Here is a 144,179-nt window from a genome sequence, read left to right as displayed (position 1 = left end):
CGTGACACAGCAGTGGAGCCAGCAGCTCACATATCAAATTGAGATGAAAAATCACTGTGATGAATCAGATGGTGGGTAAAGGCTCAGCATGGAGATAGAGCAGGACCTGGGCAGTGGCACTGCCTGACATTCAGAGAGGAGAAGCCACAGGAGTTCAGATGAAGCAAAAAGCTAGAGACAGGTAGCAGCAGATTTGCTTTGTCTGCCATTATTCATCTCTCTGAAAAATAAAGAATGAGAGTTTCACCTTAAGAAATCCTATCTACCAGAATAGTCTGTTAGGGCACCACTGTGCCTTAATACTGTAACTTATGTTTTGGGTCAACTTCATTTGAAGCCAAACCTGGAATGAGAATGGAGGATGATGCAGGAATTGTAGCAAGTATCATAAGCTACAACACAGGCTGGGGTCTCTCAGGACTACTTGTTTTTACCTGTCTGTATTTCCCTGCGCACATTTCTGCATTTTGTTCTCAGACAGGATTCTAATCTGGAAACTTGTATGTTCAGGTTCCTGCAGCTGGTCATTTTCTCTCAATAGTATATCTAAGCAGTATGGAATATTTATTTCAAAAAGCATGACACGATCAACCCCTTTGGTCAAGAGCTCATCCAATCTCATGCTAAGTGTCCATAATTGCATAACTGTGTCAATTATCCCACAAGGAGCACTTTGAGCCCTGCTGCAGAAAGGCCAACGCTGCTCTTGTCTCACCATGACCTCGCCTGTGCCATCATTAGCAGGGGCAAAAAGGGGACAAGAAGAAGAGCAAAAAGGGGACAAGAGGAAGGGCAAAAAGGGGACAAGAGGAAGGGCAAAAAGGGGACAAGAGGAAGGGCAAAAAGGGGACAAGAGGAAGGGCAAAAAGGGGACAAGAGGAAGGGCTGGTTCCCCTGGGAGTAACCAGCAAGGCAAGGGCTCGCAGGCTCTTCCCAACAAGCCCTTTAAGCCCAGCCTCCACCAACACACCTCAGCCCTTCCTTATAAAGACTGCCTCGACATGTGATTTTCTAGAAGCTGAAACCCTTTTTAAAATATACTTAATTTTCTTTGAGGCTCAGCATACACAGACTAAGCTATTCTTGTTGCATTTATCCTTGTGCAAAGGGAAAGAGATGCAGCACTTGTTTGAGAGTGGCGATAGGCAAAGTGCAACAGAATTCCAGGTTATAATTCTAGGCATAACAGTATAGGACACTGTCAACCTGAAATCTGATTTAAGAAAAAAATCCAATTTAAAGCATTTCTAGGTGTTGTGCCTGACTGACTTCAAATGAACTCTTAAAAATCATTTTACAGTCATATTTTCCTCTTCTAAAGATGTTTTCCTGCTCTACTGAGTTAGTACACACACAGGAAAAAGAAAAACCTGCTTAGTTAAAAGTATGCTGCTGACACTGCACAAAGCACATATATTTTAAGAAGCAGAATCTAAATACCTTCTAATCTTTTTCAATTACATTTGTATCAGAAATCAACTACAATGTATTTCAGATGGAAGCCAATTTAACATTGTTTACCCAACCTATTACAGATATTAATGTGCATATTAACATCTATGTAAGGTATGTACATACATATAAATACACACACACTGAACTTGCATGGAAAAACAACACTGAGGTGTGTGCTGTATGCTCTTGGTGATGTAACCTAAACTTCTGCTCAGTAATAGCAAAGCTCACAGCATTTTGTTCTCATTTAAAAAAAAAAAAAATCAGGTAATCTTTCATATCCTTAAGTGGTCTTACTTGAGGCTTAATTTTCAAAACTAAGTGAAATAAATAATGTGCTATAGGAATCAGTTCCTACATTTGCTCTCAATTTTGCTTGCCTGTGATAGTCTTCTATTAAAAAGTCTCAGTAGAAGCATTCTAATAAAGCAAAGTTATATGAATTTGGATTGAGATCTTTATGAAGTATAAAAATGATCTCTATGAGAATTTTATCTTTCTAAAGATAGTAGAAGTAAAATTATGGAAATAACTGAAATGCAGTAGATTAGTTATTTCCCATCCCCCTCTACGTTACTAACAAGCATAGGTAGTCAAGACCTTCTCTTTGCAAAAGGTTTTGCCATAAATGTTTCAATTTGATATTTCAAATCTCTCATGCAAAGATGACTCCCATGAAATTAACTCCTTTCTGCTCACTGCTGCCGTGACAACTCCAGTAATTGCTTTCATGGGGTAAGCAACACTCAGAGAGCATGACTATTCCTTTGTGAAATTTCACAATTACACGTACCCAACTGAACACCTCGTGGCACGCGATCACCAGCGCCGCGGCACAGGACGGGCTGTGCCAGCACCGTGCCATGGCACCCTGCACACGGAGGGGCTGGCAGGCAGCCTCTCACCAAGGAAAACATCTTCCCCTGTGCCATGGCACCCTGCACACAGAGGGGCTGGCAGGCAGCCTCTCACCAAGGAAAACATCTTTCCCTGTGCCATGGCACCCTGCACACAGAGGGGCTGGCAGGCAGCCTCTCACCAAGGAAAACATCTTTCCCTGTGCCACAGCACCCTGCACACAGAGGGGCTGGCAGGCAGCCTCTCACCAAGGAAAACATCTTCCCCTGTGCCTGAGCCTAGCAAGGAGGCCGGGCACAGAGCTGGTGCAGGGATCCTGGGGCGCTCCAGCTCAGTGTCCAGTGGCTGTGGAGGTCCTTCTGCTGGTGTGGCTGTCCCCAGTCCCATCCACCCTGCAAACCAAACATCACATATCACACCAAGCAAATGCCCTGACAGCAATGCGAGAGGAGACGATGGACTTGGCAGCACATGCAACAGGTCACCTGCTATAGCCTCCAGATATAAAAAGAACAGATTTACAACAATATATTAAAAACACCTTTTGAAAATTAGAACTGTTTTAATACCTCCAAAAAGGAAAAAAAAAAAAAAAAAAAAGAAAAGGTAATGCCACCTCCAATGTCTCTCCAAATACAGCAATGCTTGGATCATCTCAAAATTAAATATACCTCGATATTTGAACTGCTCGGGCTTCAGAGCCTCAGCCTCTGGCATTTCATAATACTTAGATAATAAACGAACAATCTTCTTTTATAAAAAAAAAAGAAAAAGGGATGGGGGTGGGAAGGTGAATGCAGAGGAAATAGTAGCTGAAATGGAATCCACAGTTTCAGACACCAGGTCTCATTAATCTTGCTGATGAATAGGACCTTTATAAAAGGAGACCCCGCAGCCGAGAAAATTGAAAGGAAATAGTATGGAAAGTGAAGCAGCAGTTTCTTGTACAAGTTCTTATATATTTTAAATTAAGTGGCTTTTGCAGAGGCTTGAGTCAGAAAAACAAATCCGAGTAATTCCTTCTTTACAAGAGAAATGCATGTGGATGACACTGATGCTCCTTTTGCTGCAAGCCTTTTCTGGCAAAGAGATTAGATCAAGAATACAGCCAAAAAAGGAATGGAAATGCACTGTTCGGCAATTAGTTTATGACATTCTACCCTATATATAGTGCCTATTTGGCAAACCCTCCTGCAGTTCTGTGTTTTTCATTGCAAGTGGCTTATATCAGTACTGACATCTTGCAGATGTTAGTAGCTTTGATTTTTTTTCCCCCATGTTGCAAATGAGTTGGCATGGAAACAACTCTTTTCTGGCAACATGACATATGATTCAAGGCAAAATGCATTTAACACAAATGAATAGTTCAGGAATATGCCTATAACAAAAAGTCATCTTGAAAGCTGCTTTGCATTTGTTGGTGTTTATGACAACTGTTTCAAGACATTCTCAAAAAAAAAGTCAACTGTTTAAGACTAGGTACCAATGATTAATTTCTCATTGCTTAATGCTATATACTCTACTTCATCCTTGATATATTTGTTTTAATAACAAGAAGAGAACATTAAGAAAAGAAAAACAGTTTGAGAGGTTATTTTCCAATTCTTTTGAATGACCTTTGCTGTGTTGATTTTTACATTTAGAGACAGTTGTGTAAGCCCCAATTTAACTGTGGGCCTGCCACCGGCATTCAGAGAGTGCTGCTGCTCCCAGGGACTCGTCAGACCATTTCTTGGAGGAGAAGTACTAGTGGGAGCAGAGCAGTGACTCAGCTTCACTGGCCCTGGGCATCTCCCCTGCCCCTGAGCACCAGGACCCCACACCCATGGTGACACTGGCAGTCGGGCACACCCAGCCAGGGGCAGGAGTGGGGAGAGGGCAGCTTCTGGACTCTGCTGTGGGGACATGAGCTTGGCCCTACCGGGTTCCTCCCCAGCCACTGTCCCCACTGCAACTGAAGCAGGATAGAAAGAAGCAGCAGTTCCCTCCAAGCCTGTCCTTAACAGCTCCAAATGATCTTGAGACTTGATAAAGGTCTGATTATCCTTTTGGTGTTCTAAAAATATCTTTGCAGAAAAGGTGGGGGAAGCTCTCCTTTCAAGAGCAGAACCTGTGCTTCATGTGGGCAGAGCACAGGAAGGAAAGGCCAGGGGAGAAAGCATGCCACCAACCTGCTCCCTCCAGCAGACACTGGAGGCATCACTTTGAGCAGAAAGCCACACTGCCACAGGTCTCCAGCACAGTCACAAGCCTGCACAGGTACTGCACAAGTGAGCTAAATGCCGTGTGACATCCACAGGGTAACCACGGGGTGCCATCAACTGTGCACTGTTCTCAGGCAAATGGTTATAGTCAGCAAAGTATAAAAATGGCTGTGAAGGGCAGCACAGTTCTCAATCAACAGAAATTTGGGTGCTTCTTTGTACTACATATACATCAGACAGATTGGTTGGAGTGGGAGGGGTGCAGAAAAGGGCAATCTTTAAATTGTATGCAAGAGAGTTTCAAAGCCAGAGACAAAAAAGCAGAGCCCAGAGCAGTGAAAAAGAGATCTTGCACAGAGAAAAGGCACCAGAAACCTCAAGGTTTGCAGTCAACATTAGACACACAAACAGACCTTCTAGTGTTTGTCCAAACCTAATCTGAGGTCCAAACCTTTTGAAATATAATTATTACTGCAGGAGTCTGACAAGAACTCACCTCTGTGATTTAGAGGAGCTTGAATTCAATAAAATTAGCATTTAAATGAACCTGATTAAGAAATGCTTTAAATTGAGTATGCAAGAAGGGAGTATGGGCACCTTGTCTATTAGAAAGCTCTGAAGGGCTTCTCTAGCTTGAAAGGAGAAACTCTTTTGGGTCACTACAACCAGGGCAGAAAACACCAGGTTCTGTGGGTGGAATGCACTACCTGATAGAACAGATAGGTGCTTTTTACTTCATTTTCACAAAAACCAACAAATAAAAAAGTCTTGCCTTGTTGCAGCTTACGCCACTGTGTATATTGTAGTTGAGATGGCCACAATACACAGACCATCATCAAACAATATCAGAAAGCTCCAGCCTACACAGAGTAACACCTTACCTCATCAGAAGGCTTTAGGTGTCTGCTCATAGAGAGCAACATCACTTCAGAAGGCTGTAAACTTTGCCCTTCCTGTTCTTTGTCCCAGCCTTTTCTACCCTCATGTTGATGCAGTGCCCCTGTGTGCCCTCTGTGCCCCTTGGTGGCTGCTCAGTGCCCCTGGGCACTCCCTGGCTCATTGCTGTCAGTGCTGCTCACCTGCTGCTCACAGCTGAGCCCACTGGGGATAAGGCTTGGCCCAGCCCCACTCCCAGCTACCACAAACTGCATACTTACATTGCTTTATTTTAAAAAATTAATTGGCAAAGGTGATAAATAAAAAGATGGTGACTGCTGCCTGCACAAAGTTTATCTGACTTGTCATTTCTGAGCATTCAGGTTAGTTTGCAAAAGGTACACAATAAACATAAATGTCTGCCATATAACAAAGGTTTGTTGAAGCATTGTTTATGTACTTGGCCTTCATAGTGTGGAATAGCTCAATCATGAGAATAAGAAATTTGAATAGACTCCATTTATTTTACTGGTATTGGAATGCAACTTTTCGTTTAATAAATGCATCTGTTTTGGATGATAAATTGTCCATTAGAGGAAATTCAGGTGGGTTTATTTTGTGTTCCGTGTTTTGAATTAACTGCCATTAATGTGGCATTACATTTACTATTCTATCATTGTTTCTGCCTTCAGCTGAGCAGCACAGAAATAAAATGACAGAGTGAGCTTATAATCACAAGTATTTTAATTTATTAAATAAATGACCTAATTGCTTGCCTGAGATCTATTTTTCTTCTTTCTCTTGACCCTATTGAGAGTTAATCAGTTTCTTGGTGCTAATTAGATGTCAGCATTAGTAGCCTGCTAATACATAAGAGATAATGACACCATCGTGCAAGACACGGTGTCCAACACATGACCCTGTTTCCTTAAATTATGCCCTAAGGATTCATCTGGAAGTCTAAATGCTATGTAGTTTTACAGCAGCAGTTCCTTCTTTTGCTGGTGGATAGGGGTACAAGTTTGACAGGCAAGTGGAGAATTAGACAGGAGATAAATTTTACCAAGCAGGGTGAGGTTTTAACAGGAATGCTACTGACTGTTCTTGTCCCACCTTGTAATTTTAGTATGGAGTTATTTGCTCAGTATGAAAACAATAATACAAAGAAGGCTTAAATAACAATTCTGTATTTCACTTTTATAGACTAACAAACTGCTGGCAGGTAATTAAGACATACATCTTCCCTTTACAACTCCATAATCCAACCTGTGCACTCCAGAACGCTGAGGGAGTAGCAGAGAGCATTTTGTGCAAACATACCTTCATCTGCAGCTCCAGGAGATGCCAGCACAGCAAAGTGAGCTTTCACAGGGCCTTTTGCATCGGCCTGTCTGTGCCAGGTTGGTGCAAAAGATGCACATCTGGGGAAGGAAGGCTCTTCACATGCAGGTGAAAGCTTAAGCTTATGACTCAGTTTATCACAGCACTGCTGCACTGGAAGGGAATTCCTCATTTACAGCCTTATACAATCATCCAGCTCTTGGGGCAGGGGCTGGTGTGTCTTCAGTTTCACAGGCTGCTCCCCTCAGCTTTCCTGATGACCCACACCCTCTCCCAGGTGGGCAGAATTACCTTGGAGCTGCAGCAAGCCCACGTACATGACTGCATTCAGCCTCAGCATGGAAATGTTTCCCAAGTGTAACAGAAATGTCTCCCAGGATGGAAACTTTCCAGAGCCCAGCAAGGAAACAGTGCCTGAAAGGGCTGAGTGAGGGATCAAGGGGGCCACCCCAGCCGTGCCCAGCACAGCTGCCCAGGGCATGGCAGGAGATCCATGGATGAGCTCTCCCCACACATGGGCAGTGTCAGCAGGGAGGGGCTCAGCCATGGGAACAGAGGTCAGCTCGCACGCTAGCTCCAGCTCATGTCACTTTCTGCCAGAAAAGAAAAAAAAAAAAAATATAAAAAAAGAAAGAAAGAAAAGTGCTCAACAGCTCTGTTTTATGGAGAACATAATCCAGGTTGCAGTCAGTGCCAAAGGCCCAGAACAAGGCCTGCAGCATAACCAGGTTTTCTGTAAAAATTCCTGTCAGAAGAAGTAACCTCACAGAATTTTGGGGAGCTGTTTTTTTCAGGTCTTTATCTCCACAAAGCCATGTTTGGAGCTTGAATCCTAGTCCAAGGCAGTAAACCCCTGCCAGAAAAAGCCTGCTGCCCTCTGAAACATTCTCCATCGTTCAGCAACCACATAGGTTATTTAAACAGGCTCCTCTGTCTCTGAAAGTAGACTGAGAGGGAGCAGTAACTTTTGTAGTAAAACATCTGCAAATTGTACTCTTTACTAGGACAGGGTTCCACTGCCCATCCACCCAGGGCATTCAGCATCATGGAGGAAAGCAACTGATCTTAATCCTGTCTCTTGGTGTCAGAGGAAAAAATTACCTCACCAGCAGGATATCTTTTCAGAGAGACTAGGATCTCAGACCTTTCTGATATCAATTCAGTGAATAAGCCAGCAATAATACCTGCCTGGATAGAACTGTTAATCATTACTGAAATTTGGAAATAAAGTTTCTGGCTCAACATGAGTTCTTGAAGTGTTAAGCACTTACACAAAAGTTACCTGTCATCTGGCAGATTCATGATGGCAAAAACCTTCCCGTGAAGAATTGACCTTAAATGTAAATACATGTAGGGCAGGAAGCAGAGTAGGGGAGAGGCAATGAAATTGCAATCTTTTCATGATGGTTTGCTCTCAAAATACCATGACCAGCTCTGCACCTGAAAGTCACTAAATGCATTTTCTGTTTGATATTTTTAAGTGCTGTTGTGCCTGGGAGGTGTTAATGGCTCGTCCATTAGTTGCGACCCAGACTTTACAATTTCACCCTGGCTTCATTAGAGCAATTGTGGGGGTTAATGCACTCTACTTTTATCTGGCAGTTAAACCTCCGAGGTTCATTTGTATCAAAGCTGCTGTACAAAGGAAAGGTCTTCTTTGAAGGCCCATGGACCTACAGAGGAGTCTTTGAACTGGGGACAATTCCCGAGGGGAAGGCTGGAGTAGGAAGGGAAGCCTTGTTTGGTGTGCAGCCAGCTACAGAAACTCCGGAAAGTCACAGCACCTAGCAGCCATCACAGCTGGGAGGAGAGAAACGGTGCCTTACCAGGCTTCTGCAAGAGGCCTTCTGAAAAGTTTTATTTGTCTGTTTCACTAACAAATAAGTAAAATGTTGTCCCCCTGCCTCCTGCCTGGGAGGGGAAGGTACAGTGGCAGGAAGGTCTGTGGAATTCATGGACTGAAATAACTGCAGCCCCAGGCACTGTGCAGCAGGCAGCTCTCAACACTCAGTTCATGGCATGGGAACACGGGACCGGCCAGCACATCAGACTGGAAACTTTGGGAGAGACTCCCTACACCAGTTCCTATTGCCCAGGTGAAAGTGCTTTACAAACCACAGCATGGGCCTTGGGGAGCAGAATCCTGAGCTCTACCTAGTGAGGCCAAACACCCCAAAATGGGAGGGAAAGAAAAAGAATTGTGTCCTGGCTCTTGTGGACATCCAGGGAGTCTGTGCCTATAAAAAAAAACCTACTGCAACAAACCCTCTGCACTACTGGGAGACAAAAATAGTGTTGTTGATTACAGGCAGTAAGTATGAGTAATGCAGCAGTAACCACTTAAAACGTACCCAGATCCTGTCACCCAGCTCCACAGCTGTTTTCATGGGGCACTGCAGTAACAGAATAGAGTGGGAAGCAGTAATCCAGCCCTTGAGAATGCATCTGGATCTCTGCACCTGCTGAGTGTAGACAGATATGGGCACAAATCCCAGACCCAAAGGAAGCAAAATGGGAAAAGAGAAAAATAAGGAAGATTATGGGTTTTTTTAAAACTCTGATCATATGAAAACATGTACCCTCAAACTGGATTTGCTGTAGCTCCTGGGGAAACACATGTGAAATTCATCATGTGAGGGAAAGCACTTTTATGAATAAAAATTGCATTGTTGAACACATTGTCCCCAAATAGGCAACACTGAGATCTCTTGCATTGAAAGAAAACAGAATTATGATAGCCCAGAGTCCAACAGCAAGTTCAGCAATTAAAGAAGTTGAAACACAAAGGAACAAAAAGACAAGGATGAGAAATGAAGGGCAGAAGTGGGGGTGACTGTGTTCTGCCTTGTGGCATTTCCCTGCTGGCAGCAGAGGCAAGGCTGGCTCCTGAGCAGCACCCAGGGCAGCCTGGCCACCAGCCGAGCCCCACTGAGGGCGGTGGGCTCTGTCCTTGTGAGGCAGACAGGAGGGGCACCCGTGGGGGTGGGTCACTGCAGGAGCAAACAGAGCAAACATCCCCCATCACAGGACCAGGGCCACAGCTCCCACCAGGGACAAGCACATGGACACAGGACTGTGGTGGGGTCACACTTCAGCCCTGGATCTCCTCTCACTTCATTCTTACCATGTGCACAACTGTCAAGAGACCTGGATATAACCACATGAAGCTTTACTATTAATGTATACAAGGGACTGATTTACACATTGCAGCAGTGTAAATATTTGTCAACTTACAGAACAATTTAAAGACTTTAATTCCACTTGTAAGAATAAAGCTGGGAGGACAAGAGTTAGATCATGGCTTGAAGATGAACATCCCTCCAGAAAGACAATAAAAAAAGTCCACCCACTCTGCCATCTGGCAGATAACATTATAGTTCATTAAGTGAACACTAACAACATTTTGCTGGGTTTAGTGAAAGGGACCTCCAAAAGGACTCCCAAAAAAGACCTTCATTCATAGTAACTCAAGGTTCCTTGCTTAGGGGAGATTTCCTTGGGACTGGGAGTCCTGGTCTGACTCCAGTCTGCTTCCTGGGTGCTTTCATCAGGAACACGCTGCTCCCTACACCTGGCAAGGGACTGTAGCAAAATGAGAGAGGGGGTATAACCTAAACCTGTTCCTCCTTCTTAGGGACAAAGTTTGTAACTGCACATGGAAACTTGCTGTTTGATATTGCTAGCAAGGTGCCCAAAATGCAGCATTACCCCTGAGTGCATCACAGTATTCAGGACCATGTGCAGCACTGCTATGAATTATTCTCTGTAAATATCTACTATATTTAACCAAAAGGAGAACCTGAAATAAAAAGAGAATATTTGCCAAAAGCCATAGGAAAAATGGAACCAAAATTATTTTTAAAAATTTAAAAATAACCTAGAGTCAAATAATAATAGATCACTAATTAGCAAGCTCTTGTGCTTATTTACTGAATAGGTGATAAGTTAACCAATATATGCCTGACCTTTTAAAGTCATCTTTCTAGCCATGGAAGTCATGGCTATTAACTGCTACCAGGGTGCCATGGGATTCATTTTCAGAGGCTTCTTTTTCACTTTGTTGTTGTAGCCTCTCATCTTTTACTGACATTACACACCACTCATCACGATCAGTGTCAGAAGCTATAACAGCATCTGTTGCAGTGGCAGCTTCTGCTGGATGAAGAGTCTCCCCCTTTACCTTAAAGAATGTCAATCATTTCTCATTCTCAGCATTCAGACTTGCTCATCAGTTAGTAACAACACTTTCAGCTACACCAAACATGATTTTTGAGTAAACACTGGACTGAGATCATTGGAAATGATTGACAGCTTATAAATCACACTTTTCAGAAACCAGCAAGGAAGGGAAAAAGCCCTATCCTTTCCTATTCCTAATGTTTCACTGTCACTTGAAACACCTTCTACCTGAAGGGGCATGGGACAAAAAGCTTGATTTGTGACATGTGAAGGCCTTACAGGAGGCTTTCTGTAGGATACTTTACAGAGGCCCATCTCCTTTCTGCTATTAGCCCCACTGGAGAGGAAGGGAAGGTAACAGAAGTTAATTAAGGACAATTAAGCTTGTTTAACTATCAGACTGGGTACCTAAGTACCCAGTTAAGTTTTCCCTCTGGAGTAGTTGATATTCATTATTCTTAGCATAACTACCCCCTTACAATCTTTTTAAAAGTGGAGTGTTCCCTACAGCCTCAGTCCAAGAGGTGCCTGAGCAACCACAGGACCCTGCCCTGGCCTGCCCTTCCTTGGCTGCTGAGGAGTGACAAGCAGGGACCCGAGGGTTACAAGCTGCATGCATAAAAAGTTATTTCTAAAACCAAACCAAGTGGAACAGATCAATATGAACACAAGAGAGCAAGAAGCTATAGAAGAGAAAAATGGTGGCAAACTCATTTTCAGGGAGGTAAAACTTGCTTCTGTGGGAAGGTGCCTATTACTCCATGCAAGAAGATGTTGTGCTCCATCTTGCAGGTTTGCCTGCTGCTCCCATGCCATCATGTTTCCCTGGAATATGAGCACCATTTGGGACTGCTGTCCCCCCAGCCCTTGGGAATGTAAGCACAGCTCAGCTGCACCAGCTCCTGCCCAGACCCAAGGCCCAGCTGTGGTGCTGGGGCTTTCTCTTAGGAGAGGCTATGAACATAAAAATCACAGCTCAAAAAAAGAAAAATTTCAAGTAATTGAGCAAGGAGAAAACAAAGTATCTGCATTTCTCTGCCTCTTGTGTCTGAATTTTTCACTCAAAAGCTTAGCATTGTTTTTCCAGGTTTTCCTTCGGCTTTATTGGAAGTCAAGAGCTGTTGACTCACAAGCAAGCCTGAAGAAAGACACACTTTCCTAAAGTTGTGTTAAATTTAGAGGCTTCATACACCCTCTTTTGCTCCAATGTGGATGAACCAGGCACTTCCTCAGCAGCTGCCTTTTCCCTCCATTAACGAGCAGCTGGTGGTGCCATCCTGAAGCTCACACTGAGCCCACCTCGCACCCTGGCAAGGAGGGGCTTGCTCCCGGCTCAGTGAGGGGAGGAGCAGCTCCAGGAGCCTGCAGGGGCCCGGCCTTTCAGACAGGGCTCCCTGCTTGGTGTCACTCCCTCCCTTTGACCATCAGGACCCAAGTACCCAGCTCGGGCCAAGAAGCACCCAGCCCAGCATCCACGGTCCCAGTGGCAGCAGGCTTCAATGTCACCTCAAGAACAGGAGCTGCACTTTAGAAGTTGCCTCTGCCAGACCTTAGCAGTAAGGTAGCAAAATGGCTAAGAGAACATTTTTGCATGTTCTTAAGAGAAATGAACTTTACAATAATGTTTCCTATAATAGCCAGTTTTTCAAAGCTTCCTGTGCTATGTTCAATGCTCCTTTTCCCTTCTTTAGTATTGAGCTTGTCAAAAACTCTTAGGATCTATCTTTCTTAAATAATAAAAAACTGCTTTTTATTCCTTTGTAACAAAGTATAGGACTCCTTCAAAATAGAGAGGACTAGAAATCTCCAGAAAAAAAATTCTTACATCATCTCCCTCAAGCAAGGCTTCTCTAATTCCTTTGCGAACCAGAGGACCATGGTTTACCAGGGCAGAACTGGTAAGACCCACTGGAGGTCAGACCCTCTCCAGCTTCTTCTCCATTCTTTATACTTCAAAATAGAGCAGAGATTTACCCCAGATTTTTAGACTGGCATAGATGGCAATCTTTTGGGATGTTTTTAATGGGAAAGAAGTGGATGCTTCCCACAGAGATACTTCTCCATTTCAGCAGAAGCTCTTAAGAATAAAAACCAATGACCTTTTTTTTTTTTTTTTTCCTACAAGAAGAAGACTGTTTTACCTTTCATTTGCTAAGTACACATATCTAACTACAGTACTTGCACAGCTAAAAAGTATCAATATCAGCCCTAAACACAAGTACTTCCTTACTCCCTAAGGCAGGTGCAGCTGCTCCTTCCCAACTCTCTCAGCTCAGAAGTAGCTGGCTGAATTACAAAATCATATCTATCTTAAAAAAATGACCAAACACTTTCCTTGACCTTTTTCACCATTAGAGAGTTTATCACCTCCCCAGATAACAGCATGGAGGGAAGAGGAGGAAGAGGAGGTAGAAGGGGTGGGTCAGGAATTCATTATCTCACATGCTCCAGCTATGCATAATCTTTTGCTCTCCCTACACAGATGGTTTCTGGAAACTTTCTCCTCCCCCTTCCACCTTCCTTTTAACAGAAGTCCTAAAATATCTTATTAATAGTCTGATCACATCTCTTTTACCCTTCTCCAGCTAGGGTAAAATTTATTTCTCTTCCCCTGCTTCCGAAAGCCCTTGGGAGGTCTAAGGTCTGGAGAGAGCTGAAGAGGGGGATAGGAAAAAAGCCTTATTTAAAGTTGTCCTCTTCTGCTTTACAAAAGTCAGAGTTGACACAATAGGAAGAACTTTAATCCATAAAATGGATCAAAAAAGCTCCATGTCAAAGCCAACAGACACTACTAGCAACCTACTGCTACTTCATGTCATTCCAGAGAAAAACCAAGTGCAGAAAAGGCCCAAGCATCCCCAGACTAAAGTGAAGACAAAGCAAGGCTGGATTTTACTGAGAGGTGGATTTAGTGGGTGTTTTCTGTTTTCAAAGCAAAAGGCCTGCATTTTAAAATGCTTCTGCTTTTTAGTGACAACTAGATATTCTGTAAAGGGCTCTGAATGTCAAATGTGGATTGAGCTGAAATCTGAAACTCATTAAAGTGGATGGAAATTCCAAATCACTCCTTTTAATTGTGGGTTCAAAGGAGAATTTGGACACTAGGACTTGTCTTCAGGGCTATGACCCAAACTCAGAGAGCTTGAACCTTTGCCTTAGTTACCTATTGATCTTTACTGAGCTCTCAAAACCACAAATGCAAAGGCTCAGTTTATCTTATAGAAGTTGCCAAGGAGCAAACTAACCCTCAGCAGCCTTTCCACAAAATTCACCCGGTCCCACAGCTGTAGCTTGTCATGGTTTGTTTGCCTGTGTAATGCTCAGTGTTTCAAGCTGAGCCTACAACCAAATGTGCAAAAGTGATGAACATCCCTGTTTCTTGAAGTTTAGCACTGTAATTTTGAAAATCACTGCATATAGAAGTGCTGCTTATAGAGTCTTAATGGCAAGATTGGGGCTGATACAGACAAGGCTGGCAGAGAGCAACTGTTGTTATCAGTACCTGTGATTTGTTGAATCTCCTAACTAAGCAATTTTGAGAGATGTGCAAAGTGGTATTGCTTGAAACAAGTGGTATAGAAAATGATGAAAATACTCAAATGTGAGATAATCTTAAAATAAAAATGGAAAGCAAACTCAAAACCAGTGTAGAATGACAATGTATTTTATGGACAAAGAAAAGCATGAGTTAGTCAATTCTGGATTGGTTTTTTCCTTTTTTTTTTTTTTTTTGTTTTGTTTTGTTTTGTTTTGTTTTTAACTTTCTGCATACCAATACATCACTTCGCACTTCCAAATTCAGAGTTCTGGGATAACATCTCCACAAATGGAATTGAAGTTTTACTTCATGAAGGATTTCCTTTGTCTATTTTCTATTTATGTTTTACCAATATTGTAAAGTACAAAGTCTTTTAGGATAGATTAAACTGCCACCAGAAAAACATATTCAAAGCAAAACATAAAATTGGCAAAATTAGTCATTTTCAGTGAAACAGCTTCCCCAGGTCAAAGATTACTTGCTGAAGAAACACTAGCCGAAGATGCAGCATTATAAATGGTGTTCTCTCAGCCACTTGTACCAGAGGTCGAATAATTCATTCCTTAGTAAGAAATATGATGGTCTATTAACAGAAAGAAAGATTAGGTGCACATTAATCAAACATTTCAGAGATGTATAAACATGCATATAGCATCTAGGAATATCCCATTACCCTATTTCGGAAGATATATGTAATCAATATTTCAAATATACCTAGTTAGTTTCATACCATTGACTTTTAAGTAATCTCCCCTTCCCCCCCTTTGTAAAATAGGCAGAGCTTTCAAAGGCAGCATCAGTAATTTTCTGAAGTGCTGCTTGACCAAAATAAGTATTTAAGCTGGGTTATCTGTGCTGTTCAAGCAAACCAGGCTGAAGACAAACCTAATGTGATCTCCCACAAACAAGCAGAAACAAAAATATTAACTAACTACTGTTATCAGAGTTCTTTGGGAAGAATATTGACTTGAAATAGCATTAATTCCTCACCTTTATCTGGCTGAAGGGAGCTTCTAAAACATTGGCTTTTCCCCCTGCCCATATTCTAACGATTAAAAAAAACATTAAAATACATTTGTGGAAACCAGTCAATTAGAGGCAAAAATTTGTTGTTTGTACTGGGCATTTGCAAACATCAGTCTTTTCACTACTTGTTGCATGAAGTAAATATGTTTTGATTTGATAGCTGCTTGTTTCCAAAAAGAGCTCTACGGAAAGGGAGAGTCCTTTGGCCCATGGAAACATTTGCCTGGTACTCTGCTGACAGTCCCTCTTATCATTGCATGCCTCTTGCAGAAGGAGGACCAATTTAAAATAGAAGACTTCTTCATCTCTGGACATCAATTAATACAACCTCAGTAGTCTCTGAGCTCCAGGGTATATTACATTATTTTTATAAAAACCATAGCCTGAAACTCAATTCCCCCCCTCCCCCCCAACCCCGAATACTCACAAGAAATGGTGCATCTTTTAAGAAGGGCAGTGGAAGGAGTATGTAGGGAAAAATACTTGCCTTCAAAACCAATACCCTCAAACCATATCTGATAGTCAGCAGTTGCAATTTTAAAGTAAATCTCCCAGTACGGAATTGTCTCACCAGAGTAAGAGGCTGTTAGCTATTTATTAGTAAATCATCAGAGTTTTCACAGACATGAAAAAAGTCTGAAGAAATCCAGATGCTCTTTCATGTGGTACTCTAAAAAGTCTGGAGTATGCAGCATTCCTTTCATTAGCTCTGTACATTCCCTCAGGCTTACACAGCTTGCACTTCAACACCTTTAATATGGTGGCTCTGTGTTGAGGAGCACATTTCTGAGTTCAGTCTGGGAAATGTTTCTAGGCATTTGTATTGGGCTTATTCATAGAGGGATGGCTGGGAATTGGCTTCATCCAGCCGTGGGAGATTTGACTTTGCTCCATGCAGCTGAAGAAAGGACACAGCCATGAGTCACCTAATTGCCTTGAAGCAAATGTAGATTCCTCCTGACAGCACTTAGATATTTAAGCTCGGAGTTTAGCAATGGGCAGCTTGTGTTTACACAAAAATAGAAAAAGAGAGAAGCAGCTACTTTAGAGGTGGTGAAAATGTTGTAGGTTTCATAGAGAAAGTAAAAGGAGCTCTGGGACCTTCCTGTACTTTCTGGGAACGACAGGACCCTTTGCTGGCGTGGGCCCCCCAAAACAGGCAGGAGAATCTGCTCCAGGGCTGGCAGGTTTTGAAAGTTGCCAGAGCAAAAGGGGGAGTGCTTTTTTCCTGTGTATTTTCAGGTTTTAAAGCACTATACAATGTGTGAGGACAGCTGCACAGGGAGCCCAAAGCTGCAGATTATCAGAGAAAAGGGGACTTTCTGGAAAGTCTCCCTGAAGAAACAGACAGGGCTTCTATTCTAGGACTGATGTATGTGTAGATGCTCACATGACAGCCTTTGGATCTAGATGAAAGACACCTTGGAGAATCAGGTAATCTTAGATTCTTTGCTTAGATGTCCTCAGTAACAAAATTACCTGAATGAGGGACAGGGCGTCACTCTTGAGTAAAAGCCACGCAGAAAGCCATGAAAAGTAGTCTAGAGCTGCCATGATCCATTACAGCAGAGCTGGAGAGATTTTCATTCTTGGACTCTGAGTCAAGGAACACGCTCATCAGGCATCAAGGGTTTGGCCAAGAATGCTGTTTTAATAAGCACTATAAAAGCTAAATTAAAAGAATGAAACACAAACATAATGTTTGTACTTGAACAGAGACATCCCCATCTATTGAACCGGCTCCTTTTGCAGTGTTTACTCAATACCCAGCGAGCCCATCTGCACTTCCCTCATTAGGAAGGAGCTCCAGGGGAGCACGGGGCTGTCGGCACAGCTCCTCACAGCACGGCAGCCAGGGCAGCACGGCCACCACGGCCGGCAGGGTGTCACCCAGCTCCGGCTGCCACCTTGCTACACAGGGTGTGTCACCCAGCTGCACAGGGTGTGTCACCCTGCTCCAGCTGCCACCTTGCACACCGTGTGGGACTGGTGAGGCTGCTGCCAGTGGCCAATACACCCAGACAGGCACCCACCTGCCCTGCCTAGAGGAACACCCTGGACATCTCCTCCTCTGTAGATCCATGAGTTTTCTGAGAAGAAACAAAGGTGAATTGCACAATCAAGGGTTCCATCTGCACACGGCTTTCCACAAGCCAGATTCCCTCCCCCTTGCACATTGAGCAGCCGTGTGTGTGTTGTACATGGACACTTGTGCCACCCTGTAAAATTTAGCTGGGTGACATGTACAGTCAGTATATTTAGTATGGCTGTTGGGCTGGTGTTGCAAAGAATGTCTGACTTGTGTGAAACAGGTAACCTTTTGGGATTAAAGGAGTTTTTTGGCCCTTGCAGGTGCAGTCAGTTAACGGTTGCTGTATTTTGCCCATGCATGATCATTGCTGTTCACATTAACTCTGAAAGGGCCAATAAATGAGGAAGAATAATCTGAGACTTTCCAGTTGCTAAGGCAATGAATTAATCAGCATGTATGTGTTCAGCAGATTCACATTATCCTGCCAAGGCCTACAGCTTTAGGGTCTCCTGCTATATTTTTGCCAGCATCAGAGAAGGGAGCAGAGGAATTGGCAAGGAATAAAGTGTCAATGGTTACGGATGTAATAAAAAATTTGGATGGAGAAAGCAGCACCTACTGCAACACATTCATGTATTATGTGATGTAATAGCATGCCAACAAAATGAGGCTTTTTGCCACCATTCTGTGCAACAGCTTCATTTAGCCTAATTATTTGGTATAAAATCCCCTTGTCCAGTAAGAGCTGATTTCTCCTCCCAGAGTTGTGAATCCAAGCTGAATGATATTCAGTGCATTGATCATATTTACAGACCCTGAACCAACTCTTCAGCTGACATGACATTGCTTCACTTAAATCATTAAATTTCTGTCTATCTCAGGAGCTGAGTTCTTTAAAGGCCTCTTGGAGTAAGATGCAAACCAGCCAAGCAGCACCAACACCATTTCCAAACCCAAGAGCATCACTGCATGCTCTGGAGGACTGAGGACAGCAGAGGATAGTTGATATGCTTAGGTCAACCTACAGTTTGTAAATGGTTTTGATGTTGATTAGGCAGTCCAACATAGTGGCTATAAATTAAGTACTGTGATCCCTTCTGATACATGCAATTCACCAGGAAAACAAAACAAAACAAAACAAAAAAACACCAAAAAAAAAAAAAAAAAAGGGGGGGGGGAAACCAAACCAAGTTGGCTTTTTTGAGTTAGGAAAATCGAATAAAGTGGTTTTGGTTTTGGGTTCAGGATGAATTCCCACTTACCCGCTTAAATATCAGATATGAGGTCTTTCTTACAGTTCTTTACCACAAGTCAGGAGTTAGCCAATAAATCCTATCCCTTGTCACTTTCCTCTAGGCCACAGTCATGGGAATATTTAGTGGACAACACTTGTACTGTTCCCTCCCTGAGCTGCTGTGCTGCTTCATTTCTCTTTTACAGAAGCATCACTGTGCATATGCACCTAGAAGATAATTTCTGAATAATTGTACACATGCCTGTCTCACAGCTGGTGATCCATACCTCCTCATCAGTTTAGAGCCCCTTTGGTTTCCTAAGGAAGCTTACCTGCTTTGTAATCTGAAATGAAGGGTAGCCTTTAGCTAAGGCCAATACAGCCCCCACATTGAATGAGGTTTAGCCAAACCTGGAACAAAAAGGTGCCTTTAATAAGGGAGTCCAAGCCTGACCTTCAGGGTCACTCTGGGGTGAGACAGATCCACTCGAGCTACCACCGTAAGCAGGCAGCTGGTTATCACACATCTGAGTTCTGGGCCCAGTCCTTACCCCAGAGCTTCCAGTCTGGCGTTCTGTGGATGTAAATCTTCTTATCAGTGAAGTGAAGATAATGCCACTTCAGCACACTGCACACTGCGAGAGAATTAAATGGATAAAGTTTATTAAATGTTTTATATGTCAGACAAAGTATATATAAGACCTAAACATTCTTACTGAAAGCTCCAATAGCTGAATATCAGAAAACTAATAGGGAGAAAGGCATTAGAGACCTGGCAGAGAGGCTAGGCCTGATCTTTGGCACTACTGCTTGTGGAAAATCAATTCAGTCTCAGAGGAAAGCAGCCTTGGGAGGAAGGTGTAGGTAGAGAAGGCGTCACCCCAACACCCCTCACTACACTCTTGAGACTGACCCTGTTCATCCCTGAATCACCCACGGGAAAATACCACATGTTGGGGAATCTAATCAAAACCCATTTGCAGTTAATGATGCAGTCATGGATGAGATGCAGGCTTAGGCTGGGCTCCCAGGCACCGTTGGAGCACAGAATGGCATTGAAGACCCCGGAGCTGTGCAGCCAGCCCCATGTGCCTCTGTCCACAGGGCTGAGGAGATGCTGCTGCTGCTGCCCTCACTCTCACACGGCTCCAGGAACACGGGGGTGGCCACGAGGAAGGTGGTTCCATAAAGCATTTGGTGCTAATGGGTTCAGTGCCAGTGTGAGCAGCAGCAGAGCAGCAGCAGGGCTGCACTGGCACAGCCGAGGCTGCAGCCTGGGTGTGCAGGGCACCAGGGCTGGGTGTGACTGGCACCAGGGCTGGGTGTGACGGGCACCAGGGCTGGGTATGCAGGGCACCAGGGCTGGGTGTGACTGGCACCAGGGCTGGGTGTGACGGGCACCAGGGCTGGGTGTGCAGGGCACCAGGGCTGGGTGTGCAGGGCACCAGGGCTGGGTGTGACGGGCACCAGGGCTGGGTGTGATGGGCACCAGGGCTGGGTGTGACGGGCACCAGGGCTGGGTGTGCACAGGCACCAGGGCTGGGTGTGACGGGCACCAGGGCTGGGTGTGACGGGCACCAGGGCTGGGTGTGCACAGGCACCAGGGCTGGGTGTGACGGGCACCAGGGCTGGGTGTGATGGGCACCAGGGCTGGGTGTGCGGGGTCACCATGCCTGGGGCACATGGCCACCCCAGGGGGTGAGCACAGACGGGGTGGCCTTGTCCCTGCCGTGGCCAGGGTGGCCACAGCCCCTGTGGCCGGGCACGAGGCCCCAGGGAGCCTGGCCATGGCCAAGGGCACAGCCTGAGCCCTGGGAGCAGAAGGGTTCCAGCCTGTCTGGACCTCCCAAGCACGGCCACCATGCAGAGCTCCAGGAGCCTGGTGCCACCACCCCAGGGCACGGAGCTGCTCAGGAGCCCTGCCTGTCCTGCGGGCAACCTGCAGGGCTTCCACAGCCTCCAGCACTGGAGATGTGACTGCTCCAAATAGTCCTTTGATCTGAAGGTTATTTTGCTTTTCCTAATAATTTCTTGATAACAATATAATTGGATGAGTCCTTAAGGCCATTTCAAATACTAGATTTAGTGGGAATATTACCTGCATATTTAGAGTTAAGAGGGACAAATATTTTATTTCCTTTTTTTTATTGTCCCATTATTTATAGAGTTCTCTTTGAATCTTGTAAATACATTTTTTCATTTCCCTTCAGAGTTTGTCTTTCTCTTTGGCAAACATTGATTTTTTTTTCATGTTTTTTCCAGTGAACCTTGAAATTAAAATGTCTTTTTTTGTTTAATTTCTTTTTTTGTACACTGGACTCATTGTCAGCACAGCAAGAGCAAGGTGCTTTGTTAGATTACTGCTGCTTCAAAGCTGCTGAAAGGAAGAGTTGACCACATTTTATTATTTGTGTGCAGTTCCTTCATAGGTTACAATTATCCTCTTTCACACACAAAGCCAATCCCAAGTTCTCAGCATTTGAAGGAAGCATTTAAATTGTTTTAGTATTTGATAATCAACTTTTACTGAATATACCAGTTTCGATAATTGTAGAATTCGCACAAATCAAAAATCACACAAATCACATGCACAGAAACAGCTATATACAAAAACAGTAAGGCTCACAGGCAGAGAGAGTATATTTTATTAGACCAGCTGATATAGTTGGGGGGGAAAAAAAAGGAAAAGTCTCAGTCACACAAGCCCTCTGAAAGCATTTCTGGGTTTTTTTCATCTATATCAACTGTTCTAATAAAAAATACTACTTCTCTCTACAAACCTTTCCTCTCTCCTACCCTTTTACCATTGCAGCTACAGCAACACTATTTCTAGCAAAAAAAAAAAAAATAATTGTGTTTATATAGCAAAGTAACATATCACCATCTTTTCAAGTGTTTTTCATCAAAACTACTGTCTGTTCCCTTTCCTACAGTAGAGATTTTATTTTTAAAGTAGAGTATTTTTAGAAAATAATAATTTTTATGATAATTACTTGGTCATTGTCATTTTATCTGCTGTAGCAGAAGAATTCTCTATTACAGTTTTCACTGAGAATGCTTTTTTCTTTTGCTAAGTAGCCAGGGCACCATAGGTTGTGAAATTAAAAGCTTAAATTATAGTAGGGTAAAGTGGCTGGACCTAGGAACACAGATACATTTGTATCCTTGGTCAGCCTGAATGCCATCAGAAAGTTAGAAAATTCTTCAAAATATTCAGCTACAATGAAATCCTCCATAAATTAAACAGGTTTTCTTTAGTTTTGTGACCTAGGGTTATACATTATGCTAAGTAAGTATAACAGTCTATGTTCAAAGGCTAAAGAGCAGGTAGTAAGTATTTAAAGCAGCAAGAGTCATGTTAAAAAAAAAAGTATTTAAAAGTGGATTGTTCTAGGCTATAATAAACCATGAATTGTAAAAGGTTAATTGACAAAATGATACTCATCTAATGGCATCTCTGTAATAGCAATCACTGCTGAATTCAAAATTCAGGGATCTTGCTATATTGACAGTCCCATTTCCTCGAAAAGACTGCAGTTATTTCCTCGGTGTTAACCTGTGGTAGTTGGTTACGGGTTTACAGCAGCACAGGCAGACACAGGTGCCTGTGACACTGTGCTGCTGGCAGGAAAGACAAACTCCAGCGCGCAGCCCGGGCCAGGTCTCCGCATGAAGATCCCTGCCAGGAGCTGACCTTCGCCTCGCTCGCCATCCCAACCAGCGCCGGCGTGGGCGCTGCTAATTACCCTCACTGCACATCTGGCATTCAAGGAAGGGCAGCCCTGCCTCAAGGTTGCTATGCTTAGGTTCAAATCCCATTTTTGCAGAGCCTCTGACCTGCAAATCTGATCTGCTTTCCTCCAAACCGTATTTCTTATTCAATGAGATACAATATGTTAGCAGTGAACAAAACAGCTTGATTTTAAGAATAGCAACAAACATTCAGTCAAAGTCTTTCCATGGGCACATTATCAGTGGCAGAGATACCCTCCTCATGACAGAAAAGATTCCTTTTTAACCTTTTTCCCCCCTAAGATATTATACCAAAAGAGAACTATTTTGTTCATTTACTTTCTCAATTTTGTAAAACGCAGCAGCTCCTAAACAGAAGGACAAATGGAGTCACTGCAATTGTTATTTTGCAAAAAGGACTTCCCAGGCACTGGCTGCATCAGCAGCTTTTGTGAGCAGAGTGCAGTGCCACAATCACTTCTATCCACACCTTCTACAAGCTGTAACCAAAAAAAAAAGGCACAGGCTTGCTAAAAAGGGGCTATTAGAATGTCTCCTTAATTATGATTCATTACTTCTTTTTTTAACAGTACAAACTTGTCAGCTATAACAAAAGATGTTTAAGAAACAAACCTTGTCAAAATAAATGAATTAAGAGCATTCATCCTTTTCCAGAGTGTGAAGTTTGTAAGGTGATAATGAATTCCGTAATGCATTAGCCAGACTTTTTAAACGTGTGTACCACTTGCTCCATAACTTGCAAAAGTTTTGTTATTCTCACTGAATCTCCACTTATGGGCACAAATTATCAAGATTTGATTGTAATTTGACTGAGAAATTCAGATATTATTCTGCCAAGTGCAAGGTGCTTTCTCTGTGCAGAAGCCTGTTAAAGTCACATGAAATCCACATGAAATCCAAAGGCATGCTACCATTGCCTTTGCTGTTACTTGGCAGAGCCTTGTGCTGCAGAAGGTGTAGAGCATCTTCTGCCTGCCAGGGTCCTGCCAGGGCATGGGCTGTCCCCCTGCACTGGCAGGTGAATCCTGTCTCAGGAGCTGGGGTTAAACCTTATCCCAGGTCATGGCAGGAGTTCATCAAAAGCAGGCCAGGCCATGACTTGGACTAAGCTTCCAATGACAATTTAGGGTCTGCTTTCCCAAGCCATTGCTTTCCTTACATGAATGGGTGCCCTTCCATAGTGCCAATAAATTCTGTCCAGGCATGATTGACTGTGGGCCCAGCAGTCTCACCAAGTCCACCCCCACACACACTGATCTGTGCATGCAGCTCCCTCCTGGCTTTAGTCCCTTCATGAACTGGGCACCAGCACAATCTTCCCATCCCTCTACGAGACTAACCTTCCAGCTCATCAACTGTTTTCAGAACCATCTCAACATCTGCCCAAGACCCATTTCATATCCCTGATTTTGCCCCCTCACTGTCACATCTGTGACTGTTCACAAGTGTATGGTTCTCTCTATCACTGCACCAATCTTGGTGCTCCTTTCAAATAGCAGAGCTACTGGAGAGTCACTGATCTGAGAAATTTTTGTGTGCAGTAAATGAGCACCCAGAACTTCCTCCATGTAAAGAAATTTTTCCAGTAGTGACACGGCATAGCTCATTTCATCAGATGAGCATTTAATCAGATGAGCACTCACCGCAAAAAATAGATTATGCTTATGACTTCTATTTATCTAAACCAAATGCTCTGAAAAACTGCTCAGATTCCTGAAGCCTCCTAAGATTGTGGCTTTTGTTTTCCAAAAACCAAAGGCAGCTTCTGCAGACCCACCATTTTTACACCTTGGAGCGGTGCTGGTACTGTCCCATTTGCCTGCCTGGGGTGGCAGGGCTCACCCACTCTCAGCATCCTGTCGGTGCTGGGAAGAGAGGCTGGCTCCCACCTCATCACCACACCACCCCCTGCTGCACCTTGCACAGAGGCACTAATCCCACACTGCATCCAGGCTTCTCCAGCTCTGCTCATGGTCCCAGCCTAAGAGCTCAGGTTGAGGCCTGCCTTGGTGGCTGAGCACACACTTATTTAAGAGATGCTCTGGAAAACAAGACAAGTTTGCTAGATTCTCCATGATAAACCCAACTGAGTTTTTAAGGAGCTGAGCTGTTTTCAATCCAGCTCACACACAGCTACGGACATCTTCAACCCATGTACTTTCTGATTCTGATAGAAATTCTCCCCCCTGCTATTTAGAAACAGACACAGGCACAAGGAGGTCAATACTACTGAGGGTCTGGCTTTAGATTTTTGGCATCAGAAACATGAATGAACAGGAAAACAAAGGCTAGATGAATGTATGTTGGAGGTGTATCACAGGTACAGAAGAAAAGGGGTTGGACAGATATTCAGGGGAGCAGTCTGGAACACTGGCCCTTGCCCTGGTCTCTCAGTGATCCCTGGCAAGATGAAGGAGTACAGCACACCCAAGAAGAGTTTTTCCTAGAGAAATACAACTCAATTATCACTGGAATGTCTCTGCATCCCAGGGAAATGTACAGCAATTCAGGCTACCCAAAAAGAAGGGAAATCTATGTGTCTGATGGCTCTTTCACAGACCCACTGGGCTATTCCTGATACCCTACTGCAATGTGCCATGCAGATGTATCTCCCTCACCTACAGTGGGACCAAAACTTGCAGCAGCAAAGGAGAAGCCTGCAGTCCTCAGTTATGGGGGATGATAGGAAGCACAGAGCTGTGGAATACTGAAATAGCAAAACATGTTTGGAAGCTGCTAACTTATACAGCAACCATTCCTATCCCCACAGCAGCCAAATGCAAGCAAGTGTAAAAGCAGAATCTCAGCAGTCTTATTCATACACAGGTAGCAGAAACAAAATCTAAGCTTCAAACTCATGATTAAAATAGGGTTCTAGAGTGGCAAGCAGACATGAACACTTGTGCCCAGAAAACAGTAGGCTGTTTGAATACCAGTCTCTGTGCGAGATCCAATATGCTACAGAAAGAACTATTCATGAATGTCAAAAAAAATGCCAGCACTGAAACAGTCCAATCTGCAATAATATTTTCTATTAGATATTTCACTGCAACAGCCAGATGAAACTAAACTAAACTAAACTAAACTAAAAATGGCAATTCTTAGTTAACAATGGAAAAGGCATTTCCTAAAGCTGGGATACCTGTTCACTGGCAAACAGCTCACAGGAGGCAGTTTACCCTATGGGCAGAGGAAATTGCATCTCCCCAGAATGGGAGCTCCCCCTTCTGCAGCCTGGCAGGTGCCACCAGCAAGGACAGGTGGGAAATCAGCCAGGGACGTGCCCTCCACAGTGCTCAGACCAAGCGCCAGTGCAGACAGTGACTGCAAACCCCCCCGTGGGCTCCATCTCTGGGGGCTGCTTGTGCCCCAAGACCAGGACTGGCCTCCTGTGTGTGCAGGAGCACAGATTTTTCCTTCCTGGGCACAGGGAGCATCTCACAAACTCACTCACTTTCCCAGCAAAGTATGGTGATCTTCACTAGCAACAGGTGTTTCCAGCTTACCACAACATTTGATGATAATTGTAGGAATAAATGTTTGGAGGTTAAGGTGCATTTTGTAAATGTCCAATATTTATAGCTATAGAAAAATTCATGAACTCACAGGTATAATTGGAGAAGAGCTTCCACATGAAAAATTAGGCCATACTGACCCATATAAACAAATTCAGTAAGCCACAACAAGCTGCTTGAATCTATTTAAAATACTGCTTTGGAAGCACAGCAAAAAAATATTGACTGTTTAGTTAACTTAGGGTCCATTTCCTTCCTATCTATCTATCTGTAAAAAAATGTTCTGGTGAAATAAGTACATGTGTTTATTTGCTGATGTAGAGATGGCATGTGTTGCTACTGTGGTCCATCCGTAAAAAAATCCATTGCTTTTAGTATGAATTAAGTGAATACTGAAGTGTCTCTGCTATTCTCAGAGGAAAATTCTCTTCTACCTACCTTATAAATAAATGTTAGGTCTGGTATTTGACTTAGCAGAAAAATACAGCACAGAAAAAAAAAAAAAAAAAGCAGCTCTCAAACATGTTATTTATACACTTTATATACTGACTACAGGAAGAACTGAAATTACTTTCACTAGCAACATATGTGTAATTTAATATCACCAGTGAAAACTAGGAGCTGAACTGGCCAGGATAAACTTCAAGCACTTGTAATTTTTCCAGTTTTGAACACAAAAATAGGAGCTAAACAGAACTCTCCATCTCTGCAATGATTACAGCAGTATTTGCTAGAGGAAAGGATAGAAAACCAAAACTGTGCGTGGGGAAAAAAATGAACAGAGAGAAAACAAACACTCCCCCACTACCCTACCATCAAACTTCTCCTGAGCAATCTCAGGCCAGTTGTGAAGCAAACAGCCACGTGCATAAAACATCTGTCAAGGCTTACAGGATACAGTTCATATTTCTTCACCTACTCTTACTCTGCATAATGCTGGTCCTGGGATCTCACTCTCCATCAGCTCCTTCTCTGCTCTGAACAAGGTCACAACACACTGACCTTGTATCCTGCAAAACCAAAAACATCCCCAGCTTGCTGCTGTATTTTCTTTTCTTGAAATCTCCAGACTAGGTGAAAATACTGAGAGTGTGTGACTCCTGATGACCTTTAGAGAAACTTCCTCCACACTGCTGCCTCTTGCACTGAAACCAGTTGTTCCTCCCACCTGATTGATGTTTCCCACTGCAAGCACAGATGCATCCCAGACTGCTGAAGAAAGGACAAGCCTGAAGAGCACAGTAAACTTTCAAGACATGGCATACATGGGCTCTTCTCTCTGAGCCTGGCAGGCAGGGTACAGCATGCTGGTATCCTCGTGTGCTTTTGGAAAGCAGTGAAAACAGTCATCCAGCTTTGCTTTCCCTGCATCTCCTAGTCTGAATTTACACCTCAGTGAGAAAGAAACTAAAGGATTTGTGAAGGGGTCCTCTGTTACCATTTCTCCTATAGGTCATGCAGCAGCATGGTTTAGATTGAGAGTCATCAGTGCTGCATGGAATCAAACACAGATGCAGGATGCCAGAGGAGAGAGAGGAGAGATCTGCAGCATAAGCCAAGAGATGCTTGAGAGCAGCAAGAAAGGAATGAGGTGATGGTAATTTAGGTCATAAATCAGTGACTAACTCAGAACACAGTTCACCTGCTTCCTGTGCCAGCACAACCGCTCCCTCTTGCCAGGAACAGGGACAGGCAATGCTGTCTGCTTCAGCTGTTCCTCATGAGGCCCTTAAAGGCTGAGTTAATTCTCACTAGTTCATCATACAGCCCTCTGCTTTCCTAAAGAGTCATGGGATCCAGTCTGCCAGCAATACATCTGCATAAAACAAAGTTCAGCCCTGCTTGTGGTAATAACTACTCTTGCAATCGCAGCATAGCACCAAATGCTGGGTAAGTGAAAGGATCGTTCCATAAAAGCCTGCAAGGTAAATTCATATTATCTCATTAGCATTTATCCATTAGTTTCAGATCTTAACAACTCAAGAAGCCAGTGCAGATGGACTAGAGTGGAATTAGTGCAGTGACCCTGTGCTGGGCAGGGTCTCATTGCTTGCGGGTCCCAGTCCATTATGGAGACAGCTCATCTGGAAAGGTGAGCTGTGCACCCCTGATCCTGGAACAGGCCACTTCTTAGACACCACCTTTGCCATGTTAACTGAGAAATGTGGCTACTCAACCTGATGCTCTGTGTGACATAAGCACACTGGGTCAAGTGATAAGCCAGATATTTCAGTCCCAGCCCATCTCCATTAAAAAAAAAAAATCCTGTTCATGACTTTACATTCATAAATACTCTCACAATGTCAAGGGATGGGGGGTTTTCATCAATTCATTAGATATGCTCCCATGAATTATTTATATTCAGTGCTAAAAATGGTTCCGAAACATTACAAGAATTCAATATCAGTTTTCACAGTGGGATTTCATCATTTTAGCACTGTAGCATAATAGCCTAATGCAATACTAATACTAATACGATATGGTGCTAATAGGGTACAATGAGAGTTCTCTCTAATATGCAAACATTTCCATGTTGCATTATTATTTCTTTTAAGTTAATATGATATGGTGATAATATGATGAAATGAATTAGTTTCATATCATTGTTTGCATGAGTTGCGCATATTAAAAGAATATTTCCCCCCCTCCCTTTGAATTCACTTGGAATGAGCTTGAAAATTTACCCTGTAGTTATTCTTATGCTAATGAGGCTGTTTAGTAGGAAACACTCCCGCTGTTGCTTAGCCAGCTGAAGAAAGAATCGGCGCATATCACCTCTTGCTGGAAAAAGAATTTTCCTGGCCTGTTTTGAAAGCCTCTGTCCTAAATATGTTTGGTTTAACATTTCCCACTAGCTCATAGATTCATTGCATATTTATGCTAAATTCTCTGGTCAATATTTATCGGGAGCACTTGTATGTAAGCGGACATGGCAAGGCCAGCACCTGGGGAGGTGACCACAGAGCCAGAGCCAGCATGACTTGTGTGGCCCAGGATGGGTGCATGCTGGGCAGAGAGACAGCAAGGCCACACCCAGGCTCCAGGGTCCCCCACAGTACCCTCCTCCAGGTCCTGTGACATTTTGCCAAAGCCTGTACTGTGTATTCATTGATGCAAAAAACCAAGCTGGTGTAAGGGTTTTTCTTTCTGCCCCACAAAGCAGAGTATCTATCAGCCTTGGAGAGAAATCCTGCCTGCCCTTCCCAGAAATGAGCTCTGTTGCCCGGCACATCACACTGATGTAAGGAACCCTTCGTTTCCCAGCTCTGGTAGGACCCACGGAGAGCATCCTACAGATGCTTTGGCATTTTGGACACAACCTGCAGGGCTTGGAGCAGCCAAGAAGCCCTGTCCTGACTGTTTGTCTTTTGTGCTACAGCACTTAAATGTGCCAACTGGAATGGCTGTAATGGGACTTTACTTGACCCTTTTCAGAGGGACTCACTGGAGTAACTGTGCTCATTAATAAATGAGCACTGAAATTTTGAGGACTTCTATGTGGGAATGTTGTGGGGCTCCAATACAGGTTGATATGGGAGGACATTCTTAAGTAATTCAGCTAACATTAGCCTCTGGTTATTTTCTTCCTGACAGCCCACAAAGTGACTGAGAACAACATCCTGATCTGCACACACCCCATCTTTAACTTCATGTATATCCAGTAATTGCCTTCAAATCCCAGCACATCCAGCTTAACTGAATCTGAATTCAGACTCTATGACCATTAATTCACACGAAGTTATGCAAGAAAATTTTACACGTGAGGTTAACAGCACACGTACAGCACAGAAAACATCCCCAAATGTTACAGAGGTTTAAAATGTCATAAATAAAATAGTCAAAAGTTTTTTTAATTATCAGATTTCCAAAGCTATTTTACATAATTCCCTGCATAATCCAATCTTAAACTCAGAAGACACTCATGCAGATGACATTTCCTCTCTGTTTTGAATAGGGATTATTTTTTAAGAGGATACAGAACCTGGAAGTATTTCAATAGGTCTGATATTTAAAGCATATTTAATGGCATTTATGTTTTAATCTTCTTACCTACTAAACTTTAAAGAGAGCTGCAAGGAATTCAACAGTGAAAAAAATAATTAAACATTAGTTAGTAACATAAAATGCATAGGCAATGGGTCAGTGGATTCACGAGCAGGATGTAAACAGGAATGGCTGTCAGGGCAGCACAGCGCACCCAGGAGTCACACTGCTCACATCCTCTCAACATCCTGAAAGTGTTCAACTCTTCATGGACTTCGGCTACACTGGTGGCAACAGGGTGATCAGAGATCAATGACCCAAATTCACCAGGCTCCTTATAAATGAGCAGTTCAGAGGAATCTTTGCCAGGAAGAGAAGACAGGGGCAGATTAATAAGTGTCATAACTCATTCTGTGTTTTCTAGCCTGAACACAGCACCATCTTAGACCTCTTGTGGGAAGACTACTCATGTTAAACAAATCTCACAGAAAATTATACAAAGAAAATCCTCATTGGTCTTCTGAACTTCAGAGTTGTAGAAATAAAATCTTATTTTGATCATACACATTCAGCCCTGCTACCTTAGGGTCGTTGCAAGTTTGGTGGCAATGAGTTACACCTTGTGTTGGTGCTTGTCTCCCTAAACTTTACATGTACTCATTTGCTGTTTCAGTCCTGAAAGAGGCTGCAGACAACTGCCTGCTTTTCTTTCCTCTCACACTCTGCCTAACCTCAGGAGCAAGGAGCTACTTCGTTAGGAGTAAACGTATTAATTAGCAGTGAACCTGTTTAACCCACATGCTCTTTCATGCAGCTTCATAATGAACTCCAAACAACCCTGAGTTGTAACACTACTATTTTCCCATACTATTTCTCATTCTCTTGAAATCAGAGGCAGTGGTCTAGCAAATACCTCTTTCCAAGGGGCCCAAAGATTGGAGCCTGCTGAAGCTTCCCCACAGCGCTATTCTCCCATGAGAGTGACTGTGACGTCCCTTACATTGGTGAGCTCTTGTTAAATCCAGCAGTTTGTAGAGCCACAGGTGCTGCCCGCTGTCCCCCGCAGGGCGCGGTGCCAGCCGGCCGCGCGGTGCTGGTGGCGGCGCGTGGCGGGGCACCAGTGTGGCACAGCTCCTGGGCAGCCTCGTCCCTGCACCCCAGCCACAGCCTCACTCCGTGGCCCTGCTGCTTAGGAGGCCCAGGAAGATCTTCATTGAATTGCAGCTTTTCAATCTCTGTAGTATCAGCGACAGCTGATTTCAGTTATTTATTTCACCGAGCAGGACCCAGCATGATCATAGTGGGCACCAGCTTTAATCTCTCTCTCTCTCTGGTTAAGGACCAAGATTCTGAGGAGTCATCTCAAGCTGGCCATCATAAAACACACTTTAGAAAAGACACCTTTCAAATATTTGGATGCATACTTATTTCTACATTGAAAGAACTGATTTTGCAAAACCTCCCTGTGTGGCCCAGGCAAATTGATGTGATTACTTTTAGCTATCAGTGGGAACAAAAAAGTCTTATGCAACTTAAGCACAATAAACCAAGTCATTATTCTACTCTGAAAAATCAACGATTTCTTGGTGTTACCATTACTATTGCTCTGTTACTTGTGAAAAACAATTCCAACTATCAGGAAATAATTATGAACAAAGTCCAGTTAATTATACAAGACATCTAAGCTGCCCTAATTAAGGATTGGGTCAATACTGTTCACTTGGTAATTTTTTTTTTTTAATTGTGAATAGATTTAGTAGAAGCTTGGCTGATAAACAAATAATGAGATTGGTGGTCCAGAAGGAATTTGATTAATAAAATTATTCACCAATTATTTATTTCCTCTGGTTTATATCATTCTTTCTTCTACCTTAGAACAGGAATAGAAGGAGAGGGATTGCACTCATTGGTCTCAATGGCTATCTGTCAGGAACACCCTACAATCCTGAGCCTGAGGATTAAAGCTTTATTCATGCCACCATGATAAACTGGGGTAACAATTCAAAGCCACACTAAGTCCCTGATGCAGTCAAATAGCATCCATAGAAACCTTATGGATTTTGCTGCAAGTATTCACCTTATATAAATAAATGTTTATGGTATTTGTGCTCAACCATGAAAAAATGGTCAGGGCTGGTAAAAACCAAAAAAGACAAGCTATAGATCTGGTTCCACAGCTGACATCTCCCCACCGTTTCCTCGGGAGAATTCACATAACTCCTGTTGACCTCCAGGAGTTGTGTCCCAAGTTCAGAAACAGGCCACAAACAGGTGAAATTGAGGCCAGCTGCTGTGGCTGCAGAGATCAGACCCTGAAGGTGCCCAGGGCAAGGAGTGGGCTCATGGGCCAGTCAGGAAGGGCTGGAGGGGGCATGGGCAGGGCACTGGGGAAAGGAGAAAGAGCCTCTGGGCAGAATGTCTGTGGCTGAGTCCCAGCAAATCCTTGTGTGTTACCACCACAGCAACGATGGATGACTGCAGTTTAAACAGGAAAACAACTTTACATATGTTTTAAAGCACAGTCTGCTAGCCTCATATTTTAATATGAAACTGAAGCAATTTACTCCCTTTTTAATGGATTATAGAAGCTCAAGCATAATGCTTCTACCCTTGTATGATCAATACCTTTAACACGTTCATAAATTATTAATATTCTGCTCACAAAATTAACCCTCTCTAAGATGCATAATTGTTTATTACTCAAAAGGAAAAACGTTTAAGGAAGTAAAATGTTTCCTTGTATTTTTAGATATTTCTAGTAGCTTACTATATAGCAGGAAAGCTACACTGTTTATTATTCAGTGTCATATATTAATTATAATTATTTTCTTCCTTCTGTGGCACCATAAAGAGACCTGACATATGACTGTTTAATCAGTCAAAAGCCCATACCATGAGGACTGTCTCATTACATTCTTCCTAGAAATGAATCTGTTTTTCAGATAGGAAGGCTTTGGGTAAGAGGAAGGGTCTGAGCTGATTTAGGAGTTGGAATAAGTCAATATTACTCAGAATTGGTCCATACAACATTACATAATATCCCAATGCTATCACCACAATGCTCCTGCTGACATCTCTTCACCAATGCTATCCTAAAGAGGACATGCATCTTCCTGTTAATTAGTATCATGTGCTGTGTTCACTTAGCTGCATTTCATTAGCTGAATTATAAAATTAGAAAATAATCTTCCAAAATTTATCTCATTTTTAAAATTCACGTCTCATTTTCTGCATGAAGAGGAAATACAGAGATCTCAAATCTCTGCCTAGGGATCACAAAACTTCAGTGCAACTCTGAATCCAATTTTCTTTTTCCAAGTGCTACTCTTTGTGTTCTAATAGTCTGAATTAGAATATCGTAGCTAAAATGGACAGTTAGTATCAAACTCTAAAGCCTAAAAATGCCTTTAGAAGTTTCAACTAAGGGAGAGCAAATGTGCCTCGACAGAGGGATCAGTGGCTCAGAGCATTTTTTGTGTCTTGGAGGCTCAAGGAATACAGCAGGCAGTGGAAGGATTACAGAGATCTCCACCTTGTAGCTCTCTGGGAGCTATACTCATACTCCATTATCCTTGATGTAATGGAAGTGAATTAGTTTGATAAGTGTATTTTAATCTAAAGAGATGTGAATTATTTGATCAAATATATTTAAGGCAAACTTGTATACCTATGCTTAACAAACATGAGATAGCATGGCTCATTGTTGGTGAAAAGAAATCAAATAAAACTTCACTTGGTGTTTTACACAGCTGCTCCAGGACTGAGCTGGTTCCAGTGTGTGGGATGTGTGTGCAAGCTGTTTGCACTGCATGAGCAGCAACCTCATTGCCACCTTCATCAAGATGTTTGCTGCAGCTACCTTCATAGTAAAGTTTAATGGAAATGTCTTAGGGATGAAGTACAAACCTTCAGCTCTGGAAATAATCCTTCCATCAAGTCCATGCCTATGGCCATGGGAGAGGTGCTGTTGCTGTCAAGAGAGTTTCCAGTCCATAGGTGTTCCAGTCCAATACACTGATTTGGGGGGCAGGGGGTTGGTGGGTTTTGTTTGGGTCTTGCTTGTTTTGTTTTGGTAGTGACTTTTTTTTCAATCAGAAGTACCAAAAAGCTTAGAAACTATGAGACCACAAAAGCACTTATGAGACCACAAAGGCATTTCCAGATTTTTCCATTACCAACTATAAGCCAGCCTTAAGGAGATTCTTTGTTTACATTTCATGGATCCTTTGAGCTTACCCTTATTTGCTTAGTTTGTGCCAATGCTGGGAAATCTTTGAGCAACATCATTTCAAAGGTTCTCTGGCTCTTTATGAGCATTCCCTTAAAAAGCATGAATGTATATCTGAAAACAAATGCTGGATTTCAGCAACCTCTTGTGTAGCCTAGTAAAATAGCAGGATGAATAACATATAATTAACCAGACTGACTTCTCCAACTCAAATATTATACAACCTTCATCATTACAAATTTCAATAGATATTGTGATGTTACAGTGTTTAAATGTATGCATTTCTTTTTTCAAAGTCTAGAGGCAGAATAAATAGCTGCTAACACAGCCAGAAAGTCCCGGCAGACTTACAAGCAAGAAACTCTTATCACTAGTGTGAATGCTAAGGAAGTAGCTGTCTTTATACAATTAAAGTTCAAGGTTGCATCTATAATAGGCTTTTCAGCTGTATTTGAAAGTAATTTAAACTGTTACTCACCCATAACCTTGTTAGAGATTCATGGTGTTGAGTATGTAAAGCAGAACAGACTGAAAGGGTTATAATACATTTACTAAAGGAAGAGAGGCTTGTAGCTAGAGAGAATATTGTGCAGGGAGACTACAGGGGTTTGGAAAAGCTGCTTTTTGTGAGAGTACATTTCTCTTACAGCAGCTGAATTATTCTTAGGAGATAATTTTTTGGAGAGGTAGTCATTGTCATTTGCCAGTTTTGTAAAGATATTTCTCTGCCATCCAGCCAAGAAATTAAGTAATTTAGATGTGGTTAGTGATGAAATGGGTCCTTCTGTTTCGATCCAACTCTGGTAAGGATATGGGAAAATATTCTCCTTCAGTAATTCCTATAGGTTAAGAGAAAAAAAAAAGAAAAAAGAAAATAAAAAAATAAAAGTAAAAAGAAAAAAAAAAAAAAAAAAAAAGCAGCTGTGATTACCAACTGGTGTTCTCCATAATAGCCTCTGGGGCCAGAAATGCAGCAAATTCTTCCAGGCATCTTCAGGAGCTCCTGTGGAACAGTGATATGATTGGAGTTGTTTTCACTTTGATTACTGGATGTTTCTCACACTGTTCATCCAATGCAAAGCCATGTGGGAGCTCCAAGCATCAAGATCCCACTCACTTTCAGAAATTACAGAAAAGGAGATAGAAAACAGAAAAAGCAGAAAGAAAAAGGGAAAATCCAGCAGGGCAGACTAGTCATTTAGAGTGGCACAAAGAAAACAAGAAAAGAGAAGGAGGGCATTGACTGGGTAATATTAAGAAATGGCATTTTGTCCAAATATTTGCCGTGTTGGCTTCCATGCACATGGCCAAGACATGTTTCCCATTACAGAATAATGGCAGGGCACAACCCCATGATTCAGCTGCAGTTCATTCTGGCTCTTTTCACCACTGAAATACTTCTGTGGCAGTTCTGCAAATTCCACTGTCCAAGTTTTCACACTTCAAGGAGAGGCTGAAATGGCATCTCTTGAAATTTACAAAATGTCATTTAAAAAGTACTCCTCACCCTATGCTGCTCTTTTCATTTAGAGAATCTGAAAAGGGATGGAGGTGTTTAAATTCCTAAAGGGTTATTCTCACAACATTTTCAAGAAAGTCAAGAATTTCAAAAACTCTTCTACACCTGTGTACACTTTTCACTATACCCATCACATAGCTTTTAAGCACTTCCAAAGCTCTTGAGTACTTTGTGACTGACCACAAGGCTCAGTAAGCCCCCTGTATACTTATATTTGAAAATAAAAGGCCAAACCTTTTGAGGGTTGATTCTTGCTAAAGAAGCTTCTGTTGCACAAACCATAGACCTGACATAGCCTGTCAGATGCAGGTTCACCCAACAGCCCTTGTGGCTGTGTGCACACTAGTAATACACAATGTTATTACCATGACTTGGTATTTGACTGCAGCCCTTATTGACCTGTGAATTTCACCACAAAGAACAGATTTTTGGGTTGTTGTTTTGTTTTCTTTTTAATAGATATGTATGAGGCTACAGGTTCCTGAATTCATAAATTGTAAACTATATTAAATACACTGAAAATTGACTGATGATGACTGCTGCTCTTCGAGGCTAATTTTTCTTCTAAACCATGATATGAAAATTCTGGCTAATGGGCTCGTGACAAGACTAAACAGGGGTAATAGCAGACTTAATCAAGAAAACAAATGAGATTCATTAAAAGCTGGCACTCAGCAGATAATCTTTGGAGAGTTCTAACCTCAATCTACGTGTCCCCATCAAAAATGAAGAAAAAAGAAAAAAGAGAAATCTTCAGCTGACTTTATCTTGGGCTGTTGAGACAATTCAGTGGAAATTAATAATGGAAAAATATTAGACTTGGTTATCTTTCCAACTCTTTTTATACTCTATCACAGAAGTCACAGTAAAACATGAACTAGAATTTTCTTCATGCAGTTGAGAAGACAAATTAGATATAGTTTTCACAACTACCTCTAACAGGTAATTTAAGATAATGTTGCAGTGCTAGAACCATTTCTTAGCAAATATTGCTAAGAATATATACATATACACACACACACACACATATATATCTCATACACATACATGTCTTCCATATGTACGTATGATATACAAAGCCTATAAAGCCTTTATATTTATAGATAAATTAGATACATATAGATAAATTTATGTAACCTACCCAAGCTCTCTAGGGGCCAAATGAAGACCTCACTCATGCCTCACAGACTTCTGATGGTTGGAGAACATTTGGGATCAGGAACTGGTAAATATATTCAATCTGTTTTGTAATTCCCTGCTTTGCAAAGACACGTTTGCTTTTTGCTAGCAGCTCAAGTACCATGGTTAAAATCCAGGATTAGCTACCTTCTCTTTCCTGCACTGGCACACAGTTTATTTGCTCTTATTTGGTTTGATAACACTATGTTCTGCAAAAGCTTATTTACTCTCACTACCGCCTCCTAATTACTTTAGGGAAGTCATATTGTTTTGTCATTATGTTCTTCGAGCTCTGTTCTGAGCAGGACATATTTTCTGTTAAAGTGTCCAAATTCTTTTCAGGTAGCTGAAGCCCTTGAAGCATGTGGCCTTACACAGTGTCTAAATTTGCTAAGGCAATTTGAGCATTATCAGTCTGCTAATTAATGTCCTATAATAATTCTGACCTTTAAAAATTGTCTTCTAGCACTGCTGTTTCACAGGCCTGCTGTGCATATGCTTTTCCTTTTTTTTTTTTTTTTTTTTTTTTTTTTTTTTTTTTTTGGTTAAATTTTTCCACCTACATCTTCTGCTCTCAGAGAAGTCCCAGCTCACTTAAGTGTTGCTAACAGAGCTTGGAAATAGCCCTGGCTAAAATCTTGGGGTTTGGTTTGAGGGTTGTTTATTCCCCTCCATTTGCTTTGAAGGCTGGATTATCTCAGCTATTCTTGCAGAAAACACTCAGAAAGTGGATCTTTTGCATTGTGAGAGCGTGCTGAAAGCTGGCTCCTTGGCAAGCCACATCCACACACAAGCCCTTCCCCTCCAAGTCAGTCGGTACAAATACGTGCAGATCAAGAGCAAAAAAGGGAATGAGCACCTGAAAGATGTGGGTGAGCAACAGAGAATCTGTGCTTGAGATCATTTGGTGCACAAGAAATCTACTAATACCCCCAGCTTTGAGGGATGGCCGTGATGCACACATTCAGAAGACATTTATGGGATACATTTATGGAGCAGAGAGTGCTCCAGCTCTAAGAGACAGCCCTTGTGCTTCTGTGACCATATATGCAACCCTTCTGTGGATTCTGCTGTTGACTATCCCTTCCCTGATGAATATTAACAATATGGGGGTGGCTGCAAAAGATTTATTACTTAAGAACATAATGAGAAACTTTCTTTGTAGTAGAGTTATTTGGGGGGATACAGATGTGCATGCCACAGCTCACACTCCTGTAATTACAGAGACATCTGATAACACAACCAGTCTTATTAGAAACCTTTTTATACTTTTGGGATTACTCCAGGAAAGGGAAACAATGTGCCAAGTCAGAAACCACAGTAACAGTGCTCGCTGTGCTCCCAGCACAGGAAAGGCTGTACTTAACCTGACTTTCCCTTCTCAACGCTCACGCTGAAAAAGAGGGTCCAGATAAGGATCTGCCTTCCTTGGTAGGTTCCCAGGCAGCCCAGGGAAACACATGCACTAGAAGAGTGAAGGGACTTAGTGAGGCTGGGAAGAGCTGAGGGGTGGCAGCAGGCACTGGTGCCCTGTGCCAGAGCTGTGCCCTGCAGCACAGCCAGAGAGGAGCCTGGCACGTGGCCTGTCCCAGCAGGGTGGCAGCAGTGCTGCCCACTGACCAGGACTCTGCTAGCAGCCATCAGGTCCTTTGGTGCCCATTAAACAACATTTCTCTCTACAATCACCAGCTGTGTTGAGGTCTTTCCAAACAACAGAACAGCTGGAGCCAATGCTTTCACATATTGCATAAAAAAGAAGCAGAGGAGACTGGCATAAGGGGTAAGGATGCAGGGGAAAATGACTGTTCAAGGAAAAAAAATACAAAAAATGTATCAACCCAGTGATGAAGTTTTGTATGCATTTATGTTGGCAAGGTCATGAACTTGAAAAGAGATGCAAACTTTGTTACATAAATAATAGCAGAGATTTTTTAAAAAACCTCCAAGACCACAGTGAGAATTTTCCCATAGTCCTGCAAAGCCATCCTTTATGAACCCAACATCAGGGGTTTCCTGCTATGCAGTTACAAAAGCAGTGGGGATTTTCAAGGGTTTTTGCTTGTCACACCACCAGGATTCAGTGAATTTTCTGAGGCATGTTTTGCAGCTGTCAGATATCTATATCTCTATGACACAGCACAAAACAGAGAGGAGCTGTCCATAAGAGAGAGCTACAACTGTATTCACCTAAGAACACAGAGGGCATGTGAACAAAAATAAAAATATTCCAAAACATGTCACTGGAAAAGACAGCAAAGGATATTGACCTTTCTGTAGTTTCACTAAGGATGTCAACATGTTATCAAGGCTTAAGGAACAGAAACAGTCCTTCATACTCCCAAGGTATTTCTATGCTTTTGTTACCCATCATGAACACACTTATCTAAAACCACAATGAATGGGAACATGCATGCATGTGTCACACATCAAACTTTACCTGGACAGGTTTTCTGGGGGGTTGTAAAGACTTGCTTTCTTCAAAATTCTTTGATATAGGTACAAAATGACTCTATCAGGTAGAGGCAATAAACCCCATTATCAAGATACTGTGTAGGCGAAAAAAAATATCTTGTCACAGAAACATCAAGATAGGAAAGATGGTACTGACAGAGACACTGCGTTGGCAAAACTGCCTTGGGCTGATTCCAAGAGATACACAAGAGGTATTTTACCCAGTTCCATCAATACACAGCACAGTATACTCAAGAGGAAGAACAGAGAGCACTGACTGTAACACTGAATGTGATCAGACCTCTGATAATCAGACATTTGTTCTGTTCATTGGCTACAGGAGACAAAGTAAACAAATATGAGAAACCCAAATAACAGAAAAGGTAAAACCAGGAACAAAGAAGACAAAAATGCTGAAGTTCTGACCTTGAACAATGTGTCTCCCACCACGGGTTGCATTTACCAATGAAAAATCTCTGCAGTCACAAATCCCAGACCTTCATCAGACTCTCAGATCCCCTGTTTTCCAGGACACTGCTGTTTTAATCAGTTTGCACTGCAAAGCTGCATGGCCAGTTGTGATTCCTCACTAGCACTCATAACGAAGTGCCAGCATGATCAACTATGTGAAGGAACTCTACAGTTGCACAAAACCACTGAGTAGGATTGACAAAGAGCACTCATCTTTCAGGAGTTCCTGATCTAAGGTGCAAGAGAGACACAGTTCAAAAACAGCACTGCAAAATACAGAATACATCAAACTTTAGACTGCTGGCTTCATGGAAGTAAGATGAAGATTTTCTATACCCCAGGCAAAACCAGCACACAAAGCAAAAGACTGCAGCCAGGCTTGCTCATAATGGCTGCTGCTGGTTCCCCAGCCTAGAAACAGGCCACAGATGGTTAGTACCAGAGATGATTAACAGCAAACACCTAGACTATTCTGGAGAATGAATGTTGACCTCAGAAGCAAAAATACTTCCTTTCTTGGTGCTTGGAGAAATGTGGGGTTTAACATAAAACTGATCCTGCAAAGACTTTTCTGCGAGCAGCTTTGATCTCCTGCATAGTTCTACCACCTACATTAACAAGTGCATTCACAAATACCAGCAGTTATCAAACACAAAAAGTCCCCCAAAATCTAAATGTGTCAGGAAAAAAAAATTCACTATTTGAATCTGAATCTTTCAGTAGGTGTGCAGTATCTTGGTTTTGGGGGGCAGGATTGGAAACCCTGCCACTGAGACAGAAGTCAGTGCAATAAATACAGTGGGGTTTGTGGGGATCACAAAGTGAAGTATTTAGCAACATTTTTCCAGACCAGGTGAATAACAGAGTGCTGAAACTATAAGAAAAAGGGAATGAAGCCAACAAGTTGTTATTCTGAAGCCAGGGGTAATTACCTGTGTTCCTGTGCCCCTGTGGCAGCAGAGTCCCTGGATGCTGCTCCCCTCCACACAGTCAGGAGGTGCCTCTTGGCCTCATTGTTCAGTTGTCCTTCAGGTGACAGTGGCTGGTGGTCACTTGGTGGTGTGGTCTGCTGTCCTCGAGCAAAACTTTAGTAAATTATTAATTTCCTCTGCCTTCAGTTTTCTAACTTTGGACACCCTGACAGCTTAAGTAAGTACATCTCAAGGCTCTCTTGAGGGAGAAGAGAGGCTGGAAGGAAGCAGGTTCCTGCCTGCAAACATTCCCCTGGGTTTCCTGCCTGTTGAAAGGGTGGGGGATAAAGAGGGAGAAAGAGATGAAGTTGTCCTTTGACATTTTACATCCATGCCTTACTGAGATAACCTTTACGGATAATTTTTCCCAGCAGGTGTTAGATATTTCTTGTGAGCATTTAACAATGAAACATCATTAAGTAATGACTGGCAATAGAAATTTGTTACAAAATTTGTTGGAGGGATGGAACTAAGACAAATTAACCTTAGGATTTTAAATACAAAGACAAGTTCTCTTTGTAGTAATCCTATTACTGTGGATATCCTTTATAGCATACTTGAAAGCAGATTGACTTGGGCTGAACTTACTGTAATGCATTCAAGATGCCCTTTCTCCATCTTTTAGAGAGAAGCAACTGTAAGCAATTACTATTAAAAATACTTTAAGGGTACTGAAACCATTCCTTCCTGTTTCAAAAGACATTTTTTCAACAAAATAATTTTTTTTCATTTTTTAAAAAAATTCAATTCAAATAATAGAGCTAATCCTATAATTTCGTAAATTCTAGCATCATGGAGAACAAGAAGAACTTGTGTATTTTAAAGGTTTACTTGTTGATCTTAGAACACTGCCAACTCAAAAAGCATGTGTATTTGTGCGAGGGTATTGTTTAGAATTTTTTTTAAAAAAGTTGTCACCAAAGAGGCAAATTTGTGCACACGTGGAGCTGCTGAATCCCTCCCAGAGCAGAGTGGTGGCCCATGTCCGCACTCAGCGTGGCACCCTGTGGGCAGGGGAGGGCAGGGCAGGGCAGGGGAGGGGAGGGCAGGGCAGGGCAGGGGAGGGCAGGACAGGGCAGGACAGGGGAGGGGAGGGCAGGGCAGGGCAGGGCAGAGCAGGGCAGGGCAGGGCAGGGCAGGGCAGGGCAGGGCAGAGCAGAGCAGAGCAGGGCAGGACAGGGCAGGGCAGAGCAGGGCAGGGCAGGGCAGGGCAGAGCAGGGCAGGGAAGGGCAGGGCAGGGCAGAGCAGGCAGGGCAGCTCTCACAGCCATTGCCAGTGGTTCAGAGGGGAAAGCCATGCTCTAATAGCTGCAGAGTTTCTCATTTTCTGCTCCCCCCCTGCCCTTCAGGCTCTTTCGGTCGCCCTGGTGCTCTCTCTCAGCGCCCTTTCCCGTCCCTCCTGTGCCAGCCTGGCCAGGCCATGTTTGTGCTGCCTGGCACATCCCCTCTCCTGCTGCCCCTTGGAGAAGGGGCTGAGCTGCCATGGCAGTGGCAGCCTGACAATCACCAGCTCCCACCGCTGCATTCCTGCTCGGGTGCCAGGGAAGTCTGTCAGCACCCTGTAATGCTGCTGTGCAGTGTTTTGTTTTATAATGGCTCCATTTCACACTCCAATGCAGCTGACTTACCCTACTGTATTTCACTCTTCTTAATTAGATTTTGCTCGTTATTCCCGAGCCCCTCCAAAGCCAAAGCAGCACAGAGCTATGGCTGCTCTCTGTGCTAAAGCAGCCCCAGGGGCTGAATCCTGTGCTGCACCCACACAAGCTGGAGGAAAGAAAAGTGTGTTTTATGCCAATCAGAAGGTGTGCAGCCGAGGAGCCTGGTAAAGCAACAGCCAGCGGCACTGGGAGAGACAAGCACTTGCTCAGCTGCTGCACCCGTGGGTCCCTTTGCTCCCCATGCTTGCCCCACACACCTGGTACCCCACTCCTGCCCCTCCACACCCCCTCCCATCTTCTCTTCCCCCCTCCTGCTCTCCACTCACTCTGAATATAGGGCAGTATTTTTTAGAGGAGTGAATTATCTGATAGTTATCTCTGACTCCAAGGGCTCTCAGTGCAATATACAGCTCCTGAAGCCCCTGGACTTGTAGGAATTTATAGCAGTAGATTGACAGGAAGTTTTTTCTGCAGGTTGTTTATATTATTGTAAGCTGCTTAGGAGAAAAGCTTTAACAGAACACTAGATAAAAAGAAAATGGGTTTTAAAACCTCCAGTCACTCTTCTTTCTTAACTTGTTCTTGAACAAATAAATGTGAGCCCTGGGAAAATACCTGAAGGCACTTTCACAAGAAACTAGCACAGAACACAGCAGAATGCAATGGGCAAAATATCCTCTGCTCAGCATTTGGCAACAAAAAACCCCACTGAAAACCTGGGGGAAGAGCAGGACCTGGGCAGTGAGGTCAGATTATGAAGTGCAGGCACTTGGGTATGTGAATAAATAAATGGTCCTTGCTTTTTCTACCAGTAGGATCCCAGATCCTGCAGTATCACGTATCTTAATAGCTATTGATTTTTTTCTATATTCTGCCCACAGCTAGAGCAAAATTTCATTCAAATGAAAAACTCATGAACATGCTGAAAGTTATCTTGGGTGAAAGAAAGACAAAGGGCTGGGAAACAGAACATTAAACAGATTATTCCTTTTAGCATTACACAAAGGTCCCATTCAGCAAAGAAGGACCTTCAGCAATCCAAATGAAAATTATTTCAGACTATGGACAGAAATAGAACAATTGTCTCTCGTATACAGTAATACTGAACTGACACCTTTTAGGAGACAACTGCATGTCTTTCAGTCACTTAATGCATCCTTATCTGCCCCAAGGGCTTGCCTGTTGAGAAAAGGCAGTACAAAAAGTAACATAAAATCTCCCAGGTGGTGCCATCTGGCAGCTGTGCTGATGCCTTCCCCCATCATCTCAAGCAGAGGAGTTCAGAGCCCAGGGGAGTAGCTTCTCTGACCACCAGTCCAGGAAGTCCAATGAAGCATGGGGGTTGCTGTCAGGACAAACCAGGATCATTGCTTGGGATTCACAGCAGTGCAAAGGTGCTGAAACCTTCACGTGAAGAGAAATCAGTCAAGTAGTGACTCAGCCTGTCCCATTGGATGATACCAAAGAACCAAGCAGTCTGAATAAACAGTCTCAATCCTGTGGCTCTCAAGTGCTGAACACTAGGGAAAAGCGATTTTCTCTCTCAGTACTGCTGGTTAATAGGGGCAGACCAAACAGGCTTACTTTTAAGTGCCTTCAGGCTCGAGGACAAAGGTTTTCTCCAGGCAGGCAGAAGATATCAGTTGGTCTAAGTGAAGTCTCAGCAGGAAGTTTCCCTGCAAAATACAGAATTTAAATCATTTATTTGCATTTCTTGTATTTAAACAGGATACTAAGAGTGAGAAAGAAAGGGAAACCTGGGAACAGCAGGCAGCTTCCTTGGAACAAGAACTACAAACACAGCAGTGAAAGGGCAACTGAGTTCCTGTGCAAAGCATACTATAAAGCCTGGCAATTCTCAGTGGTAAAAATAACTCAGAGCAAATTCACAACTCACAGCAAACTGAGCAGCAGCAATTCAGAGTTTACTCAATGAAAGAGTACATTTCTTTAGTATATTCTTTAATAATTTAGCATATTAATTACTGTGTTATAGGAGAACAAAATGCACAATGGAGATGGGGATGCAGGGAGCCAAAGAGGGACTTGAGCTGGAAGGGAAAGCTAATGCAAATCCAAGAGAAGACAGAGCTTTTTGTCCTGCTACGCTGCCTTGATCAGGAGGAGAACTGGAGGTTCAGTATCTATGGTGTTAAAGCATAGGTGTTAAAACAGGTGTTTTTTAGGTAGGCTAAGGAGCTCTAGTCTATAGGTGTAGCCCACAAATACAGAATTGGAGGTTGGGATTATAGTTCCATGATGATGTAGTCAGCAGGGATAGGTGAACAGATGGATAAACTGCAGAAGTTTTTAACTCTGCAGAAGAGGTAAATAACCCCCAAAGAGCCATGGATCCCTATCATACTGCCACCCATCCAGTTCAGCTCCATCTGTGAGTCCTGCTGTCAGTGCATGGGAAACAGATCCCTTCCTTCAAAGCAACAGCACAAGTGAGTCACTGTTCTGGGCAGGTGGGAGGTGAATTGTAGTGGCCTGGGATGAGTATTTTCTCAGGCACCTGCAGCCTGCAGGATCAAACAGGAGGTATCAGGGGAGCCCGTGGCTGTTTTCCTGGGCTTTGCCTTTTCTGCTGTGTGCGAGAACAAACTCCTGATACCTGTATGGGTGCAGATGGCTCCATGCTTTCTTCAGCAGTAGCCCTGAAGAAGTACCTGAAAATAGACTGACCTTTTGATTATACACAGCCATCTTGCCTGCTCTTTTAGCTACTGCTGTTGAGTTTTCCCAAGCAATCTCTAAACATAAAATAGGAGTGATTTTAAAAGAAAATGGGTTCATCAGGTCAGTGGTAGTGTAATTCCAGAAAGGGTATGAAAGTGAGGAAGTAATGATAATGCACGAATTGAAGGGCTGATATAATTTGCCACAGCTGCACTGAGGTAAGAAATTGTAAATAAAACTTCCTGTCTGGCTGGAACATAATGAGTTCCCTACCTTTTAACAGAGCCTGCAAAATAAATTAAAAGAAAACACATACTGCCTTCCTTCACTTGCAGATAGTATCTATTTATTAAGGTAAAAGGAGCACTGACAGAGAATACTGGTACTGCACAACAATACTTGCATTAACTCCAAAGTCCTGGCTACTGCCCAGAGATGAAAAAGGTAGGGGGAATGATACTGGCATGGGAATAAAGTGATCTGAAATTTCCACTGACAGTAAAATAGGGAGAGTAATGGGCAGTGGAGGCTTGTCCCTAACCTTCATGTAGCCTTTCTTGTGCTGGAAGGAACACGGTTCTTCCCTGAGATTTTAGGGAGGGAGAGGACATTTGAAGGCAATGATTATTTCTGTGACAGAGGTATTATTAGTGGTGGTTAACTGCAGCCACTGCTTTTGTAACTTCTCAGTGCTTCAGTACAGACACTGTCCTTGCTGCTCTGAAATTTCAAACTGAGCCTGCAAGTGCAGGAAGCCCAAGAACAGAAGGGGAACAGAGGTACAAAAAGAGTGATGTGAGTAGGACTCCCAATAAAATGTCCATAGTCAAAAGGGGTGGAGCTGAAAAAACTCACTAAAGGGCACACAACAGCTGAGTTTCTGAAATGCACAATCATTAGACAATGCTTCTTGTAAACTGTGTGAAGATACCCTTTTACCTAGCTGGTGATTCAGATGTCCCACCAAGTTTCTGTGAACAGAGATATGGCTAAAAGCAAGCAAACAAGGAAAGAAAAGGGGGAAGGAAGAAAGAAAAGACTGATTTTTTTATGACTCTGCATAGTTACTTCTCATTCCCTTAAACCTCACCACAGGCAGGGACCCTATGTCAACCAACTGATCAAGGCCTCTGTGAACTACACATTTCCATTTCTTATCTGGAGAACAAAATGGAAACTATGGTAACAGAGACAGCCCTGATAAAGTCCATCAAAGCCTGAGAAGGAAACTCAGTCTACCTCTGCCTGGAGCCCGTGACCTCTCTGCTAAGGTTCCCAGGCAGAGGGGCACTCCTTGTGACAGTAAGATGGGGATATAAATAACTCTTACCTAGACAGAACCCACTGCACAATTGCTACTGATTTTCACCTGTGCTGTGCTTGGTCTCCTGGTTGGAAGGCATATGCATCCCTCATTTCAGGATATACCTCTTTAAAGGATACATCACTTAAACTCTTATCCAGAAACTGAATAATCAAAAGCATTGGAATTTGGATTGGTAATTTTAGCTCAACCTGCTACATTTATCTTAATCCATATTTATATAAAACACATCTGGAAATTGTGGCACTGTTGTAATTTATAACTTAATGTAAAATGCGAAGAGCATTTCTGAATATACTGCTTTTATAGACAAACAATTTCAAATTTTACAGATTTTCTATCTTCTGAAGAAACAGATAGAAATTTAAAATATAGAACAGAAAATTTTTCTCCTAGAAAGTATAACAGATTTTTATAGTGCACTCAAAGGCAATTTACTGTGACATGACTTAAAAAGTGAAGCTCATTTTTACAGTGTATGGGGGGTTTTTGCAGCATGGTAGAATTCCTGTATGCCTGACAGCACAAAGAATAGTGTCTAAAATACCATGTGGATTTAAAGTGACCAAAAGCAGAGGCCAGTTTATAATTATCATTGCTATAGAACACAATTCTTTTTGGGGAGGCCTGGAGCAGGGTGTCTTGAGCCTCAGAAGAGAAAAAAGGTCATGTATGTCAATGAGGAAAGGATGTATCTTGGTTCGCTTTGTTTTCCCATAGCTAGTAACAAACTGCATCCTGAGCTGAAAAGCAGAAAACCTGGTGAGGTCAGCTGTATTTCTGCCATTTATCTTTCCAGGCTGATTATAACTCAGCCTTCAAGTGTTATGAGGAGATTCTTATTAAAAAAAAAAAAAAAAAAAGCAAGAACACTGGAGACAGTAGAGTCTGCTCTTCTTCCTAGAGGCAAGGACTGGGCTTGCCTCTAGGATTCATCTGGATCCTGGCTCCTGGGGAAATCAGGAGGGAGCAAACCTGGGACAAAGGCTGTGTCCCCAAGGTTGCAAAAGGCTGCTCAATGCACAGTTTGCCCAGTAACAGGGGCTGTAGGACAGAGCCAAGCTGTAAGCACTCAAGTTTAGTCTTTTCAGGTTTCTTTTAAACAAAAGGAGGGTTGGTCATATTGGACAGAATGAACAGCAGGGATGGCACATCCTGTTGTTACTAATCCATTAAATGGATGTAAAAGCACTAAAAAAAAATTGAAACCCAGGTAAAGTAAGACACAGAAACTTGTCTATATTGTACCATTGCCACTAGATTTGGGAAGTGATCTTACAGTCCTGTTTGGACTATCAAGGTACCTGAACTTGCAGTCACTCAGACTGTGTTCAGCACTTTGTTTAAGATGCATCCCATAATATCTTCTTCATCATGATGATTTAGGAGCATTTGATCTGGAAAAACAGGAAAGAAAGTAGTGCTTGAATTGTCTACGTAAAATGCTTGAAAACATACTCCCTTTTGGTATCAGTTTGGCATATGTGATGAATATAATAAAGACTGTGAGATACAACTTTCAGCACAAAACTCGCATCATCTCTTGGAAGATATACATAAGTGACAGGCTCTGAAATGGATGAAAAAAAGGAACATCAGAATTATTTAAGAGTAGCAAACAAAATCATAAACAGTGGTTTTGTCATTTATTTGCCATACAGCCACAGCTCTGGAATTTTCAGTGCTAGTGGTGGAACAAGGAAGCAATTGGCCAGGTGCAACCTGAATTCTAGTTTCAAATTATACCAGAACCTGTCCTCTAGTATATCAGACAACTAATGCACTAATAGATGTCTTTGTCACAGTAGCAGCACAATCAGCCTTTGGCCAGATTTTTTCTTAGAAACTGTCATAGAACTAGCATTTTCTAGAGTTACCAGTATCCTAATTCTGGACGTCAGAGGATTTCTAAAACCACCATGCAAAATGAACATATAGATTAATTGCAGAAAGAATAGATACTATCACTTACCTCTGAAAAATAATCAATATTGCAGAAAAGGCTTGTAAGCAGAATTAAAAGGAGAGGTAATTTTCTTTAATCGGTTTTGAGCTATTACGCATTACCAATTTTTATTAGTACTTTTTGTCTGCCTGGAACATGCATATAAGGGGAGAAAGGCATGTATGTAAAACTACCTCAGAAAGTTCTATCACTTTTATTATGCTGTTCTTTGCCTGCCATTTAAAATTTTTGTGTGTGTACTTTTCAGCTTTCACACATTTTAAAATGATACAGTAGTATATCAATTATAATTGAGTGGCAATAAAAAATATTATTTCTCTCTTTGCTAGATGTATGGTATGCGTGAGTCAAAGTAAAGATTTGTAGGCTGTGGAGAGATAATTTAAAAGCATAGTGGCTGCTAGTGCTTTCTTCTGTTACTAACTTTGTTTTCTTTTCCCTTTTTTATATTTGTCATATAATTTTTACTGTGTGTTTTTCTCCTCTGAAAGCATTTCAAAAGACATTATAATCTACCACCTTGTCTTTTAGAAAGTCATTAGTCACACAAATTGTCATTTAAGCTGAACTTTACGTCTGATGAATTTTCTGTTTCAGCCTCTATGAAATGAGGCTGAAAGTGGAAACAATCTTTATCCAAGACCAAGCCCAATTATGGGGGGCACTTCAATGCCTGCCCAGCTGAAAGGATGTTCAAACACATAGGGCCTGAGAGAAGTGTGCATCACAGCCAGGCCATTCCTGCACCCTCCACGTTTAATCTTTGAAAGGCTCCAGTGCCTCATCAAAGCTTGTTTAAAAAAAGTAACAGACACATGAACATTTTGAAAAATGAAGATTAAGATCTAGAGTGTAAAAGGACAATCTGAGCCTGCAAGAGTAGTGCAGGGACCTTCCACCGTGCACTGTTGCCTTGATATGCCACTCAACATAGTTAATGATGCTTGGATTTTAGAAAACTGAAAGGTACATCTGCAGTTTTCAGCTATTATGATATCTTGCAAGAAAAACCTTTCCTACTTTTCGGAAGTGACAGCTACAGGCACAGACCTGAAATGCAGAGAAGTCAGGCTGCACTATTTCCAGATGTATTATTAATACCTCAAGCACAAGTTCTCCCAACCTTACCAACAGAAGTTTCAACTGATGGATTTAGGGGTTGAACAGCCCTTTCCCTTTTCCCTTTCTCCTCATTTGACATCACATTGGCCAGCCTGTACAGAGCAGCAGAGAGGGAAGGAGCAGCATGAGGCAGATGCTGCTGATGGCTGCCTCTTGCTGCCCACACCCCCTGAGCACTCCTCATCATCACAGCCACATTCTGCATGCAGGTTTGGTGCTGCAACATTATTCTCCATCTACAGAGAGATCTTCATTCATACTTTGGTACTGCAGTTTTCCACATTTGAAGGCTCGCTGTAGGACAGAGACATTTTTTGTGGCTGGAATCCTCTGTTTCACTCAGATTTGTTTCACATCAAGTCTCTTGTGTACAAGTCATTATAAAAAATGTTTGGTGGAAAGGTAATTTAGAAACCATAAATAGAACTATTTAGTCCTTCTTTTTATCAGTGCAGACCAACACAGCTCTTAATTGCAAAACTGACCTGGTCCCAAAGCAAAGGCCAGCTGTGTCTAATCATCCAGGGGATGGACCAGAACACACCGAATAAAGAAAATGGTAACGCCAAAATGTTTTAAGATGTAAAATGACACAACGTTCAATGAACACTTGCCAACATCATCTCTAATTACTGCAGTGATTAAGTAGTAAAGAATTTGGTCCCAAGGGGATTGCAGTTCTGAAGGAAATACGGTGCCATGTGTTACAGAATTTTTTCTTGCAAATCATTATGGAAATCCTGCTTCCTCTGGTTCTCCTAACAAACTCTTTCTTTGCAAAAACCATGCTTCATTTGTGAAGTGCAGAGGGAGTGTAGCTTGCCTGCTTCTGAAGATTTATGTCTTTATTGCCATGTATTCAACTTGCCTTTTTTAAAAAATCCTTTTATGTCTCTAAAGAAAGAAGCATAGAAAGCATTATGTATTTGCATACTGTAAGGGTTCCTCTCATCCTTGCTGAAGAACAAACAGGGAATAGGGGAGGGCTAGATAAAAGCATTGAGACCTTAACGCAGCATGGCAATGGCCTAACAAACAGCCAGAGAAACTGCAATTAATGCAAGACCAGTTTCAAATCATAGTCCCAGGGGACACCTTAGAAGACCTTGTTTAGAAGTACTTTCTTCTTTTTCATAATTCTATTAACCATGAGATCAAATTTTTTCCAGCTTAAAAAAACCCACAAAATACAACAAAAAAAAAGCCTCAGGTTGAATAACAAAAGCATTTGAATTGATTTTAATTTACGGGTTTAAACTTTCTGTAACTCTGGATCAAAATGTCTATTGTACAAGAAAAATATGTCTCTCACCATAGCATGCTCATGTTTATTGTGTTTTATTCTCTCAGCAGGTGTCCCTAGATGTATGCTGTGTTGGAAAAAATCCTACTGCAGATCTAGAATAGGAGACAAAGGAGAGCAAGAGAATAACCATGGACCTCCTTCTCTGTTTTGTCCTGATTTTTTCATCATCAGATCCATGTCTCTGCTGTCTTCCTACCCTTTGCTACACAGAGGTTCCAAACATACCATGGCATGTTCCACAAAGAAATATTTAGCTCTCACAAGGCACTTTCATCAGCACATCAAAGCAACACAATTATCCCCATTTCACTGGCGTGAAAACCAAGCCTCAGACACGGTCTGGATGGAACAGGTAGGGCAGGGAAATGGTGCTGTGTGCTCCCAGGCTCTGAGTGCCATGCACACCCTTCAGAAAGGGGCGCTTCTGTCTGCCATGCACTGAGAGCTCAAGGGGGAGGAGAAGGAGAGGGAGGCACTAAGAATATAACACCCTGGGGTTTAAGCTTTCTGTTGTCCTAAGGAGCATATAGAATCAGTTGCAGAATATAAACAAAATCAACTGATTTCAGACATATCTTTTAGAGAAAAATCCAGCACATGGTTAAATGGGAGCGAGAAACGGCAACATGGGCAGCCCTGGCTGTCAGTGGTGCCCAATAGCCTGGCTGTGCGTGCGGCTGGGACGTGGTCAGACGTATGAGCAGAATGAAAAACAAAACCAGCTACAGGAGTAAATTAAAATGCTTCCTCTTGCTTCTTAGTAGAGATGAGGTTTGGCTGGAAAGGCAACAGATGCTCTGAATTTCAGTGTTTAAAATGAGACATTGAGACTCTTCCTTTTTAGCCAAGTTGTTACGAGTATGGGAGAAGATGCTCTTTTTTTTCCTCAGCATTGAATAAGATGTTAAACTTAGTTTTCTAAGCTCATTTCATGAATCATTCATGATCAAGTACAAATCCTCACAAACTCACAAGCTTCCTGGTCGAGAGCACTGAACCAGCAAGAAGACTGTTTAGGGAGATTTAATGGGGAATGCCAAAACAGTTAAAAATACAACTGGAAGGATCATAAGCAGTAGGTGAATTCATTGGACCAGAACACTTATCTGTCACTTCAGCCTCATTTGTACTATCAGCAATGCTGATAATAAAAGTGTTGCAGATTTTGCAAAGAACTTCAGATTCTCAAATCCTAATTTTTTTTTACACATCTGTAGTTGTTATTTCTGTGAAGGGCATCATGCCATCCTGCAGTACTTGTGACTCACTGAAATTCTTTTTTGAGACTTAGCAGTATGAAGTTCTAAGCAAGTCATGCAGAAAAAAACACTCATTTTGGATAAAAAAGATCCAATTTTGTTTACAGAGACCAAAAAACTTCCAATAAATATCACCCCCACAAAATCTGACAAAACAACCAAATTTAGAGGGAAGTGGATTAGCTGACTGGCAAATAAATGTATTGAAGTGAGACCACATGTTTGGAAAGCACCGAAAGCAGAAGTCTCCATGCAGCTTTTCTGCCCCCTTTTACACACTCAGCCACTCACTCAGAAGGTGCACATTTCTCCAGCATCTGCTCCCATGACTCATAACCTTGCTGAGGGAGGGCACAAACAGAAGGAGGATAGGTCTGGGACAGGCATGCTAAGGGCATGGGAAGGTTAAAAGCCCATAATGGTTATAAAGGAACAAAGAAAGCATGCCCTGCTTGTGAAATGGCCAGGTGAGGGTTAGGTTACAACAATGCTGCATCAAAAGCACAGCCAGCATGGAGAGGATGGTCAGCCATGGCAAGGAGAGCTGCCTCTCCAGGAAGGAATGCTCTTGCTCTCCTTGCACCACCAAGTTTTCCAGCACTGCCTCCCTAACTTCCAAACAATAGGTCTGGTTCCTTTTCCTTTTAATCACTACTGCCAGTGGTGAAGGTGTGGACAGACATCACCCATCAGCAAACATAGTGGTGACCCTCAGCTGATGATTTGGGAAACAAACACACACGTTCACAGGCTCCTAATTCCTCAGGGCTGGAAACCTCTAGTACCCAAATTCTTCTACATCTATTAAACTTTTGGTTAAACTATCTCCAAACCAGACCAGTACTTTCTGGCAGCACCAGAGCAAGCTCCCAGAGACACCAGTCTGCAATTACCTGTCAGAAATATGACAAGAGACCAGGCTGCCACCTCTATCACTCACCAAAAAAGGAGACTGGAGAGAGCCATTCAGTCACAGTTCTTCAAGTCCTGTAAAACCTGCATGATGTTATTGAAACACAGGAACTATTGTAATCAGAGACCTCACCTACAGCATTTTCATACAAACTGAGTACATCCAAAATGAATGAGAAACTAATTAGACTCTTCTATAGCTTGCTAGTTCACATTTTTTTTGAAGCTTAGATGTAGTGGAAAGACCTGCTAAAAATGCTGGTAGGCTAAGCTAGAAATTTTTTAAACAAAACAATTGTGCCCTTAAAAAGGCATAAAATAATTCATTTATCTTAAATATCAACTGTTTCTGTCTTCTATTAAAACAACTCTGGCTTTCTTTTTTACTGCATTAAAATAAAACCAAGAGGTTTTAATGTTTTAGGCTTGTGCTGTTGTAAAAACAAAGAATGACATGGTTCCTAAATTGTTCTAAATTGCATTTGAAAAGAAATGTACGTAAACTTTCACCCTTTTGAAAGAGTAAAATCTATGTATTGCCTTGAAAAGGGCACTAAATGGTTCCTGCATTTAGAACTGGATGGCAAACTTCTTTTACTGCAGTGTCTGAGATGCCACTGCTGGCCTTTGCTATGGTGTCAAGCATCAGCCTCAGTGACATTGTAATTTCCCTTCTGGAAACGTTGGTATTTGTGGACCATATTACACTGAATGAAATTTGCAGTCTCTGATGCCTGCTAGTGGGACATTTGTTACATGCTCTGTTTTGAATGTAGTAATACATATTTCAGTGTGGCACTGCTTCTTCTAAAGATTAAAAACCTCTTAGTCCTTTGAGACTTGTGTCAGCATCCGATTTCATGTGCATGGTAATCTTTAAATATTAATATGGGCCAAGGTCATACTCTCTTTAACCCCCAAAACGGAGTTAGTAAATCATAATCTGGCCGTAAAAATATACAGGGCACACCAGTATTTGTTTAGGGCAAAATCTAAATTTAAATTAAACTAAATTGGCTAGTGGTATTTTTATAATCAGATATACTTAACATCCTATTTGTGGCCAGGGAGGGAAGTTTGGATATTCTGTGAAGCAGTAGTTGAAATACATTTATTAAGATATTAATAAAATCTCTGCCATTGACAACAGAGAAAGAATGTCTGAAACACCAGTTAGATAAACCTAAAGTGAGAATTCTGAAGCTCTTGAGGCAAATCTGCTGCTGTCAGATCCTCTGTTGAGTGCAGCAGAATGAGTCAGTTTAGACCAGATGAGCAGAAGCCTTTTGGGCTCTCCTTTAAGCTGAACCACTGATTTATGGCATGACAGTGGTAGTCTCTTTGACCTCTTTATATGCCATCCGTCCTGCTAAGGAGCAGGGGAGGGGGGAGTGCTGGACCTTCCTGGAAACCAGGTGACAGACCCAAATAGACTTTCCCTAGGCAAAATAAAACATTTCAGACTTAAATTTCTTGAAAGAGGCTGATGGGTTAGCCTTGTAATTCTCAATACATTACCATTACGTGTTTTCCGGAGCTCAGCTCCCAGTGCAGCTGAGGTTCATGCCACACATAACTAACCACATTTGTTTTGCTGCCAGGGGACCTCCCTTGCTACAGAGATGGGGAATGGCTTTAGCCTACCAAAGAGAACCAGTTGAACTTTGCAAGGAGTCAGTATTGTGAGCCTATGACCTTTCACATGAAGTACTTAGAGGGCAATAGAGAGGTAGCAGAGTCTGGGGACAGAGTCTTTGCCTAAGCATTGGGAAATAAAGGGAGACCACTTAAATTTAAAAATACAGCAAATGCACTTGTAAAATAGACAGCGAATGTGTGATTCTCATTTAGAGCAGACAACAGAGTAGTTCAGGCTCAGCATTAGTTATTTGAACTACCAAACAGGCAAGATTTTCCTTACAGAAACATCTGAGACAAAAGGTGATCATAAATAATCAGCTAAAGTAGCTCCATTTTGCTCTTTGCTTTGCTTCCTAAAGTTGCCAATTATTTTAAATTATGTATATAAATTCTGTGATGTGGACTGTTATGTCCATTGGGAGATGTGCTCAGGCTTTTAAACTCATTTCCTCTGGCCCTTTCCCTTTGGTCTGAGCCCAAAAGTATTTTATGGGCCTCACTGGTAGAGGTAATGGGAGTCCATGGATCAGGTCATGCAGGCTGCATTACACCAGACACAAGGCACACATGTACAAGTGTGCAGAACAGACTTGGAGTCTCCAAGATGCAGCAGAAGCACCGGAGCCTCTAAGAGAGTGACTTAAGCACTGTTTAAATCAGCCTGTGTCACCATTTGGGGCAGGTTTCTCAGCTCAGCAAGGATGAGCTTCAGCAGGGAAGATCTTCCCAGAACATTAATCTGATTTTATGCTGTGGCTTCCACTCTGGGGTCCATGAATGCTCAGGAATCTGTGGATCCATTCTGAAGGCTCTGCAGAGGTAGTGAGGTATTTTCAGTAAGCTTATGTTTGCTATGCAGATTTCCACACCTCTACCAAAATCCGTGGATTATAAAGTTTGATTTAAGACTTTGCTCCCATATATAACAATTTGATACTAATACTTTGCAGACCCTTTTTCACAGATAAATTTTATCAACAGGTTCAAAACACTTTTCCAATGCTCACTAACCAGCTCTCTCCTGCTAAAAGCTCAGTGGAGCTTTTGTAGTATTTAAAACTGTGTGAAAATTCAATCCTGCCTGATTATCCTGAGGCATTATTCATGTAAATCAGACTCTAAACAGAAGAAGATCTTACTCTGAGGAGGATGCCAGAGCAAAACCACAAGACAATGGGAATGAGAACACCTAAAAAGAAGCAGATTATTTGACAAAATAAAAGACTGGGGAAGGAGCAGGAGAAGGAGGAAAGACAGGACAGAAAAGAAGCAAATCTATAAATTAGCCTTTAAGAGTAGAAAGTCACATTAATTCTCTCGACACCATCTCTTTTAGCTTGGAAGACAGCAAGGACAAGGGCTCCAAACGGTGCCCAGGTGTGGTGGCAGCAGCTGTGAGGTGGCATCCAGCAGCCAACACCCCTTGGTCCCCAGCCAGCCCTGTGGGAGCTCTGCACAACAGGGACCAGACCCACTGCAAAATGTCAGTCATGTTGCTTGTAAAAAATAACCAAACCCAACAAGTAAGCACAAACAAAAAATGTGACTGACTGAAAAGCAGGTAAGTGCCCTGCTCGGAAAAGGCTCAGCTACCAAACATAAATCCCAAACATAAATCCCAAACATCCTTCAGCACAAACTGTGCAGTCCCTAGAAGGCATAGAGCTGTCAGAGAGGGAGGAAACCAGGAAAAGCCTGATTTTCCAAATAAGACAGCAGAGTAGCTATTTCAGGGTGCTTATTTTAGCCAAACAAGGGAGCTGCTTTTGCTCTGGCAGATAATTTGATTGTACAGCCCCTTCTAGAGAGTGAACAGAATGTCAGCAGCACAAGGAGTCACCATCCCAAGGGCATCTGTCTGATGGCTGCTTCAGTACCCTGGTGTTTTTAGACACACGTGCACACACACAAAAAATTATCCCCAAGGCATCAGAGAGGGCAATGGCCAGAACTGAAGAGCAAATGCAGACAGCCAGTCTGGGGCTGGGATTATCTGAAGAAGTGCTCAGAAGAAAAACCTGTTTCAGGAGAAGGATTCTGGCTTGTCAAGAGCAGAATTAATGACAAAGAAACAGCAATTAGCATGATTTTAAATATTCCTCTAAAATATGCTATAAATCGTTTTGCCCTTGGGAGAGCCAGAACAAAAGATGAGCATAAAACTGCAGGCAAAATGCAAAAGTGTCCATCTCACTGTGCAGGCAGATGGAGTTATTTAGGAAATCCTCCACAGTCTTCTCTCGGCTATAAGGAAAAGAGGGGGGAAAAAAAGCTGCCCAAAGTTTCAGTCAATATTTACCTCTTGGGTTAATAAATTGTGATCCTGACCTCAACAAAAGTCAATATCTTCTGATTATTATACTCAGGCACCTTTTTATTTGTACTCACTCATTGTATAATGAGTCACCCGTTTCCACTGGCAACTTCACTTTCATTTTGAATGTCTGAATTGAACAATCATTTATACTCCAAAGGCATAAGACAAAATTACTATAAACTAGAGCAGTATAATGTGGACATAGGCTGCTATTTCCAGTGAATGAGCAAGCCTGGGCAGGAGGCGGGCAGAAGGGATCAAGGATTAAGTACAAAAAATAGCTGGTTTAAATCCTCTTTTAAATACCTCTGAGTGACAAGGAGCAGAGAGAGGAAAGCCCTGAACTGTGATATTAAATACAATTAGGCTGCAAACATGGCAGAAAAGGCAACAATCTGGCCTGAATAGTAAACTTATTTTAAGGGAACATTAGTAGGCTTTCTCCCTGAAATAAGCAAAAGCAACACCAGAAAATAAATGCCAAGGGCACCATGTATAAATTCACACACTTTGCAAGCTAAGAAGCTAAGGCACAAAGACAGATCTGAACCAAAGTCACCACACACTTGCTGCTTCATTAGAGGTGGACTAGGACAGAGCTGGAGGGAGAAAATTCAGGGTGTTACTCTCATAATTATGTAATGTTTTATATAATACCACAGGTGTGCACTGTGCTTTCCTGAAAGAAATCAAAGCACAACCTCCCCCAGCAAGATCAAGAATCAGCTAGAATCACATTTTGCTCTTCAACTTCTCATTGTTTGAACATCCCCCACCGACTATAATAAAAACGTTCTTTGGGCTTACAAGGCTTGTGATGCTGGAAGATTTTCACCCACATAACCCACTAATTCCATCTCTTTTTTAAAAAGTAAGTAACTTTGCCACTTAAGTTTGTCTGGCTCGACATTATTCTACTATTAATCCCACTCTGGCAAACAGTGGTGAGAGCAGCACACATCTCTAGCTTAAACACAGTAATTTTTGAATAGTGGAAAATCAGAAGGAGCAAATTATGATCAAATCGATCATGATCTGGCTCTCTTTGTGAACACTAATAAACCCCATATAAATCATCCAAGTGTATTGTTTCTAAAAACCACATTATAGATAGGCATGGCACTGTTCTGACACCATATAACCTTGTATGATAAACAAAAAATAGTTCAGTATGACCAAAGAAGGCAAAAGTGTACTTATGGGAAAATGAGTGCAGAAGATCTATTTTCAAACTGGAAAAGAAGCTGTCATTTTCAGATGGGACATTCAGCCCAATGTTTATTGGTTGAGTACGTATTTTTGTATTATCTGGCAATATTGTGCTTAAATTGTATATATTCGAAAAGGTGTATCTCATTCAGAAGCAGCAGAGTTGGCCAGCACAAGCTTTAGGAAAAGGATGTCATCCTAAGTAGATTTTCCCTTCAACTTCACAAATTCAGCTTCCAATTCACTTGCTATAAGCACCTTTTAAATGGAGAACAGCAAAGTAGACAGCTCATACACCAAAAAGTAGGTGATTTTCTAAAATAAAATTATATAAAACCTGAATTAAAAAATATCTCCCCACAAGAAGAAGCCACAAGACACAGCCTGACCATGCTGAAGCTCAGTACATTACACATTCATTTTCACAGATCTGTTCCTACTAAATTCAGATGTTTTTCGCCATTAACTTACTTGAGATCCTTTATTTCCATCTAATGAGCTTTATCAGCTACTGCCACCATTACCACACTGGTGCCAACAAGCAGACATGCTAATTCATGTGCCATTAAACAGCATGCATATCCATAGGGGAAGGCTGGAAACTGTCTTGGGAATGGAAATGAATGAAGTTTCAGTAGGTTTGAATAAATCTGTGGGCACTTTGTAGCTATAGAAGATTTTTATCTATAGCCTTTATAATATCTTGAAATGGCAACTAATTTAAATGCATCAGCACCTACAGATAGAAACTGCAATAAGGTGGGCAAAGTATAGCCAGATGCTATGGTTTCTCAAAGCATGCTTCCAGGGACATGTGTGCCTTTGAAAAGAAACTTCATACACTATAGAGACAGTGTGGCAATACATTATCTTGTAGTGAATGAAAAGCCTCAGACAAAGCATAAAAATCCATAGATTTGGTTGCTGGTAACTGGAGCCTAAGGTACTCTAAGCCAAACTTCTTCACAGCAACTTTCTCTAGCTAAACTCAAACAGAGTAATTTATTTAATTGTGATGAAATAAGCAAAAATGTCCCAGTCTGCTTGAGTGTAAGAGTGCAAACTGAGCTTCTCGTTGATGTTTGGGAGGAAGGCCAGTGCACTGTGTGCCACCACCACCATCCCCAGCCAGATGCACCATGAGCACAATGGTCACTCCAGAGAGAAAAATGTAGCTATGACATATTTAGGGATTAAAAAATGTTTTTTCTGGGTTTTCACTCTTTGCTACTTAAAGGACAAAAGTCAAAAGACCCAAAGCAATGGGCAGCCTTGTGGAAAGCTAAGCCTCAGGTCACATAGTATAGAGAAAGACTGTTTATCTGCATGCATATTTTAAATGGGGCAAAACTGAGGATGACACAATTACCCTTCCCTCCTACACATTTCCAGAACAGAAACTGCATAAGCAGAGAGAGGAAATAGCATTCAATTCAAAATAAGTCTGTTTTTTCCTGCAGGTCATTTGGAAATATTGCTCTTGTGGGAGGTACACTTCTCAAAGTCTCTTCCACCATAGTGAGATCTGACAGAAGAGCAGATAATTTCCATGATGATATTTCCATGAGGTGATACAGAGATAGCAGGACAACTTCTCCAAGGAGGGGAAAGGTCCTGGCCAGCAGCCACAGTACAGTAATTCCCAGCTCAGAATGCTTTGCAAGTGATGCCACCAGGGTGGGAGCACAGAAGGGAACTGAATCAAGTGTCAGCAGCACGGAGAACCTCACCAGGCAGCAGAGGCAGAGCTGGGGCCCAGGGTTTGGATGGGGTGGTTATTCCTCCCTGCCCTCTGCAGAAGGAAGCTCCCTCCCTGCCCCAAAGAGCGTGGTGCAGCTGTGCTGGGCACAACATGGGCACTGGGCACAGCCAGGGCACTAGGCACAGCCCAGCACTGGGCACAGCCCAGCACTGGGCACAGCTCAGCACTGGGCACAGCCCAGCACTGGGCACAGCCAGGGCACTGGGCACAGCTCAGCACTGGGCACAGCTCAGCACTGGGAACAGAACAGCACTGGGCACAGCCAGGGCACTGGGCACAGCCAGGGCACTGGGCACAGCCCAGCACTGGGCACAGCTCAGCACTGGGCACAGCCCAGCACTGGGCACAGCTCAGCACTGGGCACAGCCAGGGCACTGGGCACAGCCAGGGCACTGGGCTCAGCTCAGCACTGGGCACAGCTCAGCACTGGGAACAGAACAGCACTGGGAACAGAACAGCACTGGGCACAGCCAGGGCACTGGGCACAGAACAGCACTGGGCACAGCTCAGCACTGGGCACAGCCCAGCACTGGGCACAGCCAGGGCACTGGGCACAGCCAGGGCACTGGGCACAGAACAGCACTGGGCTCAGCTCAGCACTGGGCACAGCTCAGCACTGGGCACTGCCAGGGCGCCACTGCGAGTCTGGGGCAGCCCCTGGGCAGTGGGCACTTACAGCACAACAGCAAATGGCTCCAAGACAAGGGTACCAAGGTGGGGTTTGTTTTTAAATCCACAGCAAGCCAGTGCAAAGAGCAGAGAAGATGTCTGCATTTATCGTAGCCTGTGCTGCTAAAGAGATTCAGTGAGTCTCCTAAATTAGCACAAGTTCCTGATTCCTAGAGAAATATAAGAGGGTCTTGTGAACTAAGGAATGAGGCAGATGGCTTCTGCAATGGAAAGAAACAAATTCTTTTTGTTAGAGTATTTTTGAATTATTGAAGGATCATTTCTACTTTGAGTTACTGAAGGATCACTTCTACTGGCAGTCAAGTTACTAGCATATATAAATGTTATTAAATTGCAATTCAACAGGTATTTCATCACTCACCATAGGATGTATGTGATTTTAATTAATAAATTTAATGTCTTCATATGGATGAATTTCTGTTTACTTCTGCGCTCTATCTCCTCTTCATTTTTTCAAGCAATAACCTAAAATATAATGTACTGACCAGAGCATAATAGAATGGACTAAAATATAAAAATCATACTTATTTACAATACAAGGCATGAATTACTATTAGCAAGTGTTTGAAAGCACTGAAAGAACATTTTAAGCCCCACCTTTATGATCAAGTAAATCCTAGCTTTATGCATAAAATAATATTCAATAAGGAATACAATCTAAATCTTGAATTATATAAAAATCACAACACGTATTTTCTGTGCTCCTCTAAAATTCAATAAATAGTTCAATAGATCATCTTTATTCCTTTTACCCTTCTGGGGAAAAAATGATTCTTAGCCGAAGAGCTTGCAGGCCAAATTTCAATCTGAAAATAACCTTTATAGCTGAGTTATAAAACAATGAGAATAGGGGTTTATGATGTGAAAGTTGATGCAGGCTTTACTGCTTTGTGATTGGTGAAGCTGTATTAAAAATAAATAAATACTGTTGTTTAAAAAAAGGCACACAAAAGAAAAACCCACCAAAAAAATCCACCACAACCTCCCTCCAGGCATTTTTCTCCTTTGACTAAAAGAAAGAACTGTATGCTATCATGTCCATATAAATCTAAAGTCTTAAACCCCTCCACCCTTATTATCTCTTCCAAAAGAAAAATGTTTATAATAATACATATATTGACTTTAGCTTTTTGTTCAATAGCAAGATTTACTGCCCCACTCTTCAGTCAATTGTAACCTCTTTGGGTCAAAAAATCTCGATACCGATCTCAATATAAGTCAATACCTGCTTATTACTTACCTCCACACTTAGACGCCCATCACAAATTCATATGGGCAGCTTGGCAAGCAGAAATTAATACTTTCTGCTTCATTTTTATACAAAATAGGCTTATGTGCTTTTCCCACAGTCATTTTTAAAGCCACGAGATGATACTGTGTTTTTGGAAAACAATATTATACATTAATTTCTGGAACTAAAGAGCTAGAGCTGTTTAGTTTCTCTGATGTTTCTATAAAAATTCACAGACCAACCTCTCACAGTTCCTATTTTTTGCCAGATAAAATGTTAATCATCAGTCTGATATTTAGTCCTCACCAAGTCAGAAGTGCAAATAATAGTAAAATGGAAAAGCTAGTTGCAAGTAATAATACACAAACTAATGTCTCAGAAGTTCAACAAAGAAATATACTAATCACTTCCTTGGTTGCATTTGTGTAATGCTAACATAAAAAATGAGCCTGGAAATCATTACCATGCCTGCATTTGTATATGAATTTAGTGTGTTCAGAGTCAACCTTTGTATCATCTATTTAGTACCTAAAGTGTCACACATTTGCTATGAAAGGATAATTGAATCAGATTTTGTGTCTTATATATGAACAGATCAAATGGGTATCTATTTACCCTGAAATCCAAAGGCTTGTATAAGAATCTTATCATGGAGTTGGACAATGAGAAATGCATTTTAATATACTGTCTCATTGGACTCAGTCTTGAAAATTTTATTTACTTACATCAAGCATGTAAATAGATAGGAATTTATTTCAGAATAGAAACTGAAAAAGTATTGGTACAGAAGTCTTGAGCACATGGGAAGGAAATGTCAGAAGTTCTGTTCAAAAATGCCTTTAGAAGTGTCTGAAGCACCTGTAAGAAACATCACTGTAGTGGTCCTTCCTAGTTATACATTCAGTACAATCCTGGTTGTGTCAAACACAGCAGACAACAGATGGAGCAATGACCCTAACCCTGAATACTACTATTTTGTTCTCCTGTCCTGAAATCTTCATTTCAGAGCATCACAAATGGCAATGAGAGTATTTGTACTTCAGTCAATGAAAGGATGGAAGAATAGAAGCAAAATAATAACTAGGGAAAGTGTGTGTTGAAGATGTAAATATAAAATACATTTTTAAGTTTTCCTTTTTAGCTGAGCCAGTGCAATTCACATAACAGCACAAAAGGCTGGCTTAATGTTGCACATTCCCATCACTGTCCTATAACATTTGCATTATTTGAGGTAACATGAGGCTGTGCAGTCTGCTATAACTGCTTTCTTGTGTTTGCCCATTAAATCCCAGAGTCTGAAAAACTTCCATAAATTGAAAACTTAGATGTGGTTCATGCACAGGAGATCTCATTCTCAATTTATTGACACCAGGTTTGCAAACACCTTAGGGATAAAAGTAATGAGACTCATGCTTGGACTTACCCAAGAACTGCATTTGACTAACAAGGTGAGCCAATTCAAAATTAAATAGTTTTTCAGGCTAAACAAAATCAATATTATTTATAGGATATGATAGTAGGCCTAAAAGAAACATTTCTTGCTTTTAAAACAATAGATAAAGCTATATTGATTTACAGAACATAAGGCATTAGGCTGCTCAGATACATGGAACTGTCATATAAAAGATCTAGGTCAAGAAACACCAATAAAACTTTCATTCATCTCATTAGCTGAGGAGCACAGTGAAAGGTTAAGCAAGGTTAAAGTGGTCTGTCTAGCATCTGATATTCCTGCAGGATGACAAGCTGCTCTCTCTCCCAGCCATGTTCAATGACCATCTCGGGCTGCCCGGGGAAGGCTGTGCACCCAAGCAGGGAGGTACTGGGAGCTGCCCGTCCCCACCACACCCATCCCCACCCACGGCTGACCCTCTGCTGAGCCCAGTCTAACCACAGCACCATCATTTACACCCCCACAGCTGCAGAATCACATCTATAGGATGCTTTGACCCAAACCACACATGGACATGCACCAGGAGAGAAGGTAAGTCCACCCTCCTCACCCCATTCTCTCTGCTGTGGATCTCCACGAGGAGGAGGAGCAGTGCAAGTGGGCTGCTGAAGATCATCCACAGTGGGATGCAGCCAGGAGTTATAAAAAAAAAAAATTGTACCTGACCTAAAGCTGCTTCATGGAAGCTCTTCATATGTACCAAGAAATAATGCTAAAAGTAAACTGCAGCAGCTTCCACAGAATAGAAGAACCCAGGATTTGGGTTCTGTTCTAGCAAACAGTAAGGATTGTATTTATTGAACCTGACTCTAATACATTTCATTCACAAGAACTGATATTAGCAACACCATTTTGAAATTAAAGCATGAGTGCATTTTTATGTCATACTGTTTAAAGTGGATAGACTTTGGGTAGACAGTAATACAAAGAATGAAGGATGTAATATTGTAATATGAAGGATGATAAAAAATAAAGTGCTGGTGGAAACAGCAGAAATTCAATAAAGAGCAAGTTTCAGAGTAAGAGAATATGAAGGAAAGAAAGATAAATGAGGACTGTGTAAATGAATATATGATAAATATAATATGCACTAGTAATATTTGTGTAGCACTAGCTAGATAGGAAGAGGCAAAGGGCAACAGGAAGATTGGTCTAAAACCAGAAATATTCTGCCCTGACTGTGGCAAAGACCTTGGAAGATGCTCAAAGGGAAGAAATCTCCATGGAGATTCATGAAAGCTGCTCATTATTATTATTTTGCAGACGCATTTCTACTCCTGCACAAGCCCTGAGGCCCATTCACATTTCCTGAATGTCCTAGAAGATGAAATCTAGCTTTAAAATGGGAAGAGCTAAATACAAGAGGTGGTTTACAATTTTCTGAAGAAGGAGGTGGGCTGTGTGCAGAGGCCTCACAACACTGCAACACACCGTGTTGCTCCCAGCTCTGTGAATTCATCTTTTCCAAGAATCTCCTGACAATTTCAAAGGATCGCTTATGTCCCAACCCATCATGTTTTAGGTTTTGGTTTCAAAGTATCTTCCCACTGGATTATTGTTCTAATAAAGGATTTTGGATGGGTGTCTTTATAGCCCAGGAAAGAAAAGACAGAGGAGGGGAAGGCAACTATTGAATTGTTTGGGTTTACTCCACGTTAACACACACACACCTAGTTTTCTGAAACAGAGTTCAGTTGGACAGGATATAAACCATTGTCACTATTGGCAAAACCTGAGTTCCCTCATTCATGGACTTCTCTAGCTGCCAGATTTACAGGACTGATTACAGCCAGCATTTGAGCTGATGATATTTTAATTGAAAATATTCAGTTATATTGAAGATTTTTTACTATTAGCCTTTCAGATGACAAGAGATGATGAGGTTGATGGAGCTACCAATGCAGCCAATTTTTAAGTGGGGTTTTGACTGTGAGGGTTATCATTATCTCTAAAGTTCCTGCATGTATTACACTAGCAGAAAGTAAAAAGTGCTATTGTGTTATGTATTCTGTTCAAGTTTCTCACTTGGAAATAGTTATGATTGTCATCCTTGGCCAGGTTTAAATTGACATTTTTATCACAACATTCCTGGCATAGTACTGCAAGTTATTTGCTTGTGAGTAGTTATCAGCTGGCAAAAATTTAAAAGGTGGTTGGCTGATTAAAATTATACGCCAAGAGCTATACAAGACAACAAAAATCAGCCAAAGACAGCAAGGATTCTTAAAAAAAAATTAGAAAACCTTTACAGAGAAAGGAAAATTATACATGCATAAGTCATAAATTGCACCTCTTCTTTTAATATTTGATAATCAAAAGGCTAATAATTAAAACTGGGAGGGTTAGGTCGGTCAAGTTTTACAGCTGAGCACACTCCCTGAGCATGCCCAAATCAACACTTATGAGATTAATTTAAAAGCTCTTCAAATTCTGAATCTCCAAGGTTTATGCTGTCTGTGCATTGTTTGCATAATGCAGTTTTGTACTACTAAAGCACTATAAAGGGATTATTTTCATATTCAGCATATTAAAGATACAGCACAATTCATAGGTACCGTACTGTGCTTATGTCTGAGATAGCAGGTACAGTGTCTTGCCTTCTGATTATCTACGAAGCAAATGTAGAAACATAGATGTTTTTTGGAGAGAGTGTATCCTGAGTAAAATTAATCCCCCAATGGTTTTATTAAAGTCTGCAAATTGCATTATTTTCCCATCATATTTGAAATATTGCACTTCCTTAATGCTTGCTCTAACCCATGGCATGCCATCTTCCCTGGGGTGTCTAGACATGGTGTCTTAGATTTATGTGTATGATCTCAGTGTGTTACAACATCACTCCTGACTAATGCATTATTACAATACTTACATATATTCCCAAGTGTCACTGTTTTGATTAAAAAATCACCAATCTGCATATGCACACCATCTGTGCTTCAGAGAAGCAAAACATGCAGGACAACATTTGCCTTACTCAAAAGGAAATTCAGATACTACTAAAAAAACAAATGGGAACCTATTTTTATGTTTTGTTTTGTAAAATAACAAAGAAAATGAATACTGTTTCTGTAAAACAACAGTCCATGCCTCACACTTTAAAACATAAGCCTTTTTTTATCTACACAGCAAGGAGATTTACCTTTAGTAACAACATGCAAACAATTTGCACTTTTAGAGATAGCAAATAACATGAGAAGGAAATGTACTGCTGCAATGAAATTTAAAAATCTCAGCTCAGAACAGGGGCGTTTTCAGCAGAAGGGAATGTAGTCAGCAGCAAGTCCTTTCTCAGCTGAAAGCTGCAAGAGTGGTTGTAAAAGATGAATGAGACCCTTGCTTACTGGGGTGAAATGCTTTTAAAGGACAAGAATCTGCTTATCTTTGATTGATTGCTCAGTCTGATACTTTCCTTTATAAAGTTTATTGACTACAAGCCCATAAATCAAAGAAAAACAAATCACAGGTTCAATTTGGGGGGCATTGACATCCTGCCATCTTGCAGCAATAGCTTAGAAGTCACAGGGCAGAGAGAAGGGATATGGGAGACTCAGGGAGACAAAAGTATCTCCTGCAGATAAACTATCATTTAAAATTTTGTAAACAATTATTCATTTGTGCCTTATCATATTTTAAGTCAAAGGAAAAATGCAGACAACCAAACTACCTAGGTTATTATTTTGAAGTCCTCAAAGGCAGAATTTACAATTAGCAGACATAATTCTCACTGTGCTTCTGCACGTCTCTCTGGTTCTGTGAGATTACAGTCACATACCCACACAGCCCTCACCCGCTGTAAGAATGTCACATTTACAATTTAAACTATCAAAGCAAGAATCAGATTTCTTTCAGGGGGGTTTGAGGGCTTGGGAAACTCAAAATCTGGGTACTGCAACACCCCATACAGTTGCACGTAAAGAAGGAACTAGCCATAGATCTTTCTCATATGGGGCATACAGTATAATATGACAGCATGATAATACAGATTAATTTGTGCCATTGACCTTGACGCACTATTCTATTGTGTATTCTTTTAGAGTCAGCACTCGGGTCACTAGAACATCTGGTGTTTAACAAAAAAATTCCCATTCTGAAGTGCTAAATGTGTTGAAACAAATGGTACTGTACTATCATTATGCAGTGCAACCTCTCTGCTAGGGGTCTAATTTCAAGGCCACCCTGACTGAACTACATTATTATTAGGGGTTTTGTAATTCACATTTTGCCACAGTACACAAAATACCTAATTATCAAAAGTAGCCTTTTAAAAGCCAGGCTGTGTAACTGGGACTGACTGTCACTTTTTTTCCATTTTATCTCTGGAGACATCTGGAAGGGCTAAGCCTGCACAGTGCTGAACATCCTGGCTTCGACCCAGCAGAACGCTTCAGCATGCACATGTATGTGTATGCACAGCCCCTGGATTTCAGCAAGACATGCTTTTAGGTTATGCATGTGCTAGAGTCCCTTGCTGAAGGTATGGACTGGGTTCCCCACACTGTTTGGAAGTTGCACATTGCTCAGTATTGTGTCTGCCCCATCTTACACTGTTACATTCAGCTTGTGCTTGAATCTGTCCTAGTGCTCATCTCTGGGAAAAGCTGATGCAGCCTTTTACAAGGCTGAAGATCTGAGAGATGACTGGTAGCAGAGTGACAGCTTTGCTTTACAGGAGTATTTACATGGTGTTTAATGTGAAAAAAGAGCAAAGGATGATGACTCTGCACAGCCTCACCATCCCTCTGACACCACTGCCATCCCCATGCCTCTCTACCACCACTCTGCTAGCTCTGTTTCCTGCAGATTCTCCACATAAACAAACAAAGCTTATTTTTGTAGGATCCTTGGGAATCCCACATAGCTTCTATGGGAAGGATTAAGCGTTTGCAGGGGTTTGATGACCTTTACCTGACCTGAAGCAGATTGCAACATCAATTAGCATTTCAGTTTTCCCTGTTAGTAAGGATACACACAACCCAAGCTGGGCTCTTCCGACTGTGCTGTGTTTGTGCTGTGAGTCAGAGTGGGCTGATTCTCCCCCGTTCACAAATCTGCAAATTTATGTCCCAGCAAAACAAGTATAAAATGCTACTACTCTACTTTTTTACCTAATTTTCCCTTGCTCTGCAAGCATGGGCAGAAAGGAAACATACCAGTAGGCAAGCACTATGCATTTGACAATACCAATATCTTTTAATAAGGTGAAAAAATCCTTACTGTCAAAAGCATGGAGAATTGCTATAGGCATTTATGAACTAAAACATGTGAGTCTCAAAGCCTGACAAAGCACCAATACCTTCAGCTGTGGAGAAAAGGGAAGACAGCAAAGGCGAGCAAGCGGGCATATTGAAAAGAGCAAGGGGTGCACATGTGAGCCAAGTAAGATGGAGCAACAGGAAGAGGCTCAAGGCTGTTCAGCACAGGAAAGTAGCAGCTCTGAAAATGCCTTTGACTCACAGCAGGGCTGGAGAAGGAGGAGAAGGCATGTGTTGTGCTGTGGCTTGAGCCAAGGTGAAGTACCTTCCTGTTGTTTCAAATGAGATTTCTTCCACGAGGTCTCAGCTGATCCCCAAGGCAATTTTATATATGGTTGCTGAAAAAAAGAAAAAAAAGTAAAAAAACCCTCAAACATGACACCACTCAATGAGAAGACAGCATTAAGCAATCAGTTGCCAAAGACCTAATCTCATTAACTTCTTCTAAGATTTCAGCCATCAGACTGTAGCTGGCAGCTATGGGAGAACTGAGTACAATGAAACATCTTTTAAACATTATTTTTTCAGGTCATCTTCCTGATCTTTTATACTTGTTTGTTCTCCAGTTTCTTAGAAGTTACAACTGCTGAAGGAAGTAGAGAAAATCCAGAAAAAAAAAATAACCTGCTCTCCTATGCAGCTTCACACTGCTGGGTCAGTGATTAACAAAGACAAGGTCCTGCTGCAGGGAAACTAAATGGAGTTCATTATGGACATGAAAGTTAGCAGGGCCAAAAAGGTGAGACCATAGGAAAGAGGATGAAATAAGAGCCTAACAAGTGTGGATTTTACTCCCTCAGTGCAATAAGGACAGCTTTCAACTACCAACTACTCTAAAAGAAAATCTATCTAGACAATAGTTTCTTAAAGATAGGTATTGTCCTATATACTATAATCATATGGTTTTGCATATACTCAAGAAAATTAAAATTAAAATGTATTGCTTAAAAAAATTCATGTTCTGCAATGAGAAATCTTTGATTTGAGGATTGAAATTCTGGGTTTGTCTTTTTTCCTGAAAAAATAGGAAAATGGAAGCATTTAAGTGGAGCAGAATGATGTCATTAAACCTGGATGGAGACATCTACCTCAAACCCTCACAAATCTATGAGTTTGTTAGCCATGCTTATTGCTTGAGTGCTTTGGAAATGTCAGTGCTTCCTGGCAGCAGTAAACTGCCTGGAGAAGGAAACTACAGACATGTTGCTCCTGTGACACTGAGAGCCTGGAAGTAGAGCCAGCAGAAACTGGGATATGAGCGGATTTTCTCGGCCCTGCAGGCTACAAGCAATAGCCTGTGTTTCACTCACAGGTAATTTCTCACCACACACTGCTGTGCTGGGTACCTGGGCCACACTGAAAGGATCAGCTCTCACAGGGTGTCATATTTTCTCCCCAGAACTGCCAGTGAGTAATCTCTCTTTCAGTACTTCTGCTTTAGGACATTTCCACTCTGATTTTACACTGGTGCTAACCCCATTGTCATTAGAGAACCTGAAGTTTTCTGCTACACCTGCCAATGTCCTGTACGACCAAAGAGCCCACACAGCTTTACCACAAACCTCCCACAGAGATATTTGAGTAGGTGGCAGTCAAGTGGTGACATGAGGCACTGGCTATTATAGAAGTTGCTTAGAATTGAAGCTCACTTGCAAAAGGCATATGTGATGGGGAGGCTAGAAAATCAAGTACATCTCAAAATAAGATAGCTGATTAACCCCAAGAAATCAAGTTACAAGAAGTAACAAATGAAAGTCTCAATGAACCTTCACTTCACAATAGATCAAAGGCTCTCGAAGAGAGTGTGTAGGAAAATACCTTGAACAGAACATGTATTCCAGTAACTTCAAGGTGTAACTAAAGTTTCAGGGAAACCAGAGGATGAAACGTGTTTGGAGGTTCTTGGCTCCAGGATTGTCTGACACCTAGAAAACTGTGAACAAAAAGAAAAGTGGATAAACAGCTGATGAATAGTAATATATTACTTAGTCCCTCCGAGTAACCATGTCAAGGATCTCTGCAGAGATTAGCTCTGCCAATAATGTCACCTGCATACCAACATCTGTTTTATTTCTTCTGTCATTAATGTTTTAATGTGGTATAAATTATTCTTTTGAATTATTAATCACAATTCTACTTTTGCAGGGAGTGGAATTCAGACCTTTTATGAGATATTTAGGGGATGATCTGTTGTCTAAGCTACCCTTAGAATAGGCAGGACAAATCAGATGTAAGAGTAAATTAATGTGGCATTAACTTGCTTCCAACAGCTTGTTAATGGAAACCAATTCAATGAGCATCACATCCAAGAAAGGAAAAACTGCCCCCATTTGTACTGTTGTGCAAAGCAAACCTCAAAATAAAGCAAGAGGATGGACACAAAGAGCTACTTATCATGAGCCTCCCTAAACAACTGCAGTCTCAGCAGAGAAGACAGGGATGAAATAATGCACATCTGAGTAAACTAGGCAAGAATAAAGAGGAGCCAATGGGAAAAAAAATGTAAACTTTTAGTAATCATTAAGAATTTTGATTAAACTTCCTAGGACTTTAGAACCACACTGGGGCTGGTACACAAGTGCTCTGTGATTTAAAATTCTTAAGTATTTGGGTGAAAAAAAAAACCCTCAAATAAACCCAAATAATACTGAAATAATAGGAAAATAACTACCATATTTGCATATGGTGATAATCATTTTAAGAATATTGCTAAACCATGTAAGATCTTGAAAATATCATACTTTTAACTTTACTCCCCACTGTTACATGCTCTCAGACTTGAAGAGAAAATTAAGAACCTTATTTTGCTCAGATAATAACAGTTATAAAAATAGATTAACTGTCAGTATCATGAATTAGTATCACACAAGTACAGAGGCTCAAATAATAGGTTTAGGCCATAGGCAAAGGAGCAAGAATACAAAGCTTACACCTTGACCTAGGAAAGGATACCCACATCAGTACTGCAGAAAAATGCTTACCAAAAATGGAATTTGTATTTCATAATTCTGTGTGCTTTTAAAATCTATATTTTGTTTTGTTCTATATAGAGACAGTTTTTGATATTAAAGCAATACACACTAGCTACAAAAGCTGATGCTCAAGATAAAAATCTACAGCTTTTAGTTCATGCTTTCAAGTTTTTTTTTTTCTTTCCCCTCTTTTTTTTTGCCTTTTTTTTTTAAAGAACCTCTGAAAGTCTAAATGATAACATGTTTCAAGTAGCTGCTCCTTCCCTGGAGTTGAACAAAATTGAAAAGATCAAAGTTAGTGCAATCTTGTTCAAAGGTGAAGAGGTGAAATCTTATGTGTGCTGGAGGATCAGAGAAAGAAAAATGTACAATGCTTAGTGTGCGACACCTGAAGCCCACTTTCATCAAGGTACCTCATTTTCATCTGAATTCAGAATGTATTTCATTTAATGGTAAAATAAGGAACAGCATAGGATTATCTTGGTTACAAAGAAGAGAAGCCCTTGCTAAACAGTAAAAAGTAAACATCACTAATAGGTGAAAATGGTCAAATTCTTTTTAGAATTACTAACTTCACCACATTAAATTCTATATTCATTCTTTAAGTAACATTTATATAATTGAGTCAGATGAAGCCATTACACTCACAATGTTTCAAGAATCATAACACTGTTGATAGTTTCTGTTGAGTTTCTTGAAAAAACATGGTGTTTTGAAGAGGACTGTAGAGAGGGACATCTAAAAAGGGTATTTTTTTTCCACAAATCTTCATGTGACTGATGTGCCCTGACATAATGCATCACAATGAAATACAGCTGCCAAAAAAGAACTTCAAATTAAGCCCTTTTCTAGAGAAAGAAAAAAAAAAGTGATAAGAAAATAGGTACCTTTTCAGCAAAAGCTTTTAAAGCTTTAAAAGCACGGCAAGTAAAAAAGTTCTCTCAATTTTGTCTAAGTAACTAGAAGCTAAATGGGGGGAAAAGGGTGTGAAAAATAATGCTCCAGCCTCTGTGAGAATTGGAAACACACTGAACACAAGACACTGTTACACAGGAAGAAAAGATGATTTTAATGTCCTTGTCCTACCTTGTCATTTTCAAACACATGGAAGATCCACTTTCAAATTATTGGGAAATGTGTTACATTATGCTAATAATGCTAGTCTAAGAATCTTTTAGCATAAACATGGACTTAGACATGGCAAAGTGGTCACATTCAGTAGCTGAGCTGAGTCACATTTCAATTGTTTCTTTTTGACTATGCAGAGTTTCTTTTGTGTTATTGCTATAATTCTTAAATTCCCAAAAGCAATTTGCTGCCCAAAAGCAATAAGCATTGTGTAAATATTGTCTCTTACAGGTCAAACCTTGACCTGAAAATCAAGTCTTCTCAGGAGTACTATAAAAGCCTTTCATATGCAGCCCTGTTAGGAGCCATCCCACAGAGCCAAAAGCCCCTTTGTCAAGGATTCACTCAGCACAGTCACACCTAAATTCCCACTTTTGTTCTCTTTCAACCTCAAACCTCACAGAAAATCTGCTAAAAAAAATTGTTGTCTTGCAGTGGTAGGGGCAGAAGATGAACTGCTGAAAGCAGAGCATGTTGCAGATTCTGGGGTTTGCACACTGGGCATGAACTGAGGTTCAGGGACAGAAAAGACACAAAGGTGACAAGACACCCAAAGAGGATTTAGGAAAACTTATGCAGGCTACCTCCAGCATTATATTTGTGCACGATTAGACTGGATGCAGCTGAACCTATCATCAAACTACTGCCTTATGCTAGGTGAGAATTTACATCATCCAAGCTTCAATACCTCCCAGATTAGAACATTTCTAATGGTTCTCCTCTTGGCTACATAAACTCCATCTCTCACAAAGCGTGATCTACAACACACATAAGCAGGTCCCAAAGGGTGGACACAACATACTAATTCACATGTTAGCACAAGGCTGAGAGTAGAGAAATGAGGCTTTCATTTCTTCTTTTCTCTATTTCAGGTCACCAGGAAGAATTATCTATTGTCCTCCATCTGTTGTCAGATTCCTACAAGACATCTGAGGAGGTAACTGTGAAAGTGCTGCACTTAGACTGAATCTCTTGATGTCAGGGAACCTCTGCACATATTATAAGCAATGTTACATTGACAAAAAATACGTATCACATGCAGCATGCAGTGGCTGACTTGCAGAGATTGTGCAGATTGTGTGTCTTTATGCTTGAATTTGCTCTTGCATTTTGGTAGCATGGAAACAGCTCTATTTGCTGCTTTGAAAGGGTTGAGCTGGGATTTCAGACTTCTTCTGAAGCACTCCACAGAATTGACTTCAGGTGCTACTTTAACCAAGAATTTCTGCAGTGTTCAGATGCTTCCAGGAAATGTTCAAAGCTTCCCTACACACCAGTCCCAAACACTGTGTTGGCAGCATGAAGGTGGGTTTTAGTCACTGAAGAGTAGGCTGTGAGGGCTGGTTCTGAGGCACAGCCTCTGCTGCCACGCGACTGCGCCGGGAAAACGCAGCCAGGCGCTGCCTGGTCCTCACGGCCGGCTCACGGGGTGCGGTAATAGATCAGGTGTATCAGACTGTTATTGTTCCTGGCTGTATTTGTATTTGTTATGGACTATAAACCCTGATGATCCCACGAAGGGTTGTGACCATGAATCCCAATTGGCTGAGCAGTGCTATTTCATGGAGGGACAAGTCCGGCAGTAATGAATTCAGTCAACATAATGATTTCGGTTTCACTGCACTGCTCTGCTTCCTGGGAATCTGCAGGAGATGAGTGACTGTGTCACAATCATAAATTCAGACACACACAATGCTGCATCTTCTTATAGAGCTTTAAGTCCCTGTGAAATGTCAGACTAATAAATATGATGATCGTATTTGCTATTTGGCAAAAGTATTAATTAACCTGGAAAAGTTAATAAAAATATATTCCCCAAAATTATGCAGCAGAGAAAATATTTTTTCTTATTCATGGTTATATGAATGCAAAATGCCATGGGTTCTTCATCTTTAATACCTAAGGGATTTTTAAGCATATTGCTTCCATAAAACTTGGTTCATCAGTACAGTACACAGCCCAGATATGCATATTTAATTACTCTGAAAGTAATTTACTTGTACAGATGGTGGCATTAGTAGGTCTTACTTCAATTTAAATTACTTCTATTTGAAAAATAATGTTATTTTGCTATGAATCTTGAGTGAAGAATTCACTCTTATTACAGATGAATAATACTTTTCAATTGTAATTAATCTATGACTAATCTAATACTGCCCAGATAAATATTTTCTCTCCAGTTTTACAAATCAAAGCATCCTCTTTCCAGAAGGTTGATCTAGTTGTATTTTACATCCAAACCTGCAGACTGGGGAGGAGACCCCAGTCTGCTCTTGGGGCACATGAATAAAGAGCCACAGGAGAGTTTGTTGAACATCCCTGAGACTTTCCAAGGCAGAGATGTTACAAAATTGTTTGCATCTTTCTGTAGGATTAAGCACGGATTAAAGCAAAAGGGTGCACTTCAGGAAAATACTTACCAGGCAGAAGATTTCAGGAAAACAGTGACTCAATGTGCATGTGTGGACTTTGGGAGAAGCTTTAATGGGAAAGGATCCAAAATATTCTGGGCCATGAGCCCTCCCAGCAGTGCAGGTAGCAGGGCCATGGGGGTTGTCCATCCCTTTGCCATTACTGTACCCTCCTGCACCACCCAAATAACAGCAATTCCCAAGAGCAGGCAGGTAGCAGAGCCAGGGAAAGCTATCAGCATATTGCATTACCTCTTACATGCTTCCTGGGAAAATGTGTCTGCTTCTTCAAGTGAGATTGTTTTCTTGAACAGCTCTGCAAAAGGTCTACATGTGTTAGGCTTTCTTCAGTGAACCCCATCTCTATTCAAGCAGTGACTCTCTTGAAGGGGGCTAATGTGGTTGCTATGGTTAGCATTCATGTTTTATTGAAGACTAAATGGCCAGAACCCACATAAAGGGCTCCCAAGTGGCCCTAAAATATGCTCTGCCTTTCCTTTCTGCCATCTCTCTTCAGGACAAAACAATTTTTTGACAGTTGATCTGATTTTGCAGGTTGTCCAGAATAGACATATTTCTCCCTTCTATCTATGTAACTTTAACATTGTGATCTGCATTTAATGCAGTTTCAAACCCTGTGGACCTGCTTCATAGAGCTGGAAAGCACCTGAATTTCCCGGAGATTTCTGGGGGAACTGGAGGTGATGGGCAAGCTGAGCCACAATAAGACTGAAAGAACCACATGTTTTTGTCACTCTAAAATTAGAAGGGGGGAAGAGTTGGGGGGAAGAAGAGGAAATGTCATAATTTTGACCAGCAGTGCTGTACAACCCAAAATGGACTACACAGCCTGAAGTGCAGAAGTTTTGCCCAGACAGGGCAACCTGTGTGCCAGGAGAGAGAAAAGGAACAGGACACATCACTCTATGAATAAATCTGCTCCTGCTTTAGCAAAGGAGCTATGGTGCTCTGTGTCTGGCATTCAACTTGCTGACTGCTTTTCTTTTTAATTATCCTAATTAGGAAAAAACTTTACCTCCTTTGGCTTTCATATATTTACACTTACACAGAATTTCCAATAGCATCTTTTTTTCCCAGGAAATCTAAGCACATTTGCTTTCACTGTGTTTACAAAGCATCAAGGTCACATCTTTTCCATTTTGAATTTTTGTTTTTTCAAACCGTCTGTGGTTGCTGCATCTCCAAGCAGATACCCAGCATTCTCATTATCCTACCCACTGCTCCAGACTCCAGCTGCCAGGGCTGCACCAAGCTGTGCTCACAGACTTGCACCCTTGCACTCCTGTGCAAGAAATGCTTGGAGCAGGGAAATGCTCCTGGGCTTCTCATCCCCAACCCTTCAGCAATGCTTTGCTCCAAGGGATTTCTCACCATTGTTCTCTCTTCAAGGGAATGGGATCCCTACTTGTCCTCACCCCTTCCTAATCAGGGTGATCCCACAGACTCCTCAGCATGACTGCCATCCCACTAGTCCAGCCACGCTGGCTGTAACCCTTCAAAGACCCCAGCAGCCATGTGCCAAGCCTCAGCAGTGGGTCCAGGTGTGCCTGGTTAGCAAGGGGTGCTGAACAAGCTGGGGAGGTCAAGGATAGCCTGTGTCTATGGCTGGAGGGAGCAGAGGTTGCAAGTAATAGACCTGTAGAAGTATAGGAATAAGAGAAGGTGAGTCAGGAATTTGGAGAAGATGGGGAGTAAACAGATACGAACTGTAGGATGGCTGTGGCTGAGCTGATCTCAATTACAGTATTTCTCAGTTTAAGCATGCCATTTTAAAGCATGGAAATTCAAGGCTCCAGTTTGTATTTTATGACACAGAGCCAAAAGCCCAAAACAGAAGAAGCATCTTAACAGTTCTGTTCCTTATTTTCATACAAATTCACACACTTGTAGTCATACGCATATAAAGTCAGCCTTAAACACAAGATCCATGGTAGGTTTTTCAACAAAATAATCCTTTAGACACTGATAAATCAAGCAACAATGACACTGGGATATCATAGCATCACTAAAAATGTCACCACAGTTAACAAGCCTGCTTGCTTCAACAAAAAATATTGGTGAATAATCATCCGTCAGTTAGCAACGCTAAAAAAAATACATGCCTGGTGTTCCTTGCCTAAAAATGATGGGAGTGGAAACATTGTTTTCTTGCCAGGTTATTTTCATTTCAGGAAGAGAAATAACCAGGGGAAACATGGAGAGAAGAATAAATAACAAGAAGCAGTATGAGGGGAAGAAATCCTTCATAATTATGCCATTGCCTCTGACTTTCTCACTATCAGATTCCTCCCTGTACCACACTGTGCCAAACCACTCACACGCTGGGCATCCTCCAGATGAATCAACACAGTGGCACACGGCTTCAAGCACACATCAGAGGCACAGAGGAGGTGTTTGATATTGTATTTATGAACAAATCGGAGACAAGAGCTTGGTAGGGGGGTTTTTTTGGAGGAGGACGAGTAAAGAAAATAAGATTCTATGCCAGCTTGGGAGGCAAAACATCTCATTATCTTTTTAAAATTTGTATTAACCACAGACACTGTTCTGCTTCATCCTCTAAGTGGTATATTAAAACAGCACACATGGAATCTGTAGATTTGCTCCTTTGCCCATCACTCAGAAAATACAATATGAAAGACTGCCTGCACTAATCCGGGCTCCTGCATCTGTCCTGATGCTGCACACTGGGGCAGAGGGGCTGAACTGAGGCATTGTGCTGCCTGCAGCACATGGAGGGAGCCCCAGGTGCCACCAGGCAAGCATGGCCAAGCACCATCATCGTAGTCAAGCAAAGAACTCCTTCCCAATATGGGAAAAACTCCATTTTGGGTATTCTTACTATAGCAATTTCTTATTTTACTTTACAAAGAAAAACCAACTGATTACATCCACAAGCCACCAGGTATGACTACAAGCTATAACCTCCTAGTTGCCTGGCAACTTCCCTGAGACCAGCCCACAAAGATTTCACTTTTGTTCGAAAGCATTGGTGATGACACACAAAACCTTTTTCCAAACTATGTTGATGAAACCTTAACAGCTCTTAAGTTTTCTCACCAATAAACATCTGCCCAACAGGAGGTGACAGAAAAAGGACTTCCAGAGCCCAGCATCACAAGGTGACAAGAAGAGAGAGCTCAAAGGCTCAAGTTTTAGGCCAAAGAAAAGAATTCATGCACTGCATGTTCAGCCTCTTCTACCAAATGTTATCAGCACAATTGTGTTCTACTGGTGAAAAGAGGATGTCAGGCCAAGAACTTGATTGTTGATCCCTTACTGTTTAAGAAGCAGAAGTAATCTCCATTCATAGATAGGGCCTTGCACCCAGCTTCCTTCTGTCTGCAAAGTCTCCCCTGTAAACACTCTTTTTTTTCCTCTTTTATTTTTTCCTCATCTAAAATAGAAAAACCAGATATGGCAATCATTAATCAAGCAAATAATAAACCTAGTATCAGCTAAGGGAGAGGACAGAAGCTGAGGAGAGGCAGACAAAACACTCCAGCAAATCTCCAGTGGAATGAGACTTTTCTCCAACTGAAATGTAGCTCATAAAAGATCCTCACAAAGAATGAAAATGGTCAAATTTCAAATATTCCACTGGTAAGAGTTTGATCAACCAGTCATGAGGCACATAAAATATTAATATTTGCACATATGTTGTCATGTGTATCAGTGACAGAAGTTTTTATGCTAAGATGGGTGTGTGGGAGAGCTCCAGAGGTGGAATGAACACCTCCAGCTTGCCCTTTGTGGCTCTTTTTTCCCAGCCTACAGCCTTGCAGCAACTGAGAGCTTGTAACAAAACCAGAGCCTCCCGCTAGGATAAAGAGTGAAATGCAAACACTTTCCTATGCCAGACTCTGAAAAACATGACTGATACATACTTTCCTTACATGAAAACATTTCCCAGTGCTCCAAATAAATACTTTCCCAAGTAAAGGCTGACATTAGACTTCAGAGGTTGGCTGTGTGTTTTAGGGGATTTAAGGACTTAAACATGGACATTGAAACAAAACTGACTGACTTCCCACATCAGACCACTGGCTGAGTGGGACACATCCTTTAGAAAAACACAAAGTTTTGATAGGCATTCCAGCAGTCTCAAAAGGCATCCTTTTCTGTGCCTAACTACCTTCACTCTCAAAAACATGTGATGTACTCAAGTTGCAATTTTCCTGATTTTAACCTCATTTATTTGAGGGGTTTATACGCATTTTTGCTTCATTCTCAGCCATGTTACAAGTATTCAGGTATTGGGCATATTCACTATATCTAGGTTTTATACATCCACTTCCTTGCTGTTAGTTTATAATATTTTTTTACTGTAGATTTAAGTATGTTCTATCTAGTCTCCTCAGGAATAATATGCTTTTATTTTTGAGGGCTGTGGGGAGTGGGGCGGGTGCGTGGGCTTAGTTAAAAAACTCACTCAAACTCCAGCACTGTCAGTGATACGAAAACGAATCGTTAGATAAAAGATGCTTTCCCCCTTGTGTTTCTCAAATGATTAAAAACGCTTACAGCAAGAGAAGGATGCAAATTTCAGGAGGAGTAAATGGCTGTGGTTCAGGTAATGGATGTGTTTGGGTATGTGTGCAGGGGGGCACCTGGGGGTGTATTTGCCTTGTTTGTGTACACATGGACTTCTTGAATGCCATAGTACTATGGGCAAACTATACAGGACCTAAACAAACTTTGAAAGCTTAAAATGCAGTAAATTATGGGGTTTGTAAAAACAGAAAATAATCAGTAATGGTAACTAAGATGGATTTTGTATTTGAATTGAGTGCTCTTCCCCAAAACAAGTTTTCACTAAAAAAAAATCACCTGATGTTTACTAGATTATTTATTGCACCTTTATCTATATTACAGATGCCCATATAAAAAATGAGCTATTATTTTTAGGTCTTACAAATATATACATTAAATCATGAATCACACATAGGTCTGTATGCAGCATGTCTCTGTGACAGTCACTATTTTTCTTGTACAAAATGTCTGTAAGATGCCTAGCCAGAGACTGCTTTTGCTGGCTAAAAAATAATCACTTGCAGAAAGCTCAAACTTCTGTCAACTGTATGAAATGAGAAGGCAGAAGGCTATGCCCCTCAGTATTTTTGTTACATGGATCAGGAAAACAAATTTCAAGAATTAACGGTGCAAATTTTAAAATATGCCAGAGCATGGCAATTCTAAGCACTGCTACAATTTACAGCAAGGGAAAGGTGTTGCTTTCCTATTTGGAAATGCCTGCTACAGTCTAACCTCTTTGTCAACATGTTTGCAGTTTTGCAACATCCATTTCTAAGTGAATTACCTTATGAAGGAAACCAAAAGGCAGAAAACTAAAGAAATAGGGGTCAAATTCCTTCTGTGAGATCTACCTTGTAAAATTATCCAGAATGTAATAATACCATGTTATTGACTTAAGCACAGTTCCCTGTGACATGCTGCAGCTGACCTGTAATTTTTATCCTACATGTTGCCAGCACTATTAAAATGACACTTGTGAATGTAAATTAAGCTCACAAAGGGGACAGATTGTATGATTCTGGTTTCTCTCAGATGCCTGTAGGCTATCACAGGTTCCATATGTGAAGTAATTATGTTCACTGAAGGAAAGAATAAATGCTGTCAAATTGTGTACTGAGAGAGAAAGCAGCTATTATATTGCAGTAGTCACTGGAGCATTGCCTTAGAAAGTGAAAAGATGTATAAGAAAATAATAAAAAAGAAAAACTGGAGCAGAGCTATATTAAATATAACCTTTAAATGAGTATCTGCTTTTGAATACATATTACACAAAGCTAATATTTCACAAATAAAAGCATTTTACCTTTTTAATCACATTTTCTTTCTCACATCTACAGGGCACAGGGCAGAATATTTATTGGAGGGGTAAAGGACAGGTGGAGTATCTTTCAGCTTTCTGTGTTTCCTCAGGAAGAAGAGCCCCCCAAGGCCCCAGAGATGCTGTCCCCACCTCCTTTCCCACCACAAACCTCCTCCTGTAGGAGCTGTGCAGTGGCCAGCCTTCCTCCCCAGCAGGCAGACATGTCCCACCCCCAGCCCTGCTTCCCACCTTTCCATCTCTTTTGGCAGCTCCAATGCTCTGCCTGCAGCAGCCCCCAGCGGGGGCACTAAGGCGGGGCAGAGCACATCTGAAGAGGCCTCGGCTGCACAGGCTGCAGCAGGCTTGGAGCAGCTGAAGCTATGGAAGCCAACATAGCTGCTGAAAGGAAAGGCAACACTTCCATCACCTCCACAGCTGAGTGTGGTCCTGCTCTCCTGTGCCTGGGGGAGGTGAGCCTATATTTAGACCAGTGAGGTCATCAGTGAACTAGCACAAGAGGGGAGAGTATACTAAACTGGAAAAATAGCCTTTTAAAGCCTTTTACTTAGAGGGAACCAAGGACACCAGAAGCAGGGAAAACTAAGTGCTTGTGTGGGTTTGGATTTTCATCCAGAAATGAAACAAGGAAAGAAAGGGAGTTAGGATGCTCTGGAAAAAAAACAAACAGGAAGGCATGTTTTCTTACAGGGGTGTAACTATGGATGTAGAGGTCATGAAGTAGCCCAGGACATTGAAAAACAGAAGACTGAATGCTTCCCTATGTTTTTACTGTTTACTAGAGTAGCATCACTGTATTTGTCACTCTGGAGCTTCCCACAGCAATGGAAAGGGGATATTTCTGCAGTGTCCCACCAGTGCTAATTTTGGATCTCTGCAGCCTCAAGCCTAATGGGGTGTAAAAAGTAACCAAGGGTGAATAACTTCCCAACACAGCTGCCCTCCACCCTGCCTGTGCTGCTGTTACCTGCATGCCTGTCACTAGCCTGGCTGCCTTAACAGCAGCCTGTGCTCAGGCTAGAGCTGCCTGTTGGGCAGTGCTGAGAGGAGCAGAGCTGGCTGGAGATGGCACAGCACAGATAGCAGCAACTCAAGCACTCAGTGTCCTCTGTGCCCAGACAGTGGCCTGTCTGTGGCTGAGTTTGTGTTCATCTGATACTCAAAAGCCAGTATGTCCAGCAGACAAACCTTTCAGAGTGCTCTCTGATGTGAAGGCAGCTCCTGGGGAAGAAAGGCACCTGATGGAGCAGAGGAGATGCCTGGAAGCTCTCAAGTCCTCCTCTCTGTCCCAAAGCCATGATCAGCTCCTGGAAAACATTGTATGAAAGCAGTCACACGAGGTCTACAGGGTCTTTTTCCAAACAGGTGATTTTCCTAGTTGTCACTGTGAGCAAATTTGGGTAATTAACTCGTATCCAAGGACCTGTCCTGATTCTGGACAAACATTTTACAGGCAAAGTGGTGATCTGCCTTGACCAACAACCCTGAAGTCCCTGGTCATGTGTTCACTACCCATCAAATCCTCATGTTCACGTGAGCAGTAACAAGACATTAGGTAACGGCATGGGTTTGTCTCATCAAAGCCACAGCTTGCAGCAAACCATTCCATTTCTACAACATCACATTTCTCCTTCTGGGAAATTAGAAACTGTGGCACTTTTTTTTTGAGGTTTCTTAGGATAAAAAATCTGACACTTAGCTTTTGCATCTCTCCATGGAAGCCGTTTTACTAATTGCATATTGCATTTAGTAGAGTTGCTCAGCGCAGAGAAATACTCTGAACTGAACATTGTGCAGTTGTCCTTGAATGTTTCTGGGCACACACATCTCCATTACTGCAGGAAAGGGCAGCCAGGCTGCCCCATGCACTGCCACCCTCAGACACAGCACGGTTCCCATGTCTTTACCTAAACTCTCTCTATCTGTTAAAATATGAGTCTTACACCTGAATTGCCCATCAGGACCTGGGCCTGGCACACGCTGTCACTGCTCTTCCTCTGCGTGCCCAGGAGCAGGGTAACAGCCTGCCCCAGCCCTGCTCCTTGACTGAAAGGGCTCCCAAATCACTTGGGTTTCTCTACATCCAGCACTGTGAAGAAAGAACACATGATCCCATCTCCTTATTTTGGTCATTGCTTTTCCACTTCTGTTTCACTTCCTGGCCAGCTACCCCACTCATCAACACCTCCTCTGCAACCCCAAACCCTGGCAGCATCTTCCCCTCGGGGATCCTCAGCAGAAGCTCTTTGTTCCAGGCCATCTCGGTAGCAAAAGGGCTATGAGCACAGAGCACAGCCCAGAGAAGCGTCCAGATGCAGGTACAAACACAGGGCAAACTGTTCCATGCCATGCCCAGACCCGCCTCACAGCTCACTGCTGTGAGCAGTGGCTCAGAGACAAGAGGAGAGCTCCCAGGCCCAGCCCAGCTTGAGCCCTGGCAGAGGGCTGTGGGAGGAAGCCCCCAGCCATACACCCAGGACAGTCACCTCATGCACGTAGGGGCCCAGAGCCTGTGCCCACCCCACGCTGCCAGCCTGCAGCACAGCCCCCAAGCCCCCAGCCCTGGGAGACACGCACCCTGTGACAGAAAGCCTCCCAGGAGAGGTTTCTGGGGAGGGGGTGCTCGTGCACAAATGAACCAGCTCATTGTGCAGCCTATTAATACCAGTTGGTCACGGCTGGGTGGGCAGTGCAATGGGCAGACAGCCTGCCTGCTTCCAATTAAACACAGCAGCAGTCACACAACGCACTACTGCAACTTCTTCTTGAATAAAAACCCCTTTGAAATCAACTACCATTTCCTAAGCAGCTGAAAACTATTAAACAACTGTTTGCAGGGTAGCTCATGTCATATGTGGGAGGCTGAAATGTAATGTAGAAATGAGAGGGTTTTTTCTGGTTGGCAGCACTGACAGCAACTATAATGTATGACTCTTTCAGATGCAGCGTGGCAGAAGCAGGGTGAGGATCATCCAGTGCTATTCACTAGAGAAATTGTTACATATAAAGAGAAGGCAGAATCAAGGATCTCAGGATCGTTGAAGGAAGGAGGGGCAGGAGAGAAAAAAAAGGGAAGATGTGGTTTGCTTTTGCAGTTTTAATAAGGATTTGTGGGGTAATGTTGTGTAAAGGTAATACAGCTGGATCTTTAATAATAATAACTAGAACCAACTCTCCATGTTAACTGACCTTTAAATATTATCGTCCCTTTCAGTTTACCAAAAAGACATTTACTTCATGAAAGATGTTACTCAACTCTGTATAAAGATCCAATAGGCTAAAATATGCTAAACTGACATTTAGAATTATCTCATAACACTTTTTTATGATAACTCGTATTCTCCCCATGTGGCTTGAATGTGAGGGGTTGGATTTTTTTTCTTCCAAAGTATTTTGAAACCATTTCAAATAATAGGCAGATATTGCCTAGACATTCAGGCTATCTATAATGATATTAGGACCTTTCTCAATAGCTGAGTAATTACTTCCTTATTACACTCAAGGCAAGCTGCAATCATATGCCCTGCTCAAGATTTAAACCTCCACCACACAGGTAAAGGAAGCATTCAGACTGACATTTTACATGTGTAACTGCCTTTTCTATAGTAATGAAAACATCTATGGTATATTGCCCTGATAATCTCTGAAATCAAGACAACTGGCAGCACCGGAAAAAAGCCCCACACATCACTGCAGGGGGGAGAAGGCCGTGGGACCTGAGTAAAGGCAGATGTATTAATTCTGCCTATGATGCAACCATTTCCCATTTCAGATACAGCTGTGCACAAATTACACTGCTTAGGGCAGCACCATGTCTTGGTGTGCTGGAGCCCTGGCTGCTGGCCCAGGGGCTGTGTGTGCAGCCTTATGCCCTGATGCCCCACTTGCTGCCCCAGACCCCCAGCAGAAACAGCAACTCAGCACTCCTCCCTTTCCTGCTCTTTGCAGAGCCAATTTTCCTACACTGGTGAGACAGTTCTGGCCTCCAGGTCCTCCATTCCCTGCCACATACTCCAAGCACACCTCCAAATGTATTTGGCACCATAAACCATGCTTGAGAAAACAAGAAACAAACATTTCTCATTCTTTCTTGCTCCTGTCATGCATAAGAGGAAGAAGGTCAAGTTCTGACACCCTTAAACTGGACAGAAAGCAGGAGTCATCCAGCAACAATGAAGACATAAGCCATCCTTGGTTTTTTTTAAATTCTGCATTTTCTAACCTTGCATTTTCCACTCCTGGAGCCTTCCTCCCCTGGCTACCACACATTATAGCTCAGCTACCTCAGGATCTGTGGGAGATGGGTCCTTTTGCCCAGACATCCTTCAGCACCAAGAGGAGCGAAAATCAGCAGATTAGGAATGTGCATAAGTAAAGACATGGTAAAGTGACACATGATAGCAAACACCATCCAGCAATCCACTTTGGCATTCATGGTTATGGTATTTCATAATGCAAGAGGAAAGACTGGTTATTAATGTAACAAAAGACTGCTAAATGATTAAAAGGAACACATACACAATCAGCAAAGAACTGAAATGGAAGCTACAAAGGAAACCAATGTCTTATGAGAATTTTAGTATTCTGTGATTTCAGCAAAAGAAGCAAAGATAGAAGAGACAAATTATGTAATAAGTGGAAGAAGGCTAATGTAATAAACAAAATCTGTAATATTTTCTAAAAACACATTCTAGATACATAGATACAATGTTCATAGGATGTGTTTTGGTGAGCTCTTCCTTCGTTCACAATATTTTTAACATTAGCAATTAAAGAAGACAAACCTAATTTTTACTTTGATACTGCAGTTCATTTCAATTGAGCTAGCAGCAAAGTACATGCAAAATCTAAACAGAAGACTTCAATAAAACACTTGGGATAATCATAGCATATCTAGCTCATGTAGGGTTCCAGTGTGGAAACACATATTATTTATCAGTTTTGCATCTTCCAATGAATTTTAAAAAGAGTATTATCTCTTTTCTTATTTTAATATCTATTCAGTGAGTCCAGGTAAATTCTAGGTCAGATATTTTGCACTAAGCAACAAATAATTATCTTAGAAATCCACAGCAATAAGAAAACTGCACAGTAAATATGTCATAACCAGGCAACAGCAGAAGGTAAGTTTTTATTTAATTTGCTGTGGATTGCATGAGTTGGTAAATGTTTTCTGGCAGGTGTCCTTCAAATTCCAAAAATAATGCATCCATTTTATGGCATTATCTAAATTTCTATTGTATTTGTTGATATCTTTGCAGTGAAACCATATTGTTATTAAGGTTATCGTTATAACAGAAAATTGTGTTGGCTTTTAAAAGCCTGTTCTATTTTATGTGTATATAAATAGGAACATTATGATCACACATGATTCCCATTCGTCCTTGCTATACTCTTGACATTGCTGTAAATGGAAGCAGAGCACAAAGCCCTTACCAGGGCTTAAGATATTGCCCCTTTGATTGGCTGCACAGAAACCGGTTTTGCTTGTCTCAAGCAAAACCTGACCCTGATGGTTATATACTCCAAAAGGTACAAATACTGTGTTCTCTTTACCTTTGACCACCAAGGTGGGTCTCTGTGTGTCTGTATTTGTACAGTGTGACAACAGCAAAGCACCCAACATGTGCCTGAGGAGCGATTTTTGAGGATTTTGAAGTGTCTAAGAGCTGTGAGGTGCCCAGTCCCAGGTGCACAGTGGGGAAAGCGAGGCGTGCTGTCACCTCCAGCGGGTTCCTGCAGGGATGTGTGACCCCCAAGGCTCTCCGAGCATGCAAGCTGAGCTATGATTTCTGGAAGTGCAATGCAGAAACCCTCTGTGGGCACTGATGTGCCTCTCCAGCAACAGGAGTAGCCTAGATTTCCACCCTTAAAGACAACCCAGCCTAGACTTCTACCTGTGCTCAAGAGCAGCAGGCCAGGCTGAAGATGGGTGCATGGACCAAGCCAGGGCTGGGCAAGGGAGGCCAGACGTGGTGGAGTAAGAGTGGCTACACCCTGAAACAGAGATAAGGCACTTAGGCGGGATGAAAAATCTTCAAAAATCATAAGCAAGGTGTTTCATTAATGAAAGTAATTAATGCCATGACTGCTGAGAAATCAGACAAGTTCAGATGGTTTCCTGTCACTTGATGACCAGCTAATGGCTGTGAACATTGAGAGCAATTATTTTTTTTTTTTCCCAGATAAGATGCAATTTAATTTCAGCATCTTGAAATGTTTTACAGAGTGCAGTTGTGTCTCCTCCTTGCTGACACAACACCCAGTAGTTCAGGGAACACTAGGGCATGTGATTACAGGGCAGATCCCAGGCAGATACACCATATAATTAGGGCTGATGTATGATGTGTTATACTCTGAGAAAACCAAGAGTCTGGTCTAAAAAGTTCTCTGAATTGGGGTAATTACAATATTAATCACAATCCATTGAACTAAAGTGGAATTAAATACAAATTTTCTGTTTATATAGTAAATGCTGAATAACAATAAGTTAGCAACAGCATTTTGGTCTGGTTTAACTGCCTAACATCTGGAGAACATTATTACAGAGTCATCAGCCATTTGGCCAGTGCCCAATATGAAAGCAGTTTTACCCTTTTTTCTCTAAACATCAGCACAGCCTCACCAGAACACACATACTTCTCTTTTCTCAAAATAGTCTCTTAAGTAATTTCAAATATTGTAGAATTTAGATAGGATAAGCCACTTGTTTCTGTTTAGAAAGCAAACAAAATTGGATCAAAATAAGAGAGCAATTTTAAATATCTAATTTAAGCAACAATCGTGCTGCTTATGAGAGCCTGTAGTAAAGGCAGTTGTTCCAGCTATTTAAACAATATGATTACATGGCATTTCACAGGATGGAAGTGACAGATTACCAGAAAGTTGAAAGCTGTGTGTCCTTGTTCCTATATAAATATGTACACATAACAGATCACTCGTTACTACCAAATTTATATGAAGTATAATTTGGTCTTTATTACAGTTGCTGAGCCTGAAAAGAACCTCTTTACTTACGAAGAATCTCTTTTTTTTCCGTAGTAATGAAAAAACACAGTTGTCAGCACAATATCCTGACATTCAGGATGCCAGCCTGTCTATACCAGAGTCAGATGTGAAAATAAATAGATATTAAACTGTCAGTCAATGAAATTACAAAGTCAAGAGCAGCTCTAGCTGCGATTCTGTGCGTTCTGTTTGATGGACACAGGTGTTTAAGTGTTATGAAATCCAGCAGAGCCCCCGAGTGAATAATGCACCTTCCAGCAGTTCTGTCCTAGCCAAAAGAGCTGCAGTGAGCTCCCCTCTCACCTTGAGGCCACTAAGCAGTCAATGTGCCCTAAGAAAGGGGACAGAAAAGCCTTCCAAGGTTTATCAGAGCTAAAGCCCAAGAACTGTCTGTGTTACAGCATACGTTGTGGAATTGAAGCTACACTTCTCTCAAACTGTGAAGGTTAGTCCCACTGGCTTTGCATACAAATCTAAGGCAGATGCCCAAAATCCACATCATTTATTTATTATTCATAAGGCACTTAAAGTCAATCATCTGTCACTAATAAACATTAACACTATTAAAAATTAATGATCATCCTACAGCATGCTGAGACAGATTCTTCTCTCTGTTTGATGAGTATTGGAGCAAAGTACATTGCTTTCATTTACTGACTCTGAAAGTGTTTATGCTTTGTATAGTGCTGCTGCTTCAGCTGCTCCTCTGAACACCAGTGACCCTCTTTTCTTGGAATGCCAAGAAATTATCAGTCTCATGAGAGAAGCTTGAAACGATGGTTTTAGCTACAAATATGTATTTGCAGGGAAGAAAAATAAATCATGGATTCAAGGTTATCACACATAGCACAAGCCTTTGTGATGACAGGGCTTTTTGTCTCCCTTTCCACGTTCTGCTGAACAGTAAGGTGTCTGTGATGGGGGACACGTGTCCCTGTGTTCCCCACTGCACAGGAAGGTCCTGTGCTCAGGTAATATACCACAAGTGGACAATGAAGCTGGAAATAACAGCTCTGACAAGACTACCTGAGAGTCTCACAAGCTGGAACAAGAAAAGGCTTCCTGAAGAGCAACTAAAAAAGGTAACTTCACCAAAGGTCCACACAGTGTCGCAGGGCACTTTCTTCTCTTAGTGGGTGGGAGGCAAAGCCCACTGCTAGAGATGAAGAAACAGCTTGCACCTTAACCCTCAAAAGGACATTCCCTCTAAAAGTAAAAATGATACTAAACCCTTCATCTTTTGTGTTCACATTTTCAAATATAAATCTTGGGGAATCCCTTTATGCATTGCTGTCTTCACAGGCAGAACTCATAACTCAGCACTGTTTCCTAACACATGCTCATCACGCTTTGCCCTGCTTCTTATTTTAGCAATTATTTAATTGTGGAAGTGCTGTAACTAGATTATAGACAATCACTTGATACACAGTTGATTGTGCTAAAATGCAGTCAAATAAATCTAACCAAACCTGCACTGAAGACCAGTCAAGAAGTTGAAGAAAGACAATACGATTGTGTACATCAAATCAAAATTTCTGTGAGTTATATCAAACCTTGAAAAACAAACTAAACTTTAGATCTCAGTGCTAGTGATATACTGGGAAAACTTGCCAAGACAGAAGATATATTAATCTTCTTGCAATTTACAGTCTAATATTTCAGTTGCAAACCGTTTTTCATAGAAAAACAGTGGCTGTTAAGAAGTAGAAAGAGCTTTGCAGAATTAAGTGACTGCAATCATGCTGTTTTTTTTCCTTAGTGATGTTTCACATGAAATAACCAATGAGGACTTGCAAAGAACAGCTATCAGAGCTAGAAATGTACTGACCAATTGGAAAAACATGATGCCACAGGACTATTTCCTCTGCTGAGGACTGAGAAGGGTTCGTGTTCCATACATTTTACATTCCTGCCAGCTATTGCCATTACAAGTAACACTTGGGGCAAGTAGAAAAATGCAGCCATTTAAAACCAATATTGCCTTTCAGGATGCAGGAAGTCAAGAAAAAATGAGAACTCCCTGCAATGTCCCCAAGATCTAAAGAAAACTCTTTTCAGGTACTGCAGGGCATCAGTGCCTCACACTCCATTTTTACACTTGCAGATCTCCCATCTTTTGCAGAGCCATACAAAGGTGAGCAGCCCTGTGAGTCATGACTAGGGAACTGAGACCTGGTCCTGCAATCACACACACCAATAAGCTCCACAGAACGTCTAATTTAACTGTTTTGAACAGAATTTGGATACACAGCCTTCTGAATCTCAGGCTTAAGATTGTTATGAACAATACTTTTTAGTCATGCCACTTTGTCCTGCTGCCTGCTCTCCACTGACAGTAGACTTCTTCAAAATTTGTCTAACTTTTAACTGAGAATTCATGCACTGGCAAGACAAGTTACTTTTATAAAGAGAACTGGAATTACAGTCAAGAAGAAAATATATTAAAGCATCATTATTTAAACATAAAAATGCAATGAAACTGTTAATCTTTCCCTAAGGTGAAGGTGTTTATAGCTAAGTTTTTGCAGCACAATTACATTCAAACAGACAAATGTTGGCTGAAAATAAAGCTTTTTTTTTTTTTTTAATCTACCTAGAAGAAATGGAAAACATCTTGAAAGTAAGCTGCCTCATATCAAATATTTGACTAAAAGCTTCAATATTACAAATACTAAAATTTTAAGGATAACTTTGAGCAACCCAGTCAGCTAAAACACAGTGCCTTATCTTCCCTACTTAAATATAACCCATAGAATCATAGACTGGCTTGGATTGGAAAGGATCTTAGAGATCATTTAGTTCCAATGCCCCTGCCATGGACAGAGAGCCTTACACTAGACCAGGTTGCTCAAAGTCCTGTTCAACCTGGCCTTGAACAATTGTGAGGATGGGGCATCCACAGCTTCTCTGGGCAACCAGTTCCAGTGTCTCACCAGCCTCACAATAAAGAATTTCCTCCTGATACCTGATCTAAACCTATCTCCTTTCAGTTTAAAGCAATTACACCTTGTCCTATGACTACATACCCTTGTAAAATACCTTGCACTGACTTTCTGCAGTGTGTAAGCTGTAATTTATATTCACTTCTAATGCAAAATCTGATGGTTTTTTACATGATGCTCTGTGAGCTACATTTCCATAGATTTGTTGCAGTTGTCAGAACACAGAGACACCACAGCCCCAAACATATACACAGGGTGGTTCATCCCCTGCCTGCTGCCCTGGAGCTGCTCCCCAGCCCACAGGGGACATGCTTGGCAAAGAGCTGCACTGCCTTTTAGAGACTCCTGGGGCTGGATGAGGAGATGTGTCCCTGGGACACGCAGTCTGACAGGCTGCTCACAGGCACAGTCCCTTCCTTTCCAGCCCGCCCTCACGGAAGGGTGGCAGCCCCCCAGGCTGGGTCTCTCAGCTGTTCTGCCTGTTCTCCTCCCCTCTGTTTTCAGTCAGGTCCCTCAGGTGTCGCCTTCCTCCCACCTGAAAAGGCACAGACCTCTTTTCCTCTCTAGACAAAGTGGTGCTACCCCCAGGGCCCATCTGGAGAGCCATCAGAGGCCACAGAGATTATAGACAGCCAGGGACCTGCTGTGGGCCTCTGGAACAAGGGACACAGTGAGGACCAGCTCATCACAGCAGGAGGGAGGGCAGCCCATACTGGGCCCCAAGAAACAGCGACGCTTCAGCACCAGTATTTATAAACACAACGGAGGGCTGCTGTCTCTCTCCTATGATTGCTGGACCACAAACTATGGACCATCTGCCTGCAGACTATTATCACAATCTGTGAACAATTAGAGACAAGATAGTTCATTTCAAAAAATAATAAAGTTAACAAAAAGGCACAGAAAAAAGCCAGAAAAGAATCCAAAAGCAAGCAACAAAACAGCAGTCTGCCACTGCACAGAGCCACATTTGCCAGCCCTTGAACCCCCCAGCTCCTGGACCACCACATTAGCTTCCTCAGAGAGACAACTTCTGCTGCTGCTGAGGCCACAGTGGGTGTCAGCAGCAGCTCTCCTCCTGCAAACACCTGGCCCTGCTCTCTGAGACCACCATAACCCTTTCTGTGAGACCACCATAACTCTGTAAGACCAGCTCACCACATGCAGGAGGCATGAGAGCAGCCATAGCACACATGTGACATGTCCCTTTTCCAGCTGGCAGGTGAGCTTGTACCAGAACTGCCAGCCCTTTTGCATTTTCCTCATCCTTGTCTTGCTTACATGGCCCTTGGATCTGAGCCTCTCTACCTACAGCCCACCCTTCGACTTAGGCCAGATGGGATTCAGACCAAGCAGGCTCTTGGTGCTCCTGGATGCCCCCATTGGTCAGGCAACGGCTGCTTTCAGGAGAAACTCGCCTAGAAATGCCATGTGCTTCCATTCACTGATGGTCAGGACCCACCTGATGGGAATTCTAAGTATTTAATGGCCCAAGGAGAACAGGAAGCAACTGACTGCTGCTCAGCCCTGAGTTCTGCAAGGGTGAGATGAGAGCCTGCCACCTCTGCCAAGGGATAACCCCAGTTCAGCTGGTGCTGTGCTCCTGGCTGGGGCTGGGGGTCTGCACCTCTACAGACCTGACACCACTGGATTCCTGATTTCCCCAGGGATTTATGTCATGTTTCAGGTGGGAATCGCCCAGGATGCCCTAAGAGACACTGCTAGATGGGATGGGGTACCTGTACAGGTGCTGGGGAGGCAGCATGGGATGGCACTGCCAGGCTGAGCCAGCACAATCCAGTGGAGAAGGCTTAAGGAGCAACAAAACCCACACACATGCACAAACTCTGCACCAGTCTTCAGTGTAGTCTGAGTAATTAGTGGCTTCTTACAAGAAGAAAGTAAAGATAAAGAAAGTAAAAATACAACTGCCTTAAAACAACAGATACTCCCAATTCATTTCTAATTTATGCATTCTTGTCATATGAAAGCCACTTGCTTAAGCTGCTTTTCTATCTATTTGCAGTCTATTCAGACACACAATGCTCAGTGGGGGTCTGTCTCCATGATTCATTGGCTCAGATTTCCTATAGAGTTTACATGATGTCTACTAAGCCCCATACAGTTTTGTATCCATTATAACCAGGGACAAGCAAGCAGGGCTCAGGAGGCTGAGCATCCATCTAAGAATAGCTTCCTGTCTTCCAGCTCTCTTCACAACAAATGAACAATGGTTACATTTTACGGGCTAGCATTGCATGGTGAGGGGAAATTAGAGGAACTCGTCTGAGTTAAATAAGGGAAGAAGCATTTAGAGTGAAGCTCCTTAAATGAGCAGGTCAATAACTAGTTTACTGAGACCAAAGCACATAGCTAATGAGAGAATAAAGAATTATTCTTGTCAAGAGAGAAAAAGATGCTGCCCTGGTTTTGTGCTAAATAATTACATTCATTATGTTTAAGACAGCCCTGCAAGTGGTCTTCTGCAGTAGTAAATTCATTAGCAAAGCTAATAGGCAAACTACTATTGGGGCAAATCTAAACGATTGCAATAGGATGGATGGCAAAGATGGGGAAAGGTAGTATGAGAGCTAAGAGCCAAAGTTAGCTTTAAGTATAATTGAATTTATCTTCTCATCAACTTTAAGACCTCCTTCTGGGCTTGAAACAAGGAGAGAAAAAGACGTTGAAATGAAAGGATATTCACTTGATTCAATTTGTTGCTGGCTTTTCCAGCTTACCGAGCTGTCTAAACTGACCTCTTGACACATGACTACAATTATAAATCCAACAAAAATTAAAACGTTAACTAAATTGGCTCAATGTTTCCAAGTGACAAAATATCTCAAATGTGTCAGGAAGCTATCTCCCCAGCAGACATACTAAAAAAATAACCAGGTTTTGAATTTGCCAAGAAGTTCATGAAACTTGGCTGGGCAGCAGGAAGGTTGGGTTGCCTTCTTTAATCATGGCCTGCCTAGACTGCATCACAGCATCCAATCCTGCAGATTGCAGATACAATTGCAGCGCATTGAGGTGAGCCTGGTAAATATGAGAGCTCAGCTGGGGCAGTCTGTGGAGCCCAGCAGGACAGTGGCAGGCTCTGGCAGTGTCTGGCACGGCCCATGTCCGGGCAGTGTCTCCACCGGCACAGCGAGGCACGCAGCGCCGCGGGCAGCCCCGGCCTCTGGGCTCAGTACAGAACAGAGAGAGCTCCCTGACAAGGGAGAACGTGCTTTCATTTTTTTTCTCCTTTTTTTAAATGTTGAAACAATTTTTACTGTATTAAAAATGAGATTCCAAAGTAAGTTTTTTTTCTAAAAATAGCTTTACCACTAGGAAATGAAAATGTGTTATGATTGAAAAAAGAAAACTACTAATAAAACCTAGGAAAGAAATAAATATTTAAACTTTTTTTTTTTTTCTAATTTGTAAAAGACTTATTAAAATACCCAATTTAGGTTCATCTGGATTGGATTCAGTTTTGCCACTCAACCATAAAGCTGTTATACTTCTTACCTGTCTAGCTGTTTCAAATGGACACTCAGGGTGTTGGCTAAGGGCACCCAAAAAGTAGCATTTCAGTAACTGGATTTTGGAAAGATAGAAAAAAGTAATTGCAATGAAGCCCATGACTGAAAGAAAAGAGAAGAAAAAAAAATCTTTGCCACCTGGAAATGGGAATTAATGTTCTTGGTTACTGCTGGATCCTGAAAAACCAGAATAAACCTGAGGCTTCCCAGCAAACCTAATTCAGAAACCTCTTCAGCTGATCTCTGATTTCTTCTAGGTAGTTAAAAATTCAGGATCTAACTCTGTGAGAAATTGGGACGACAGATACATTTTACACGTGAAGGACATCCAGAGAATTCTTCGCCTACATTAAACACTGGGGAAACACCACCTTTGTCATTTCAGGGAGAGGCTGATCTCTTCCCACCAGCCATCACAGAGCATCCACCCCAAAAGCAGATTTGGTCTACATGGGCTGTGACACAAAAGGCTGCTGGAGATCACAGAGCCACAACGCCTCTGTGACTCACCAGAAGAAAATCTGTGATCTTCATCCTTCTCTCACCACCTTCTTTCATGCATCTGCAGCCTTCAAAAGATGCAAAAAAAAAAAAAAAAAAATCTGAGATATCTAGATAGCAACAAAGCTTTCTTCTTAAAGAATTTTTAATTAATAATTTCCACAGGGAAGATGAAAACAAGAAGATAACTGTTATGAGTGTGGGAGAGGTATCAGAGAGGTGTTTTACTGAGGACAGGCTTAAGCACAGTCTGGGGAGATGGTGGCACTTTGTTCTCTCAAAGGTAAAGACTAGACCTAGTTTCCTCACTTGGTTTTTGACAGTTATTAAGTAATAAAAACACATTACACAATCTTTACATTTAGACACTCAAAACATTCAGTTTTGGTCAGAAAAGTGACTATGAAAGTGTCATCTTGTTTCTGCATTCATCTGTTCCCTTAAGTCCTTGTTCTCTTGTCAAACTATATCCATTTTACTCACTAGTGTTAATGGGAGCTCCATATGCCAGGCACAGAAGATTGGCCTCTTAAGCCTTACCTATTTGCCTGCTAATAAAGTGCACTTTTATCCCAAGAAGCAAGGGAAAGCCAGCACAGGTGCACCACAGTAATATGCATTATACTTTGCTTCATGCTGTGCTACCACTGGTGAAGCTTTATTCTCGTTCCAGAACTTGTACATTTGGTGAAGGTTAGTGATGAAGTACAGCACAGGTCATAAACAACTGAGCTTCATTTTCCACAACTAGACGGAGCAGTAGGTGCTTAGGAAAAAAATTATACTAGCTTGTAAATGGAACAATTTAATATGAAAGTAACTGATGGCAAATAAGCACAAAATGCCAAGGCATCTGTCACTTAGCTGTACTCTATTCCTCACATTTCTTTAGAAATCAAATCTAGTAAACTAGAATTTATTCAATCTTACCTGAGAAATCACTTTAGAATGTGAAATATACTCCTAAGAAGGGAGAACACTGCTTTTTCCTGACAAAATCCTTTTCTACAGGCAGTGCATTGACAAGGTCTGAATAGTGCAGCCATAGCAAAGATTTTCCAGCCATGTGCTGGAAACACTCTGCATTGTCTTCATTCTACAAAGTAATCTGTATGGTAAAACCTTCTTAAAACAGCAGAGCTTAAATGATATTAATGGCAAAACATCTCCTTGTCTTGTTTCTTCAGTTACCTCCCAAGTGCAGAGGTTCTTTCTCCAAATGTGTGATGCTTTCAACATGCTCTTGACCAACTGCCTCTTTTTTAAATGACACAACCATTCTTGTTACCTACTGCGGCTGGTGGTGCTTGAACCTGGTCTCTTCTAGAAGCTGAGGCTTTATTTTCTGACTTCCAGCAGCAAAAAAATTATTCATTGCTTATGGACTCCCACTGACAGGTCAATGCAATCTCAGTGCTGCATCAGCAGCAGATTTGAGTGTTTTATGAATAGACGTGAGGCTTGGCCATAGAAATCTATGTGGAGTTCTGGGAAGCACTGAGTCCAAACAAAATCATGCTGACACTGGAGAAACAATTGAAAAGACACATTTTTAAGTGTGATTTCTGGGTAGGAAAACAGCAGTGAAGCTGTGTCCCAGGGAGGCTGCATCATCTCCACTTTTGAAGGCTCACTAGAGCAGACCAGACAAAACATTTGGTCTGGCCTCAAGGCTGACCCTCTTTTCAGGAGGAGATCAGACCTAGCTCTCCTGTAGATCCTTCCCAACCAAGGAGGGACTGTATGGAGTGGAAATAGGTTTCTGCTTGGGATGGGGGGATGACTCCCCTTCCAACTTACCTTCCCAGGTGCCCTTATAAAATGAGATCTTGGAATCTGAGAACCAGCAAAAAGAGGACTGGGGAAATGTGTACATGGATGAAGGTTCTTCCAAGATGGAGGTGCTGCCTACCCCCTGCATCAAAACTCCCTCCATGAAGAAAAAAAATGTAGTAGTCATTGGTGACTCCCTTTTGAGGGGAATGGAGGGCTCAATCACTGACCAGACCCAACCCACAGGAAGTTGCATTGCCTCCCTGGGCCCCACACAAGAGACGTCACCCATAAACTTCACAGCCTGCTATGGCCCATTGATTGTTGCACTCTACTGATTTTACAGGTAGGCAGTGACAAGGTCCCAACAAGAAGGTTGCAAACCATCAAGAGGGATCTCAGGGTCTTAGGTCAACAGGTCAAGGGATCTGGAGCACAAGCTGGTTCATTTCTGTCCCCCTAGTTGCAAAGAACGATGGATCAAGAGAGACATGGAGCTCCTGGAGCAGGTCTGGCGGAGGTTGACAATGATGGAGGGACTGGAGCATATCATGAGGAAAGACTGAGGGAGCTGGGGCTGTTCAGCTCCCTGACAGAGACAACTGAGAGGGAATCTTATCTGTGTCTGAAGGGAGGTGTCAGAGTATAGACCAGGCTCTGCTCAGGGGTGCTGAGCAACAGAACAAGAGGCAGTGGGCAGATACGGATGTACAGGAAGTTCCACCTAAATACGAAGAACTTCTTTACTGTGAGGGTGACCAAGCACTGGAACAGGTTGCCTTCCAGTCTCCCCTACTGGAGAAATTCCGGAACTATCTGAACGAAATCCTGCACAAGTGTGCTCTACAATTATTCTGTCTGAGCAGGGAGGTTGGACCAGACAATCCACTGCAGTCCTTTCTAACATTGCCCATTCTGTGGTTCTGTTTGGCATGTGGTCTCACTCAAAGTCATACCACCATCTACAGCCAGCCAAAAAATATTCTCACTCTGTCCCTTCTCTGAGCACATGGCATTTTGGTGCATCCACAGGCCTCTTGCTAATCCCTCCCTAAACACTGTTCTTACCCATCAGACAAAACCCCACACACTCCTTTGTTACTTTCCACAGTTATCCTTTCCTAGGAGCCTGTAGGGTACAAACCTACAAGCCTTAGAGAGCCTCACTGGTCTTTCTCAGTGGTTTGTCAGAACAGAGACTGCTCTGCAGGAAGCAGCAACAAACACCTCTGATATTCATTTCCAACCATTCACATTAGCATACTGCATTCACTGCTATTTATAGCCTCTAACTTCTTGATACCCATGGCTCAGTGAACATGTCCAAAACCTCTCCCTAGTTTATGAGTGTGAATTTAGTTTTTATGTTTACTGACTGCTAATGAGGCATCTTCCTGCATTAAACCTGCATAAAACTAGATACCTACTGTAAAGCACTCCTTCCCACTGCTTTTCATCGATTACAAAGGGAATTACAATCTGGCAACAACTGATAATGGCCATGAAGAGATGTTCACTATTCTCTTGATCTTTTAGAGTGAATTTAGTTGCAGCAAGTGGTCAAAACATGGCCCAGTACAAGAAACCCTTCTTAGTCAAATCAAACCAGTAAGGATGCTGAACTCCGGATGGAGCTGGACTTAGCAAATATGAGCAAAGTACCATATAGCACCAGTGCCCAGACATGCCATGGCATTGCCACTACTCGTCATCCCCTATGCACTGTTGACAGTTTCTGAATGCACCTTATGAAAGAAGAGCAAGCATAGAAACCCTTGCTGGTTTACAGTGCCTCCAGCTTAAGCTTTGCCACTTAGCCAATGCAAAATAAACTGAAAAGCTCCCCAGACATACCTCAGTTGATTAAATTCTTCTGCTTTCAAGTGGAGGAGACAGAGTTACAGCATTCACACATTTTCCTATGTGCAGAGCCAGGCTGTGGGCTTGGAGGAGGTACAGGGCCTAGGGAAGGAGCTCTCATTCCTTCTTACTCTGCCATGAGGGTGGAAACACCAAACTACAGTTCAGATTTCCACTAATGCAGGTCTGTGGAAAGAGCAAAACAGCAAATGAGTTTTGACATAACAGCCCTAAACTGGTGATGGAAAAGTTTGCTAGCACATCCATGGCTGGATGTAGTTATTTTGTTTAATGTAAAAAATTATATTACAATTGTATATGATCTATATTCTTGGCCTTTAAATCAAGGGTAATCTATGGATTTTAAGATTTCAGTTATCCTTAAACAATATAAATGGCTGTCCACAGCAGACACAGCTGTATCAGAGGGAAGAACATTCAAAATTTGAGGAAGAACATCTCCATCTAACTGCCTACCTTTAACTGAGAAATCATCTTTCGTCCTTAGAGAAAAAAAAGGTTGACGTTAAGTAGGCGATTGTTTAACAATGCCCACAAAATTTCTATTGTGAAACATTATTTTATAGTGAAATATATGCACATCCTCACCTTGGCAAAAACTGATAGAAGATGAAGGAGAATAGAGTACATACCATCAAATGGATGACAACTTCATATAACTTCTTCTGAGAGAAAGCAGCCTGTTGTTTACTGCATTTATCGACAATCTGTGAAAGTAGACCAGGAATCAGTCTAATTACCAGAGTGCCAGTTGTGCTTGTTAACACCAGCTTTGTGACCAAATGTTATTCCACAGTTGTCACATCACAAGAAGGTTTCATTACTAACATAATAGTGAACAAGATCACATGCCTGGCTATTGATTGATCTGCCACACAAAGGAAGGACGTTTGTTGTCTCTATTATAACCAGTTACATCTTTGTCTGCCTGTATAATATGCACAGGAATTTGTCAGAAGCAGTTGCTGTAGTGTTTCTTAATTTCTGCCTGTTACCCCATTAACAGCCCACTAGGATTTGCAGATTTACCAATAGAGATGAAATGACCTTGCCATAATTTGTCTTTCACAATCTTCAAAAAACTGTTTCCATCAACCTTCCTGCAGTCATACAAGGATTGAGACTTATTCAACATTTGCATTATAAATATATAATTTCTGCCAAATCAAAATCTATTTTAATTCTTTCCGCACACAATTGGGTGACACAGCAGGAACAGTAGAAATATTCATCGCTACTGCAGTTGAATGGCCCTGAAAGAACTATCTCTTAGGCCAGAAAAATGCTCTGTTAACAAGCACTTTAGACAAAATGAACTAAGACTGACCCTCAGAGCATCAAGATATTGCTTGACTGACCAGTCATAAATGCAAACAGCAGCTTTTAGGCCTGTTGCTGATATGAAAAGTGAACAGTCTTGTTTATTTTTCTATGAACTCAATAAATATTACAATACAAAAGTGTATTTGTTTATCATTGTAAGCCTACAGAAAAACAAGCGTGCCTCATCATCTTATCTGATGATGAATGATTTACCAGGCAGAACATGAATCTGCTTCTGAGTCTATTTTCCTGTTTATGCTTGTTGAGCAGATACAATTTAATGAAGAATATAAAGTACTTAAAATCTGTCTACCATTAATAGTTTAATTAAACTGACATGTACTTCAAAAACAGAGAGACAGAAAACATTAATTTTGGTTATAAAGGGCACGGCATTATTAAAGTGCAATTAAAAACAACATTCATTTACAATTAATAGCTAAAACAATTTAATTATTTAACATCTAACTGTCAGTTCTGGCTAACCTAGCCGCCCCAAGATAGGTGTGTTCTTTGGGCCTCATATAAAGTATATTACATGGCAGAGACCAAGCACAAGATAACAACTTGTTCCTAAGCAATATCTCACTGTAAATCCCCTGACAGAGACCTCACTGTGCCACCGGTGGCAGAGGGGCTTCCCATGCCCTTCAGGTGCCAGTTCCCAAAGGATCTCTCATGAGCCCCTCCACTGGGGCAGGCAGCAGCCTCTGCTGGGCTGCTGCAAAGTCCAGGGGATGACTGGGGAGCCAGCTCCTGGCGCTCTGATCACTTTCCCTGGGAAAAGCACACTTCCAGGACCCTTGGACATACCAAAGAACCTGTTTTCTTCTGAAACTTCATGTCTCACAGCTCTCTCCTTCTGTCCCACTTGATTGAAATTGATCAACTGGTTCAGCAATTATTTGACGGAAGGCACTGAAAAAGAGGAGCAAAGAAAAGCAGCTCAGACACACAGGTCTCATCTCACTTGGAAACAGGACAAAAAACCCTCTTCTGCCAATCTCAAAGTTAAAACCCAAAGATGCAACGTGAGAGTCTGCCAAAGAATTCATTTAAGATGACTTCTCAGGAGCATAAATCCTTCTTGAACAAAGTAGCAGTGGAAATGTCCCTGAAATTCAACCCGTATTTTTTTAAGAACATAGCAACAAACAAGCTTAGAAATTTTATCTCAATTTTAGGTTCAGAAAAAAATACAGACTTAAAACACAGAACTAGTCTGAAAACACGAATTCCGTTCAATAAGAAATTTCAGTACTTTCAGAGATATATTGAGAAGTCAGATTTTTGATGCTTTCCACCAAAAGTGAGATAGACCCGTCCCTCCCAGCCAGGCTCCCCACTGCAGAGACGTCCATCTGTCAATGGAGTGACCAGGCCTGTGTTACACCACTAGCCAAGCACAGGCTACCAGGCAGCTGGCATTTCGTGGATATGCTTGGGGGAAAGTTGGGGTGGGTTTCAAGGATCTTCTTTAGAAATACTATTTAATTAAACAATTCTCAATAAACATTATCCTAATCACAGTTAAAGAAGAACAGCTGCTAGTTTTCTTCACGTGGGCAGCACGTCATGGCAAGTTTCAGGGCACTCACAGCAGAACTTCATAGGTCTCAAAAGTTTACTCGTACAAGGAAATTGCAGAATTAATATCCTACCAAGCCCACCTATTCTTGAACACAGCCTGGAGCAGATGTTATTTCAGGACTATTTCACTAGTTCCTATAACTTTTATTTACTCTTTTCCTTATAAGCTGAGGTGTGTGGAGCTGCTCCCATAAATCCAAAAAAAGACACAGTCCTCTATTACCTCTTCATGTGGAAAGGAGGGAAAAGTCCAACAACATAATGTAAATATTCACAAAAGGTTTTTTTTGTGCCTTTTTTCCAATCCAGAGTGCCATCACCTTTGTCACACCATCTGATGGCTGCTGACTCTTCTGAAGCCTTGGAAAAGGAGAAATGCTTCTGCCCAGGCTGCAGGCGGCTGAGCCAAGCTGGAGCCTCTGTGACTGAGAAGAGACGTGAGCTCAGCCCGTGTCTGCCTTGCAGGGACAGCTTCCACATCTGGGACAACACCAGGGCTCCAAACCTTTACACTGTGCTGCAAGGAGGTCACCTGGGCTTCCCCTGCCAGAAGCTGGTTGGAAAATGTGGTTTTATCCATGATTCCCTGGAGAGTGTTTTACTGACAAAAATACTTTTCACTGCACCTGTAAGCAATATATAAAAAATTAGAATAAAATTAATCAGTACAAAATAATATATTCCTCCACTTCAGTTTCTCCATGGAAAAATAATTTTTTTCTTGATTTTATTCTCTGCTAAATTTAACACTTAAATTTCTCTGTGAAGAAATTTAAAAGAAGAGTGAAATGGCAAAGAGCGGGATTTAGTAGGATCATTAAAAAAAAACATAAACAGTGTCACTCTTTACCTTTTCTCCTCTAAAGAGTATTATAATAATATATTTATTTTCAGTGCAGCCATTAAGGCAGCCACCTTCTCTAAAAAACATCTGCACTGACACATCTTAGGGTTTGAATTCACATAAATTATCCTCAAAAGAGTAAACAGATTCATAAATGGTCAAAGCACTTCAACCGATCAGAAGAAATTATTATGAGAATGGGTGGTCATTTGAAGGTCTTGTGAGGAGTTCAGCAACTGAAGCATTGGGGAGTATTTGCTGCAGAGGTACCAGATCCCCTCACTGCAAAGTGATGAGCTGCTTTTCCACTGAGCAAAGCATTGAGGTGGCTGCTAAGCTGAAGCCTTTTATGGGGTGTGGCTCTGCCAAAGCACATTAAAACTTTGTTCACACTCTTTTCAAGATCTTTAACTAAGATTTAATTGCAGGCTAATCCACACCACCAGGGTAGTCAGAATAGAGGATAAAGTAAATGAAGAGATATGGACAGCCTATACTGCATTGCATATAAGCTAGAAGTGAAATCCCTTGTGCCTGGACCAAGTTTCTGTGCTTGCATGGGGATTTCTACCAGATTGCTATAACCACACCAATAATCAGATGTTTGCATATATAGAACAAAACACCAGGCAATTACTGAGCTGTGTTTTATTCACGGTTTATTCACTGTTACATGACTGCTGCAGCCTGAAAAGACAAACATCTTATGAAACACTGTATTAATTGACCATGAGTTTCAATGTTTTTTCTTTGAAGACAGAACATTGCCTATCATTTCATACTTTTAAAAGTCTATATATCAAGCTTTACCCTATTAAGAATATTTTTTTCAGATTTCCTGCAATTTTTTTGTATTTTTTTTTTGTTCAAAAACACATCCAAATACTATAATCTTTTATTCAAGGCTTTGGTCAACATACAATGCAGGTAAAGTATGTCTAAGCATTCCTGACATATAACTAGTAAGAAAAAAACCGACCAAAGTGTGTGGCTGTCTAGGTGGCTTTACAAATGAAATCAACACATTAGACATAGACTTTGTTATTATTGTTTAAATTAAGCTTGAAATGCCATGCAACTGAAATAAAAATCAGAAGCAGACAGGGTATCATTTGGTTTCTGAATACTAAATGCAATCAAAAGGCAATAGTACTTATAGATTTTTCATATACAAACAGATTTATGAAACTGATAAAAACCATTTGCCCATTGAACTTCAGGAATCTGGGCGGCTTCTTCTGTGAATAATCAAATAATTTAACTCAGGTAGCTTCTCTATTTCAGTGCTACATACACTGACATACAGAATTTATATTTAAAGGGGTACTTTTTAAAAAGCAAGTAACTTTACCATAAAAGATAATGAGACAAAATATAGTATTAAAAAGAAACCAAGTTCAGTGTTCACAGTTGAAAAAATGGGAAGTCAGCAATTTAAATTTTGTCGCTAATAAACTTTACTTTCACATTTGCATACATAAGAATTTATTCACAAATCCTGAAGGCAGGAGCCATTTAAGAATTTTTTTTCTTTATATATTTCTATTTAATAATTTTATGGAAATGTTTCTATTAATTTGAAGTTCCTGAAGAGCTTTTTTCAGTTCAGAAAAATCTTCCAGTTGTTTCTCAGCATCTCTGATTACTTTAAGTAACCTGCAGTCTCAGTAAGAGCAGAAAGTTTATTGACTCAGAATTTTCTTGTGATAGCTTTTCAAAACTTAGTATTTAAATGAGTTGATGTATTAAGCAAAGCAGCAAAAATGTACTGAAAATTTTAGGGGCCCTAGGGCCTTCTCAAGATGCATGATGTCTCTTCCCTGCTTTGGAGTCTCAAGAATGCTAAATAAGGAGAGGAAAAAAATACTTATTTCAGAAGAAGAAAAAAAACAAACGAAAACCAAGCACCACCCTTAAAATACCAGATCTCGTCAAAACTGTGGGAAGAGGTTTCAGCTACTCTTGGCTGTGGGCTTATATTCATGTTCTGCTTGCCAATATTTTGGGTAGGATTCTGAAGCTGCACTTTGATCCTTTAAGGACCTCCTATCCCCTGGGCTCAGGTTTGATTCAGTGCTGGAAGTGCCAGAGCAGCAGCTGCTCTTCGAGCAATCTGGATGAAATTTCTCAAGAGCAGCTTTCCCTGCAATATTTTGAACCAATCTGAATTGAGAAAAGCAGGGACAAAATAAAAAAAGATAAACACAGAAATCAGACAGTAAAACCTGGAAGGGGAATGTGGAAAGCAGAATGGGAGCTAGGAAATACACATTTGTGGAAGGGCTAGGGAACCAAATGGAGAAACTGAGAGAAACATTTGGGAAAAAACCTGAGGAGCAGAAGGCTGACAGAGGAGTTAAAATCTGTGAGGGGAAAAAGGGAAGAGGGGTAACAAACAAGCACAGAAAGGAACCAAAAAATAAAATTAAAAGAGGTAGAGGAAGGACAAAGGGCAGAGAGACAATATCCAACTGCATAAAACAAAAATAGCAGAGCAGAGAGATGGTGAGGGAGGTAAATTGGAAAGAGGGATCCAAAAGGAAGGCAAAAATTTTACAGAGTGAAAGCTCAACCTATAAAGCTTCATTAAGTTTACAGGAAATTAGTTTTGAGCAAAGTCCAGGAAGCACAAAGATGGAAGCATATTCATTTGTTTGCCTTCTCAATCTGCCTTCAGGTTAACCAAGCCTCTGTTTATAGCAAACCCAAAAAATAAACATCCAACCTATTGGAACTGTAAGGGGGACATGGTATAGCTACTGCCTTCTCCCTGTGAACAATGAAATCTGCTCCTTTCGTGCCCTGCTTTCAGAACAGCAGGAATAAACAGGCAAAACATAATTTACAGTCTTGGTTTATCTATACCCACAGCCTGTCTGCTGTTTCAAACACAGCAGAATGTGTATGTGTGCATTCAGAGAGATGGCTGTCATTAGACCAACCAAGTTAACCAATGTATAAAGGCAGGACCAGATCAGTAATAAAGTTGACACTTCATTATAGATGTCAAAATCCTTGCTGATTTTTTTTTCCTGCAAGTATCTAGCTTATTATATTTCACAAGTAAAACCATCTCTGAGTGAGCATTCAGGAATCAGTTACTTGGAAGCCTTCAGAATTAAAACCTAAAACCAGATATTTCCTTAATAAATTTACAGAATCAGAACAACTGGACATATTAACATACGTCTCTGTTTTCATGGCTGTAAAATGATTGGATTCTGGTCTCATCAAATTTACATTGTAGAATCTGAATATAGTATGATTAGACATTATTTTAACAACTACATTACAATACAATTTAAAATAAAATGGCCCTTTATATCACACTAATATCAGTGTTTTAAATAACAAAGGGGACTTTTTTTAAAATAAAGGAAAGGATTAGCATTTAGTTTCAATCAGTATAAGCAATGCTGTACCAGTTGGTGTCTCAAAGATTCAGAATTTTATTAATATTCCAGAGATGCATTTGTGTTGCCTCTGGGTACACTGAAAAGCCACTTAAACTGCACTTAAAGCAGCACTACAGGATCAAATTGATGTGCATCAACCATTTACAATAAAACTTGATTATTATAAAGGCATACATATTTGCATAATTACATGTTTGATTTTTTGATAATGCAGCATACACTACAAAATGTTGCTTCATGTAGAAAGGCATCGTCAAAAAGCACCATCTGCTGTAGTGTTTAATGCACTGCAATGTTTGAAAAATTCTGAAGGTAGATTGATGCAAATCAAAGAAGAAAGCAAAGGAGTTTTGCTAGAACAAGGGGCTCAGGGAGGGAGGAGGGGACACAGTACAGTACAGTGTGGACCTTTTGTTAGGCTGTCATCTGTTTCTTTCTGGCTATTTTGAAATAAAATTTTCAGGGGACAAAAGTAAATGACAACAGAGCAGCACATCGTACAGTCCACAGAACACAGGATTTGTAATTTGAGAGCATTTGGCATAAACACATTTTTGATGTTTTCACCAAAGCAAAAAACAACAGTAGTATATGCAATGAAGGATTATAATGGAAAAGAAAACAAACTTAACAAGAATAAATCTTTCAAAAGGAATCTCTCCTATGCATCACAAGAGCTCAAAATACACAGAACTTGGAAGTTACAGTATCTCCATATTTTCTCAATTCAAAAGAAGAAGCCACCTGATCTTCAATAATATCTGACCATGTCTGAGCAACTCCAATAGGAGCCCAATGTGTTCAGGAAGTTGGATGCTAAGATTGCAGAACTAAAATGCGTATCTTTGATTACAAGAAAAAGCAAGCAGTTCTAGACTAAGCACTGTTAGCCCAGAGTTCTTGCATCCTAAAAATATGCATCATTTTGATTAGCACTACATGTCTATCATTTTAATACCTGAGGCTTTTTTTCAAAGTGGATTTTGAGACAAGACATTAATCAAACGTAGTTGTAACTGTTTGTAATAATATTCTGCCATCCTGAGGAGTTTTATGCATGCATCCAGAATACACACACACACAGAGAAAAGGGTCATCTGTGGCTTTTTCCAAGTCTGTTGCTACCTCTGAGCTATGCTGTGAACATTTTTGGACGATGTGCTGAGCAGTAAAGCACAGCATTGAGCCAAGACACGGAGGATCTGGCAGGGAAGTCAATAGGCATGTACTAGCCTGTTGCTTCCCAGTAGGAGCTCATTCCTTCACAAATTGGCCTTTGGTAGGCAGTGTGATTCATTGCTCAGGGACTGGATTACAAGCTGGAAACCAGCTGACAGAACTTGGGCAACTCATTTCACTCTCCGTGCTATCCATTTTCCTTCCTCCTGTTTTTCACACCGCATTAGTTGAAAATTATAAAACTCTTCAGGGCAAGAAGGACTTTTTCATAATACAAGTTTCCAGCATGTTGGGTATTAAACAAGCTTTTATCTCTGTGGGCACCTCAAGGTATACCAGGATACAAACAACAGTTGGATTATATGCTGTGTGTGGGATAAATACCAAGTCAATTAAAAAGCATCTTTAACAACACAATCTGACTATAAAGTCTAGCAGTCAAGAACAGCATCTGGCTCCAAGATGTATTCTACAGTCCATGATACCAAAGAGCTTCAGAAACAGATGAAATTTTGTCCAGACACCTGAAGGAAAAATGTACTTGTGTATGTGTGAATGCAAATATCTCAAAACCTTCTGTGCCCAAACCACAACAGCTTGCATGTAGATTCACTGAAACCAAAGGGATTGGCCATAGAACTGGAAGCCCTAAAGCTGCATTGCTGGCCTGTTAGGCTATGCTGCATCTGGTCTATAATAAATTTACATTCCTACCAAGAAAATAGCCACTGTCGTGTAGTTATGAGACAGATTTTGTTTCACATTATGATGCAGAATGTGCTTGAGTCCCTGTTATGCATCAGATAATTAAACATCCAGGTTTCTTACCCTGACTTACCAGGTACAATTATAGCTTGGCATCAGAGATGCCAAACACCCACACTGTCATTGACTTAGATAAGCACTGTGAAATCCAGTGCTTCTGAAAAATAAAATCTTTTGCAGAAGAGTATGAAATATTTTTTTAAATCACAAACATACGGTTGTATGTACACAGTTCATGAAAACTCAGAAACATTTATCTTTTGGTATTTTCCTCATTTACTGGGGTGAACTGGACTGCACTATGATGCAGTGCCATTCCCTCTGTCTGCACTTGAAGCAGAGACTGTATGGTTTCTTGCTCATCAGGTACCTGTACTAAAAAGATAATGCTGTATTTATAACATAGTATTGAAAATAGCCCCAAACTACAACAAAGCCTCAAAGACGTCTGTATTGCTTTCCCACTGAAGTCTATAAATGCATTAGGTCATAGTACTCAAAAAGGAAACAAAACCAGCCAGGCAGAAATGAATCTTTAGAAACAATGAGTTTCCCTTTTGTGCCTTAATATTCTGCTCTTGGTGAGCTTCTCTAACAAAGTCTGCATTAATTGTTGCTGGAATCAGTGCAGCAGTGGCTGCTAAGCAAAGTCTTTTTCTCCACCTCTCTGCACTAGGCAGACAGGGTTTTCATTACATATATCATTTTCAACTTGCTGCAGTGATTCCACAAAGACAGGAGGATTTAGAAAGCTAATGAATGGGGGTGGGGAGCAGGCTGGAGTTGGAGCTTCAGTGCTAATGTTTAAGGCTAGATACTATGAGTGGCTTCACACACAGGGCACTGCCACTGATTTTATTTTCATTGCATGGCACTGACAGACTTTGACAGCCAAATCATTCATCTCTAGTTAATCAAAGTTGGAGAGTGGCATTTTTTGTTTGAGCATTTATTGCTACAGAATTTAGGGCAAGGCTCGTTGGTCATTGCCTTGCCCTGGTTGTTATTGTGCTGCAATGACAGCAAAATTACTTATCTTTTTGTTGCTAATTAAGAACAGAAGTGAAGAATAGGTTTGGTCAGAATATACTATAGTATCTAGGGACCATTTACTACATCATAATGGGATTCAAGAGACACTGTAACTCAGTATATCTACAAGTCTCTTACTGCTTTATTATTTGGAAAAAATTTAATCTTGTAACTCAACTGACACAAAGTTAGCAGTTATAATTAAGATTAACACGAATGAGAAAAACAACATTCCCCTCCCTCTCCCCAGGTGAAAACATACATCCCTTTCCAAGCTCCCTTCCAGCACAGAACACTCTGTTTCCCCAGTATCAGTACCCTTGCTACTGTTCAGCAGTTTGGTCTAACTCACCTTTCACAGACATGTCATCAATATTGCCTGCCGCTTGGGAGAACAGACTATACTGATTACAAAATACAGGTTCTATAAATCTGATTATTTTAATGATAAAACAGGATATTTTAGGCTTTCTTGTCCCTGAAGAACAAAGAACAATTGCAGATTGATTGTAAACCAATTAAGGACTTTAGAGCTATAAGTTGTGAATATAATTTCATTCTCCTAGGGGAAGAAAACACAATAAACAAACAAAAAAATTAATTTTCTAGTTCCTATCTCTCTGCATAATAACTTATGATGTGAAGCTGCTAATTTAGATCTGAATATTGAATTATGATTTCAACTTTCTCAAGCCATAGTTATCACCAGATCCTACTCAGCTGCCTCTTTCAATGCCCAACATTCACTGACATGTCAGGCAGAGAGGCAAGAAAGTGCTGGACATCAGAGAACACGGGCATACAGCCAAGCACAAGCAGCTTTGCTCTTTAAGAGATGTTGTTCTCTGCAACACTTCACAGAAATTAAATAAATACTAGTTGTAGTCAGTGGCCCCACTTCTATACCATTTCCTTCCTTAAATGCAGAATGTTGGACACTTGAGGGGCCTCAGGGTATGGCACAGCCTTTGAGAAAGTGTTCTCCAGACTGACCACAGCAATCTACTCCCATCATGGCAAGTCACCACTGTCCTTAGAGCTGAATAGAAACTATAAGGACTAGTAAATACCCTTTATCTTACATTTAAGGATATTCCCTGCAACTATATCCTGCTGCCAATGCTCAGTTAATAGGCTCCTGTAGTGAATAACATCATGTGCTCTGTCAATTATTAATAATGAGACAAGCATTTTCACATCAGAATGCCAACTTGTAATGTGTGAGCCTTTATTGCACAAGTGTATCAAAGCCCAGTCTCATAACATCACTAGTTTACTAAGTGAACTTTGAACAGGATTTATTCCCCAGTCTGTTCGGTCCTAATTTTTATGAATTTTGAAAATAGAAAATGTCTTCTCCTTGGCAACATTTTTAGATTATTGTTTGTATTTTAGGTGCTTGATTTACTGCTACATTGCGTTTATTCTAACACATCATTGATTCCCTGTCCCATACATCATATTTAGTTACTTTTTTATTGTATAATTTCTAGGTGACAGTGGCTATCCAGGACAGAAACAGCTGATGGATCTAATTTGATTTTGCCCTTATACTAGCAGAAGTTCACTTACTAGTTCACTTACTCAGAATTCATTGATCACTCAAAGGTCTTCTGGGATTGTGAAATCTCATTCTCAGTGTCTTTTCCAATTGTCAAAGCACAGACTCAATACGACATCTGACATTCCTGCAGCCTGCCTAGTTCTGCATAACACAGCAGTCAGCCATGGGGTTATAGTCAATGATAGGACTCTCATAAAGCATGACAAGGCTAAATCTTACTGACTTCAGACATGCCAAGAAGGTATATCTTTCTGAAAGGTGGGTTTGCTGATGATAAGCAAGGGGCATCTCAGTGACAGCTATATCTTTAACAAGGATATAGGATCTGGGAAAGGATGATTAGAGACAGAAAAGTCAGATAGTAAAGGAAGAAGAAAATGCAGTAGGAGTTTTACACAAGGATCCATAGGTCTAAAAGCAAATAAATTGCACTACTTAGTGTAGGATGATTGAATTCCTCTATCTGTGGCTTACTGTGCCCAGCTAAAACACAAATAGTGTCCTGTGCACAGCCCATGAAGCTCAGTGGCAAGAGCAAGCCTCATGGAGGTACTGTCAGAACAAGAACCACTCAAAGTGGTTGTAAACACCTTCTAGTCACTACGTGCACACAAAGAGACAAGATGAGTTTTATGAAACTGCAACAACTGTTTATGTTCAGCAAGGTCCAACCTGAGTTTTTGAGAACAGATAAGGTGGAAAAGAAAGGTATTGGGAAGGCGGATGACATTTAAAAGAAGCAGTATTAAAGTCCTCCATTACAAGAATAAAGACAACTGTTTTGTCAACAGCAGACACATTTATCTTCATCTGGGAGAAACAACTCATAGTTCCTCTTACCTGAGGGAATTCTAAACCTGAAGCTAATCTGCGCACCTACTGCAGAATTTTGCAAACATTCATCAATATTTAGGTTACCAGTTTTGGAACAAATGCATTACCAAATATGAGTTTCTTTCTCAGTAACAAACATAATCAGAACAGACACTCTTTAATCACAGATTGTTTTTTAAACACATTTGCCAGTCTCATTTCAAACTGTTTGAGCACCTGAGCTTTCATTACTCCTCTCTGGAAAGTATTCACTAGCTTAAACGCAGCCAGCTATGCTGAGTAACTTTGCTCTGGGAGGCATTGTTCATTTTATCCTTTTTTCACTCATCCTTTGGAGGACATGAAAATATTTTTCTCCCTGTGTGCTTAAAACCCTTCCAAAAAATCAGCTGCTCCATCTTCTTGTCATAATCTTGTTTATATTCAAATAGGCACCAGTGTTGCTATGCCCCATCAAGAGAATTGGTCAATAGTTCCAAAAACACAAAGGTCACAGGGGAAAATGATGGGGAATTACATTCCCAGTAAAACAGTGTTTAAAATCCCTTGGTTGGCTTGCAGACTATGATACTTTCATTTAGAAATACTGGTTTATTTCAAATGGAATTTTATTCAAACAGAATGAAAGCATAGCTTCTGAGGAAAGAGCTGAAGCCTTGGAACAGAGGGGGAATGATCCCATACTTAACATCACCACTCAGAGCTCTGATCACTCTCTATTTTGCTACAAACACACTGTGCAGCCTTAGTCAAGTTGCTTAGGGGTTTTTTGTGTCTTAATCCCCCATCTTTGAGATAACTATGACTTAGACTCCCTATCTCATAGGCACACAGTGAGGATGAATGCATTAAAAAAAGAATTAATATATCACAATATAGTGATAGGAGTTCAATACTCTGCATACAGAGTAATTTATCTTTCTGTCTCCTGGATCAAGTATTGTTTCTAGGTGTGTGCAACAATAAAAACTTAATCTATTAATATATAAAGAAACCAAACAATCTTCATCCCTACATTCCTGTATATGAAACCATGAACAGAAACACAAACTTGTATGTATAAAGGGGAAATGCTGGGGTAGAAAAAAACAGAATTTTTTCCTTAATTACAATGGGCTTAAGACAAGGACTGGAACCACAAGCTAGACATAAATAAAGAAATCTTTTTGTTCCAACAGCATAAAAAGAAACACAACAAAACAAAACAAACTGTACAACATATTCATATATAAAGTAGATATATAAGTATTTAGACACATTCGAAAAAAGACACTCCTTACTGCAATCTTGTGTAAGGAATACATTGTAATTTACTAGTATAGGAATTATATACTGTTCCCAGGGTGAAGTCTCTGTATTTCTTGCTCCAAACTATTCTGCCTATAAAATAGCTTTATTAGAATTTAGCAATGTTAAGGAAAAAAAGTAAAGGTAATGTCTACAGCTCCCATTAAAAACCAGATCATACATTTTACAGTGATTATAGTGTAAAATGCTATAAAAAAATGAGTTTTCACCAAATATTCAAAATTATAGATTTATTCAAATTCCCAGCAAAAAATCAAACTTGTGAATTCTGCAGATTATATAGCCAATAAAATATTTATTGTTGCACAATGTATATTGTTAACTGTGTTGACTACTTTTCAGCAAGGTGCCAGAGAAATGAAAAATTAACCAGTGCAGAATATAAAATATGGGGGGTTTGAGTCCTAGAGCTAGTTCATGAGCATACAAAACAGATTGTATTCAGAGCTGTAATATAGAAATTCTTCAGTGAAGAAGACACCAGAGCTGAATACCTGACAGCAGAACAAAACAGAGAACAGCATTAAAGCCTTGTAGTTGAGGTGCTGCATGCAAATGCAGGAAGAGCTGAATTAATAATGTTGGAAGTCTAGCTAACGTAGACAGTGGCTGTGTCAATGAATGTTTTAATGACATCTTACTAGTTTTAAGGACTAAGAAGTGCATACATGCAGCCTGATGGAATTCTGGAAGTACAGTAAACACGTGGCTTAAAAATCTTATTGGGTTTACAAAAACAAGTAAGTATTTGAATATCCTTCTTCTCTGCAACTTCATAAACTGATCTATGAAAATCACACATGTGGTTTGAGGTGCATATTCTTGTTTTCAGCATTAAACATAATCTCCCAATGAACCTCCTATTGTCTACCATTTATTCTTTTACAAAATTTACATGAATATTCATTTAAATGTCAGCTACAGGGCACCAAATGTCGATCATGCTATGAAAGGAAAAATTGAGTAAAACCCAACAATTTTAAAGTATTCTCTAGATATTTAGAACCCTCATGCTGTGACTTCAAATGTACCTTTTTGTCCTCTTGATTTCATGAACTTCCTAATGGAAGACAAGGATAAGAGGTAGCCTGGCAGTACCAGACAGAGTAGGACTCAGGCTGTTGCTCCAGCTGTGCTGCACAGAAAGGTATTTCTGACCTGACCTGGCCATTCACAAGTTACAGTGGGTAAAAAAACAAATACCCTGGAGCAAGGACTTTCATCCTTGCCCTTGGTCTCTCTGTTTCAGCTTTTCCTCTTCCAACCTTTAGCCCAGATCACACCAAGAGTGGAAGTGCAATTGCACACTCAGAGTGAGCATATGCTAGCCTGACAAAGTGCTGAAAAAACAGCATTTAAGCTCAACCTTATTCTGTAGCTGTGGCCCAGCTGGACCCACACTCCTGCCCATCCTCTTCCACTGGAGCAGATTCCTCAAGCTGGGGTAGGGACACCCTCCTCCTCTGTGGGAGAAAGCCCAGGCTGCTGGAACAGCAAAAATATGTTCTGCCTCATTCTCCATAGCCCTCCTCATCCTCAAAGCACCATGGTGCTGACAACTGGCCAGGAAAAGCAGCTGCCTCTTAGGGTACAGAATTTAAAGACAGTTGTCTTTCTCCTCTCACCCCAACCAGTCACACTGCTTAATACTGAATGACATTGAAGGCAATATATTTGACAATGAAAAACTTTGCTGAATATTTCAGAATTAGCTATCCTAAAGAAACTGGTCCCTAGGCTACCCTAGCTCATGTAAAAAGAAAAATTATACAACGAGATTTCAGAAAGCCCTTGGAGGCATGTGCTGGCTTTCTCAGGCCAGGCACACAGCAGCCACAGGTCCTGCTTTTTGAAAAGGAGGAAAAAACAGCTGGAATTAATTGAAAAATGCAGGTTAGATGTTCTCTTAGGATCTTATAGTTCCTGTATTCTTAATTGCTTGTTCTGTCAGCACTTGACACCTGCATATTTTTTAAATCTTTTTGATTTACACTGAAGCAGCTGGATTATGCCATCAGACAGCATGAACTCAGTGAGAAACACTGCTATTGTCTGCACATTCCTGGTGTGCGAGGCGGGAGAGGGGAGCATGAGTGTGCTTGGAGGACAGAAACTCCATTCCAGCACCTTTCTGCTTTGACAGACTGCACCACGTACCTACACAACAGCAGGGCCAGATCCAAAAATCTAGGTGTCTAAAACTAGGTTCCTAAATTAATGCTTGAGATGCCTAAAAAACAATCTCTTGCAAAATTTAAAACTATGAAGAAGCTCTCTTGAGACCAGTCAAAGCTTCAATATTTCTGAATCCGCTTTGGTACATATGTCCAGGTTCCCATTTTAAGAAATTCTGGACTAGAATCTGTCCCACCTTGATATTTAAATGCACTACAAAGCAGAAAAAGCTGAACAGGTCTGGACAACCTGCACAAATGGGCAGGCAGCAGCCAGGCAGAGCAGCCATTCCACCCCACTGACTTACTGCTGTGGAAGGAACCTCACTGCTGAGGATGAAGACAGGCAAGGCACAGAAAATTTACAGCTTTTTACACACACTAAGCAAACTATTAAAAACACCATATAGAACACAGATTCACAATAGATCAGCCACATAACAATGTGGAAGGAACAAAGGTTTCATAAAAGAATAAATGAAAAAAAAAATTCCTGAGACTATAGGCAGCCCTAGAGACTTTTAAGTATTAGTCAGACCAAAGGCTGCCAGATGCTTCCAGAGTCCTGACTACTCACTGGGGAGCTCAGGCCTTTCCAATGGGGTGAGGTAGGTCAGCTGGAGACTAAAGGGATGCCCACACAGAGATGCCCAGAGAAAGACCTTTTCGTTATGTTTGGGTTTAAGTGTGTTTCCTTCACAAGACATGGTCTGAGGCCCCATTATGTTTTCTATTTTGAGATTTTATTATGAGGAAAATAGTGACACTTTTTCTTTCTTTTGATTACTTCCCTCGCTTGAAGAGTTTTGCAAAATCCTGATATCTAGATAAGAGTGGCCAGTTCATGTTAACAAACAACTCTCCACAAGTTCTCTCTTTAACAAACTAACTCAGGGTATCCAGCCAGAAGAGCTTTAATTCCCATCCCCCATAAATTCTTTCTTTTGCCCCACTCATTTCCTAAAGTAAATGAAACTAGCAGCTAAATTATTCTTTTTCCACCTTTCCTCTAGATTCTTCATAGTCTAGATTTTGCAATCTGAAGATTAAAACTTATTCCCCATTTCCATGCAAAAGTAGAGTAAGGCAGAGCTCTTGTGCAATAGATAGACACAATAGACAATGTACAATAAATGCCTTTATCGTGCCTTCCTTACCTCTAGCACAGTCCTTTCCCAGCCACAAGAAGTTCTAAGCAGGCATCATCTGCTCATCCCCATGACACTCCTGCAGCCAAGGGAGCTGAGCTGCTCACAGTAGAAAGCGCTTTGGGAACAATATACAATTTTACTTGTCTATGTTTTTCAGTCTCTCATAAAGTGATAGCAGACAAAAATTCCCCAAATAATAAATAACCAAAACAACATTTGAAATTAAATTCTCATACGTACTTAGGACTGCTTGTTTGAAGCAACAGCAATGGTTGTGTAGGCAGTGCACAGACTCAAGAACTGGATGTGATATGCAACCATATCACTTTTTGACTATCTATTCTCCAGGGAGCACTAGCAGGAGATGATGGAGATCTGTGGAAAAGAGAAGTTCATTACATTAAAGCCTAAACAAAAAAAAATAGGAACGCGTAACAAAATGCAAAGCCAGAAGGTGAGGCAGCCTTTCATTAGGAAAAGGCCCATCACTGCAAAAATACCCCTTATCTTCATGGGAATGCAGCCACGAAGCACTCCTGTGACTCCTGGGGAGGTTCAGACCTCCACGTTGGAGGCACTGCTATCAGAAACAACAGTTTATTCCCTATGATTTATTCAGTTCAGAAAAAATAATTACTTTCTTCATTGCTCTATTCTTTCTTTAAAGTGATATAAGCCTCCACAGATCAGTGAGAAATTTAGTTAAAATATTATATAAGGTGTTCATCTTGATGCCTAGAGAGGCTATCTGGAACAGAGGCTAGACAGAGTTAAAGGAATAAAGTAGGTATTTATTAAAATGCCTTCAAAGGATACACCTTGGACAGTACAAGAGCCCAGCTGTGGCTCTACAGAAGAATGACCCAAGAAGAACCACAAGTTTCCACACTTTTATAAGTTCTGGCCCATTTACATATTGGGGTTAATTGACCAATTACAGCTTTAGGTTACGAAGTCCCATCCTCCCAAACTGCTCTCCTCAATTCACTGTTGTCTACACCTTTTAACACCTGAAGCTCCAACGCTGTCCTTGGTTCTCAGGCTAGAAAAATATTGTTTTGTCTGACTAAACTGTGAAGAGAATTTGCTGACATTTCATATGAAGTTCACAGTTACACATTAAGGCAGTATCTGAAAAATATGAAAGTTAAAACTTAAGGCATCAGTCTTTGGGGAAGCCAGCATCTGGCTTCATGGAAGATCCGAGTGTGAAATAATGAAAACACGTGCCTGCCAGACTTGCACAAATCTTTCTTTAAAAATCTATCTCAATAAGAATCTATTTTCAATTACTATCAAGTATTTCAGAATTGCTTGTCTAAAACAATTCTTTGTAATTTTATTAAATAATGACAGTACAATAACCTGAATTATTCTTTCCCTTTTAAGTTTATCTGATGAGATAGCAATATATAATACACACTGAAGAACCTCAAATGTTGGCTTTACAAGCTCTTGTTTTTAGTTAATCCCAGGACCTCAGTTCAGGGTACTGTAGTCTTCATTCATTCACTTTAATTCTATTTCATATGAAGACAACATAACTCTTAGGTGAATTTTCACAGTGAATTGCAACATGATTGCTATATTTAAGGTTTTGTTGAGTTAGAAAAAAATTTCATAGTGATATACATTAACTACATATTTCACTTCCTTTTCAAGAAAGGGATGGTGATATACATATATATATACACACACATACTCATATATACACATGTATAAATTTATATACGTCTATATTAAAAAAAAAAATAAAGTAAGAACTCAGTTAAGAGCAATGATTCATTTACACCTTAAGAATCTAACAAACATTCTACCACGGTATCCCATCCATGCCCAGGATAGGGCACAAAATAAAAACAAGGGATGATCAATTTAACAAAACTGATGACTTAACGGGAGGTAGATGATTCTCTTTTTTTTTTTTTTTTCTTGTGAAAGACATGTTGCTTCTCTTTTCATACCTCTGACTCAAAAGAGGTAACTTCAGGTATCTAGATAAACACAGAAGAGAAAAAAAATGGCACACTGTTGTCAGAGGCAGCTAAGGTTTAGATACAAAATACTGAACCTGATCCAACTAGGTGATAATACCCTAACAGGGTAAATTACTACAATGAGTTATTTTCCTGCAATTTAGAGAAGCTCTGTTGCTTCTTACTAAATTTTCCATGGAACATATATATGAATATATACAAATGCATATGCTGACACCAGCTGAAGTGATTTCAACTCCTTTCCCTACAGCCTCCTCCACACCAGATGACACGAGTTCCCTCTCACTGTGACGTGTCCTCGTGCCCTCCCTTTTCCCAAGGGCACCTGGCACTTCCCAGCCTCACAGTGGAAGTGGGGCTCAGCACACGGGTGCAAGGACAGCTTCCCCTGGTTTGGGGTGGGTGCTGCCAGCCATGCCACGGTGCCAAGCTGCACCATCCAGGGCCAGCAGCTCTCATGCAGTTGCTTGGTTTTTCTGCCACTCTACAGGCACACACAGGAAAATTTCAGACTGGATGGCCTGATATTTGCAGCTTCTTGTTAATAATCAAATAAAAATTTAGTGCATGGGAATAAATAAACACATATGTGCTCAGTGCAGATCCTGATCACACACTACACACTGATACCAAATGGAAAGGAACCAGCGCTCACCTGTGGTTCTAAGACAAAAATTGCCATTGCCTAGTACAGTAGAATGTAACTGCTCTGAGACACAAGACAGATGGGATAGGAAGATGTGAAGTGCTACAAATAAAATCTAAAACTGAACTTTTAAATATTCATTCTGAACTATAAAGAGAGCTGTGGCTTTTGTGTGCTACAGATGGCTTGGAAATGCAGTGCAAACAAAGGACCAATTTCTGAATACTCGTAGCTGCTCTACTATAATAGCTGGAGGCCCAAAACTCCAGGGGTTTGAGACGATTCAACTAGATCCTCTTACCTGCCAAATTTCATCAAAGCAACATTGCCTTTAACATCTTATAAGGGATGAAAGAAATATGAATAGTGTGGGGTTTTTTAATGAAACACGGACTGCTTAAGCTTGAACAAAAAATTACAATATGAATGGAATGTGCAAGGTAAAGGGAAAACCATCATTTTATTATACATACTTAAAGCATCTTATAAGATGAAATCTGTACTTTTTATAGATTGAAAGGTTAAATAGAAATATTTCCTAGATTTAGATCAATGAAGGAAACAAAACCAAAAATAAGCATAATAAAAATCCCTGCTAGTCATAATCAATGAGAAACTGCTGACTGATTGCCAAGTATAGCCTTTTGTTTAAACCTAGGAAAGACACATATTTCTTTGTAAGGTAGTGGGGCACGACCTCATCAATCAGAGATTATTCTCTGCATAATAGTTTATGGAAAGAAACCACTAACACCAGTTCCTCATCTGCCTTCCAGACAGAGGCCAGCTGATATGAATACAACTGGAAGGGGACTCAGCCCAAGCAGCACTGCTGCTAAGAGCATACACTGCTGCATGGATGTAGCATAAATTAGCACTTCCCGATGCTGTTAGCTACTAGCTAAGATTATAAAGTCTCTGGCCTTTATAAGAGAGGGGATACCCTCAGACCTCCTGCATGTATTTGAGCTTCTATGAGAATGGAAGTGGACAACAAAATCCCAAAGAAAGATGGATTCTCTATAGGGGAGCAGGGAACACCCAAGAGGGAGAGAGGATCCCTTAACTGCCAACAGTCCTCCAAACACAGAAATCACAGAAACAAACATGCAGCACTGAATCACAGCTAGAAGCCAGGTTTATGGGTAATTATTAGGTGCCACTGCCAGCTGAAGGGAAAGTGCAGGAATAAGAGGAAAAGGCATGAAGGTCTTGACAGAAAATGTAACCATCCTGTAATGGCAGCGAGAGCCAAGAGATTGTTGCAGTCTGATACCAAGTGATGGGTGAAAGATGACAAGTGGGTTACATTATCTATGAAATCAAGGGAATTAACCAGGAGGAATGGGCAGAGGGAGGCAGCCTGGACAGCAAGAGCTGTTGGGGAAGGAATGGTTGAACTACTGCTCCATTTGCCAAGGTTAGAGAAAAGGGTTCTGTGAAAAATCAAGTTAAGGTGATGGGAGTTTTAAGGTGATAAGTTTTAACTGCTTCTAGAAAAGACAGAAGTAGCAACTTACGGCAGGGAACCAGTCTGCTGGTTTGGGGAACAGCCTAGGTAACAGGCGTGAACTGAAGATAAAACTTGAAACCTTGCTGCAGACACACAGAATCATTTACTGCTGGCAAGAGGAGAGAAAGGAGGATTTGGCAAAGCTGGAGGAAGCAGACCAGAGGACCAGGGCCTCCCCTTCAACCATGTTTGTCTGGTGCTGGATCTGCATCCATCAGAGTGCAAGCAGGGATTGCAGTCTGACAGTGTGACTTGGCTTCCATTCTCAACCAAGACAAAAAAGTGGCAGATGAACTGAGGGGAAAGGGCAGGATCCTCTGGCACAAAACACAGCTTTTCCAATGACCTTGCTGTCCTTTTGAAAGTAACTGCTTTCCAGGACAGAGTGTCCCAACAGGACACTTAAATGCCTTCAGCACAGTACAGTACTCAGAGATAAAATGAACAACTTTTCATGAAATCTGCCTCCAATAAAAACATCTTTATTGCCCTGGGCTAATGTGTAAGTTAGTGAGGGATGATAGTTCAGCTTCTATAGCCATTTTATGGAAAAAAATCCATAGGGACCTCATCTGTTGGTCCTCTAAAATACAAAAAGAAGTGTTAAGCTACATTTAATCATGGTGATAGGCTATCAGCTATTTTCTTAAACCTTCATACTCACTGCTCTCATTCTAGGCAGAGCCAATCAACTCGACTTAATCATCTTCTTGCTTCACTTTGCCCCTTCCTTTTGAACATATGTAAATCCTAATTATTTTTTAATCCTTTACTAAAACACTGGCAAAATGAGTGCTCCCCTTCCAGCATACAGATGTGGAAGTTTACAGGCACAGGAGCTGCAGTACTCCAGGGCCTGATCCCCTGGGGCTGTGTGTCACTGGCAGGGCTTGGCAGAGGGCACCACTGCCTTTCCAGAGCAGTCCTCTCCTGTCTTCTCCTGCTCCTCTTCTAGAATAACAGCAAGCATTATAGTGAGGTTATATTTGCATGTTGTAAGGCCACAGTGACTGGTGCTAAAATCACATAAACCTAACCCTGAGGTGAGTTTGCTTGTCTACAAAGGTATGCATCTGAATGCTTACCCAAACTGCCAGCCCCCTTCCACAATATGGTTTCTTCATGGACATCCTGATTACATCTTCCAAATGCCTTCTTCTGGGCTGTCTCTGCCCTTCTCATCTGATGGAAATGGGGTTCTCCTCTGTCTCACTTCCACTCTCACCTGCAGCCTAAATGTACATATGCAGGCTTGCCTGTGCTGTGCATTACTAAGAGAAAATACTCCAAAATGAGAAGACTAGCTTTAAAATTATAAGTTGATTTCAGTGATCACAAATACAGTTCACATTGCAGCTCTGGCTCTGTTCACCTCTGCTGAAGAAAGGGGAAGTCTAGCTCTTCATAAAACACCAAGTATTCAGCAAGACCCAGAGTGAAAGAGGAGTTATTTTTGTTGGTCTGTTGCCTTCTCTAAAGTCTATAATATAACAATTCATGCATACATATCACAAGAGGCAGCAGGGCTGTCACCACCAGTATGCTGCCTAATGCCTCATGTTTGTAGTAGCACAGCTGTGTTCGCTGCCAGCTCCTGCAGTGGCGGGCTGGGACCAGGGATCCCACAGGGACAGGTGCTGCCCCATGTCTCCGTGCCTTCATCCAGAGACAGAGGTGGAACATGCACTATGTGCTGCTCTGGCTTCAGCACACTGCTCTTAGCATCTGTTGATAAAGTGGGAACTGTTCCCCAGTGCCCAAGCAGCAGATACACAGTGGCTGGGTCCATACCACATTCACAGGCCAGCCTGTGTTCCTGAAGCAAGCAGTTCATGATCCAGTTCCCAGAGTTGTCCTAATGCAGTTGACTGAGCAGGACCTGTGCATATAAAGAGCTCTTGGGCACTCTCCAAGTCCTATCATTATATGAAGTGTAAACTCGGGCATTATCATTCCTTTACACTCCCAACCAGAAGATGAGACCACCAGTATCCCACTGTTCCTCCAGCTATACATATGTATATGTATATGTATGCATATACACTTCTGTCACAAAAATAAACAAGCCAGAGGAAACTCACGCTGCCTGTTTTAATGCCCCAATTCCCCAGCCTGTGAAAGACTATCTACATTGCAGTGTGTTTCTGTCCAAGCCTTAATGGTTAACTCTCCCCCAGGAATCACTTTCTTGGGGAAAGAAGCACTGAAAAATCAAACCCCTTGCTGCAGTTTTTTATAGAACAGATCACCAGTTCTGGGAGATCAATGGGATAAACATGGCCCAAACTGTTTACTGTATAATCATAGTAAACTTACAAGGATGCTTTTATAAAATGTACTTTAATTGGAGAAGCTTACTTTTTAATTTGCAATTTTAAATGTGAGCATGTTATAACTTGTACATGAACATTTCTATAAAGATAATTACATATGGCAAGACAGAAAAACTTTCTAAAACATTTTCTCTTGAATGTGTGCCTGAATTCATTTACAACTGTTGCTGCTTTAAACATTTCAGGCAGAATAAGTGGATGGCACTAAACAGCTTAGCTGCAATTATTATGGAATGTCTGAGGTATAATTTCCCCTGCGGTTTTGTTAGGCGTGCAAAATTCATAATTCTGATTTGTGGCAGGTACTTATTACCCATCGCAGGTGGAGATATGCAAATATTATTCTAGTAGGGTTGAACAGTCTTTATTTCTGTATTCAGCTATTAACGAGATTTGTGAGTCTGGTACTCTGGGGCCATTTAATTAATTAGATGGTACAGATAAAATATAAATTGTTTTGTAGGCTACACAATTCCAGTTCTAGAAGATGTAAAATATGGCTAAATGAACTTAGTATGGACTGATTTATTGTTTCATGTATGGAAGAGGGTAAAGGAAAATTCTGCCTGTTACTTTTGCCTATATAATCCCATAGAGTATCCTTGCATCATCAAGCATTGTGAAAAAGGGATGTTTTTTATTTGTCATTATTATTAAGAATGTCTATCAGTTATTCACTTTATAAAAAATTGCTGGCATGCATCAAGTAAGCTAAAAAATAGGCATGTTCTTTTATGGAAGCCAATATGTGCATGTTTCAGAATAAGCATGTATTTCCAAGACATTTAGATTTGGTAGGATAATATTGTCTCAAGGTCTGACACTTCTATTTTAAATAAATCATTTCCATGGATAGATAAGCTAAACTTGCTAGGGGGAATGCAGAAGAAAGCTACAGCAGTATGTTAACATCTAGAATTTCAAAGAATTATATTAACTCGTTAATTAATGTATTTCTTTTCCTAAATTATGATCTCTCTACTCCTCCAGAAGATTTCTGGATAATTTTGAATACAGGAATTGGGGTTAAAAAAACCACAAGGTGCTTTTATTCCCAAAAGTGATAGTTATAATGGTCACTATAAAAGAAACAGCATTTACCAGGAGTTACAGCAAAATACATGGTGAGACATTCACCCTCTCCTCATATGGAGGAAATAAAATGCACAAGGCATAAGACCGGAAATTGTTAGCAAACTGCCAGCATTTAAAGACAGGCATTGACCATTATATTAGTTTTAAATTGCAGGAAAATACTACACTACACAATTACAGTACTATAAACATTGAATGAAAACCAGTTAGTTTTGCTAAAGTAGGAGTATAAACAGCAGTCACTCTTATTGGTTTATTGAACATATTTTGGGGCCCATTCCAGCTGTCTTTATTAGCTCTAATGCAAATGATTTTGCACTGCTATTTTGCCAAGCTCTGGTAGCTGTACTGCTGCAAACAGAGCCTGCTGCTTTGTGTCTGCTGGAGATTTACTGACAAATATGATAAAGGATACATAAAATGAGTAACAATACAGAACTGGCACCATACAGGAAAAGGAAAACTAACAGGGGGAAATTATACCATAAGGGTAGGAGCTGGTATGGTTTTGTGAATGTAAATCAGAAGCATACAAGTTTAATTTTAAATACATACCAGGATTTTCTCTGGTCACTCCACTGCAGGGTGGACAGAGCTGGTCATGGCCCTGCAGTTGCATCCCCTGGGACCTGGCCACCTGCTTGGAAGGCTGGAAGTTGATTCAGGGCTGACAGACCCCACCAAGGCCTGAGGCTAGGCAAGAACAGGAAGAGTTGCATGGAGATGGGAGCAGGCTAGACCAGGACAACCATCTGAGAAGGAGGAGAGTTTCTGGCATGGGAGGTCTGCAAAGACATAAGGACTGCACTTTACCCAAAGAAAGAGCTTCTGATGTTGGAGACATTCTGCACAGGAGAGATACAAACTCCTTTGAATAGAGCTAGGGAATATGTGGGAATATGGCTACAGAAGTAAAGTGCAAGGTAGAAAGTAGAAAATTAAAAAGAGAAGGCATTGATTAGGATCTGAGAAAAAGGGCCAGTCGTATTTTATGGGTGAACAGAATTGATCATGTCAGATATTTACCGAGGCTCAATTTTCAGTAAGAAACATCAATTGACTATGTGGTGAGAAATTCCCTGAAGCAGAGGAGGCTGCAAAACCAGGATAATGTGTTGGGAAAAGAGCCATGGGCAACCGAGTCTGAAAATGGGATTTCCAGCACAGGAGGGCAGTGAGTGTTTTCATTACAGCACCAGCACAGGTAACTTCACATTGAATTGTCAGCTGCAATCTGCACACTGAGAAACTTGAGGAATCTGAGTGCTGATACAATGGCAGTGCAAGAGCTATGCCTTTATGGTACACTTGTGGGAACAACCCAGGAACATCACAATATTCAATTCCTAAAAAAACCCTGCCAGCAAGCACCAGAGATTCAGTGAATAGCTTGGGTGGACAAACGGAGCAGAAGTACTGTGACCAGAACTAGAGAAAATCTCAAGGAGGAAAACATATTTTTAGTTAAATACAGAACAATATAAATGACAGTGATATCTATGGAAATGTTTTAATAGAAAAACAATAAATACTTATGGTGTTCAGACACAATGAGGCCAAGTTACCTGCAGGCTTTAGATAAAATACAGCAGAGAATCAAACTCATTTCAATCTCACCTCTCATAGCAGTTGCAGAATATGGACTGCATCTCCTCCACATAATGGCAAACTGTTTAGGAAAAAAATTAAGTCTCCATTTCCATAGAATAAACACACCAGAATAATATTCTGCATTTCAATACCTTAAATTGGATAAACAATACCCCACGGGTAGAATCTTTAAAAGACCATTCCTGCAGAAGATTAAATCTAGAAAACAGTTTTAATTAAATCTTTCCAAGGACTTCATAAAAACCCAGGCACAGCAGCAGTGCTGTGTGCAGTACCTCCACAGCAGGTCTGAGCTATACAGTCCAAAATGAAGGAGGAGTTCTAGTATTTCCTTTTATTTTTTTCCCTAGGTATGCAAGCAGAAACACATCATTATTTCAAAATCAATGCACAAATGAGAGATGTGATCAGAGAATTACATCTGTTCACAGTAGCACAGAGAGCAGTGCCATGGGCCAAGGGCAGCTCCTGAGCTGTTGAGGGGAGCAGTGCTGCACCAGGCATTTGATGCCTCTCAACTCAGAGGGAACTGCTGCCTGCTGGTGGCTGATTATTACCAGCACTTTTTCAGAACAATGTAAGTAAGCAATGTTTTAGGTGGCACTATAATATCTACCAGGGATAGTTTTTGCAGAGAAATAATGGAGCAAAAATGCCTGCGTGAAGAACTTCTGCTCCACCCAAAGACACTGCTGGGCAGGCATCACTGTCCTCCTACAGCAAGTGCTCCTCAGCACAGAAGCCCCTGGACGAGCCCCAGCCTACATGCAGAGAACCATATGGGAGGAGTCACGGGCACTTGAGGCCATGTTCCTGTTGGGCACAAGGCCGGGGCAGGAGGGTGGGACCCAGAGAGTGCCATGGGGTCAGGGACACACAGCATCTCAGCCACTAGGGTGCCACTGCACCAAGGTGCTCAGGACGAGCAGAACCACTTGCTTTGAGTTCAGCTGACAACATACCCACCCCCCACTCCATCCCCACCAAGAACATTAGCACAGAATTTCTGCACCCCTGTCATAGGCATGAAACACTGGCAATCACAAAACGCTGGGTAAGGGCTGATTGGCCATTTTGAGAGCACTGGAAATCAGCCTAAAGCTCTGTGCCATATGTATAGACGATGAGCAAAACCAAGAGCAGAGGATGTACTTGAGAAGAAAACAACAAAAAACAACAAAACATTACCTTGGAGGAAAAATCTGATAAGCAGTCTAAACCAAAACAGTGCCCAGCCCCATCAAACCACAAGTTTGTTGATGATTCCCTGCCTCCTGTTATAACAGCTATGTTTATTCACATATTGTGCTTTTTAAGCTGTACATTCAGCCAGTACAGCTCAGTGTAGCTCCCCTGCCACCACAGTACAGTAAGGCTGCAAACATGACTTCAGCAAGGTAAGATCAATTTACACATACTAAGAAAGCATTCAAAAATTAATGCAACTAATCTCCTGGTTTCACTTGACAGGAGGTAAATTATTGATCTTTGCAATATGAAAGTACCAAAAAGAACAAACTCAGAACGGCACACTTTCATGTGCACCCTTGCCTCCTCTTGTCAAACTTAAAACAGTCATATCCAAAGAGCTGCAGGGAGATTTGAGAAACACATGTTCACCCTGTACAATTTAATCATAGTGCGAGCAAAAGGCAGATGCTCCAAGAAGCCTGTGGTTGTGTAAACAAAAAAGAGCATAACCTGAACCCATAGCACAAACCCAGGCTCACAGAAATACATGCAGGAAGACAGGCAGTTTAGAGTTTTGGAGTCTTTCCTTAATCTTTAATATACAATTGAGGATGTACAGCTCTACAGCCAAAGCTGGTACAGGTACTGATACATCACCCATTCTTCTCACTCAAGGGACAATCCTGTTCTATTAACCAAACTTCCTTTCTCCCCATTTTCACCCCTCTCCTGGCAGCTCCCTACACTGCAACATAATGCAGAGCTCCTACAAAGGCACTGACAGGCTAAAACTCTATGGAGTGAAAGCCTCCTGCCCAGCAGCCACCTCCCTCACACCTACCTGCTTTCTTCCACATAACCACCATAAAAATATGGCATGGGAATTTCTTTCCCCAATAGGCAATATATAAGAGAGGAACACAAAATAACTCTACTAACAGTCCCCAATATTTTCCCTGATTCTTCACTGTCATCATTGTGGAAAAAGAAACAATTCCTTTCAGACAGGTCATTGCTCCTTGACCCTAAACACACAGCATTGCATCAGGCTACAGAAAGTCATGTGATGCAGGTTAACATCTGCTGATATTAGCTAAAATAATTAATTTGTTACTCTTCCATTCTGTATACCATGTGCATTGATTCATTACATGGATAAAACAGATTGAATGGTCTGAGCACAGGGAAGTTTTTCATTGAAGACACTGAAATTATATTTTTTCTTTTTTCATTTTTTCTATTTTTAAGCCTGAAAATTCTAAGTTACACCTAACCTTTTTGTCTAACACATCACTGTAGCTTTCCAATGTATTTCAGTAGGAGTTTCACAGCTTCCACCAGGTACATCCCACTCTTCACAAAGCCTATAACAGCAGGAGGAGTGTTCCTAAACTTTGTGTCAAGCTACAGCTGTATTTAATATGGCATATTCAACTGCATCTCCCAAAAATAATCCTGCTGTCTGCTGCAAAGCTTTTGGCCCTACCCTGTAAGGAGAAACATTATCTTGCATATTCTGGCTTTGAGCAGAATTTGAGCACAGGATGATGGAGAACCCCTGTGTATTGCTATGACATGATATTTTCTCTAAATTCATTCAAGAGTGAATTTTGCACTACTGAAACATGAGACATCACAGGGCACAGACACAATTTCATGGGCAAACCATATCATTGAGAACTTAATATTTATCTTAATAATTTTCTGTATTTCCTCTCATCATTGTCTCCATCTCAGATGATGGATAATTTCTCTGTCATTTCCATTGTTTTATCTCAGAGGTGCTATTGACTAGGAATAGGTCCTTTAGGTCTTTCCAGTTCTAGAGATCTGGTATAATTTTCATCAAGTTTTTTTGGGGTTTTTTTTGCTGCTTTCTGTAGTACTGCTTTCTCCTCCTGCCTTTTCACCTTCCTTTCAAAGACTGGAAATGAGTGGGATGAAAGTTAATGATCCTCTACTTACCCTAGTACTTCTGCTAGCTTTTAACTTCAATATTCGTGGTAGTTCACATCTAACCACTACACCATTACTGCCTATTTTGCCTTCAAAAATGCTCATGTTAACCTGAAAAGTTCTACTCTAAATTTCCTTATAATGTCATGTTAGTGAAATTCTCCCTTTGTTTTAGGAGAATTTATAGCAACACTCTACATTATTATTCTGTCAGCTCATCCCTTACCTAATGTTTTGCTGTAGCCCCACTAATACATTTTTTAAAATTTATTTATACTGTATTTATGTATTTCCAGGATAAACACTATAGGCCACCCATTTTTTTATTCTTCTCTTGTTTTGCAGCATACGTAATGGGGAAATTCTTCCCCTTTAAGTTTATATAAAGTTCTCTTTTTTCTTTAATTTTGATTGTGTTAGTTGATTGTATTCCCTTTTCTTGGTATAATCACAATCTTTCCCACCTCAGCCCTCTCCTTCACCCTCTACTTCTTGCTTCTGTATCAGTATTCATTCCTGTGAACTAGAGAGATGCAAGCAGATGAAAGATAGACTGTTTCCTTTTTTTCTTATTATTTTATCAGAAGCTTATAATTTTCTCCAAAAATTGAGGTGTCACAGAGTACTGTCAAAGGCTATTAGTTTATCACATTTTCCCCTCTATGCATTACAATTCACTTGTATGCTGTCTACTTTAAGCACTTATTAAGTATTATTTTCCATGCCCTCAACAACATCCTGAAATGACAGCAGCATCTTCAGCAGACAGGTTATCTCAGCAGCACTGGTTTGCACTCTCTGTGCAGCCTGTATCAGTGATGTCCTGTGTTGTACATCCCACCCCAGCCTGCATGTGCCTCACTGAGCCTCGCTGTACTGCACAAAATCATGGAGAAGGGCAATTCCTTTTAGGAACCCCTGCCTTGTTTTCCTACAGTCAGTGAGTGCAGCAGCTCAAGGATGCAGCATTTCAGCCATTGGGCACTCTGCCACAGAAGAAGCAGGAAGAGTCTCTGGCTCCAGATCATAACAATCACTGCATTCCCACCACCCTTGCTGTAAACGCAGCTTCAGTGCACTGCACTGGGCTGCAAGCACGGGGTGGGAAAATGCACCTCAACCATGTGCCCAGCAGGGATTTGTTGATTGCTATTTGCAGCAGAAAGCTATTATTTACTTTGGCAATCAACCACAAATTAGCATGGTCACATCATAGGCAAACTCTTGCTCACCCAGAGGTTTTACATCCTTTCTGAAAGGGAAATAGCTCCACATACGCTATTGTCCTGCTGCCTCCCAAGTACCCTTTAGACTACAGTTCATTTTAGCCAAGTGTCTTTCTGCTGGCAAAAAACAGGAAAGAAGGAAAGAATTAGCAATAAGATCATATGATTATGCCTAATGATTTATAGTTGGTATTAAATTTAGAGTAGCATTAAAATCACTGTAGCTGTCACTGTGGCTTCTGCAGTATACATATATATGCAGGTTACCACAAGGCTTTCTGAACAGTACCACTATCTAATAAAAGTTGATAGACATTGTAGTTAGCCTTAGTACAGTAATTTAACCTGTAAAAGTTCAGAACATGTGTTCCAGGAATTATATGAAAACCCAAGTAACCAAATGCATCTGGAAAATAATTTAGCACTGAAAGATTTCATAACTGTTTCTAGTATCTTTAAGAGATAGCAAAAGAAAAGATTGCCAGGGGGAACGCTGTCTGCATGCTTCCATTAGTTCCAGAAAACTAATATTCCAGCTCCGAGCTCCAGAGAACTCAAATTCATTTTGGTGTCAGTGCAAAGGGTTTGGCTTTAGAGGCTTTCGACATGAAAATGCAGGTTTTGCTCACTACACCACTAATGAGAAGTAGAAAATTAAATAATGCTTAGGCGCAATTAGGCAAAACAGTTTTCCTTAGTACCTTCTGCATGGTACAACAACACTCATTGTTTGCTAATCATATACTAAAAGTAAATCATTTGTGGTGGAATCGGGGCTACTGTCAACAGGGGAGGAGAAGAGACCTGCCGTGGCAGCTGCATGTGGGGAGATGCCACAAACTGGAAGGGGCTGGAAGCACCATCTGCAGAGTTTCTGATGGAAACCCTAATGGGATGTCTTTAAAATCTTCACACAGGAAGGCAAGTAGATAATACAGGTAGCTTTGCTTAAGCACATTTCAAGGGTGTGCACCAGCAATTGCACAGAGGTTTTACTACAGACAAAGACTACTTTGTGTTTAATGGTAAGAATATCCATATGAAAGCAGGTCCACCAGCAGTTGGAGCACAGCTTGATGAATTACAGAAGGTTTTATGACATCTTTTTAATTTGATTTTTTATTTCTAAAGAAGAATTTTCTGGTGTGACAAGTACAAGCCAACTATTAACTATTAAACAAAGCGGAGAATATTTTGGTTAACAGTCTTTTACTCTCTTTTTGAATGTCAGCACATGTCCCCCTGGCAGATTCCATAAATTCAAGAGCTACCAGATGGCTGTGTAACAGCAATGCCCAAAATACACTTTAGAAATTAAAGAATCACAACAGAAGACAATGAGTGGGTCGCTAAGAGACACGAACATCTACTCTCAGTCATCACTTCCATTAGGTGGACAGAGCAATGGAAAACAGCACCAGGAATGGCACATCTTCCACCTACAAGAGAGCAGAGCACAGCCTGCTCTAGTGCAGTGCAACATAGCAGCACACTGCAGATACAGCTTGAAATGTATGTATTTTAGAAGAGTTGATTTTAAAATCAAGGTAGTGGAAGTGAATAGAAAATGACAAGAATAATTTTCTTGCATTTGCCTCTGGGAATGATTTATCTCCACACATAATGCTCATCTGAGTTTTGAAACTTCTACACAGGATTTTCATTTTTTTTTTAACTAGGCATTTACATATCCCCTTTTCCAAATCTATACTCAGTTTATTTTATGATTATGGGGTTTGGGATATTTTTTTTTGCTATATTCAGTAACTTTCCCAGTTAAGAGCAGTGCTACAAGAAGCATCCTGTTACAGGTGTGCAATCCAGTCATCAGGGATATGTAGATAAATTATTCACAGTTTCAATTTCCCTCATGTAGTTAGTAGCTGCTGTACAAAATCTTGCCTGACAATGGTATTTTTATGAAAGCTTAACTCCCATCGACAAGACGTCATTGATTTAGGAAGCGTAGTCTAAGTGAATATTTATATTCTGAATTTCTGAGAAAAGAAAATGTTACCCAGGACAAATGTATATGCTTGCATGAAGCATTCTCTGCAAGAGGGCAGCAGAACAGGACTTCAGTCAGACACCGCAGCTTTTACATAAAAGAATTTCAGAGGTGTGAACAGCAGGGCACCGAGTGCTGAGAGAGGCAGGGATCTGGGGCTGCTGTCTGTGAATAGGACAGTGCTACAGGCTGAAGCCTTCACGGTGCAGAAGCACATGTTTACGAGAAGATCTCGGGCTTGTAAACAGCAGGGCTTTAAGCAAGCAGAGAAGAGTTCATGTTCCTGAGAAGGGAATGCAGTACAAAATGTCCTGCTTCTTCACAGTCACCCCGCTTGCAGCTGTCTAAAATTAGAGACACAGCCATTGTTCCAATGGATAATCAGGGCTAAGAGCTTTTTCAGGGCATCTCTTGACAGCCTGAGGGTTGGTACAATTCAGCATGTCAGTTTAGCTGCACTGAAAATCTGAAAAGGCCAAATTACAGGGTTTTTTTTTCTGTATTACATTACAAAGATACTAACAATATCAACAGGATTAATTTGATGATGAGATTAAAAACACGTTAATGCCTTTTAATGAGATCAGTTGTGTTCCAAAGAGAAAATAGAACTATATCAGAATGGAGTCAGGGGAGCTGGTTTAATGTGCGTGCAAAATTTGGTGCCCATGAAAGATTTCTTGGTAAATTTTTAAAATTCCCTTTAATCTCCACTTCCAATGGCTGGAAGTCCATTAAGGAAAAAACTACACTATTCCAGTTTTGAAATTAGAAGGCACCACAGTAAATAATGTTCCTTCATCAGTGTCTGAGAGGCAACTTACAGTGAGAGGCAGCTTACAGTAGTCCCACATTTCAGAGGAAACGATGCTGAGAGAGCAACACCAGAAATGAGAGCACTGAGGTAGAGACCCTGATAATGGCAGGTACCTGCTGAAGTTCTTGAAATGTGCCCAGAACTGTTACACAGCAAAGTTCCACCTTGCTTGAATCCACCAGAAATGGCTTTGCCTCTACTTTGCTATCCAAGACACTGTCTCCAGAAAGAAAAATGGATGATCACAGAAGACACCACAGCAAAGTGGCTTCAAACTAAAGAAACAAAACCATGCAGCCTAGGTTCAACAAATAACAAAGAGGGAAAATAGTAGTTGTTAAGCATGCCTCATAATCCACAAAGTAATCATTAAGTATCACAAATTATTCAGCAGCTTTCTAAATTTAATTACATAACATCTTCCTACAAAAATCCATGCCTCTGCAGTCCAAATTTGAATATGACATGAGCAAAGCATTCCAAAGTATCAACTAGCCAAAAAAATTACATTAAAAAGTAATTGCAAACCAGAGCCATTTTTGTGCTCTGTAGCAGTAATTTTTCTTTTCTCAGCACATGAGGTCTGCTGTCCATGCTATCATGAACACATTGGTTCAAAGTTTCACAAATGTTGATTCAAAGTTCAAGTAAGCACATCCTGTTCTGTATGATTTCAGATGATTACAACATTCAGAGTTTATTTCTCACAGAATTCACTGAATGCCCCCCTCCACATCAAGGAACCTCAGAGGACTCCATAATTGAGATAACAAGCTTTGTAGCACCCCTGCCCTCTGCAAATGTATAAGCATGATTTTTTTACTGCTATGACAAGGTTAATTTTTTCACACTGACTTCTAAACTTGCAATTTGACTGTGAATTGACTTTTGATAAGGACTTAACTGCATACCTCACTCACCAAGACATGTTCACATGTCCTACAGGTAGCAGAGCTTGGTGCACCAACACATTCCAGATTAACTGTCTCAATATACTGACTCAGCTGCACTGCAGCTACCTTACCCTTACTAGCAATCGTCTGACTGCAATTAACAAATGCCACGGGAGATACTGCAGCACCTTCTCCCCCTACTTCAAAAGCCCAAGGAAGCTGCCTAGACAAACAGAAATGCAGCTGGCAGCAAATGCAGTTCTCTTAACAGCACCACCAGAGCCTGTGCAGCTCCTCAGCCCTGCAGTGCAGCAGCTGCACCCTCCCTTCCACGCCGTGCTGCCACCAGCTCTCAGTCCCGAGCAGCCCGGGCAGCGCTCCAGGAGCCATCGTCCCAAAAGCACGGTCTGCCACATTCCTTCCTTTCTACACCATCACTAAATGCCTGTGCACATGTGGAGGAACAGAAAATGACCCCTTCAAGTCCCTGGGTGGGAAGAAGATGTTATTCTGTGGCCTCAGCTCTCCATTTTATAGCTGGCTTCAAATTACTGGTTTTTAGGTAATCTCCTTCATTTCTACCAAAAACATCCCATGCCACTTTTATAGCCTATGCTCCTTTCCCCAGTCCTATACCATCCCCTGTCCTGGCTACAACTGCACCAGTCTGGTATTTTGCATCATTTTAATGCCATATTTCTTTCTATCTTGGACGCTACCTTCTTACTGTTTAGGACTGCTCCAGACTGATGAAGGCAAACAGGATTATTCAAGATAATTAACATTTCTATAGGGCACTGACAATTGCACACAGATTTGAAACCCAGGATACAAAAGAGCAACATCAATTACAATGCTAGGAGGATTCTCATTCATTATCTTGTTTACTTGCAAACACAAAATTAGTGATGCCTGGATTAAGATTAGAAACAACATAAACTACTATCAGTCAAAAAAATCCTTTCAAGCATATTTTACAGAGAACACATGCAGTACCTCTTAAGATATGAAAAATGATGCTATCAAAGACACTCTAATGGAGGGAATCTTTTTCTCTAAGAGTAGAAATATATAGAAAGAGAATAAATAAAAAGGATTATGATAATTTATTTAGATTTCTTGCTAGTAATTTTAAAAGAAGAGGCATAACAAGTTGTAAACCAAGATATAATAGGTAAACTGCAAATTTCAACTTTATAATTCTGAATATTTAAAAAAAAGAAGTCAAAATGGGTCAAAAACATAGTTTCTGTTGTTTAATAAAACTGTTTCTGAATTATAAAATTACACTTAATTGTTAGAAGTCAATTGAAAAGATCATTTTGCTGTATGCACTTTTCCTGGTAAAAAACCTGAAGGTGATTATTTAAAAAAAAAACGACCTAGCAATAATTAGCAGCATTTAGTGAGTCAGAACCAAACAACAGGAGCCAAGTAAATTCTTTAAACAGAATTTAACCATCTCCAGAGTTATAACCACCCAACTCAAAGTTCCAGGGAAAACCCATTTACTCACTCCGAAACAGCTCCCATGACCCAGACAAATTCTTGGCTGCTGCAGACTCCTGTCCTGCCTCTCCTGGCTTCACCTACAACAAGGCTGAAAACAAATACATCAATTTTTATCTTTCATAAAGAATAATCAGAACCATCAAAGTCTTTCTTCACTTACAAAGTCGATCCAAGGTACCAGATACAGCTCTTTTGAGGCTTGAGACCAGAATGTCCTTGGGTTTCCAAGACTGAGGGGAAAAAAGAAGTCAAACCCAAATCAAAACAAACAAGCCATTATTTTTTCTCAGGTTTTTTTTTTTTCTCCTTTTTTTTTTTTTTTTTTTTTTTTTTTTTTTTTTTTTTTGTGTCCCTAAAGATGGAAACCTTCTTGTCTCCTGATCTAAGCCTATGCAAAACTAAAAACTTCAGGTCTCCACCCTTTGCTAGGGGTCATTGATTTGCCTTTATTCATGATGTAAGTAATAATTCCTACTTTACTACATTACACCAAACATCACAAAAGTGTGACAGACACAATGAAGTCAATAAATACAAGGAAATCTATAAAGGGTCTCTGCAGATAAAATAGACTTTGGTTTATCAGGCTAACAAGGACCTTCCCAGAGCCTCCAGAGAGCAGTTGTACAAGGGTGCCTCAAATTCTGGTCCCCCAAATGTTAGTGACAAGGCTGCAAAAGACTTTGAGAGGTATTGGTATGATCTTAAAGTACTTTCCTCATTTTAGGACAGCTATTGAAGTGCAACAAAAACCATTCACCAGACTCATTCTGAAGACAAAATGAAACAACCTAATATTTTGGTTCCAGACTTAAATTTAGACTCTTAACAATTTTTAAGTGAATACTAACAGAAACGAACGGAGTCCTTTCTCACCTCTTCTTGTTTACAGTCTCGTAAACTGGGATACCACACTACCAGTGTCACACAGGATGTCATTTTTTTCTCTTGGCAAGTAAACACATGTGAAAGAAAAGGCATTGCATTTTTAATGATAGTAACAGAACTTAGTAATGGAGTTTTTACTAGGTTCCAAAAGGAGAGCTTCAGGTTTCTGATGTACAGTACAATGTCTTTAAAGATCCATGTCTATTTTTCCACCCTGCTGAGCATAGTTTAAAATGCAGAAGCAGCATATTTCAATATTAGACTATTTTACAGTGCACATGAGTTCAAAACAGAAGAAATAACATTAAAAGCAGTGAAATCAATCAAATGAATTAGCGGAAAACAAAATTAGAGCATAAAACAACAGTAGGCCCAGGAATAGACAGGCTGTCTCCTCTTTTTCTCTTGGGAGAGATTTCTTTTAGTATGGCTTCAGTCACTCACCCTGACATTTCCTTGGACTCCCCAGAGCCCCTTGCAAGGCTGGGTCAGGACTGAGCACTGAAGTTAGAAGATGCTTCTTAGCATTTACTTAGCAGTTAACAGTCACCTTCTTTACTTAGCAGTTAACAGCAGGGAAAATAGCCACATTTTTCAAGCACAGGGTATCTGCATTTTGTGCAAATTTTCTTAAACTTTCATCTAATATGTAACTAATTTTCAAGTACTTATGTAATTTTTTAAAATCTCAAATCCTCATTCCATCAGGACTAGCTCTCATCCTTGATTTTTCCAGACTTCAGTGTTTCTCCTCTCCAGCATGCTGCCAGTACCAGACTGCTGCTTGGCTCCTGCTCCTAACTCAGTTCCCTTGATTTGAAATAATTTCTTCCTTTCTCCTCAGATATTATCTGCAATGATTGATGGTCAGTAGCTGCTCTGCTCCTACAGCAACTGGCAGCAGGCAGGGGGAGATAGGGCTGCTGCAGAGCCCCCAGCCTGAGGTTTCACCTGAAACCCAACACCAGGAGCAGCGCAAGCCAGACCTTGAAGACAAGCAGCAAGGGACGTCTGCTGGTAGATCTCTATTTAAAAGCAAAAGCAAATTCACAGTGTGAGATTGAAGAGCTCCTTCCAGGGCATAAGGAAAGTTTGGGGGCTCCCCGCCCCTCACCAGGGCTGCACACCCTTGGGTTGGGGGAGGGGGAGGGCGGCAAAGTGTGCTCAGAAATACATACCATATTTGCAAAATATGATAGAAAAATACCAAGCATGGCACAAAAGGAAAGAAAAATGAGAAAAGGAGTTATGCTTAAAGGCAGCCCTAAAGGGAGTAAACTTCTGGTTTTTGTAGGAAGAATGAAAGGTTATTGCTCCTACATGACAAGAATAGCATTTTTTACATTCCCTTTTCCAATAACAGCAGCTAAATTCTCATAGGATTCAATGTTTACGCTCACAAAAATCAATTTTTCCCTTTTATTAAAAAATTATGTACAGTAAATTGCCACTACAACACAATCTACATTGTTTAACATACCCTCCTTTGATTTACTGTTCCATTCATAATCTGCTGATGATTAAGCTTCTCAAAAACAATCCACTAGCCTTTCTAAGTGATATCAAGTTGTTTGTTTTTAATCTGCTGAAAATCATCCTGTAGACAGATGCATTACTGAAGAATTACATTTTAATTTATTTTCACGCAGTGCCTGTGATGGGCATTTGGATTAACAGAGTACAATAATGCTTCTTTATGCCTGTATCTATTCAAATCAGAAATTACCTGCATACACTGTCTCTGATGGTGGTCAAAAACTGTACAAAGAACTGAGAATAGTGCTTCTTAATATCACACAGCCCTGCTGCTCATCAATGAGTCTTTTTCTGTTCTAATGCTTTTGTCATGTATATGAAAGTCATTATGTAGTTTAGAAAACAGGAGATGAAGTGAAAGAGGAAGATCAGGGACCTGGGATGCATTAATATTCTACCAGCGTCAAAGATATTTCCCTCGAGGGGCTCCTACAGGCCACACTGTTATTACAGTGCCTATCCATTATCTTGTGCTGTACTTGGTATTAAGACAATAATGGAGAGAATAGGATTATGTGCAGATGATAGGAAATGCGAAGGCAATTCAGCAAGATAGGAAATGAATGGAGACATGATTCTTTCCTCAAAGCCGGGAATGGTTTAGCATAGGGTAAGGGAGAAGATAAATGAAGCAAAATGAAATCTTTACAGGTTAGCTGGGGTAAAATGAGTGTTTACATAGAATCCAATGAGTTTAACCTTTTTGATACAGAATATCACAGCATCTTTCTTTAATGCAGCAGTGTATATGCCTTCAGAGGTCTGGTTTGATCTGAAAACTCACTCAACACACATAGGGAAATGACTAGCATTAATTTGATAGAGCAGTCTTCTGTAATGGAGAACCATTTAATTTGCTCCAATAAAAGAAAAATTCTGAACCCTCCTCCAGATTTCTGTATTTAAACTACAAGCTTGAAAAAATCTACCCCCTAAGCAGATAGAAAATATTTTTTTAAAGCAATAAAGAAGGATCTAGCATAACCAAGTGAAATGCTGATCTCACACTGAAATGTTCACATTCTGCTTTACAATTGCACACCATTCCATTTCACAAGAAAGAGTCTGTGGCTATTTAGCAAGTCACAAAGGCTAATAATTTTAGGAGGCCAGGAATGCATTATGATAGTGATAAACAAAGACAGGACCAGATTGTGTCATTTGCAGACATTTCTGTGGCTTATGTCTGTCATATTTTTTTTAATTAGGATAAATCACACACACACAATTCGCAATAACAGCACAATGCCAAAAGAGATCATTTTTGCTCCCTAAAGTACAACTATAATTTTATTCCTTTTAGCAGCACTTGAAGGCTTTCCTTCTGCTGGGTTAAAACCCAACAGAGTAGATCAGCAGTGGGAGCATCTCAAGGCTGGCAGCGCTCAGGGCTGAGGCGGCCGTGCCACCGCGGCGGGGCCATTGTCACAGGGCTGAAATTGTCACAGGGCTCAGCAAGGACGAGCCGAGCCAGCCCAGGCCATTGTCACAGGGCTAAAATTGTCACAGGGTTCAGCAAGGACGAGCCGAGGCAGCCCAGGCCATTGTCACAGGGCTGAAATTGTCACAGGGCTCACCAAGGACGAGCCGAGGCAGCCCAGGCCATTGTCACAGGGCTGAAACGCCGCCTGGCACGAGCCGAGCCAGCGCAGGGTCCCCACTAGCACTGCCAAGTGACAAAGGTGGCCGTGCGCTCAGCAGGGCTCCCCACGCACACGAGCCCCGCCGGGACTGCTCTGCCACAGCAGCCCGGCCCCTCAGGCCCCGCCGCCAGCGCGGCTCCATGCTGCTCCCTGCTGCTGCGTCCCGCTCAGCGCCTCGCCCCTCCCTTCGCCTCGGCCCTGCCGCCTGCCGCCGCCGAACGCCGGCGTTCCCTGGCTGCCGCTATGCTGCGTGCAGTGCAGTTGCCATCCCAGCTCCTTACCTGGTGGCCCCGCAGGCTCTGTGGCTGTCCCTACCAGTGACTGCCGTCTGCCAGCCACCAGCTCTCACACCGCTCTGACCCCGCAGCGAGGCTTCCCTCCTGGGGTCTCTGTCGCGATTTTTCCTCACTGGAGAGCCTTCCTGTGTTTCAGGCCAGACCCCAAGCAGATGAAAAATGGCTTTGTGGCCCAGAAGCACATGCCTGTGCTTCTGCACTACAGTGGCCACTACCTGAGCAATAGCAGAACAGTTGTGTTTGAAAAAACCCTGATTTCTGAGCTTTTTGACACATCCTACACTACTTCCTAACATTTGTGCGAGGAGGCAAAGCCATCAACAAAGCCATGAGGGAACCAGGACCTCGTTCCAGCCCCCGGCTGGGCAGGGGCAGGGTGGCAGGGCTCAGCGTGTGGAGCAACTGCCTCAGAGCAGAAATGGAAACTGCAGCAGCCCAGCAAAGCCCGAGCACACCTGATGCAAGGCTCTGCACCCAGCCCAGCCAGGTGGGGCAGGGGCCTGGCTGTGCCTCCCCGCCAGCTGCACCCAGACCCAGCACTGCTCAACCCCATGGCCCCAGCAGCGCAGGAGCTGCGGCAGGGAGCTGCTGCGCAAACCCTGGGAGGAGAAAAAAAGTCTGGAAAATGCTAACTTTTAGTTGAAGCAAAGAAGTCATCTTGTACCAATGAGTTTTATATTACATTTTTGTCTATTTCCCCAGTATCAAAAGGTGTGAAGTTCAGCCTCCTCCATACCTGTGTTTCACCCTGCTGCTCAGTGGGACCAGCATGAACTGCAAGACAAGCGTTCGCACTGCAGCTAGGAATGACGACAAGGTTTCCCCAGTGCCTTAAATCATTTTTCCTCATCAGCTTTCAGAGACAAGAAGCATTTCTGTGAAAAGTGAGAATCAGAAAATTTGGGGAATTAGGAACATACTGGGTAATTTTACACAACAGCCACAAATATGGGGAGATATGAGACAGCATGGGCAGAGCTAGGTGTCAGGATTGCCCCTTGCACAGGCAGGTGGGGACTGTGCTGCATGACTTGGGGCTCTCTGCTCACCACCTCATATCAGACACCACTACACACTCCAACCATACTGCTAAAATCCACAAAGAAAACTGTCTAATGAAGAGTAATAGTCAAAACAATGTTGTGTGGCTGGCCAGTTACTTAAAGAGTGTTTATAACCATGTTTTAATGCTTCTTAACATAATGAACACTCATTTATATAAATGTTTAATTATGTTTTGAATTAAGTATCAATCTAGACTATCCCACAACATATTACAGCAATGAGCAATCACAGTTCGTTATCTTGTCACCTTTTAATCTTACGTAATGTTGCTAGCTTTTATAGTAGCAGAAAGAGTTAACAAGAACAGCCAATTTAATTAATCTGCTCTACTTACTTTGTACACTGCCATTTCTTTCTCAGTTGAGTACAGACGAACTACACATTTGCACTAGAATTTACAAGTGAGTGAAGCAAATACCTTCATGAGTCATAAACTTTACCAATCTATTACATCAATGTCTCTTGTCAGAAGTTAAAGGCAACCAATTGATAAAGTCACTTTCAAAAAATATGGATAGATTGAGCACATTCCAAACTACCAGTTTCAGTATGATAAAGTCTGCTTTGAATGACCCAGAAGTTTGTCCTAGCATGGGCTCAGACCCATTCTTAGTTTGTTGCATCATATTTTATTGTCTGGTTTAAGAAATGGCCTAGAGATTTTTCACCTGGCAAGGCTGACTAGCTAGAGTAGCCTAGATAACACTAAGGGGAAACCCACTCCTCCAGATATTTGCACCCAAAGGCTAAGAACTGTGCAAAGGATACCACGGTCAACTTCCTACAAGCAAATCATGCCCATGAACAGAGATGCAGCAGCTGGTCTGTGCCTCACACTACAGCCAAATGCAAAAACAGGCCTATAAAGGCAAAGCCACAATTCTCATAACTGGTGATCCTGGGGACAGCCATGGACATGGCCATGCTCTATTCCTCTCTGCTCCCATCTCCCTGCAGGGGACACATCAGGGTAAGGGCCAGGCACCAGCACTGCACAGATTATCCCATCCACCCTGTATACCTTTTGGCCTCTCTGGGACACCGCTGGCACTGTCACAATGGGACTCCTGCCCCAGCTGGAGTTGGGGTCCCCCATATCTGAACAGGACTTTTATGTCCCTCACAGCCTCCCACTAAAATACGGCCAAAGCATTCAAGCACTTCCCTGATGGGACTTCTGAATCTTCTGGATCACTCAGACCAGCAGCAGGCTGGAAAATCTTGGGAATACTTCTGTTTTGTTCTTAAAACCAATGCATGCTCAAATACAGTGGAATAGGGTCAAGGAAGTAGTTTAATGTTTAAAACTATAATTCAATAGCTACAATTTTTTGCTATAAGGAAACTCCAGGCTTGAATAGGTTGTTTTCCTGCTTGCTGCCCCCAAGGAATACAAATGCAGGCTAGACAGTCAAGGTTTATGGAGAGAAGTAATATCTTTTATGAGACCAACTATTAGAGTTGGGGAGGGGGGGGTAAATACACAAGCAAAGCAGCCATTCTATAGGTCTGAAACAGAGGTTTCAATCTGCAGCAAAAGCATGTTGGAAAGCTGTGGTCTGGGTTGAAGTTATTATATGATCAATTAGACATTATGAGAGGAAGGGACAATTAGCACCTCTGGAGCAGCAAATGGCCACAGCACAGGGTGCCATGCCCGAGTCACTCACTCCCATGGGATAGCATTGAGAACAACAGAGATAGCTGGACACGAGTGAAAAGTGAAAAGCTAACAGGAAGGGAATGAAAAATGCCAAATTACGTGGTCCCTGCCTTTTGGTATTTCCTAGAATGGGGGCTTTTTGTTTGCAGGTTTCCTCTTCAGTTTGTTTTGTAAATATGCTTTGAAAATCAGAATGTCATAAAAGATGGCTTTTCCGAAAAACAATGTTCAGCCTGTGATAATGATGTTTCTATACCTCCTTGAATGTCTGAAGGATTTCATTTTGGTGTATGGGGCTCGCTGAATCTTACACCATTTCCACAGATGCACCTGGTGCATTGAATAAAGTCTACCACAGTAGACCAGTACTGTGCACCTATGTGTGTCCATGCCATGGAAAAATAAACTGGACTACAGAAAGACTAAACAGTACCACTACACAGACTGGAACTGTGTGCTTATCACAAAAATATCAAAATAATTAATAGAAAGCCTTTTTTTTTGTCTTCTTCTTGACTTAGTTTTCATGAATTGACTCAATTAAAAATAATTTACCTATAACCTGCAGATTAGCTTTTCTCATTTACCTAATACATTTGAAATAACTGTGGATACCATAATAAAGTCCAAAATAACTTTTAGTCTGTAATCCTGTTAATTGAATATGAATGTCTCATTTTACATTACAAAGCAGAAATACATTTTTACACTCCTTGCCATTTCTAAACAGAAGGAGACCAGAACACCTTTGTGAAAGTGAAATAATCATTAAAATATTAACTATTAGATAACTGCATCCAACCTGGCTACCAGCTTTCTGCATCTCACCTTCTGGAGGAAGAACAAAGATGGAAACTCACAGAGCAGGCAATAAAATTATTATATTGGATTACAGAAACTTTACCAAGTCTAACCTAAGGTAAGGATTCAACCTTGTTTTGTTTGATCCAGGGGACATTAAATGCCACCTTTCTGCTGACCTTAGTGACTTCCAGCTCAGAACTGCCATCTCATTAAGGCAATTCCAGCATTTCCATGCATGCAGCTGCTCTGGGCAGAGCTGTCCGTAACAAATGACCTCTCCCTGTACCAGCTCCTTTACCTATCAGATACATTCAAAGATAATTACAGGCTCCATTTATTAAAACAGCTAACAAGGACAACAAAGACGGCATAACATTGATACAGAGTACGATTTACCAGAAATACTGACACTGCCACGTGGTTTAATTTCTGCTCAAGCTGTGAGGAGCTGCTGGCTGCAATGCTCAGCGAGAGCCATCCCCTTCCACAGCAAGCACCCAGGATACTGGTGGCTCTCAGACCTCCCCAGAGACAGTCATGGCACTAATACTTGTGTTCTCCACTCTTAATCACTTAAAACTCAATCACCTTTGCCCACCAAGATTTGGAAGGGAATGGTATTGGAGATTTAAAATCAGGCTGTATTTTGGTTCACATAACTTACCCTCCTCAAAAGACAACATTTTCCTTGGCAGGTGATAAGCACCACCTCCCACGTTTTACTGTGGATGCTGCTAATTAAACCACAGTGAAATTCAGATAATTAGCAACCTTTTTAAAAACAGCATGTTACTCATTTCAAACCTTTATCCAGACAAAATTATATTTAAGACACTTTAAAAATCTTCTATTTCCATGCTTTCAAAATTATTATTCTATTCTAATAGGAAGAAAAAGAAAAAATAAACAATAAACAGGACAAATCATAAAGGAACTCAAAAGCAGGGGAAGTATTCACCATCAGTGGTAGTATTTGGATTGTTTGACAAAGTGAAGTATGCTCAATTTCCCTAGCAAAGTCCCTCAGATGATAATGGTATGCCATTTTTATTATATTCTAAAAACAAAACTAGATTTGTAAAACTAATTCAATGCCTGTATACCTCTAATGGGTGCTCTGTTTAACTTTTGCAATGTATTACATTACCCATATATGGCACTGAATTATTACAAAGATTTATTTATTATTATACTTAAGCACACATTGCTGCTGTTTCTGTAAAAGGAGATTTGTTTATATTTAGGACTGGTAGAAGGATGGCATAATTACCATAATGGAGGCACACCTATCTCACAGGAAATACTGCTCATCCATCAAATCCTTCCATTACTTTGCTGGCTGAAACTTCTGCCCACAGGCACACGTAAGGAGACTGACCCACCTGCCCTCCCATTCCCCAGTATTTATATTATTGTTCAAAACAGTAGCCATAAAGAATATACAAAAAAATTTATTCCTTTTTCCCTCCTTGCTTGCAGTCATAGCTGTCTATCTACTGCATGTCCTCCCCATCCTTCCCTGGCGTGTTCAGCTGGGCAATTGGAAAGGATGCAAGCAGGGCAGGGTTGCCAAAGCTGCTGTCCTGAGGGACCCCAGCTGACCCTTTGTCACTGCACTGCAATTCATCTGGGACCTGGGGTGTGTGGTTGCAAGTTTTGCCCTCTGCTGCCTACAGCCCTC

The 144,179-nt window shown here is 41.3% G+C and overlaps 1 long non-coding RNA gene across 2 annotated transcripts; it reads right to left on the bottom strand.

The window, feature by feature from the left end:
• Positions 1 to 42,947: 42,947 nt before the first annotated feature.
• LOC110470332 (uncharacterized) lies at positions 42,948 to 124,082 on the bottom strand. 2 transcript variants are annotated; one of them, XR_002465393.2, is made up of 13 exons: positions 123,945 to 124,082; positions 116,046 to 116,180; positions 115,812 to 115,920; positions 102,044 to 102,164; positions 101,762 to 101,963; positions 100,762 to 100,866; positions 99,258 to 99,332; positions 98,599 to 98,790; positions 82,176 to 82,294; positions 70,420 to 70,534; positions 68,804 to 68,939; positions 47,786 to 47,878; positions 42,948 to 44,151 (listed from the first exon to the last, which is right to left on the bottom strand). It is a non-coding gene; the product is annotated as an uncharacterized LOC110470332 (long non-coding RNA). The 2 variants fall into 2 exon arrangements; XR_013340468.1 differs by having other exon boundaries at positions 101,762 to 102,164.
• Between the last annotated feature and the right edge of the window lie 20,097 nt (positions 124,083 to 144,179).

Source organism: Lonchura striata, chromosome 9 (assembly GCF_046129695.1).
Source record: "Lonchura striata isolate bLonStr1 chromosome 9, bLonStr1.mat, whole genome shotgun sequence".
Lineage (NCBI taxonomy): Eukaryota > Metazoa > Chordata > Aves > Passeriformes > Estrildidae > Lonchura > Lonchura striata.
Note: the sequence above shows the minus strand (reverse complement) of the source record. Positions and strands in the feature narration are given on the sequence as shown.